The sequence below is a fragment of the Adiantum capillus-veneris genome, chromosome 27 (genome assembly GCF_014529385.1).
Source record: "Adiantum capillus-veneris isolate H3 chromosome 27, ASM1452938v2, whole genome shotgun sequence".
In the NCBI taxonomy this organism is placed as follows: domain Eukaryota; kingdom Viridiplantae; phylum Streptophyta; class Polypodiopsida; order Polypodiales; family Pteridaceae; genus Adiantum; species Adiantum capillus-veneris.
Window position 1 is genome coordinate 49,625,456 of NC_140957.1, and position 144,179 is coordinate 49,769,634.

The following is a 144,179-nucleotide window of genomic DNA, read 5'->3' on the forward strand; positions in this document are numbered from 1 at the left end:
GGTGCTCTCACCATGCAGCTCCTCTGTTTCCTTCGCTTTGCACCCTCTGGCTACGCAAGAACTTAGCGGAGAGGGTCCAAGCTATAGAAAAGGGCACCGTGTGGGCAACACTGGTCAAGAGCGTTTGGGAATTTCAAAAGAAAAGCACCTTTGCCTATTTCCATCATCTCCCCCGCTAGAGAGTCTGCACAGCAGTCCGCTGCTCTGCATCAGTCCCTGCCTGCTCCGTTGTGCATAAATCACTACCTGCCATGCTCTGCAATAGTACGGACTGCACACGAGTTGATACTATGGGCCATCGATATGCAAGGACAACAAAAGAACTACGATCAAACAACGGAGAAAAAATCTCAAAATCTATTGCTAAGTCCCCTCTTGGCTATATACACTGTCTTTAGCTCATCTGCTGCCTTCCGACCACGTAGCAGACGATCCCCCGACCCCTCGTTCCATGTCGCCTCTAATTCCTATTGGAGCCGATAATCTTCCTTCTTTGCTGCATTTGTCACTGATCGGGTGTTGCCCTTGTCATCAAGCACGGCTCTTTTGCTTTCCGTGGATCTTCAAAAGAGACAGATCTAGACACACACACAGAGACACACACACACACACACACACACACACACACACACACACACACACACACACACACACACACAGAGAGATAGAGAGAGAGAGAGAGAGAGAGAGAGAGAGAGAGAGAGAGAGAGAGAGAGAGAGAGAGAGAGAAAGAAGAAGACTTAACCGCCTCCTTCCACCTTGGACCGCAGGGCCGCTCGCGAAGGGTATTTTTGGGAATGTTTTAAATGTGAGGGGTATTTTGGGAATTTCCCCCAAAAAAAATTCTCCATCTCGTCTCTTACCAAGCGCCAAAATAATCTCTCTTTCTTTCTCTCTCATCGATGTGCTCTTTTTTACTCAAACTTCCTTTCCCTCAGTCGTTTTGCTTTAGTTTTCAAAATGGCATCTCGCTATGATTCCCTCAAAACTAATGAATCCAAAATTGTATCAACTTACTCACTTTATCCATTCAAGGGGTTTTTTTTAAGACCGATATTGATATTTTTAAGAAAATTTTGAAAGTTTCTATTTCTTTAAAGAGAATAAGAACAAAAAAAGCTTGCTGACGTCAACTTGGGGCTGTTTTGCTTTGAGGACACGCATGCAAATGAAGGGGTTGTTATCCACGTTATTGACCATGAGAGATCGAGAGAGACCATTGCATTGCCTATGTATGTATGCATGCACATATGTGTATGTGTGTGTTATCATCATCACAGAGGTCATATATGACCCATGGGACCCAAAAACACAACATTACAACAATTCTTTCCTAATTCGGGCTGATACATATCAGTTAAGGATTGAGGGTCCATCAAGAGGGGTAGTGTAGGGAAAAAGAGAGAACAAAAAAATCCTAAGAAGGGTCGGTTGAGGGGAGAACCATAGTCGTGCATCTCCGCTTCCATGATGTAAAAAAGCGTAAAGAAAAGTAGAAAAAGTCTAATTGAAGCTTACACATTTATTGAGCAGTGACCAAGGCTCGAGAACAAACAAGGAGATCCAGGAAGTGTATGTTTTATGTGGTCATGAAGGCTTAAGCGTAGAGATTTCATGCTTGAAGAAAAGAGGAAGACATGTGGTCAGCGATAAAAAGGAAAGTGTGTGAGAGACTTTACATCTGTGCATAATGGACCGAAAAAGTCATAGTCTATAAAATTTTTGTAAAAAAGGTTTTTGGTTAAAACGGGCGGCTATGGGACAAGGAAAACGGCGTTTTGAGCATTTTTGTGTCTCACACACAGGGGCTAATTCTGCACCAATTAGAAGATATTCAAGTTTTCGTTCTCTGCTGTATTAGCGGGGAGGAAGCCATAAGCTTTGATCACTCTAATCCTAAGCCAAGCTTCCATAGCCCACTCTTTTCCAAGCTTCCATAGCCCACTCTTTTCCAAGATTCCATAGCCACTCTAATCCAAGCTTCCATAGCCCACTCTAATCCAACCTTCCATAGCCAATCTAATAAAAGCCACCATAGCCCACTCTAACCCTCTCTCTTTCTCTCTCTCTCTCTCTCTCTCTCTCTCTCTCTCTCTCTCTCTCTCTCTCTCTCTCTCTCTACCTTGAAGTAGCATGGGAAGAACGAAGGAGAGGGATATTATCAAGGCAAGCTTGGCAGGCCAATTAAGGTAAAGAGGAAAGCATAACAACACCATCATCATCGACCTCAGCATTATCATCATCGAGATAGCTGAAGTTTGATTTTCTCTATTATCATCTAAATTAAGGCAGATTAAATCAATGCATGGAGCTTAAACTCCTCAATTAACATTTAAGTTAAGTAGTGATACTGTTAATTGTTCTCTTTGGATAATCAAGCTTCAAGATCTTGTTCAAGATGTCAGCTTTAAGCTTTGTCTACATTAATTGTGTCTGCTGCAACTCTCTTCCTCACACCTCTCACAGCCAAAGACCTCGCGCCTTCCCGACTCACCTTTCGAACACAAATCCCCTGACACTGGTTTGGGATTTTAAAACTCTTGGATGATCGCTTTGCCGCCTCGGTAGGATGTCCATTTGCCTTACTTACGTGCTTCATGCATCTTCTTGAGCTCACCCGCTTTACTCTTGAGTTGATTCATGGTCAACTCTTCAGCAATCCAAAGCTTTTTTCCCTTGAGAAGTTGGGATTGACATAGCAGCTTCATACGATCATCTTTGTCCTTGATAGTGAGTATGCAATGCTCGGGTGGCACATGTTTGTGTGTATCGTTGATTCAAGAAACAATTTTAGGCTTGATCTAGATATGTTGAAGAATGCCATTGAGCTTGGTAATTGCTTCCTCAAGGGTGTCCTCCGTGGTACACCACGGTGAGTGTAGCCCCCCAATCCTGACCTTGAGGCCAAGAGATTCTTGTAGGCCCCCCTGTATCTTGGTGTCAATCTTCTTATGTGTTGCTTCATGTGATTCTTTCTGCACTGCCATGACAATGACGAGCGCAAAGCGCGATATGGACCCCGACGGCCTCAAACGCCAGGAGCCGATGCACGCCTAGTCGGCCACGGTGAAATAAACGAGGGGCACCATCTAGCTTTGAGCGGCTAGGATGTGGACAACGGTGATTTGAAATAACACAAACTCTACACTGTGTGTGTGTGTGTGTGTGTGTGTGTGTGTGTGTGTGTGTGTGTGTGTGTGAGAGAGAGAGAGAGAGAGAGAGAGAGAGAGAGAGAGAGAGACGCAGATGATGAAAATCCCTCGGGGTGTGAGGGAAAACTAATTTAATGCAATATTTATAGCAACCTTATTTTCAGCGAGGTGGCAACCATAGTGACAGAGAGTTAGAGAGATAGTGAGCCTAATAGTGTGTTCTCTAGAGGTGACTCACAAACAAAGAGATTTCTACTATCGTGAGTATGTGGCGACCATTGGAATCAAGGTGTAGACATGGCTTCTTCACATAGTGCTATTTCTCAAATGCTACACTAAATCCCCTCTCTCTTGATGCAAGTATTGCCAATCCCTCCCACCAAAATGCTACCAAAACACCATTTTAGATAATTTGGGAAAATCCCGTTTCCCAAATTCTAAATGTGTATGCTAGGATTGTGTTATTTAATGATTTCTAAGCTCTAGTTGCCTTTAATTTAGATAAATTATCATGATTGTATGAGTCTATTTTAATTTCTCTACTATAAAATTTAAGAATAAACCTCCAATATAGTTTTTGGAAAGAGGATTTGTATGACATCAGTGCTTTTCAAAATTCAACAAATGCTTCTAGAAGTAGCTTCTCAGAAAATGAGGTGTCAAAAAAACCAATTGATATGATTTTAAAGCAGCATATAGATTGATTACAACAATTAAAAAAGATAATATGTAAAGGCAAATACTATTAAACACTCTTGTCATAATTTGGTGACCTTAATCCATATATAACAAAATACCTGGTCATGGTTTTATAGCATACTATCAAGTTTTAAATACATGATAATTTAAACAACATTCAAACTAATATTTCACACTTAAAAATTCAAAACAATACTATATAGTATCCTATGGCTATAAGACCATGAGATGCCATCTATTGCACCTATGGCCTTAAGGCCATATGGTGCTCTTTGTAGACATGTCTATGACTTTAATATGTCTCTTTATGACCTCAAGGCCATAGGATTAGGATTGTTAGCTGGTCCCAACGTATAAAGAGGTCCAGTTCTTCAAAGCCATATGGGACTTTATTTATGTGCCACCCTATGTCCCTAAGGCTGTAGGTTGTCTTAGGGCCACAAGATGTTGTTTATGCCAATAAGAAACCCTTCTATGCTCTATGTTGGCACACTATGTCCCCAGGTGCACAAGGTGTGCTTCGTATGCTAGTTAGAAACCCTTTATTCTATATGTTGTCACCATATCGCCTTAGACCATAGGGTGCCCTCTGTGCTAGTAAGAAATCCTCTATACTCTGTGTTTGCACCTTATGGACCTAGGGCCACAAGGTACCCTATATGCTAGTAAGAAATCCTCTACGCTCAATATTGAGACCATGTGGCCCCAAAGCCATAGGATATCCTCTATGGTAGTGAAAAAAACCCTCTATGATCTATGTTCACAAACAATTAAAAAATCTAAACAATACTATAGAGTATCCTATGGCCCTAAGACCATAAGATGTCATCTATTGCACCTATAATTCCATTTGGTATTTTATTTAACTATACAAAGTTAGATGAGGCACTTACTTAGATAAACTATCATAATTCTAACTTTGAAATTATATCTTAACATAAAACTACAATATAAAAACTCCTAATATAAGTTTATGCCAAAGAATCAATGTTAAGATGAAATTTTTTTACATCAAGTACATGCTTTAAAACTTCACTCAAAGGTTTTAGAGATGATGTCTCAAAAAAAGGAGGTGTTTAAAAACACCATTTGATGTGAATAATACGAATTGTATACATTGATTATGTCAAAATAGTATAAAGTATAAACATAAAGATTACCACCAACTTGACAGTTTCATAAAAATGATGGTTTTCATCGCATGTACAATAAAAGACTAACTAGAAAGAGTATGATATCTCCAAAATTGAGGGTGTTCAAAAAACACCGTTTTGTAACACTACCAAATGTCAAGAAATTTTGATTGTTTGGATCACTTAATAAAGACAATTAATAAGAAGAAAAAGTTAACAATACCATAGAAGCATCAAACAATGAAACCAAAGAACTTGAATGAGAGAAGTCTCCTAACAATAGGATGCACTTCATTAAAAAAATAGTTTAAAGATGTTTCAAGATATCCCACAACATTCTATCAAGTTTAAATTTTGAAAAGTACACATTGCCAAATACTTGGTAGATGCTATTTAGAATACTTAACTAGTACACTTAAAATGGCCTCCTTCTCTTGAGATTTTGAGTCCTTTGCAGGGATTTCAAAATGACGTGATTACACTATAATTTCAGGTTAATAACAATAGAAATACAAAATAACAAATATTTTGTTAATTGACATTCATTTTTTTTGACCTCCAGGGAGACCTGGAGACCGGAACGTAGCCCGCCGGGCCCGCCGGGCTAGTGAATCTTCCCGGCGGTCACGTCAGGTAAAGCTATTTGCCCACCGAGCCCGCCGTGGCTATATAAAGGTGACGCCGGTGCTTGTCTTTTCACAAAAGAGGTACATTGAAAAGTCTACACCAAAATTTCTGGCAGCTTTCCACATTCTCAAAGCAGTGTAGCAGTAATTTTTTAAACCCTTCCTTATTTTATTGATGTTTTTTTGAGTTTTTTGCGATAAAACTTAAAGGTTTAAAATTTCTTTTATCAAATCATCGTACGTGGATGCACTGGCACATGGTTGCAATTTCGGCTAGGTGTGTCATTGCAAAAGCATATGATGATTATGTTTATATTGCTCCCAGTCATTCATGCTTCGGCACATGGTTGCAATTGCGACTAGGTGTGTTGCTGCTAGAATGACAGGAGCATTTGTTTGAAAGAAGTAACCGCTCTCACATTCCCGGTGGAAGACATACTTATTGGATGCTTGCAATATCAATAAACAAAGCTCAGTATGCTATCTCTTCTTTCAAGTATTATTCAAACCAAACATTAGTGTCATAATCAATATCACACACAAGCGTAGTAGTGAAGCTTGAAGGGAATAAACCTCAATCTACTCAAACATGAGCAAGCAAATACAACGGTGAATCAAATATGTGATCAGTCCATCCCAAAAGTAGAGATATCGACCCAAAGATTCACCTTCCTACCTCCTTTCATGAATCAGTCCAGAACTAATGACCCATGATTGGAGCTCTAATCGAAATAGCAAGCAAACACAACGGTGAATCAAACATGTGATCAGTCCATCCCAAAAGTAGAGATATCGACCCAAAGATTCACCTTCCTACCTCCATTCATGAATCAGTCCAGTCCAAAAAAGAACTAATGACCCATGATTGGAGCTCTAATCGGAATAGCAAACAAATACAGCGGTGAATCAAACATGTGATCAGTCCATCCCAAAAGTAGAGATATCGACCCAAAGATTCACCTTTCTACCTCTTTTCATGAATCAGTCCAGTCCAAAAAAGAACTAATGACCCATGATTGAAGCTTTAATCGGAATAGCAAGCAAATACAACGGTGAATCAAACATGTGATCAGTCCATCCCAAAAGTAGAGATATCGACCCAAAGATTCACCTTTCTATCTCTTTTCAAGAATCAGTTCAGTCCAAAAAAGAACTAATGACCCATGATAGAAGTTCTAATCAATATAGCAATCAATTTAGCAAATATAACGGTAAACCAAACATGAGATCAGTCCATCCCAAATGTAGAGATACCAACCCAAAGATTCACCTTTCTACCTCCTTTTAAGAATCAGTTCAGTCCAAAAAAGAACTAATGATCCATGATCAGAGTTACATTAAGTTTTAATTTTTTAAAAAAACTATTCATTTTTCAACCTTTAGTTTTTCTTCTAAATTTTAAAGGATGACCAAATTTAGAGGAAGAGGTGATGTGATGTGAGGTCTATAAAAGGGATATATAGAGCCGCCAAATATGGAGGGGGTACACGACGGGCCCGGCGAGATTCTTGCTTGTCCCGCCGGGCTTGCCGAGATTGTTGGTTGTCCCACCGGTTCTACGTTTTCTACCGGTTTTCGTAGGTCATGACATTAGATATGTTATTAACATGAAAAAAATAGTGATAATAACAACAATAATTAACATTTAACAAAATGCGTCATCGCGTAATTAAAATCCCTGGTCCTTTGAGACATATAACATTGCATTACATAGTGAGTCTCAGGATTAGGATGGAACATTACAAAATTTCTTATGGTATAGTCTCTCTTGTCTTTAGCATACAACCATCCATATAACCATGGAACAATTTCATCTTTTAAAAAACTTTGAAGCAATTGAGTAGGTTGGTTCCAAAACTTTGAAAAAATCATATAAGTTCCTTGCATATTCCACATCACTCGATATGGACTATCATCAAATATTATAGTGTTGCCCCCATCTAAATAATCAAATAGCTTCCATATGGTCGAAAGATTTTTGTGATAAGTTCTTTTGTAACAATCATGAAATTTGAATTTTGGCAGCACCGGTTATCCATAATCATCTTGAATTTGTGACTTTGTGTAGGAAAACAGGTCTTGATTATGTGTTGAGCTTTTTGTAAACGATGGCAGCTCCAAATCCAAACCTCAAAGAACTCAAAGCAAAATCTTAAGAAATACTCTGCATCTGGATGCACCGCATACACCTCATTGTTATCTTCTACAATGCACATGTACTTGGTCCAAGTTGTGCTTGATTGAAGCTCAAATGTTGCAAGAAGCACACCCTCTAAATCCAAGATAAGCGTTCTTTTGTCATGTTTGAAAGATGTTGGTAGATAATGAAACCATTGCTCTTGGTTTGAATGTGATATTTGATGTAATATGAAAGGGAGCTCCTCTATTTTGTGATAATCTAATAGCAAAATATTTTTTCTTAGAAGCCGTGAAATGATTTAAAAAAAAAGTTAATATAGAGATCTTAAGTGTGTTGAAGACCTTAGGTACATAGGGTGCTAATTTGTGGTTACACTTAGTAAGTCCTATGCAAGAACACATGCCAAACTATGACCCTATGGCCTTAGATTCATAGGGTGTTGAGACCATAAAGTGAAATTCCCCCAAGGTCATAGAGCAAGATTTGACCTTATGAGCATGTAGATTGTCCTTGATGGCACAGTGAACTCAAATTTCAAAGCAAACAACTATAAAAGCTTTTAAAAAAAAGAGCATTTGGCACATGAAACTCAGAAGTTACTTATAGTATTGAAAGACAATTTAAAAAACTATTAATCATTTACATCTTCATATATCTTGAAACCCTAAGCACTCTAACAAAGTCTCTGAGTACATAAAGATCTTTGTAAATGACAAAATGTTACAAAACATTGCTCCATCATTTCTTGATATAGGGCTATTTGAGATCATACTGAATTTTTAGATGCTTTATAATAATTCCTGGCTTCATGTACTTTGATCACAGGCTCCTTGTATCCCAATTTTTGGGCAAGCATGATTGCTTCTGTACCTTTCAAGGCTGATAATGATTTGATATTCTTTAAGACCCTTACTTTTTCTCGATCGAGTGCTGAAAGTTTCTTGTCTTGACTTCGAGTGGACATTTTACTAGTGCTAGATGTTGTAACTTTCTCATCGTGAAGAGGAAGAGAAACTTCTGGTAGCCTTCCCTTGGAGTAGGTTTTTCCTAGAAAAATTAGATTTCTCTCCTCCCACTCTGCAACAACCTTGTGTATACGGTTATAAAGCTCATGACCTTGAGCAATGGGTGCTTGTCCATATAAATGAGACCCTGTAATTGTGCGAATGTCATTAACATGATTGAGAGCTTTGATATATGGTAGCAGCTCCCCAAGGAGGATATTATCCTCCTCATCATCAACATTAAATGATGGTGGAAAAATACAATTCAATGCAGGATTCACACATCCCTTTAATGGTGGATCATCTACAAGAAGCAATCTTCTTGCATCAAGCCCAAATTTTGATGATGCAATAGCCAACAGTTTGAAAAGTGCTTCTACTCCTGGATTATCTAAGCGAGTGATCCTTGATTCTACGCATGGTTGACATTGGCTTTGCCCCCAGATCATAAAGAATGGAAATTTTTCTTTAGCTTCCTTTTCTAAAATCTTGATGATGTCCACAACATGCATGTCATTAGCAGCTGACCATATCCCTACATTGAAATTGCTAAATAGAGCCTTTAAAAACTCAATGCATCCTGGACGAAGAACAATATGCTCATGTCCAAACTTTAAGCTCTTCATTTTCTTGGACTTTTGCCAGCATCTCCTCAGGAACAATCCACACAAGCTCACTATTATAGTCCGCATTGGTTTGTTGGTGGATGGAAGGTCTGACTCACCATGCACTTCGATTTCCAAATCCTGGGGTGCTAAAATATTTGTGTTGGATTCTCGTTCTGGCGTTGCACATGTTCTGGAACTTCCATTGCCTTCACTTCCATTGTGGTGTCATGCAATCCAATTCCCCACTCTTGGGATACTAGAATATTTTCATTGGATTCTTCTTCTTCCCTTGCACATGTTCTGGAACTTTCACTGTCTTCTTCCATTGGATTACTCTTTAAATTTATCTCTAGTCTTTGTAGCAGTTAACCTTCAAAGACTTGTAGATTCTTGTCATCTTCGTCAGAAACTCTTTGGTTGACATGGAGATTGATAGAATCTTTCTCAGTAGGGTCAATGGCATTAGCATCCTCTATACCAACAATCTCGAGTAAAACTTTGTCAGCCGCAATATCTTGTTAAAGGACTGCAAGTTTAAAGAACACCTAATTTTAGATTCCGAAGTATCTACATTTTGATAACTCTTTTTTGTCACACTCTTAGAAAAAACTAATCGCAAATAGCAAATTTACTAACTGACAACACATCTACAATGAATTTATTTTTATGCTCCTTATTGTCTAGAGATTCCTAATCTTTATCTAGCTACATTAGTTCTTTGTCCATGATGGTGGCGCCTAGAAGTATACTTGGAGAAACATTTATGCCTTTAAGCTCTAGAGCAGAAGTCTCATTTTCTATTGCCATGATCTTCTTGCATTGGATGATTTCCTTGACTAAGTTTCTTATGGCCTTCAGGCCATACGGTTCTCTTTGTAGATATCTCTATGACTTGAAGATAATCCAAAATATGTCTCTTTATGGACTCAAGGCCATAGGGTTAGGATTGTTGGGAGGTCTCAACATATAAATAGATATATGGCTTCAAAGCCATATGGTACTTTATTTATGTGTCACCCTATGGCCCTAAGGCCATGGGTTGTCATAGGGCCACAAGATGCCCTCTATGAGCACTAGTAAGAAACCATATATTCTTTATGTTGGCACCCTATGACCTGAGGGCCACAAGGTCTGCCTCTTATGCTAGTAAGAAACCCTTTATGCTACATGTTGTCACTCTATGGCCTTTGGGCCATAGGGTGCCCTCTGTGCTAGTAACAAATCCTCTATGCTCTATGTTTGCACCCTATGGACTTAGGGCCACAAGGTACCCTCTATGATAGTAAGAAATCCTCTATTCTCTATGTTTGCACCCTATGGACCTAGGGCCACAAGGTAGCCTCTATGCTAGTAAGAAATCCTCTATGCTCAATATTGAAACCCTATGGCCCCAAGGCCATAGGATGTCCTCTATGCTAGTAAGAAAAACCCTCTACGCTCTATGTTGGCACCCTATGGAGACTTGAGGGCCACAAGGTACCCTTTATAATGCTACTAAGGAACCTTGTATGCTCTAGGGGAGCACCAAATAGCCCCTAGGCCACAAGGTTCCCTATATGCTAGAAAGAAAACCTCTATGGTCTACAATGGCAACCTACATCCCTCGGGCCATAGGGTGCATCAAATGGCTCCTAGGCCACATGGTGCCCTCTATGCTAGAAAGGAAACCTCTGCGCTCTACATTGACACTCTATGGCCCCAAGGCCATAGGGTGCCCCTTACGCCTAGTATGAAACCATTGAAACTCTATATTAGCATCTAAAGACCGTAGGCCACAAGGTGAGCTCTAAGTTAGTAAGAAAGCATATAAACTCTATGTTGGTAGCCAAAGGCCATAGGATAGCCAAGGAACCCTTTAGGAGCATTTCCCACAAAGACCACCTTATGGCCCCATGGTGATTTAGTGGCCTAGGTGCCCTTCTTAAGACTCTTTTATTTTTGTATCATATGGCCCAAGGGAAATAAGCTATCCTCTATGCTATCAAAAAACCGTTTATGCTCTTTGTTGGAATCATATGGCCCCAAGTCCATAGGGTGCTCTCTATGCTAGCAAGAAACCCTCCATGCTATATGTTTGCACCCTATGGCACCAAGGACACAGGCTGTCCTCCATGATAGTAAGAAACTCTCTATGCTCTAAGTTTACACCCCATTTGACTATGTTGACACTCTATGGCCCTGGGGCCATAGGGTGCTCCCTAGGGCCACAAGGTGCCCTTCAACCTAGGAAGAGACCCTTTATGCCCTAAATTGGTACTCTTTGGCCTCAGGGTCATTGGGTGCCTTCTATGCTAGTAGGATACATTATATGGTCTAGGTTTCCACTCTATTGCGTAGGGATAAAAGGTTTGCTCTATGAAGAAACCATGTATACTATATGTTGGCAGTGTATGGCCCTAGGGATAGAAGGAAACCCTAGGGCTATAGGGTGTCCTCTATGCTACTATCATATGGTCCAAGGGCCAGATAGTGACCAAAGTATCATGTGTGTCCCAAGGGTAACAAGGTGCGAATAAAAAGCCCTCTATGCTCTATGTTGGCACCCTATGGCCCCAAGGCCATAGGGCGATCTTTATGCTAGAAAAATTCCCTCTATGCACTATGTTTACGTGTATACTTATAAGAAGCCATTAATGCACTATGTTTGCATCTTATGACCCTAGATCCATAAGATGTCCTCTATGGTAAAAGAGAAATTGTACATGGAATATGATGGCATCCTATGGTCCTAGGGCCATAGGGTGTCCTCTATTCTAGCAAAATGTGTAAGTTAATACTCCGAAATTGAAAGAGCTTTTCAGAAAAAAAAATAAAATAAAAACCTTCTACTTCCATTGTGGTGTCATGCAATCCAATTCCCAACTCTTGGGCTACTAGAATATTTTCATTGGATTCTTCTTCTTCCCTTGCACATGTTCTGGAACTTTCACTGTATTCTTCCATTGGATTACTCTTTAAATTTATCTCTAGTCTTTGTAGCAGTTGACCTTCAAAGACTTGTAGATTCTTGTCATCTTCGTCAGAAACTCTTTGGTTGACATGGAGATTGATAGAATCTTTCTCAGTAGGGTCAATGGCATTAGCATCCTCTATACCAACAATCTCGAGTAAAACTTTTTCAGCCGCAATATCTTGTTGAAGGACTGCAAGTTTAAAGAACACCTAATTTTAGATTCCAAAGTATCTACATTTTGATAACTCTTTTTTGTCACACTCTTAGAAAAAACTAATCGCAAATAGCAAATTTACTAACTGACAACACATCTACAATGAATTTATTTTTATGCTCCTTATTGTCTAGAGATTCCTAATCTTTATCTAGCTACATTAGTTCTTTGTCCATGATGGTGGCGCCTAGAAGTATACTTGGAGAAACATTTATGCCTTTAAGCTCTAGAGCAGAAGTCTCATTTTCTATTGCCATGATCTTCTTGCATTGGATGATTTCTTTGACTAAGTTTCTTATGGCCTTCAGGCCATACGGTTCTCTTTGTAGATATCTCTATGACTTTAAGATAATCCAAAATATGTCTCTTTATGGACTCAAGGCCATAGGGTTAGGATTGTTGGGAGGTCTCAACATATAAATAGATATATGGCTTCAAAGCCATATGGTACTTTATTTATGTGTCACCCTATGGCCCTAAGGCCATGGGTTGTCATAGGGCCACAAGATGCCCTCTATGAGCACTAGTAAGAAACCATATATTCTTTATGTTGGCACCCTATGACCTGAGGGCCACAAGGTTTGCCTCTTATGCTAGTAAGAAACCCTTTATGCTACATGTTGTCACTCTATGGCCTTTGGGCCATAGGGTGCCCTCTGTGCTAGTAACAAATCCTCTATGCTCTATGTTTGCACCCTATGGACCTAGGGCCACAAGGTACCCTCTATGATAGTAAGAAATCCTCTATTCTCTATGTTTGCACCCTATGGACCTAGGGCCACAAGGTAGCCTCTATGCTAGTAAGAAATCCTCTATGCTCAATATTGAAACCCTATGGTCCCAAGGCCATAGGATGTCCTCTATGCTAGTAAGAAAAACCCTCTACGCTCTATGTTGACACCCTATGAAGATTTGAGGGCCACAAGGTACCCTTTATAATGATACTAAGAAACCTTGTCTACATTGGCAACCTACAGCCCTCAGGCCATAGGGTAAAATGGCTCCTAGGCCACATGGTGCCCTCTATGCTAGAAAGGAAACCTCTGCGCTCTACATTGACACTCTATGGCCCCAAGGCCATAGGCTGCCCCTTACGCCTAGTATGAAACCATTGAAACTCTATATTAGAATCTAAAGACCGTAGGCCACAAGGTGAGCTCTATGTTAGTAAGAAACCATCTAAACTCTATGTTGGTAGCCTATGGCCCAAAGGCCATAGGATAGCCAAGGAACCCTTTAGGAGCATTACACAAAGACCACCTTATGGACCCATGGTGATTTAGTGGCCTAGGTGCCCTTCTTAAGACTCTTTTATTTTTGTATCATATGGCCCCAGGGAAATAAGCTATCCTCTATGCTATCAAAAAACCGTTTATGCTCTTTGTTGGAATCATATGGCCCCAAGGACATAGGGTGCTCTCTATGCTAGCAAGAAACCCTCCATGCTATATGTTTGCACCCTAAGGCACCAAGGACACAGGGTGTCCTCCATGAGAGTAAGAAACCCTCTATGCTCTAAGTTTACACCCCATTTGACTATGTTGACACCCTATGGCCCTGTGGCCATAGGGTGCTCCCTATGGCCACAAGGTGCCCTTCGACTTAGGAAGAGACCCTTTATGCCCTAAATTGGTACTCTTTGGCCTCAGGGTCATAGGGTGCCTTCTATGCTAGTAGGATACATTATATGGTCTAGGTTTCCACTCTATTGTGTAGGGCTAAAAGGTTTGCTCTATGAAGAAACCATGTATACTATATGTTGGCAGTGTATGGCCCTAGAGATAGAAGGAAACCCTAGGGCTATAGGGTGTCCTCTATGCTACTATCATATGGTCCAAGGGCTAGATAGTGACCAAGGTATTATGTGTGTGAGAATTCTCTACTATATATACAAAAACCACTTTATGGCACTATGGCGTCCCAAGGGCAACAAGGTGCTAATAAAAATCTCTCTATGCTCTATGTTGGCACCCTATGGTCCCAAGGCCATAGGGCGGTCTTTATGCTAGTAAAATTCCCTCTATGCACTATGTTTACGTGTATACTTATAAGAAGCCATTTATGTACTATGTTGGTGTCTTATGACCCTAAATCCATAAGATGTCCTCTATGGTAAAAGAGAAATTGTACATGGGATATGATGGCATCCTATGGTCCTAGGGCCATAGGGTGTCCTCTATGCTAGCAAAATATGTAAGTTAATACTGCGATAAATATGCAACACTATATACAAAATTGAATCATTATCATACATCATACATTTGTTGCTTTGCTACACAGTTGAAGGGGTCTTTGCCCTTAAATATCATCATAACATTCAAACATTTAAATCAAATTTGCAAGTACTTCACAAATGCATTGATCTGTTGGTGGATGGAAGGTCCGGCTCACCATGCACTTTGATTTACAAATCCTGACGGGAAAAGTATTTGTGCTGGATTCCCTTATGGCATTGCACATGTTTTGGAACTTGCATTGCCTTCTACTTCCAATTTACAAACTTAAACAATGGTTATACATCATACAATCATTTCTTTGCAATAAACCTTGATACAATGTTTCGATTGCTACATGACAAGCTAAAAAATTCTACTAATCCTAGCTTCCCTCTATTCAAAAAAGTTCAAGATATAAATTCCAATTCTCTGCATCATCTAAAAGAGAAACAAAATCATAGTTTGGAACAAAATACTTGCACTTTATATCTTTGAATAAAATCTTGTTATTACAATCAAAGAACTAGATCTTCACATAATCCAAAGGACAAATGCTTCAATAAACATTTATACTCGATGTTTACTATCTAAGCAAATAATTGGCATTTACAACAAATGTTGAATATATCTTTAATCTAGTTAGTTGCAATACAAAGATAATTATTTCAAAGCGAATATGTTAATCTAGTTAGTTGCAATACAAAGAAAATTATTTCAAACGCTTACACCATCAATTCACAATAGAAGAACTTACACCCAACAAAAAATGATCATACATCAATTGTTCAAACTCTCATTTTGGAATTTTGAGGACTAAATACTTTTTAGTTTTTTCTAGCTTATTTCATTCTCAATAGAATATTAAACCTTAATCACAAGATAAGAAATATATGTCCCTAATGTATATGGACACAAGATATAAGGCCAACGAAAAATGTTTTTGAAACACTTAAAGAGTCTTTAGGTGACCTAGAATAACCAACCTATGGTCTAAAGGCTATAGGGTGTCATGTGATGTTTTATAAGCTGTGTCCATAAGAGCTTGGTGATTTGTATCCATGGGGTGATTTAAGTGCCCCTGTGGAGATTCTATGTCACCACCCTATGGCCCTAAGGCCTTAGGGTATCCCAAATGCTCTTGGATAACTTATGTTTCCCTTTAGAATAGCCCAAATACTCATGTGCCCGTTTAGAGAATTTATGTAATCTCTCTATATACATAAGATTGTAGGATAGCTGTGTTGACACCCTATGGCCTTAAGGTTGTAGACTAGCCCAAATGCTTATGTGCCCTTTTAAAGACTCTATGTAATTACCCTATATCCGTAAGATTGTAGGGTGGCCAAATGCTTTTGGGGGATTCTATGTTGACACCCTATGGGCCTAAGGCTATAGAGTAACCCAGATGCTTATGTGCTCTTTTAGAGACTCGGTGTAACCACCCTACATCTGTAAGGTTGTAGGGTATCCTATTTTCTTTTGGGGGATTCTATGGCCCTAGGTCCATAGGGTGTCATGTCTACAAAGAACTCTATGATCCTCAAGTCATAGTGTATTCTTCCCAAACCTCATATGATCAATTAACTTTAAAGTATTACATAATATATATCTTATGACCATATATAAATGTAGAATTCTATTTACCAAAACATGTCCATATAATATCATACACTTAAGTCTAATTCACTTATTGTGAAAAAACTCAAACTCACAAGTTCACATTTTTTCAAAGAAAATAAATTGAGAAAAATAACGAGCCAAACATCAATGTTTTTAACATCATGGGCAGATTTGAGATGGGACAAATAAAATAAAATGAAAACAATAATAATCTAAATATCAGTAATGGAATATCGTGGGTGGCTAGCTTAACCTGTTTCCTGTAGACTTTCTAGAATGGCCTCAGCACTTGCATCCAATGGTTCTTCAATTTCTTCTTCCTTTGAATCCTTGGCATTGACTTTCTCTGTGTTATCCACACTTGCCCACCTTATAAGATCAAGGTCTTCATCCATTATGGAATGGCAAAGAGATTCCAATTGCGTCATTTGATCACTACTACATGCAACTGATATCACCTTTCTCTGTTGTTGTAGTGCCTCTTTAGTCCCATAGCCTAATGAGAAGATGTCTATCACTTGATCATCTTCTTTGAGACAGATGCATTTGATTGCATGATGTACAAAAAAGGATTTGGCCGTGGTCACATCATCATACTCGTCGTCATTGATGCAGAGAGTATGCATTGGCTCCAACAATGACTCTTTAACACTACAGTAGTTGGTGTACTGCTCTCCTTGACTGAAAAATGCCCAAACCCCAAAAATTACTTCGTGAAGAGCACATGTTTGGATGGTCTCTGATCCCAGTAAAGAGCCCAAAGGTAGAATGTGCATTTCATACCATTTAGCTTTTTCAAAAATTGCCTTCTCTAGGGAAGCAGCATGTTGATACTTGACTAAGCCGGCAATTAAAAACTCTGATGGTTGATGTGCTACCCCACATACTCCATCAATTACTTTACCAAATTGGGCAGCACTCCAATCACTAGATGCAAGACTTTTGTGTGTTGTGTCTATGATGCAAACACCAACACGAATTTTAGAGCTATTCTCACTGCAGAGAAACTCAATGCCTTCCAAATTATTTCCAACACACTTGATTGTCCATGGTAAAATGAATTGCAAACTAGAAGTGCCATTCTTTTGTGCAATGATCCACTGCACATATCCCCTAGTGATCTCAGGAATTGGCTCTTTCTCCTTTCCTTTTTGTAGTAAGAGATTTAGCCATTGCGTACAACTCGTGAAGAGAGATTTGTAAATCTCATCTGTAATGTTATAATGAGACTTACATTTATCCCATGAAGTAACTGCTATTGCTGATGGATCTATCTCTTTAAATGCCATCAACATTTGAGGCTCACTTTAGAGAAAGTTGGACTCACTTTTGGGCCCTGTAAGAAGTGCCACGTCGGCTTAGAGAGAGAAAATGAAAATGCTAACTTGTGCATTTTATGTGATACTTTTTTGCGCAACAAAAAGCCAAAATGACATTCTTTGGTAGGTAGCCGCCGTCTTTATCATTCTTATCCTTTGTTCTCTTGTCAGGAATCCAACTAACCGTATGACTAATGATTTGAAATGCCAACTTACAAGCGTTCCATCCAGAAACATAAGCCACACGAACTCTATCAACTCTAAACTTGAGAATATGGCTTTCCCTCCCAAAACCTGAGACATTTCTCTGTCTTCTTCTCTATCAACTCTAGGAATGGAGAACGCATCTTTTCCTGATGAAAACACTAATTTGAACTTACAATCCTCCGCCCCTTCATCTTTAACACTTACCCAAATAAAGAACACACATCATCTTCATGTTGATGTATTGCAAGAGTACGCACCGTTGCAGAAACGTAGGAGGGAGTCTTTCTTATCTCAACGGGAGAAAGAACTTAGAAGGACAAACAAGGAACATCATTTGGATTTGTGGACCGATGGGTCTATTTATCCAAAGGATCCTACGACAAATGCGCCACCTCCGTTTGCTAATATCACTAACCTCTTACATTTCACAGGCGATGGCAAGGATGGGCTATTGGGATATACCGAACATTTGGAAATGAGAGGATTGAATGCAGAAAGGCAAAAAAACTTCTTGGCAATGGAGAACATGCAGCTGAAGAAACTTAATGAAGCATGCTCTCAAAAGATTTCATCAAACAAAGAGACAATCCAAGGCCTTGAGAAGAAGATCACAAGTTTGCGAGAGAAAGACACCGTGCTTGGTAGTCGGAAAAGAAAACGATATCTGTGCAACCTTGAGAACATGAAGATTGGTAGTGGTGGCCTGAAAAAACGAATACGAGCTTTAAGGTAACTCGAAGTTTGTTTCTTCAATGTGCTTCATTAAGAAGTGGATACACTTACTTTCCTATACATGATCATAACGCATTGTGCTTTTTTGGTAGGTCTTTACTGCATCCAAACTCGAACGGTGCAGGCTTCAATGCCGGAGTGCATTACAGCCATCTAGTTCCAAAAGAAGTAGTTGAAGAGATGATAACTCAGAAAAAATTTCGTAAGTTGAAAGGGAGGCTACTTACCTCCTTCATGAACGAGAATCAGCTAGAATCAATGGAAGTGCAAGCAATACTTGATGAGAGTGGCATCTCGCAGATGGGATACATGGCACTCTTCAAAGCATTAGCTAAAAAATATCAAAATAAACTACAGAGAGGATCATTGCTGCCAAAGCCATCACATGTAAAGGCTGCTCGCCGGCACGTAAACGATGAGGTGTTTGAGAAACTTGGGTCACCATTCCATATTGAAGCAACGTTCTTAGGAAAGGGCGGCAGAGAGGTACAGTTTAACGAGCACAACAACCTCTTCGTTGATCTTGAAGCATTGCAAAGGTATGCAGTTCACTTCTTTGACATCAGTCGAGACGAGTGCGGTGGGGTCCTCAAGTTTTTTTTGAAGCTCGACGAGTGCGAGGTCCTGAAGAACAAGAAGTTGGAGAGAGTCACCATTACCCTCATGAACAGAGCTCTGGATCCATCAATAACGAAAGAGGATCCACGATACTTCAGCGTGCAATCAGAAAACAACATTCTATCTCTAGGATCATTTTAGGTATATATACTTCGTTCAATCTTTGATAACAAAAATATTGATTATTTGGTTGTTGATTTTGTGTTTTCATTTTTCACTACAGGTTGATAAGGAAAATTTTGAAATCCTCGATTGGGTTTTTAGTCAAATCCAAATTCCTTCTATCATTAGTGAGCAAAGAAACGGAGCCGTTCTTTCAGTGGAAGGATTTGGCAGCTACACAGTGGAATGGCACATGGCAGGTGACTTAAAGACTCTTAAGTGTATGTACAACATAACACACGGAGCAGCTGTGGCAAATCCATGCTTATATTGCATGGCTGATGCACAATCACTTGAGAGTGTGCAATGGATTAGAGCTCCCAACAGACATCTTCAAGATAAAACTTTTAAACCAGTGCTTGATATTCCTCTGAGTAGAGTTCACGTCTGTACACTTCATGCACTCTGTCGAATAATTGAAAAGGTGGTTCATTTGTACATATGTTTTGCATGGACATTAAAGCCAGAGAGTGAGTCAAAAAGAGTGATCAAAGCATTAGAGGGAGTGCTCTCAGACATTGGTTTGCATGGAGGCAATGTCAAAATCGAAGAGGACCCTAAGATGTCTCAAAGTCGGTACAAGGTACCGAGGAAAGCATCGATAGGCGGAGTGAAGGCAAGAAGGTTTCTTGGGTTTAGCCTCAAAGATTCAGATAGAGAAGAAAGGAGAATCCTGTTCAACAAATGGAAACAGTTACATAAAGTGGTTAAAGACAATGCTGGTGGTGGGGTGTTGACCGCTGGGTCAACAACACAACATAACTCAAGTTTCGTACCAAAGTCTTATCTTTTGCGAGTTATGAAATGCTGTGGATTATGGCTATAAACGTCATTTGTAATGAGTAGTTATTCTAGTTTCAGAAGCCGGGGTGCAATGGCACTTCCAGATTGTAAATACAAAGCCATTTGACCCTTTCAACCCCATTTTTGGTTAAACCTAAGGTAGCCTTAGTATATAAGGTACCTAGGTCATTTTGTAAAGAAGACTTTAATCATAATCAAAACTTGAGCGCTGCCGTCTACTGTGTGTGAGAGAGAAAGAGAGTGAGTGTGAGCTTCATCCTCTCGCTACGCCCGGCTCGCTCAACACATTGGAGATCTGACTGCACCATTGCTATAGGCTTGAGGAGAGCTACGCGACGACGCCAAGAATTCCACACGAGACGAAGCGCACACGCCGATGCATCTACGAGCTATTTGTGGCCGTAAGTGTATCAAATGATGTCTGTTTTCTGCGTGCTAGTAGTCTATAGAATCGTGGCGACATAAGCTACGCATAGGTACTCATAAAATTTCAGTTTCGGGCACTTTCAAAATTTGGCTCTATCATCCTACACGATTTCCGCAGATGGGTTTAGAGTGAGGGTTTTGAGTGTAGACGCTTAGGGACAAGTGTATCCTAGTGAGGGGATGGTGTTCCTTAAGTTTCGTACGAATTTGGCATGATTAGGTGAGTTACCTTCTGTATGTGTGTATGTGGCTAGGTGGTGTAGTTGAGAGCAGTGAGGTTCTTGAATGTGGTTTAGTTGACCTTCCAGAGTGTTGTATGTGTAGGATGGTCTTAGCCTGACAAGCTTAAGAGATTTCCTCCGTGTGCCTATCGTGTCATCTGTGTCCTCGATTGACATTATGCTGATCTAGGTAGTGTTTGCATGCACTTTGTGTGAGTCGCTCCCCCTCCAACATTGGCGCCGCTGCCGGGGACACAAGGACCTACGTAGGTTTCCTACTAACACTCGTGTGATGGTTAATTGATTTAGTTTCGGCTAAAGAAAGCGTTTTTCTTAAGTGGATCCGGAAGAGGATATTCCGCGATCAAGTGGATAGCTAGGAAGCGTGTGTCTTGCCGAGGGTCTGCGACTAGATAGGTTTAGTTAGGATCTGTGGAATAGAGTAGTTGTTGGTGGGCGAGTGATTTGTGAGGTGATAAAAGCGTTTACTAGTCCGTGTGTGGCAGTGAAGCGTTTTTCTACTCATAGATGCAAAACCCCATATGATTTGTAGGAGTAGCTTTAGGTAAGTGATCCGATTCTGATCTAGAGCTATTCAGCATCGAATTATTTGCTAAAGTGCTTGATTGCATTTGAAATCACGGAAAAGTGTGCTTTTGAGGGTAAAAATGCATTAAACAAGCTTTTGTGGATATTTTTGTATGACTGACTGATGTTGTGCATATAAAAGAGCATTTGTAAGGGTTCTCTGAAGAAAACCTTCAATTCTGTAAACATAGACATCCTACGCGTAGGATGTCTCAAGGGGGTTCTGGAGACCAAATTTGAAAATTCTGACTGCACCAGTGTGTTCAGAAGGGGGGGTTTACCCTAAGCATACATCGAAACTAGATTTTTGACCAACTCTTGACACTCAAAAGACCAAAGACGGAGTGTCAAAAATGCGAAAACAAGAAACTTAAGATTCTGAGCACAATTTTGCATAAAAACTGGTAGGAATGCTTGAAAAGTAGTGCTCAAGACCTGGGGATGCCTGTAGATGAATTCTGCCAAAATTTTTATCATTAGACATCCTACACGTAGGATGTCTCCAGGGCACTTTTGGCAGGGAATTTGGGAAAACTGAGGTTACCAGTGGGTTAAGAGGGTAGGTTTTACCCTAGTAACATATTGACTTGGGTGTTTTTCCCTATTTTTGTTGATCAAAAGCCAAAAGGCGGAGTCAAAAAACGTAAAATTTCAGCAAAGGCTTAATTGAGTGAATTTTTGCATGTTTTTGCAATTGTGAAGCATACTTGCACTTGCTGAGAGCATAAGGAAGCATCAAGGACACTTCAGTCTCAAAAAATCAGATGTAGACATCCTACGCGTAGGATGTCTACAGGGTGATCTGGTGGAAATTTTGAAAATCTGAGTTGACCAGTGTGTTCAGAAGGTAGGTTTTACCCTCTTTTCACCTGGAAAGTGGAAATTTGACCAAATTTTGACAGATCAAAGCCAAAAGACGAGAATTGCCAGACATCCTACCCAAATTGTGTCCAAGGCCTAATTTTGAGACCAAACCATAGGATGACTCCATAGGCATGTTCTAAATGTTGTATTGAGTGCATGTGATAAATTTCATCTCATTTGGGTCAGTGAAAGTGAAGATTGAACAAACTTTAGCATTTTTGGACAGACAAAAGGAAAGAATAGCTAGTTTTGGGGTCTTTTGACATCCAAATTAAAATCTAAGCATAGCATTGGGTTCCAAGGGGAAGCTGTGGGACAAGTCTGGGGTCAAACAGGCCAGAAAGACATCCTACGCGTAGGATGTCTTCTATGTGATTTTGGACTCTAAACAAAATTCTGAGCATACCACAGTGATCAGCACCTTAAGGAGAGTGTGTGGTTCAAATTTGGGGCAATTCTGAGCAGTTAAACATCCTACGCGTAGGATGTCTAAGGCATAATTCTGAGACCAAAATTCTCTTGTGACCATACCATGCTGTCATATAGCCTTAGATAAGCCTCCTAGGCAAATTTGGTCCAATTTGGAGTTGATTTGACTAGTGAATTCATGAGAGCAGACATCAGGCTTTTGGAATAGATTCTTGATCATTTGACAAACCTATAGGTGTCAGAATCAAAAAGTAAAAATAGCTGTGAGTTTAGCACATCAAGGGGAAGCTACAGTGCAAGTTTGAGCTGAAACAGATCAAAAAGACATCCTACGTGTAGGATGTCTCCAGCTTGATTTAGGACTCCAAACCAACTTATGAGCACACCACTGTGATCAGCACATCAAGGAGAAGCTGGGGTGAAAATTTCAAGTCATTCTGAGCAAAAAGACATCCTACGCGCAGGATGTCTCAAGGCCATTTTTAGGTCCAAATGAAATTATGAGCATACCATTGTGTTGCTGGACTTAAGGGGAGTCTTTGGACCAAATTTTGTTAAATTCTGTGCATTTAGACATCCTACGCGTAGGATGTCTCTAGGCCAGTTTTAGGGTCCAATTTTACTTTTGACCATACAGAAGTGTTCACAGTGTCACAGAGATCCCAAATCTTCTTTTAAAATTGAATTTGGATTCATTTTGACCAGTCTAAACTGCATTTCACTGTTTTGGCCATAACTTTGACAAACGGTATCGGATCGGAAAAGTTTTTATATCAAAACGTAGCCTGAGAGTGGCTTTAGGGTTCAACTTTGAAAAAAACATCGTGTGAGGCCTCAAAATACATCCGGAAGTCAGGGGTGTCTGAAAGTGACAATTTGCGAGAATTGTGACGAAACGGTTGCGGTTTTGGACATAGTTTCGACTTTTCCCTAGCCAAAGAACTTGAACACAGTGGACTAAGTCTACTTGAACCAAGAAAAAGCTCTTAAGCCCAGAAATCATGTCTACCCTAGATTCAAACGCAGCTTACACAAGCTTGGAGATCCCGACGATAGAGGAATATCCTCCCACAATGGATCTTCCAAACTTGCAATTGATAAAGACCCATCTTGTTGAGAGAGTTTGGATGATTGGTCATGAGAGTGAAGGACTATATAGATACATTGACGACAATGAGGTCAATCTTTATAGGTGCTCAGATCCATACCTAGAAGAGATAACGGATTACAAGCTCTTATATGTCTACACATACGGAGTTGACTGTCAATGGAGATCTATAGTTGTCGACAAGTATGGACGAGAATACAGAGTTGTAGAAAGCACAAATCCACAAACTGTACTAGAAAGAGGTGGATATTTGGTAAATGAAGGACCAAAAATGCCTCCACTAGACACGAGAATTCCTATAGGAATTCCAAGAAGAGAGCCACCAGGATTGGGAGAGTCTCTGGTTAGACTTGTAGACAATCGACGAGTTAGACCATCCCAAGTCCAGAAATGGGTAAACAGAAAATACTCTGGAGGTAAAGATCCGAGAGATCACGTAGCGGCTTTTAGAAGAGTGATTAGAGCAGAGGAAATTTCAGATTTTGCGACACAGTTTGCGGGATTTGGATTGACTCTAGAAGATGATGCAGCTACATGGTTCGACTCGGTGGAAAAATGGGATTTTGAGACCCTAGATGACCTGTTTGAGGAGTTTATTGAAGAATACTCGCCAAAAGGCATTTCTCACAACACGATCTCGCAAAGCCATAGATTCAAACAGAAAGAGGATGAATCAGTACGCAAAGCATCATTACAGCTCAAGAGATATGTTAAGCTCTCTCCGACTGCGGAATTACCTACGCAAGCATGACTGATGCTGATCTCTATCCAGGGAATGAGACATGCGGGCCTTCAGAAGGATCTGCATATGATAAGGAGGATGACGCTAAACGAGTTGATCAAAGAAGCTCTTTATCTAGTGGATAATTGTGAGGCATACAAAGAAAAGGACTTGAAGAGTGAAGGAGATGACACATCCTCTCAGCACATCGTTTCACAGATAAGTGAGTCCATTGCCAAGCCAACGGCACCTATTGATCAAGAAAAGCTTATCGACGACTTGGTCAAGAGGTTGATTCCTCTTGTAAGGTCTGATTTGGGAGAGCCGAAGTGGTGTGAAATTGAGAGAAAATGGACGAACCATACGGGGGAAAAGTGCTATTATAGCATGGAAAATGTTAGGGAGAGGTATGTACAACCTGTTCTAGAAGCACCTACTCCACTAAGATACATTACGGGGAATGCGCCAGGACCAGTAGGAGTTTTAAGGCCACAGCTTGTCTTAGGACAACAAACTCCTCTGCCAGGCGCTAGAATGCCGGTAGACATGAGACACATGCCAATGATGGAAGCATCAAATAAACCAACGCCAGTACGAGCTACAATGTGGTATAGCAACCAAAGTGAGTACTACCCTTTAGAGCAACAAAATGTGAGAGAAACACATGGAGTGGTGAGGCCGGTACAACCTCCACCTCCTGGGTTTCAGTCGAAAGAAAGAAGGTATGAAATGGAAGAAAGGACATTGCGATTCATTGCAAATAACGGCTTATCTAGGTCAAAGCTTGCTTATAGCCAAGAGGAAATGCTAAAAGAATCTCCTCAACCAGAGACAGAGTGTCACAAAAGTCGTGACAACCACTTGGTCAAACAATGTCCTCATACGGAGATCACTGAAGTAAATGCCTATTGTCTTGAGTGTGGCATCACTCACTTGATCCCCGATTGCCTGAAAAACCCAAACCAAATCAGGAAAATCATGACAAATGTATCAGGGATTGTTCAGCTACCTAGTACCTCAGATAATGAAAATGTCATACCAGTTCAAGTGGTTACGAGAGCACAAGCTCAAAATAAAGCTGATGAGAATCCAGAGACAAAGAACACGAAAAGTGACACGAGTCCAAAGACAGATGATGGACCAAAGACAGATGCACCTAGTCAGAAAACCAAGAGCAAACGAAATAGTTGGAAAGCTAGAAAGACTAGGATGAAAGCACCCAGGGAACGAGAGCAAAAATCCCTAGCTGAGAAGCTTACTGAAGCTGAAAAGAAGATAAAACAACATGAGGAAAAGGAGACACCTTCTCTTACACAGATGGTTAAACCTCTAGAAGAACCATCCACGGATGAGAAACCGAGAAGTGCTAGTTCAGGAGGATCTGTGTTGGCAGAGAAGGTTAATGAGACATTAGATGCCCTCTTGAAAGGCTATGATGTGAGGCTCAAAAACAACCAAACCCAAGAACACAGGTGGATGAAATATCCTTATGTGGAACTAGAAAAGCAAAGGTTTGAAATGTGCCAGAAAATGATTCAAACAGCCCAAGCTTTACTAGAACCATCAGTTGCAAAACTTGAGGATGTGATCCGTGTCATGCCTACACAAGTAATCCCACCAAACCAGGAACTAAAAGAGCCAGACTCTAGTCATGAGCACATACCAAACCTCAAAGACCCAGCATTAGAACCAAGGATAGTACTGAATACCACGGATAACTCCTCCGAGGGATTTCACCAAGCTATACCTGAGGATTGTAAAGAGATAGATGGTCTTGACGAATTGTGGAAACAAGTCAGAGAGGCCAATGAAGCCGATGACCTAAGGAGACAAGTAGACAAGACTGGTAATGATCGAGGAGTGTTTCTACCACCAATAGAGGAATGTGAGACTGGATCTCAAATGAATCTAGACGTGCGATCGTATTGGGGTGACAAAGGATCTGTACAATCTATGGATAGTCAACCCCAGTCGCTAAGAACACTACCGTCCTATGTGGGAGAGTACGAGACCAAGTCAGATGTGGTTGCAGTCCCATCACAGAGAGTGTCTCCCAACAAAGCCATCGATTCAAAGGGGCTAGTAGATATTCTATCTACCCCAGTCACCTGTACAATAATGTTAGTCGAGTTGCTCAGAATAAGACCAAACATGTCGTTGCTCTAGTCGTATTCCTCCTAGCCACAATAGCAGGATCAGAACTTCCAGCTTGGTTGGGTAAGCCTAAAGAACTATGGATGTGTGGAGCTTCACAATGTGGCAGCTTGAAACATGAGGAATGTTTCCTAGAGCGGGTTATAGAGGATAAGGACTATATCCCAGAACCATTTCCTGAAGAAGAGTTAGAGCCTTCTGGATGGAAACACATCTTGGCTACTCTGGACGTGTGCGCTGTGGAGGATGCTCCCACAACAAAGTTTTGTGATGAAAATGGCTATAATGTCGTTGCTTATTTTGCAGTGAGTGTAATCCAGGAAAACGAAGAGGTCCAGACATCAACAAGCTCTCGAAATAAGGAGCAAACAAAGAAATGTGGAGGATCAAAAGATGAAGAAGACGACGAGTTCTATGACTCTGTAGAACACTTCGAACTTCCAGAAGATCAACGACCCGGGAATCAATGTCATCGCTACACGAATAAAGTGCATCAAAAGTGGATTCCAAAGTCCTCGGTGAAGACACAGTCACCACAAGCATCCTCATACATGGCTCCTAATAAGGATACAAAGACTCGGCTAGGAGGAATACGACTAGAGCAACGAGCTAACAATGCTCTAATCAATGGGCTAGAAAATTCCTCCAAGAAACTACCACCCACGAGCAAACAGACAGTAACTTTCCACTACCAGCCAAAAAATCAAGGGAAAGTACAAGAAGTCAACCTTGTTGAGGATAGTAGCGATAGTGATGAATCTTACGACATCCCCTATCATCAACTCAGGCCATCACTATCACCAACCCCTTCAGCAACAACAACCATGACAGGTCAAAAGAACAGGACAACAAGTCAAAGCCAAAAATCTCGACAAATCTGGATACCGAAAAGCCAGATCGGCCAAAAACAGATATGGATCAAGAAGACAACGATCTCTAATGACAAATCACAAGATCCAACACCAAAACAAAAACAAGGAAAGCGTGCACGAACGGGTAAGAATATCACAAATTCTCAAGCTTTCACAACTCAGGTTTGGGCTCCAAAGAAGTTGATTCAAGCACAAAAAAGTCAGGAATTCATTTGGATTCCAAAACAACCACAGTATCAACTTTCAAAGCCTGAATCCCGTCCCCAACCAAGCGTACAAGGGCTGAAGCAAAGACCACTGTGGACTCACACAACTAAAAGGTGGATCCCAAAGAAGTCTCTTCAAACACAAATGAAGCACGGGCAAGTATGGGTTCCCAAACAAGCGTCAGCAACAAAACAGCCAATAATCCCAAAGAAATGGGTCCCAAAGAAGAACAACCAAACTGTTGTCAGTGCATCACCGCTTGAATTCTTACAATTCTTCCTACGATTACAGTACAATTAGAAGAGAGCAAGTCGCTTCAATCAAGCAACGATACAGGAGCTTCAAAGACCATTACATTGCTTAGAATAGGAAGCCTCGCCAACAAATGCTAATAAGCAAATTGCTTATACCCACATTTTGCACAACATAAATCTTTTCCATGCATTGGCTGTGTATGCATAATAGGGCTACATTACAAGGCCTGCATAGGCACAAATTTTAATTGCCCAAGCACAACACATACCCTTTGCGATACCCTGTCGTAAAGGATGACTCCAAATAGGAAGGGGGGAGGCATTCTGAATGCGGACCTAACATTATGACTATTAGAGGGCAATGTTTTGTGAGATGCATTTAATTTTTGCGTTTTATTGTGATAATCTTTTGATGAAATTTAGAGTATATTCCCTCATAGTAGTGTTACAGAGGAGTATGGGGACAAAATCCATATATGAGCCCCTAGGGACATGTGTATAGTGTACATAGCATTTAGATTTCTATTTGAATGATTTTTCTTTTGTTGAGTTGTTTAAGATTTTCTTTGTTTATTATTAAGAAAAAAAAATCCATAATCCACATGAAGAAAAGACTGACGAGAGGCTTGAGCACTACAAAGAGAAGAAGGTACAGGAAAACGATGAAACTTCACGAAGTATGTCTCAGCAGCCACTACAACAGCCGAAGAACTTGTCAAAAGCAGTGTCAACAGGCAACCGACAAGTCATAAAAGTCAGAGTCGAGTAGCTAAGCCACAAAATGAGTGAGGTGTTAGTCCCAAAGCTTCAAGTAATATTCTATGTGGTCTAAGCGTCTTAGCTATTCCAGGTACTACTCAAGCTGGAAGAGTTGAGCATATTTACGTTGTGTCGCTCATGCTGGTATAGGTGAGCAAAAGAGTCAAAGTCTAAGTACTTAAGTCTGGTGAAGTGAAGGAGAAGGTCCAAAAGACACTCACGTACTGAGCACATGAGATACGAGTGGAGAAACTTCTATATCAATAACCCTTCTTTGAAAGGTGGAAGCTATTGAGACATCTTTTGATGTCACATGTGCCACATTTATTCCTCGAAACACCCATCATCTCCTTCTTTCACATTGCATGCTTTTGTTGACAAATTTCTCATATGCATATAGAGTGTCCCATAAATGAAACTTGCATCAGGCACTCTTTCCGTGTTTCACCCAAGCACTCACCTTTCATGAACATGTACTTCACGTTCAACTGCTCAACTCCAATAAGAGCGTATACCAAAGGCATTTTTTTTCCCACCGGGTTTTGTCCTTTTGGTCATCCAGGTTTTAGACCCTAACCTAAAGACACCTATCACCATCCTCTTGTACATATTCCTTCTACATCAACAATAAGAAAATGCTACTCAAATCAATTGACAAATGAATTGGAGCACCAATTTCAGATCATAGCATACTTCTCCTCAATGGCGAGTCCAAGAATGGCCTACAATGACAAAGCTACAGACAACACTAACAACACGATTGCACAGGAACAAAGAAGTCCCCAATGAAGAAGAGCAGACATAAAAGTAATCAGAGGATCTCAAGAGATGAATGGTTATGATGATAGATGTCCGCTCTAATGGATCATAGTTCTTGTTGTGGTTCGACAAAGTTACAAGCAGTGCAACAAATGAAGCCAAAACGACAATCAGGTCATGTCGAGGACGACATGAACGCGGAAGGGGGGAATGTTGACCGTTGGGTCAACAACACAACATAACTCAAGTTTCGTACCAAAGTCTTATCTTTTGCGAGTTATGAAATGCTGTGGATTATGGCTATAAACGTCATTTGTAATGAGTAGTTATTCTAGTTTCAGAAGCCGGGGTGCAATAGCACTTCCAGATTGTAAATACAAAGCCATTTGACCCTTTCAACCCCATTTTTGGTTAAACCTAAGGTAGCCTTAGTATATAAGGTACCTAGGTCATTTTGTAAAGAAGACTTTAATCATAATCAAAACTTGAGTGCTGCCGTCTACTGTGTGTGAGAGAGAAAGAGAGTGAGTGTGAGCTTCATCCTCTCGCTACGCCCGACTCGCTCAACACATTGGAGATCTGACTGCACCATTGTTGTAGGCTCGAGGAGAGCTACGCGACGATGCCAAGCATTCCATGCAAGACGAAGCGCACATGCCGACGCATCTACAAGCTATTTGTGGCTGTAAGTGTATCAAACGATGTCTGTTTTCTGCGTGCTAGTAGTCTATAGAATCGTGGTGACATAAGCTATGCATAGGTACTCATAAATTTCAGTTTCGGGCACTTTCAAAATTCGGCTGTGTCATCCTACGCGTTTTCAGCAGATGGGTTTAGAGTGAGGGTTTTGAGTGTAGAAGCTTAGGGACAGGTGTATCCTAGTGAGGGGATGGTGTTCCTTAAGTTTCGTACGAATCTGACATGATTAGGTGAGTTACCTTCCGTACGTGTGTATGTGGCTAGGTGGTGTAGTTGAGAGCAGTGAGGTTCTTGATTATGGTTTAGTTGGCCTTCCAGAGTGTTGTATGTGTAGGATGGTCTCAGCGTGACAAGCTTAAGAGATTTCCTCCGTGTGCCTATCATGTCATTTGTGTCCTCGATTGACATTATGTTGATCTAGGTAGTGTTTGCATGCACTTCATGGGTGTGTGAGTCGCTCCCCCTCCAACATGGGGCAATCCAGAATCACAAGGCAAACATGTGGAAATCACTAGATAAAAATTTCCACTACATTGAGCAACATTCTTGGGACCAAAGTAAGCTCACATCATTTCAAGCAGCCTTGCTGAATTGGAAAAAGGCTTACCTTACAGGGTGGGGTGGGCAACATATCACACATTACATGGTAGGTTGGCATTCTACGTATACAAAACAAAATTTTAAATTGTACTCAACTGACCATTTTGTGTTATTTCAATGCAGCACATACTGTTCAACCATGGTCCATATTTTGCCAAGACATATGGCTCACTATCAATATGGTCCACACAAGGCATGGAAAAAACCCACTACATGGCAAGAAGAGGTTATTTTAAGCACACTCGACATGGGGGAGGAAAAGAAAAGGCCAATAGCCTATTAGAGTTACACCAATGGACTTATAGACGACTAATTCATAGAGCAAGGCAGAGGGAACTTCTTAAGAGTTCCAAAATTACACGGTCTTTACAACACATCCGCAAAGAGAAGAAACAGATGGCTTGGGGAGCTTCAAATGCGACGGAGCGCCATGTGAGGTGGCGCCGGTCACAAGTCAGGAGCGGGAGAATATGGACCTGAGTCCGTTGTTTTTATCCTCTTCGATGCACCTCCTTCCTCCTCACTTTGTACTTCTTCGATGTGCAAGCTCTGTAGACGAGCTCGTTCCTCTGTTGATGGCAGCATCCCTACGAGCATCATGCATCTTCTTTCCCTGAGAAACAGCCACTTATTGTATGGATCTAAGCTTTCCAGGTCTTCAACCCCTGCAGCCAGAGCATGAGCTGTGTAGGACATGAAATAGGGGGCTCTGAGTGCCTGGCACCCATACCCAATGCCAAATACACATAGAGCAAACTGTTTTTCAATCAGAATTACTCTTTTTGTGTTTAGTGGGAGGGGGTGCCCATCACACAATCTTGTAATAGCTTTCATTGCAAACAGTGGGAACTTTGCATTGTCATCGGAGTATTCCTTGTGTTATATTATGATCTACATAATAATTGCAATGAATTTATGGACCGTAAGTGAGATGAGTAAAATTGTCAAGTACTTGAATTGTTTCTACAAACCTTTTTGTGGTTGAAACGCCCGATGTAGTGAGACAACGCCGCATCCTTGCCTTGGACTCCAGTGACAAGCCCTTGCCGTGAGCCTCCCGCTCTTCTAAGGAAACTATCGTCATACACTAGCACCTGGCAGCAAAAAAAAAATGTTCATGATATTTTATCACTCGGCCATCTCTAATACCAGCTGAATGCACGATAAAAGTTACCATCTGATTCTCGTCCATTTCCAGCATTGACCTCCCCCACTAGTGAATAGACTGACTATACATTACATGATCTTCGGGTGCCACGTGTCTACCCATGTTTTCCAAGCCGAGTTGTTTTTTTGTCAATTCAAACTGCTCATCTGTTGGCAAATTGGCCTCTCCGGACTTCGCCTCATTGAACGTATCTTTAATCAGTTGCAACCCTGAAGTGAACTGTGAGTCGCGGATAGCTGTGTCACCAATAAGATATTGGTCCACTCCATCATCGTCCACAAACCCCATGTCTGCCTCACAATAATTTGCAATTGCCGCTAGGCAGTAGTCCTCCCGTATATTGAGCTCATGCATGATATCTGTGAGTAGAACATAGTGGGTGTCGCCCGTCATAACACATTAGGAGAAATATGAACCTTGCATGGGCCTTCTAAGGAATCCTAATATTTAGGGATTAAGGCTAATGGTGTGTAGGGTTAAGGGGACAAGGGCATTCAAGAAGCTAGTTTTGAGTAGGATTTTCTAGACTTTTTTTTAAACACATGTAGGATGTGGACCTAGGAGGTCACCTTCTCTCTCTAGCTTTTTGAAAGTGAAGGGAGTAAAGAGGTGTGGCCACATGATAAAAAACGTGGATCACTAAGAGCCAAAATTTGACTTTTTAAAAAAAAAGTTATTTTTACTTATTTTTTACTTAAAACTCCCCCCCAACATATATCCATATCAAAAAAGTATTTTCTGACATTTTTTTAAACTTACAAGCACTAAAAGTCCAATTTTATAAAAAAAAACTCCCCCAAAAAAAAAACCTTTTTTCTCTCTTCCTCCTCCCTCCTTTCTCTCTCTCCTCTCCCTGCCTGTCCCTTCTCTCCTCCTCCTCCCCTCTCTCCCTCTCCCCCACTATCCCCTTCTCTCCTCCCATGTTCCTCCCTCTCCCTCACTGCCCCCTTCTCTCCTCCTTCTCCACTCTCTCTCTCTCTCTCTCTCTCTCTCTCTCTCTCCCCCTCCCCCACTACCCCCTTGTCTTCTCCCATGTTCCTCTCTCTCCCTCCCCCCTCTCTCTTTTCATCCTTTTCTTCCTCATGCAACAACTACCATGGTGCTCAAGGACATCACAAATCGTATGCATACATATTTGCTTGTTCGCAACGTTTGCACCGAAGGCCGCACGTGAGGGTGAGCAGAGGTCATCCCAGGAACGTCGTACCATCGGTGAGATGAATGTTGACGATTCTTCAATATCTTGCCAATACCATCACATATTTGAATAAAACACCCCTTTATGCAAGGTAACAATATACTTCTTACTTTTGATTGTGTTCTTCTTATCATAAACTTTGAAGTCTAAGGTGTTGCCTCTACTTGTTTTGTAGTGCTTGGCACAAAGGTTGATTTTATGCACAAATAGTAAAAGGCTACAGGTTAGAGAGGCCAAGTGTCACCACTTTTCCTCTAAAACAGTCTTCTTTGTTACATCTTGCAGGTAGGTGCTTCAAATCCATGCTTATTAGGGGTGGTAGTCTCATCATAATGTATATTTTTGTATTGTTTATTCCCAGCTAGATAGAAATACTTGGAAATTTGTACAACATATACTTAACAAGTGTCTTCATTATATAGCTTGCAAATGTTGAATTCATACATGTTTTTGTTACAAGGTGACCTCTTGCTATGCTAGTTGAGTGGCGTTGTTTGCAAGAATGGCTCAAGGAACTGGCATAACATGAAGCTTTTACGGTGGCACAAAGCTCTCCTCAGCGGCAATGTGGCTCCCACTACACCAAAAATCATTATGATGACATGAAGAGATCCCTAGTAGGACAATGCAAAAACTTTTCATCAGCAGCAACACACTCTTTCCTAACATAAGGACACTCCTACCAAAGATATTTTTATGTGATAGGTCACCCCAGGAGCATACCATGTCATGGAATGGATGTAAGAACTATGACCGCACTACTCCTTGGAAAGTGTTCACAGATGTATGTTTATCAAAGTTAATGAGAAGAAATTTGGACTTTTTTGTTTGTTGATGTGTAAGAGCACTCTAGGTCTACCATATTTTAGATTGTTTGATAAGTTAAATAAAATTTGTAGTCATTTAAAGTGTAAGTTTGTTTTTGTTTGGTAAGATTGTACATGAGAAGACATAATAAAGTATAAGAGATCTTGACGGAATAAGCCTCGATTAGATTCCTACCATGCACTTGTGACACCAGACCTCTCCTTGAACCTTTTGATTTCTATCATTGTGGGAAGTTCAAGGGTGGTCTATTTTCAAATTTTTAGCAATAACTTTTTTTTAAAAGGAAATTTTGGCTATTTTAAAGTTTGTACACAGTCTAGGAGTTCATTCTGATTGTTTTCCTTCAGTTTCAATTTTTGATAGAGGGCACTCCTTGGAAGCCATTTTTTAAGGTGTTAGGGTGAGATTTTGAGAAAGTTTTGTATGTAGGAAATGCAATCCTTAACACAATAAAAAACATTGGTTCTCTGAGTATTTTCAGATTCCATGGTTTTGATGCTCGTTCGAGCTCGTAGATTAAGGAAAAAGTAAGAAATGTCTGTTTTACATCATTTTTTAAGAAATTGCCAACTTGCACGTTGATTTTTGGAAAATCCGAGTAGGATATGATTTTTTTGCATCACACGATGGTCGAAGAGCGCGACGAGATGAACAAATTTATGTGAGATAAGCCCAGACAGATTCAGAGCCAATTGAACACTAGAAGCTCTTGAAAACAACCTAAAAGTTCAACACTTGAGTTATGACCATGCATAAAAAAAAATCTTGTACTTGTCATTTTAGGGCCCCAGGGACCCTCAACATGAGGGGCCACAAGGGCGCGCAAACTGGCCATCCAAAAATTTTGGATGGCCAGTTTGCGCGCCCTTGTGGCCCCTCATGTTGAGGGTCCCTGGGGCCCTAAAATGACAAGTACAAGATTTTTTTTTATGCATGGCCATGAGATAGAACTGGGCAGTTTAATGTGTTCATAGCAACCCCTCCCCCCCCCCCCAAGTGGCAGATACCTAAACCTTGTATCATGCTTATCAACCATTTTTTACTTCCTTGTGTCCATCCCCTGTTCTTGGAAATATCTTGGTCCCTATTTGTGCCTGGATGGGCATTCTACGCGCCGTTGTGGTCCCTCTTGTTGAGGGTCCCTGGGGCTTCAAAATGACAAATAGGGGCTTTGTTTTAATGTATGGCCATGAGATAGAGTTGTAGTGTTTGATGTCTGGAGTATTCACTATGTCAAATTTTCCTATATCATGTGCGTTCACCACAATGGATTGAAAGTAGCCCTTATAGGCCTTACCTACACATGTTTCTGTAACTTTACAAGAATATAAATTCCCTTCTGTTGAACACATGTGCTATGTTACATATACTTTAGTGAACTCCCAAGGTCAAAGGCCTCACAAATTTTGTGCACTCAGAACATTTAGCACTAGAAATCAACCAAACAAGGAGCCAATTTTTACTTCCTTGTGTTCACCTCGTGTTCTTGGGAATGTTTTGGTTAAGCCATTTCTTTGGTATTTAAAACCACATGTGACCCCTATTGTTATAGTATCCGACCAAAGGTTTCTTGATTAGCAGTTATATAGGTTCGAGTGATACATATCTTCTATGTTAACAATGCATGTATCTATAATTTATGTTTACACTTTTTCTATCCAAATGAGCTACATAGTAAAAATCAAATCCGCAATTCAACAATTAATTCCACAAGGTGATAGCTATTGGTATGATCTTTAGCAATACCAAATAAATAGCTACCAATAGCAAATGAATAGGGATATTTAAGAAGGTTTGATACCAAAAACTTGTCAATAGCAAATGAATAGGGATATTTAAGAAGGTTTGATACCAAAAACTTGTCAACACTACTCAAAAAGGTGGAAACTCAAAGGCTTTATAATATATATGATGAAACAAGAATCAATAATAAAGTCACCCCTATATATCTACACCTCCATCTCAAGTTGTCATTTCTCTAAGTCAAGCTTGGCATAGGTATAGTATGGAAACAATAACATTTTGGAAAGAAAGAATTTAGTTTTCTCAACTTTTGAAATGTTGCTATTGATATATATTCAACATCCCCAAATGAGGACATCTTGACAAAGGTTATGATCCACTTAATAAGAATAACCATTAGTGATTAAACTGAAATCAAAATATTGCATGAATTTCTTCTTGGTGGAATGATTAAGACTTGAAACTTCAAACATCTTACAGGCAAATCACAATATCCAAAAAAATCAACAATATTTCTCAAATATGTATGAAACTCCAGTAATCTAAATAAAATACTCTCACTCAATGCGACACCATTTAACAAAAACAGATATTTATATTGCATTTATAGAGGAATCCAGCTTCATAAAAATATTTACAAATGGAGACAATGTTGTTGATGTTAGGCTTCTCTTATAAGTATTTGTCTTTCTCATCTAGAGATTCATATACACGAGTATTTGTGTGTCTATGACACTAGGGAAGATAGTAGTACTATAGGGATGGCTTTTCTAAGAGCTCCTAGAGAGTACCTATTGGTTCAAGATTCTACAAAAATCCTACTATTCTTATCAAAATCTTTTAACACGGTAGTGAAAGGTTCCTCACGGAACAAAAATAGGGTGATTTCCATTTCTGCACATGGTTGCTTGCTCATGTCCTCTCAAAACAAGTTGACTCTGTAAGTAAACAATAGATTATGTGAGTACAAAGTTATAAAGTACAAAATGATATCATTCTAATAATCTAATGACAACTATACAAAAAATAAATTATAAAAAAAATCTTTGATGACTCTCCATAGATAACACAACTTACTTACATTGTAAGACTCAATAACACGCTACAAAACTATAGATGGCGCACCAAATCCATCAACAAAATAGCACCACCGAATGTTATGAGGTGTGAAGCCTAAACATTGAAAGCCATAAAGAGGTTAATTACCTCCAACATGATAAACTTAAAGATGGAGATGATCTTAAGCTCTGAATGTAAGCTACAAGGGTAGTTTTCTCACCATTCTATCTTTATGTTGGAGATGAATCCTTGCAATGCCCATGCACTATTCACACCTCCTGTTCTTGTGGTATGCAAGTCATGTGAGTTGATGCTTTTTCCACCTTCGGGAGTAGAGGTTTCCATGTAGTGCGAGTGAATGAAAGTAGAAGGAGGATAATCTTGTTTCATGCTGTAATGGAGGTGAGAGAAGGGAGAGGAGCTAGCTTGGTGTGGAACTATGTGGTGGGCAAGGGGAAGAGATGGGGGAGAAGCTTGCTTGGTGCTACAATGGAGATGGGAGAAAGCTAGTAGAGAGATAATGTTGGACTATAGGGGGTGCATGTAGTTGTTGCAGCCATGGAGAGCTTGGAAAAGGGTTTGTAGAGAGAGAAAATCACTTTTAGCTATAGAATAGGTTTAGAAAGACTTTGGAGGGTGGAAAATGATGTTTTGAATTTTTTTGGAAAAATTTAATTTTTTGGAATTTTTTAGTGCACGTTTTTGACTTTTGGAGGTCAAAAATACTTTTTTGACCATGAAATAGGTTAGGGGACCTTTTAAGGAGGGAAAACTTGAAATTTGAATTTTTTTGAAATTTTGAAATTTTTAGTGTATTTTTAAATCCGGGCCAAAAAGTGGGCGAAAAAAGTCAAAGTGGTCCCCCCTCCCCCCCCCCCCCCCCCCCCCCCCCCCCCCCCCCCCTCCCTTTCCCCTAGCCACCTCCCTTACCTTCTCACTAGGTAAGAGGCCATTAAGAGGTGTAAGGCTACCTTGTCTCCCTACTTTTTTGAGGGTATAAAGTGTGTCCACCACCCTCTTCCTATTGGCTGGCCTCTAATTAACCTTAATCCCAAAGGGCCCCTAGAGGGTTCATATTTTTCCTAATGAAAGCTGGGAGCACAATTCAGAGGCAAAGTCGCTTCCATACTTGGGCTTTCTTGCTTGCACCCTATTGCTGCATCCGCAAGAGAAACAAGAGTTAAGCCCGCAGCAAATGTTTCCTTTAGTACCTCTTCCCGCTCTTCTTCTGGGTTGAATTGCACCTCCACATCCTCTACCTCTTCCTCCGGCGCCAATGGAAAACTACCGAAAGTTGTTGACTGCGAAGTCTCTGACTCGCCATCCGTTTGCAAGTATAAGTAACAGACAAACCCATGGTAGAATTCCAATAAGCAACATTTTTTTAAGTGCTTCATACACCTGTCTTGTACAAGCAGTGCATTGGAGGGACACTTTTCAAGACAGCAATTCAGTCTCCTTGAAGCACTCTTGTCAAGGTCAAGGTCGGCAGGGTGCACATATCTCATTCCATCAACTGTCATGGAATTGTCACAAGTGACTGCCTCATACTGTTGCAAATGGTTTTGTAGGTACTCAAAGGAGCAATCTATAATCCTCTGTATAGAAAACTGTGCATTGAACATTCCTGATAGTTCTGGTACACGGTGATGAGCACGGGCGTTATATAAGAATGTGAATGGTTATCCTCGCTCACGTCTGTCTCCAGGACTATGATCTCCATGACTGAAAGAAAAAGCAAGCCAAAACTATTTGGTGTCATAACAAAGCGAATGTTGGGCCTTGAGTACCCCTCAATGTCCCATTTTCCTTGGGTTAATTTTATTTGCGAGTTAATCAATTCGTGTTTTTTTGCTACAGGTGATGCTTTTTCGAGTTTATAGAAGCATGGATTCCAGTCATATGTATGCTCTCTAAGGTGGCGTTGTGATATGTTAAATAAGTACCGAGGGAAGGAGAGAGAAGAAGGATTAGACGGAGAGAGAAAAACATACTTGTGAAATAGAGATAGGATCGGGGGTGTGAGAGTACCGACAACGAGAGAGAGAGAGAGAGAGAGAGAGAGAGAGAGAGAGAGAGAGAGAGAGAGTGGGAGATGAGGGGGAGAGAGGAAAGATAGGTTCAAAATGAAAAAAGTCCGGCTAAAGTTTGGGCAAGAAGGTTCTCAAGCCGGTTCAAATTATTTCATTTAGTAACTTGGTATAGAATTGTTTATGTGTTGGTTTAATGTATATATTTTATAAATATCCTACATTTTAATTGAGATGAAAGTGGAGTTAAGTAAAAGTGGAGTTTTGTTGTGAAGAAGGAGGTTGTGTGCACGTTTTCTACTCATATGTGTGTGTGTGTGTGTGTGTGTGTGTGAGAGAGAGAGAGAGAGAGAGAGAGAGAGAGTGGGAGATGAGGGGGAGAGAGGAAAGATAGGTTCAAAATTAAAAAAGTGCGGCTCAAGTTTGGGTAAGAAGGTTCTCAAGCCGGTTCAAATTATTTCATTTAGTATCTTGGTATATAATTGTTTATGTGTTGGTTTAATTTATATATTTTATAAATATCCCACATTTTAATTGAGATGAAAGTGGAGTTTTGTTGTGAAGGAGGTTTTGTGCACGTTTTCTACTCACGTGTGTGTGTGTGTGTGTGTGTGTGTATGTGAGAGAGAGAGAGAGAGAGAGAGAGAGAGAGAGAGAGAGAGAGAGAGAGTTTTCCTGTTCATATACGTGTGAAAAGGTTCCAAATCCGGGTCCACAAATAATGTTTTCCGAGCCCTTTGAGAGGTAGTTTGTGGTGGTTACTCATTGCACTATTATATGCCTATAGTATTCATAGAAGAATAATAATCATAGTGTTTCCCGAGCCCATAGAGAGGCAGTTAGTGTTGTCTACTCATTGCACTTTTAGATGCTTATAAATCTTATAGGGGAATAATAATCGTAGTGACAAATCATGCATATTTTATTGCACACCCCACTTTAAAAGTTAGTGGTGGAGTAGTAGACGATTATAATATTCATATTGACAAATCATGCATATATTATTGCACGTTCCAATTTAGCAGTTAGCATATGCTGCGTGGGACCCCTCATGTCACTAACACATGCCACTCTTCCATCACTATCAATGCTTTTTGAGAGCATGGTGCTTTAGCCTATATATAAATGTTACAAGGCAAGCACCATATGCTGGACAAGTGAATCGGAGGTGCTAATCAAGAGAGATTTTTTCATTTTCCCTATACTTATACAATGCCTATAGGATATGCTAGTACTGGTAATGAGGTAGTTGCAAAAATCCATGAAGAGCTTCACAAACTCCCCCCCAACGCACCCCTTGAAGAAAAGAAGACGTTTACACAAAGAGAGCGTGACACAAACAAGGCGATCAATGATGGCTTTGAGACAATGCGAGAAGCTCTGGGCAAGTGGGAGACATGGGGGTACATAGATAGCTCTCGAAGGGCCGATTTACAGGCGGAGATTGACCATTTGCTTGTCTGCAAATGCACAATCAACCTGGTCGACATCTCTGGCTCTAATGTGGTAGAAGATTGAGGCAAGATTTAAATAATTATGCACTAAATAATATAGTTAAATAAATATGCACTAGCACATGATAAATTGTACTAGTGTGATGCAAGTTGTACTGTGTGTGTGTGTGTGTGTGTGTGTGTGTGTGTGTGCAGGTTTGATTCCCTACGTAATCATGTAAACAACTTATTTTATTATATGATGCTTATTTTAACTATATGATGGTGTTCCACTCTTCAGTGCCTTGGCGAGAATAATTCATATGTCTCTGTCTGACTTATTATTATTGAAGTAGCTGTGATACTTTTAATCGGCCTGGTCTACTAACACATCTTCAAGATCTGTCATAATTTAGGGTATTGTTGATATCTTGTAGCTAAACTAAACCGTCAAATGTAACTACAATCTGTTTGAAAGCCAAAAATGTAAAGAAAATCTATGTGAGTTTTTTTTTCTAATGCAAGAAAAAGATGAGCATGTCTTTAGTATTTACCCTACTTTTAGTAGAATATACTTTCCTGTCCATGTAGGTGTTGTTGCAAACAAGGATGAATGCCTAATAAGCCAATTTGAAACTAGGAATCTAAAAAATATTGATGGTTGTACTTGTTTGGTCGAAGACCTCAAAGTAAGGAAACACGCATAGACTCTTGCATATAAAATAGTAATTAAGAACACTTTACTGAGTTGAAGAACTGCATACATACATAAACACACACGTATAAATAACTAGATATATTGTATAAACAAGTACTTAAAAACACTTTACCGAGTTGAAGATCTCCTTACGTACATAAACACACACATATAAATAAATAAATAAAAAGATATTATATATATAATATAAATATTATATATAAAACTATATATATTCTTAGACCGACAGTGTAAAGAAATACTGACAAGCAAATGAAATTTTGACAGCATAACAATGTGAAAAATAAAAATAAAACCATTCCATACTTGCTTTTGTGAAAGCTTGCCTAACTTTTGTTAAGCTTTCCTATTCTATACTTGCTTCCGTGAAGCTTGCCTAACTTTTGTGTATACATGAAACCATGATTATGTTTCTAAACATGAACAAAAAGCATGATTATATTCACAAGCAATCAAAATTTCGACAGCGTAACGGCGCGAAAATACAAACAACAAAATTTTCCATTTCATACTTGCTTCCGTGAAGCTTGACTAACTTTTCTGTATACGTGAAATCATGATTATGTTTTCAAACATGAACAAAAAGCATGATGATATTGATAAGCAATCAAAATTTTGGTAGCATAACGGTATGAAAATTCAAACTAAAAAAATTTCCATTCCATACTTGCTTCCGTGCAGCAACGAATGCTCACGGGAAGAAGAAATAACATAAGCAAAAAAGCATATGTTGGTATATTACTTTGGTAAATCCAAAGCTCTCAACAAACTTCTATATAGTATAATAAATATGAAATCATGGCTGAATTGATAAGGACGATCAACACCAACAACATGTCTTCAGTAATACCAAAAAAGTGGCACCCAAACACCATGGTCACACATCGTTCCATAAAAATCACAAACTAGAAAAAATGATAGATAATACCAATGTTGATGTCAATCAAGGGCAATGTGATCCGGGATCATATTGTTGCCAATCAGTCTCCTCATCACTATCTGCATCAACTGCTGAAATAGCACGTACACATGGAGCCTTGAAGCGTGAAAGATGTTGATGGAAGACCTCTGGATCACTATCTATGCAGAGACAGTGTCTAGACAACTCAACGCAAACATTGCCCAAGCCACCACATCCAGAAAACATATCAACAATGTAGGTGTGCTCCGCAGTAAATGTCCGCACAAGCCAGCTAAAAAAAGCAAAAAATATGCGTATTTTTACTTTATGTAACATAGTCCAATAACGCATAGTAGGAAGCATATATTCTTACCGAAAGAAGTCAAGGCTACGCTCGGCGGCACCTCTAAGAGCGTGTCCTCCAATGTACTCTCCGTCGACGCGCTCCACCAGTATTCCGGACTTGGCATCGAAAGAGTTGTTGTCCACGCTCTCTCCATCTCGTCGATCGTAGATAGGACGTTGACCCTTACGATAAAACAATCCTAGCAATAGTGTTTCCACCTACAAATTACAACTAGAATGTGATCTAATTGAAGAAAACTACAAGCATGCTTTTCAATCAACAAATAAATTTACTTACTCTCTCAATCTCAATGGTCTTTCGCACATAACCATCGGGGATCAAAATAAGGATGGTGTGCATCATTTTGAATCCCATCTCGATGGCATGGCTAGACACAATGCCAAAGTGATCAGTGGAGCTTAGGGTGATGTACCACCCATTGTCTGCCACATACTTTGAAGCTATTACGGCCACTTTCTTACTTAATTTTTGAGAGAATTGATTCCATGGAGGGACCTGCATAATACGCATTGTTAATTTAATTAAAGTTCCAAAACTATCATAGACTGTCCATTGTGGTTTTGAAGGATGCATACCTCGTTCTCTGAAAAATTTTCAACTTTAAAGTTTGTTGGAAAATCCGCAAACAAAAGAGAGGCCACTTCATTGCTCTTTTCCCCATCAACATGGGCTGAATGAAGAAAATCCAAGATCCTGCATACGATCAAATAAATGTATTTCAAACATTCACAACACACACCACACATAGTCAGTCTTTCTTTTCACATGTGTTTACCATTTCTCATCATCGAGAGAAATTTTGTAAACATCTAGCATGTTCCCAATAACGTTCACATCACAATCTATGGAAGGCACTGCATAATCAGAAAATAAAATACTTCATCAAGAATTGTTGAGTAGAAAGAAAGTGACAGCTAGATATCTATACAAGCAAGTTTACCTGTGGAGCCTTGAGCACCTTTTTGGTTCTTTTTGGGAGACTTATTGGGCTTCTTGGATCTAACAAAATCCAATCGTTTCTTTATAGAGGAGATTGTACTATTGTTTACTCTTTTCGAAGAGGTGGCTTTCTTGGAAGCTGAGCCAATCTCCTCAATACCATTTTCATTTCTTTCAAGAACATGCTCTAAAGCAAACAAAAATATATTTCTCACAAACATAATCTAAATAGTATGAGCACTTTAACAATTTTGTAGTTTTTATAAATGCCAAAAATAACCTTTATATAAGTTCCCTTCATCACGTGAGTAGGTGCCTCGAGTGTAATCTAGCCACCAAGGGCAATACTCAATTTCCCAAGCAATCAAACCATAATCTCTCATCCATAGTGGATACATACACTCCTCACAAGAGAGGTCCCTCCAACTTTCAACAGCAATTGGAAACTTCTCCAACAAAGTTTGATCGTAAAGCTGAATTAGCCATCTACATAAAATGCAGTTAACTTTATTTGAGCTCCTTTCCTAAGTGACTTATTTATTATACAAACTCTAAGTAAAAAATAGAATGACAACCATAAAGATATCAATTGTATTACCTGAATAATACTCTCCTTGAAGATTCCATAAGCTCTGGAATTTTTTCATCCGACTCTTTTGTGATGAGCTTACTCCAAAGCTCCGCAAAAGCTTTATCAATGTGGTCCCTCAATTGGTGATGAAACCATGCATCAAAGCCCTCCGGCATTTCTTCAATCATTTTCCCTTTGATCCTCAAGCATTGCTTCAAGATACTTCCCCAATACCACTCTTTACGCAAGTACATTCTAAATTTCATTGCACTAATATAATGCTCAGAAGTAACATCATCTACACGGCAATGCATCAAAGAGTGCAATATTTCCTTTTTCCTATAGAGCAAACAATAAACAAACCATAAATGCATTAATTCAGTTGATGATTTCATGTGTATTTTTTATCCAAAAATTATTACCTCTCTGGTGATATTTTAGAAGTTGCCAAAGAGTGGACTTTGTCTCTTGTAAGGCCCACTTGATCCTTTTCTCTTATCCAATTGAAGTTAAATAATAAAGAGAAGAACCCTTGGCCATTGGCGGGGTTGGCAATGGCCAACATCTATGTTATATTAGCACGAGATCAAATCAAATCAATTTTTCAATCAAATATATCAAATTCAAATGACATGTCAACTTACAATTTAGTAGAAATTCAAACATAAACGGGGAGAAGAGAAAGTGTTTACCTTATAAGCTCTTTCTTTGAATATTTTTTCTATTCTTCCTCGAGCAACCATTTCCTTTTCTGGCAGTGAAATCGAGGGATCATTGATCTCTTGCATCTCTTTGATAAGAGACAAGTCAAAGTCTTCCTTTTGTAGAGCAAATGAAAAAAAAAGTAAGATTTTACAAAATAATGTCAAGCTTTAGAAATTACATAAAAAGTGTACTTTAAGGCAAAAAAATTTACCTTCCATATGAGCATTGCTAATAAAAGAGCAGGAGCGTTGTACCAACTCCCTTTAGATGCCTTCTTCTCACAAGCAAGCTCTACCTCTATCCATCGAATCCAATCTTGGGGAAAGTCGTTCATTAAAGAATCTTTGCTTGCCACAGCCAGTTTTTGGAACAAGAAGATCTCCTGCCCAAAATTTGTGCTCACAGTGGTTCTACCAATCCTAAACCACAATATCTTAAATTAAATGGCAGTAGAATGACATCGATAAAGTAATAGCAATAACGTTCAAAACAACAAATGTGCTTACTCATTTTGAGAGCGCAAAGCTAGCATAAGCTCCCCCTCTGCACTTCTATCAACAAAGACAAATTGACATTTCACAGAACACTGTCTCCACTTTATCATTGAAAATTCTACAACAACAAAAAAGAAAATTAGAAAGCATAGAGTAATACAAGTCAACTTTACATTAAAAAAAAAGAAATCACTTACGTATTTTTATTAAGCGCATCCAAGTTTTCAAACGGTGATTACCATCCCAAACGATAAATTTTTTTCCCCTTAAGTCTTCCCACTCAAGGGGAAGGGAATTATCAAAATCATCGCTTATTTCTCGCCAAATAGGCCCCCATTCATCTTTGTCTAAGTCGGAAACATAATGTTGATCATGGCCTGGCTTCTTAAATGACACAAGAAATGGAGCTCCAAGCACACTGTATCCAGACATCTCAAACCTTTTCACCAAGCCCTCAGTGCCTGGACCCATCGCTCTAATGGCTTCATTTTCCATCAATCTACAAAGAGGAATTCGAGGAGTTTCCCCACCTCTCTTTACAATAAAACCCTCTACAATATCCTCTAATATTCGACCATGAACATCCTTTCCAAATACTGTTGGATGATCGGGAGGTTTAGCAACAATTGTTGTTGCTTCAGACACGCTGTGAGCCACCAATTCACCTTGTGTAGCATGAATATCTATGAACACCTCTTCTTCATGCACATCACTCAATATATCCTCTTCTTCATGCACATCACCCAAAATATCTTTATTTCGATGGACATTGGAAGAAGCAATGGAAGATCGTGCATTGGCCCTATGCCCTGTAGTGCCAGATCTTAATGTGTATCCTACTCCTACAAGCAAAAAACAATAAGAACACAAATAGTTTAGTGAGTATGATGAGACAAAAGAAAAGAAAACAAATAGCTTAATGTATTTGAACTTACTTTGAGAGATACCTGTCCTGCCACGTTTAGATGGTGTACGAGCCATAATCTATTAACCACAAACAACAAAAATCTTCTTAGCAATGACAATACAAATATAAAATTCTAAATTTCGGCAGCATAACGGCGTAAAATGAAAACTAAAAAAAAAAACCATTCTCAACTTGCTCATGGCAAGAAAAAATACAAATCCACTTTGACATTTGTATACCTCTTCTCTACAACGATCTGTTCTTACATCATTGTAATTGTTACTGTAAGTGTGTATGCAAGTGTGTTAAAGTGTGTGAATGCAAGTGTTTATATGTGTGTGTGTGTGTGTGGATGTATGCATGATTGTGTGTGTGAATGTAAGTGTAATATGTGTGTGTCTTTATACATGATTGTGTATGTGTTTGTGCTATGTATGCAAGTGTGTTGATGTTGTGAATGCAAGTGTTTATATATGTGGGTGTATGTATGTATGTATGTGTGTGTATGCAAGTGGATGTGTGCATGATTATGTGTGTGTGAATGTAAGTGTAATATGTGTGTGTATGCAAGTGTGTTGATGTTGTGAATAAAAGTGTTTATATATGTGTATGTGTGTATATGCTTGACAATACAAATATAAAATTCTAAATTTCGGCAGCATAGCGGCGTAAAATGCAAATTACAAAAAAAACCATTCTCAACTTGCTCATGGCAAGGAAAAATACAAATCCACTTTGACATTTGTATACCTCTTCTCTACAACGACCTGTTCTTACATCATTGTAATTGTTACTCTAAGTGTGTTTAATATGTGTGTATGCAAGTGTTTTGATGTGTGTGACTGCAAGTGTTTAGATGTGTGTGTATGTGCAAGTGTTTTTGATGTGTGTGTATCACTGTGTGTGTGAGTGTGTGTGTGTGTGTGTGTGCTTATCTGAACACGCTCGCCCAATCCACCGGAGGAGGTCCAATGGAAGCTCCATTGGAGCTCCATTGGACCTCCTCCGGTGGATCGGGCGAGCGTGCGCAGGTAAGCGCACACACACACACACACACACATCATTTGATAGAAAATCTACACACACACACACACACACACACAGTACCTTGTCTTCTCTTGCTCCTTCTTCTTCACAGCAAAAATCCACTTTCTCTTCACTCCACTTTCATCTCCTTCTTCACAGAAAAACTTCACTTTCACTTCACTCCACTTCAATCTCAATTAAAACTCCATTTAAACTTCACTCCACTTTCATCTCAACTATTTTTTTTTTCACACACACCATATATTACAAAAATGATATTGTGGTATAAACACTCACACACACACATTCATTTATATATATATATATATATATGTATACACACACACAAAGATATACACAAAATGGATTCATATATATAGTTTTACTAAAAAAATACTATGTTTTTTACACACACACACACACACAACCATATATTTAAAAAAATGATTGTATGTGTTTGTGTGTATAAAAAACGTAGCATTCTTAAAGTTAAGTCATGCACACACACACACACACACACACACACAATGTAAAAACTATGTGCACAGTTAAATATCTTATGTGCACATACACTCAACTTAAATATCTTAACTTAAACTATGTGCACATACACTTAACTTAAATATCTTAACTTAATAAAATGCTACGTTGTTTACACACACCCACAAAATCATTTATACACACGCACAGTAATGTATATAACTTAACTAAAATAATTATATATACACACTACCAAAAACACACACACATATATATAAAATGGCAAGATGGAATCATATATATAACTTAACTAAAAAAATTCCTACGTTTTTTATACAAAGTCAGTCATATAGAATGTTACGTTTTTTATACAGACACTCCCAGAATCATATATATATATATATATATATATATATATATATATATATATTATACACACACACACACACACACACACATACACAAAAGATGAAGACACTATTAGACTGCATTAAATGCAGTCCTTGAACCACCATTTAGAAATTAAATGGCCCCTCAAATTTGATGACATATTCCACTGCACATACATTCAGAACCGTCATATATTAAATGCACTTCTTCAATTATGATTTTCATTATTCTTTGAACCGTCACAAGATCTTACGCAACTGTCTTTTCGTCTACCTACCAATCTTTCACTTTCATTAACCTTCACATCTTTCATTAACTTTCACCAGTTTCATTAACGTTAAATTTATCTTTAACTTTCATTAACCTTCACCACCTTCACTTAATCCACCACAGTTTTCTCGCATCTCCACCCTGTAATCTGTTGCTTGAGAGAATATGTCCAACATGAAAGTAACAATAACTTGGAAGGTTGGTGGTCAAATAGTCAACCGCGACATTCAGTTGAAGGGAAACTCATTGTTGCTTAGTGCTTACTATTTGTAGAGTTTGCTGCCTCCATCTTGCCATTTTCAGTCACTATCTGCTCTTATTGAAAGTGATTGTGGCCTAACAAAAGTCTTGCTACAACCACAGTGGGATATAGAAGGTCATCAGCATTTCTTAATAGATGGTTCTTTTTCGAGCTTGTTTGAGATGCTTCATTCAGACACATTTATACAGGTATCTGACAATGAGAAAGGAAATGACAAAGAGATATCTGAAGATGTTTTAAGCATTGTGCATCTTGAAAGTAGTGGTGACGATATAGGACAACTCAAAACTCATTCAATCGTCATTTGGATTCAACAAAATCCAGGGGCAAAAAAGTTAAATGATCTGTTAACATTATGTGGAGCTCCTTTGCAAGTTGCTGAACTTCCACAACATTATGATGGAAATTTGTGTTTTGAGTTACCTGCGACTCAGGATAAAACAAAACGAATGACAGGGATGGAACAACGCTTTGATGGTCACTTGTGGACTCGCCCATCTGTGACAACCATGGCAATAGCATGCACAATTTGTCTAAGCCACTGTTTGGGATTCATGCAGTGTAATTATTCAACGTGTCCTCATTATATTAAGGAACAAGAATTCAATAGTAGAGATTTTCATGGATATTTGGACAGACAGGTGAAAAAGGACTACCTTGCAATGGAAGAGAATACAACAATAACTTGTCATTATTGTCAGAAGGTTGTTACTTGTGTTGCTGCTTGTCCCTGCAAAATCTATTATGTTTTGCCTAGAGATGGTACAATGTCGCGACTGGCAATACATGTTGGTAAACATTGTCATAATGTTAAGGCAGGTACCTCTAGGGCTGCTATTTCAAGAGTGCGGAAACTGGTAGGTGCAGTACTAAAAATAGAAAAGGGTGGCCCAAGAAAAATTCAAATGTTGGTGGCTCAACAACTTGTTCTTCACTCCTTGATTGGTGAGGAAGCTGAAGCTACATCCGATGTACAATTCAATGATTTTTTGGAAGAAATGATGCCACTGGTTCAAACCAAAGGGTAAGAAAACTCAATTTGGTTCCTTGAACTTGTTAATTTTTTAACTATTATAAATTTAGCCTTCTTGTGATGCATCGTGTAGGTTTTCTTCAATTGTTTCAAAGGAGAGAAAGAGTCAAGGTGCTGTTATTGGGGATGGATATGATAATATTTTATTGCTTCAAAAAAAGTGCATGTTTCCTTTTTTTCATGGGAGTAGATTTCCTGGACAGGGTGAAGAGGATGACAAGTGCTTCCTATTTAAAATGTCCACTAAAGGACCAGGTTCTGGGATTGATCTAGTAAATCGGATGAAAAGAACTGAAACTGGTGACTTGAGAAATGCGTGGGTACATTTTGATTTTACCCATAGAATAGATGGATGGGCAACAATGTCATGCTCAGTTTATGATCCAAGGTAATCTTTAAGTATTTAAATATCTCGTATTTTTTATCATTAAATAAAAGAAGATGTGTGAAAATGTTTATGTTGAATATCTTGCAGCATATGATCACTACAAATAATTGCTATATGTGAAACTAGAGAGGAGGATGCAAAAACTCAAGTTATTTTTTGGGAGAGCCTTAATTCAACAATGAAAAAGTATGGACATGGTGCAGCTGACTTTGCAGGTTTTATGTCTGATGAAGCTGGTGCAAATTGGAATGCTATTCGAACAGTCTTCAATGGTGGGCCAGATAATATCATGGAGGGACGTGAACGATCATGCCTATTTCATTGGGAGCAGAGTCTCCACAAATATGCTAAAAAGTGGATACCTCAACATCTAACAAATCAACACATTGATATGTATGAGGACTGGAGAGCTTGTAAGACCATTGTGCTTGCATCTCAAAAGGCACTTTCAATTCAAAAGTGGTGGAGATAACATCTATCTACAGAGAGCATCACAAGAGTGAGCAGATGGTTTAAATGGTGGGAGCAACGAATTTCACACTAGGGAGGAATTGGAACAGATGTAAGTACCTTTATGACAATCTATATTTTTAGAAAAAATTCTTTTCATACATGAAATTTATAAATTTTAATTCATGTTTTTTGGCATTTCATAGGGTGGTCTAAGTCCGTGGGAGCGGGCACAAATTCCCAATGTTAATTTATCAGAAAGTGTACATGCCAGTTGGTTAGAAGGTGAAGGTGGAAAGGGAAAAATATCCTTGTATGATGCATGTGTAACAGATGTTATAAACTCATATATTCAATGTGCAAAGCGTTTGGGATATACTACTGGGCGTTATATAGGAACGGGTCCCACAATGGAGACCTTGCTTTCTCGAGTTGAATCTCAGAAAACTCCAACTCCAACCAACGTGGCCCATCTATTACACGAGGCTGTTGCAGGGACTCCCATGTATGCGCAACCAATTTTGCATGGAGACAAAGAAACAGTACAACGCAAAAAGAGGGGCAGAGCAGGAACAAGTAGCTCCCATCGGCCGGAATATGTCATGGAATCTAAGCAACGAAACCATCGCGGTCGACCAAAAAAAATCAAGTTTGATACCCAAGGACCAAGTATTTCTAACATTCCGCTGCAAATTAGTGACAGTGATGATGATATTGGATCTCAAAAAGAAACAACCACACCTTTGTCATCTAAAACAAACAATGTGTTTGAGAGTGATGTGCCACGCACTCAGTGGGCCCTCAGGAGAATGCCCATTCAAAGTCAAAGAAAATGTTTTGGAACAGTAGGGAGAAAAAATTGTGACAATATCTTGCATAGTCGCTCAGTTGGTCTTGTTGCTCCATGTATATGGTCCGAAAGAATGTTCAAGGGTAAAACAATCGAGCAATGGTTATGGTTTTGTAATCATGATATTTTGCATACCCAATCAATCAAAAGACAAGTCAAAGATTTACCTCCTGCTCCAAATGCTTGGCCAGTAGCAAGAGGGACAGATATCTCCACACAGGAACTTGCCGCGCTGCATCAGAGTGGATTTTGGACAGAGAATTCAATGGTAAATCCACAACCTCTTGCTGGCAACTGCAAAGAAGGTGGTGGCAGCTCGAGGAAGAAAAAGTGGAGGCATGGAATCTCTAAAGAGGCCATGAAGAAATTGGAAGCATGTAATAGTATGACAATTATATTTTTGGATGAAGTGAAAAGGTCTCAAGAGCATGTAATTTTCCGAGTTCTCACTGAAAATAGTTATGAGATTCATATAAAACAGAGTCCAGCATGCACATGTCCGGATTTTCAGAAGCGAGAGAATACCAACAAATCCTTTTTGGCATGCAAACATATGTACTATGTGTACACAAAAGTGCTCGGACTTGAACCTAAGGAGCACATGATTATTCATTAGCCAACCCTCTCACCAATGGACATCGCTTTTATTCTTGGACAACCAAGGATGATTTCTCCTTCCATTTAATTACAACTGGTTTGGTATGCTTCTTTCACTCAACTAGAATATTGATCTATGATATGAAAGTGTTTTTCTGTATTTATTTTGGTTTATTATACTTGTGATTATTTATCTTGAAAAAACATTGTTTATGCAGCAAAGGATTTCAAATTTCAAGCAAAAGATATGAAGCATCTTGCAAGCTATTTGGGAGCAAATTACTTGCCTTTTAGAGTGACCATTTTATTTATGGCGACTATCCTTTTTTGTACTCTAATTTTGATCTTATCCTGTGGTAGTTTTGCGAATGTACTTACATCCTCAAACTTATGTTGTTTCAAAAAGCAATTTCTTGGGAAAAATAGTATTGTCTCTATCTGGCATTATTTTTTACTTCATCACATTTATATATGCTGTGGATTATATTTAACTCTGAAATTAGTGTTGTCTCTATTCTGCATGATTTTTTACTTTATCGCATTTTTATATGCTGTGGATTATTTGACTCTGATCACATGTGTTGCGAGCATATTTGACTCTAATGGCATGAGTTGTGAAATGGTGATTTTATTTGTTTATATTTTTTTCGTCGTTATGCCCTCTCGGTCTCTCTCTCTCTCTTTCTCTGCGTAGTGATATGCAACTCTATGATTTTACTTTCTCTCTCTAGAAGAGAAGTCACTCTCTCTCTCTCTCTCAAGGATTTATGATCTCTTCTTCCAATGGTAACTCGCATAAATACTATCTCTCTAGAATTTATACTTTCTCTCTCCGTCAACCACACATATATGGAGTCTTATGACGATTGAAAATTACATTAAATAGATACTTTATGCTATGACACATATTTGGTTAAAAAAACTCTAAAGATTGCTAAAATTGTCAAAAAAACTTGAAATGAAAAACTCGCAAATGTTAAATCCCCATTTTCCTTGGTTCGGCCCCGTGCGCTAATGTCATAAGAGGTAACATTAGTTGAGTCAGAACCAAGCGAGTAGGTTCCCCAAGAATATCCGAAGGACCCTCTTCGCTTGGTTCTGTCTCGTGTGCTAATGTCATAAGAGTTGAAGTTAGTTGAGTCAGAACCAAGCGAGTAGGGCCCCCAAGAATTTCCGAAGGACTCTATTCGCTTGGTTCTGTCCCGTGTGCTAATGTCATAAGAGTTGACGTTAGTTGAGTCAGAACCAAGCAAGTAGGGCCCCCAAGAATTTTCGAAGGACTCTATTTGCTTGGTTCTGTACCGTGTGCTAACGTCCTAAGAGTTGACGTTAGTTGAGTCAGAACCAATGGAGTAGGGGCCCCAAGAATCACCGAATGGCCCTATCGACGGGTTATGTCCCGTGCGCTAATGTCATAAGTGGTGATGTTAGTTGAGTCAGTACCAAGCGAGTAAACCCCCAAGAATATCCGAAGGGCCCTATTCGCTTGGTTCTGTCTTGTGGCATTCGAAACAGGTGGATAAGAACATTATGTTATCAGTGATAGATTTATAGGCCTACTCACTCACTATGCCCAAACTCATGCACGGTCACATAAGGAGTAATTATTCCAACCATGAATGCGATACGGTCACATAATGAGTAATTATTCCAACCATGCATGCGTTTTTATCCTAACGCAGTGTCTTCGGTGTGCACACAGTTAACAACACACACGAAGGGGAGAGGCAGGGAGAAAGAACCTGTCTCTGCAATATCCAATGGCGCCGAGTTGGATGGTGATGTCGCAGGCCACCGATAGAAAGAACCAGAGGGGGGCGATGGCGACGCGGCAACAAAGGACTTGACTCAGTGGAGGTCACTCAACGCAGGATCACAAGAGCTGGCCAAGGGGAAGAGCGCAAAAAATGCAAAGGCGATGGCGAATGCAAGGGCGATTGGCGTCTGACTCTAAACGCAGGATCACGAGAACTGGCCAAGGGGAAGGGCGCAGAAAAGGCAAAGGCACGAGAGATGGCCAAGCATAAGGTGCGAGATGGAGATGGAGATGGCGACTATAAGGGCGATTGGCGTCTGTCTGACCCTTAACGGTCACTCAAAAAGGCACGTGGGCTGCGCTCTCAAGGACAACCAGTATTAAATGGTCTCAGATTCCCATGCAGTACGATTTACCAACCGCAATCTCGCGCATAAGTGAAGTTGTCACCCTCCCCGAGGTAAGCATTCTAAGTTAAGGCATTACCCCACCAAACATCTCAAGTTTCAACTATTATGCCTCTTTTCGAGTCCTCTACTGTGCATCATTCTAATTAACTCTACCCCCATCGACGCTACACGGTAAGCAAACTCCATCACCTCTTACTCTCGCGCATCCTCCTTCTCTTACTCTTTGTTCTGTAGTGCTTCAACGACGCGGAACTCTACACACAGTGAAGAGGTATGCTACTTACTACCCTTCTGTGCACTTGTATTTTGTGTAGTTGGTCAGTACCAAGCGAATAAGGTAAGGTCACTTAGTCCGAAGGGACCTATTCGCTTGGTACTCACCAAAAGAAAAGTTAAGTGATGTCTGCTAGTACAGAGGTCAATACTAAGCAAATAAGGGGAAGGTAACCCCTGCTTGTTGCACATTTAGGGTTTTCTTTTGCCAAATACGCCTTTTGATTTCGGTCCCGTGTGCTTGTATTATGTGTAGTTGGTCAGTACCAAGCGAATAAGGTAAGGTCACTTAGTTCGAAGGGTCTTATTCGCTTGGTACTGACCAAAAGAAAAGTTAAGTGATTTCTACTAGTACAGAGGTCAATACTAACCAAATAAGGGGAAGGTAACCCCTGCTTGTTGCGGATTTAGGGCCTTCTTTTGCCAAATACGCGTTTTGATTTCAGTCCAGTGCGCTTGTATTTTGTGTAGTTGGTCAGTACCAAGCGAATAAGGTAAGGTCATTTAGTCCGAAGGGCCCTACTCACTTGGTACTGACCAAAAGAAAAGTTAAGTGATGTCTGCTAGTACAGAGGTCAATAAAAAGCAGAGCCTGGGCTCTGGCTTATGAGTGAGTGATCTGTGAGGGGTGGTACTGCCATGAGGTTTCATGAGAGGTGGACGTGGGAGAGAGAATCAATGGTACCATCCCCCCGATATAAGGGGAGGTGATGGGAGGGAACGACATGACAGTTAGAACCGCATCGATTTAAGATCTCCTTCACATTGGTATTTTGTATCAATGGATGTAAACCTGTTCTCTTGCTTGTACACTTTTCTGAGGTCACCACCTAGCGAATAAGGTATTTTGTTGCAGGGGTTGCAAACCTGCTCGCTTAGTAGTAATCTCATAATATGTAAGTAATATGCTATTACTATTTTTAAAGTCACTACCGAGCGAATAAGGCAAGGCAAACTCTTTCCTATGCACCTATTCGCTCGGTAGTGACCTCAGAAAATATAAGTCATGTCTACCATTACTATTTTCTGAGGTCACTACCGAGCAAATAAGGCAAGGCAAACCCTTTCCTATGCACCTATTCGCTCGGTAGTGACCTCAGAAAATATAAGTCATGTCCACCATTACTATTTTCTGAGGTCACTACCGAGCGAATAAGGCAAGGCAACTCTTTCCTATCGATCTTTTTGCTTCGTACTGACCTTTTCTTAAATCTGAAGTCCCTTGTGCTGACAAATGAATTGTCTTTTGGTGTTATTGTATTTGTAGAGATGCCTCATATAAAGGCCTGTGCTAGGAGGACAAGAGGTGATTCTTTGAATGCTCAAGCAAGAAGACACCGATATGAGGCGCACAGAGGTGTACTGCAAGAGCTGCGTAGGATAGAACGACACGTTGTCGTGCTGTGACATGTACATAGTGGGAACACATGCTACAAGAGTTATCTTGTAACTTTTTAGATACATAATTATATTTTCTATAATGTACATATGCATATGTAAGTATAAAAATAAGCTTTCTATCTTATCTTATTATTTATCTCAAGGGTAATGTATTCTTACTTTACCATCAAAAAATACTATGGGAAAAGTGTGAATAGCTCCGTCTCTTTAACTTGGGGCAAAAAGCATTGATTCTTTATTTCTACTATTTCATTATCATCTCACACCCTAGATAGATCCTATATCTAGGGTAAACTCCAATATATATATATTCTATGTATTTTTTATACTTTTCTTATATTTCTTTTTAAATAGCTACTAGGAGAGAATCAAATCCTAGTGGGACACTAGGTGGCATGATTTCAAAGATACACTTATTTTAATGCATTATTGCAAGCATGGTTACAAAACTTTGTCAAGGAGAAATGTCATGCTTTCATATGGCATGAGGTGTCCTTGGGAATTAAATGAAAGTCAAGGCTAAGGAGACCACATGAAGACTTTTGCTGCCATAAATGGACCCTATTTTGATGAATTTTTTACACAAGGTTCCAATCCGAATTGGAGAATGATTTTAAAATGAAAATCGTAGCTAATGAGCTGAAGTTTTTGCCCATATTTTTATTTTTTTATTTGGAGCTATGGTTGAGGAGATATGATCAAAATATTGGACCCCAGTCTGCCCACATCATGCAGGGACAGCTCATTTCCAACTTTTCCAATTCCTGTTCACACTGGCTCCTCTCTTCTTGTGTAAACCCTTGTGGGTTCCCTTCACCTATAAAAGGGGACCTCTTCTTCCTTGGAAGGAACTCAAGCATTCAAGCCATTGAGGAGAGGAATTCTTGAGGGAGTGAGTAGTAATGCCTAATTGTACTTAGCCCCATTAACATAAGCCCAAGCCTACACTTTCTCCTAGAGGAAAACTAGCCATTCTTGTACGCCATACTTGGAGGATCAACTCTAATCAAAGAAGGTGTTGTACTTGGCGTATCAATCAAAGTGGAATTATCCACTCTTCTTCTCTCTCCATCAATAATGGTGCCGAAGGGTTTCAAGTAAGATGTGTTCTACATTGATGTTTTCTTGATTTCTTGTCGTTTTCATTTTCATCTCTAATCCAACATATATATATATATATATATATATATATATATATATATATCTAATCTCATCTCTTTAACCAAATCTATCTCTTTCACTCTTAGTAATTCATCCTCTCTACAAATTTTAGGTTCTCCTTGCTACAGGTACATCTCTCCCCGCAGTATCCTTATTGCCTACGGGCAAGAATACGGCTTGGGAGGGAAACTTCTCATCTCTTCACTTCTCTCATATCTACATTTTTCTCATATCTATATTTCTCACATACTATCCTAGATGAATAACCCACATGATGATCATTTCTATCGCTTTCACTCTGTACGATCTATTAGAATTAACGTATGGATTAGCCGTAAAATACACTTTCAACAACGTATAGTGTTTCTCTTCGGTCCTGAAAGGCTCAATGAAATACTTCTATCACCGGATCCCATCATACTACCTCTCATAGACTATAACTTTTCTTTTGACGTAAGCGTAGTTATCTTGCTATGAACCAAGAGGATTTGTACACACAATTAATCCCAATCACTAGACAAAATATATATATTATGGTAAGCACAAAACTACAATTCCAAAGAACAATTCGTAGCCTATTTGGTCAGCCAAGATTGAATGCCATTAACTCATCCATTAACCCTTTCATATTACCCATGATACGATATGACCATAGCCTTGATGTTTTCATCTTCGTATTGTTTTGACATTCTCTTTTGCGTTCTTTCTTTGTGTGTGTGAGTGCAAGAGAGAAAGAGTGAGTCTTCTTTGATTGAACTTCTTTCCAAACCCTAGTCTTCATGGCATCTATGGTTTAACTCCTTCATATAGTTTTTGTTGAGTTCTCTCACAAACTCTCACAGCCATAAGCCCGGTGCTTTCCTGGCAAGACCGCAAATTTCTCGACATATTTTTGGTGAACCCGACGCGAAACTGCCAGGGTGAGAGTTTGTGGGGAACCATGGGTGATCATGTTGAGCAACAGGGTATGCATTTTGACCCAGAAACAATGCAAATGTTTCAAGCATTTGCAATGTTCATGCAACAACAACATGCTACTGAAAGAAGGGAGATTTCAGCAATGAAAGCCATACAAGCGGTCGTCAACAGAATGGATCAGTTCAATGGCAGAGATGTAACCAAGTAATTATGCGAGTATGTGAAGGAGATGGAGTTGCATCGCGTGTCAGAAGGTGAGATGATTCAAAGCTTTGAGCTAGTTGTTGCTCCAGAAATTAGGGAGCATGTTAGGGCAATTAAAGATGGGCATGGGAGAAATTGGGAAGAACTCAAAGTAGCTTTAAAGGAGGAATATTTCATGGAGGACTCTGAGAGAGTGACCAAAAGGACATTCTTAGAATGGGTAGTCAAGCCAAAGCAAGGACTATCAATAACAGAGCTACTTAGGGAATTTGAGCGGCGCTATGCACAACTCACCAGGACAGAAAGGGCCACACTAGATGCAGAGAAGACAGATCTTTTCTTACAAGCTGCAGGTAAAGAGTTTCAAGAAAATTTGGAGCTTCTTCTTGAAGATAAAGATGCTGAGCAAGGACTAAAGACCGACTGGAATGAGGTTGAAGGTGCTGTCTCACTGCTTGCCAAACGACAAAGAAGAAGGGACAAGATGGTAGTAAACACTACAAGTCCTTCCACCTCAACTTCTGACAAAATGGTAAAGCCTACTTTTATCGCTCCTAAGTTTGATGAGTCCATGCTAGATGAGCTTGTGAAGGGAATGCGTGACTTGAAGGTGAAGTTTGCAAAGCTTGAAGAAAAAGGCCAACCATTAGGGCCACTTCCTAGGCAAAGACAACAGCCCAAAGAAGGGTTTGTTAATAGATGTATTTGGTGTGATAGTACAAACCATGTAAGAAGGGATTGTGATGATTTTAGTGATGCTTTGTCAAAAGATGTTGTCTTTTTTAAGGATGGTAAAATCCACTTAAGAGACACAGGTCTACCCTTGAGAACTAACTTTGGGAATGGGGGAATGCAAACCTTAGTTGAAGATATGGCAACCAAGCATGCCACCTCTTCAGTTGAGGCAGCTACTTATGGAGTAATAATTGAACATTTTTGTGATGAAGAAGTGAGTGACCATCATGGTCAAATTTGGCCAAATGTCATGCAATTAGCTAAAAAGGGAAAGCTTACAAAAGAGATTCTACATGAAGCAGGTGATTGCATACGTCTAGAAACAGGATGGAATGATCCAGTGGACTCATTGTCAGTGCATGCCTACATTACAAAATGCCAACAAAATGAGGCAATTGTAGAAGAGAAGCGCAGACGTGAGAATCCTGATGAAGGACCATCAAAAAGAGCTTCTAGAAGTGGGGGAAGAAGCGACTCAATGCCTTCTCAAACACCCTCAACACAAGGAGCATCTCCACCTGAAGTACTCATGGAGGAGTCTACAACAGGAAAGAAGAAAGAGCCAACGAAAGGTAAGACAAAAGGCCCAACTTATAAACTACAATCTGATATTGAGGTTGCTACAGATTTAAAGAAAGTCTTAGAGGAAAGGATCTTGAATAGCAAGATTGAGTTTACTCTGGGAGAAGTTCTTGGCATTGCAAAGCGTGAATTCCATGAGGAGATTATTGACATCATCAAGAGGAAGAGGCAAACCCTTGCTGAAGTTTCTCGTCCACAGGTTGAAGAGGAAACCTCAAAGACACAAGGGATGCAACTGCAAAATAAGGAGAATGATGGAGCTGTGGTAGGATGCTACCAATCTAGTGGGAGAGTGAAGCAAGTGTATTTCTCAAATGATGATGAAGAAGTTGAAGATATTCCTAGGAGTTACTATTCACGAAGTCATTGGGCAAGGGCTACTACAGAAAACTTTGGTCAAGGTAGGTGATCTTGAAGAGCCATTTGTTGCCTTGATTGACCATGGTTCAGAAATAAACATAATGTCAAAGAGTCTCTACAACAAGTGCAAATGGCCAATGGACACAGATCATGGTTGGATGGTAAAAGTGGCAAACAATTCATCCGGTGAATTGTATGCAGCATGTCCAGGTGTGAAGGTGACAATAGGTGATGTAAAGATTGACCAAAACTTCCTTGTACAGGATACATCTTCATATCATCTCATCCTTGGACAACCCTACATTGTGGGAGTTCGAATGGAAACAAAGGTTATGGACGATGGTTCAGCATATGCTAGAATACGTAGCAAAGATGGTAAACGAGCTGTCCAATTTCTCACAGTCTGTGTAAACCATGAAAGAAATCGTGACAACCTCAGAGAACATCCTCTACCAAAGGTAAGCAAAGAGTTTCATGATCATAGAGAAATGATGGGTTTTGGCCAAGTACCATTGTAAAGCGGGATTGCAGTGGTACAGAAAGAAGAAGGGTCTCGCCTGATCCAAAAATAGGTGAAGCATTTTCAACGAGCTCCTTGGTAACAAAGAATGGATCAGTATGTTTTACAAAACTTGAAGATTTGAAGAGATGTGAGAAGCAATATGTGCATAATGTACAAATAGGCATGAAAAAGAGTGGGTTGCTACAGCCTACTGAAAATGTTTTGGGTTTGTGTGAACAAGTTTCTTTTGTAGATACTATGGGTGAGCTTGATGCTATAATGAGGTCTAGTTTGCATCTTGAAAATGAAGTTGTGGAAGTTTGCTCTATGGAAATGTATCAAGTAATAGAAGCCTTCAAAGAAAGCCAAACAGTAGGCCCAGAAGTCCATGTTGAAACTAAATACAAGAGTGTAGCAAAGAAGGTGAAACCAGTAGCTTCACCCTTACCACCCAACAACAGGGAAAAGATTGAACAGGCTTCTTTACAACCAAGTTTGCGGAATCCTAAAAAGATCGGGCATACCTTCACAAAGGAGTCTTTTCAAGAGTTGCAGATTGGTTGCAAGGAGTTTCTAACACAGGAGGAGACAAAGTGCTTCAAAGAAATGCTTTCAAAGCATGGTAAGGCTTTTGCATTTGAGCCACATGAGATAGGATGTGTTGATCCTTATATTGTAGCTCCTATGGTAATTTTCACAATACCTCATGTGCCTTGGAATCTGCGGCCTATTCCGGTTCCAAAGGCTCATTTGCCAAAGTTAGTAGAGCTACTAAATGAGAAAATCAAAATGGGAATCTTGGAGCCTTCTTGTGCTCCATACTCAAACAGGTGGTTCACAGTTCCAAAGAAGAATGGTTCTCTACGCTTCATCCAAGATATGCAACCAGTGAACAAGGTGACAATTAGAAATGTAGGAACAGGTCCAATTGTGGATGAATTTGCAGAGGCGTTTGCAGGGAGGGCAATCTACTCAATGGGGGATCTCTACTCAGGGTATGATCAATTTCAGCTTGCAATCGAAAGCAGAGACTTGACAACCATGAGGACACCTTTGGGTTTGGTAAGGATGTGTACCTTGCCACAGGGAGCAACCAACCCGGTTGCACATATGATGAATGGGATGAATAAGGTCTTACGTGACTTTATTCCTCAAATCACAATGCCTTTCATTGATGATTTGCCTATCAAAGGATGTGAAGAAAGTGACAAAGATGAAGCTTTGGATCTCAAGGGATGTTGCAGGTTTGTGGTAAATCACATAAATGATTGTGATAAAATTTTGTCTAGGTTGGAAGAAGTGAATCTTACATTGTCAGGGAAAAAGTCTATGTTTGGTGTCAATGAAGTGCTCATTGTGGGGCACATGTGCGGGCCATATGAGAGTAAACCTTGTCCATCAAAGGTAGATGCCATCCAAAGAATGAAAGAAACATGCACTAGCATCACTGAGGTTAGAAGGTTTCTGGGAGCATGTGTCTTCTATGTTATTTGGATTCCACATTATGCACATGTAGCTGATCCTCTTTATCAGCTGCTTAGAAAGAATCAAAAGTTTAAATGGACAGAAGCACATGTAACATCCATGAAAAAGCTAAAGGAGTTACTCCAGTCAGCAACGACTTTGAGAAAGGTAGACTATGAGTGTCAAAGGCTAGTGATTGTGACAGTAGATACCAGTCCTACAGGGATTGGATGGGCAATAGGGCAAGATGACAAAGAAGGACACAGGTATGTGGTAAGATTTGGAGCAAAGGTACTAAGTGCTCGCCAAAGAAACTTTCCACAGATAAAGAGAGAGTTATGGGGTATGGTTACAGCCTTGAAAAGTGGAAAAGAGTACCTAATTGGTGCATGTGTGGTTGTAGAAACAGATTGTCTACCACTTCTTGGGATGATTACAAGCTGCTCAACACCAGACATTGCTATGTTGCGGTGGATTGCCTACATTAAGTCCTTAAATCCCGAGTTTAAGCACATTGCAGGTAAAGACAATACAGTGGCAGATATGCTATCAAGGGCAAGGTATGAAGATGAGTCACAAATGATTGATGAGGGAGATGATGTAGGCACAAAATTCTATTCTATCTCTCATGTCAAAGGTAACAATGTCTGCATGACTAATTCACTTGAATTGTTCTTGAAAGATCTTTATGAAGGTGATTGGCTTTCTATTGGAAGGTACTTGAGTACTCTAACAAAACAGGATGATTGGTCTGAACAAGAATTCAAGAGGATACGCAGGAAATCATATGGGTACTTTTTAAGGGATGGTTACTTGTGGAAGCATCCTAAGCAAAAGGGTGCTACACCACAACGGGTTATATGTAAAAAAGAGACTCAAGTAAAGCTCATGCAAGAGTTTCATGAGAGTCTATGGGCTGGACACAGGGGTGTGTGGGCAACCTTCTCCAAGTTGAAAGAAAAATACTGGTGGAAGGGTATGTATAAAGATGTATCTCAGTTTGTAGAGTCATGTGTAACTTGTCAAATGTATTCAAATGTTCGACATCGTGATGGATTGCACCCTACATATCCACTAGCCATGCACTATAAATGGGTTGTGGATCTAGTCACGATGCCTTTAGGACTCTGGCAGATGAGATACTTGGTTCTTGCACGAGAGGACCTAACTAACCAGGTTGAAGGAAGAGCATTAAGAGCTAAGACCACAGAAGCTGTGTGAAAATTCCTTCTTGATGAGGTGATTTGCCGTTATGGTTGTGTGGGAAAAATCACTGCAGATCGAGGTGAACTGGATGCCGAAGAAGCAAGGGAGTTCTTTTCTAAATTAGGGATCAAGCTTTCTCTTACTACAGCTTACAACCCTGAAGGCAATGGAAAGAGTGAAAGAGAGCATCCTCCTATCATCAAAGCTTTGGCTAAGGCTTGCGAAGGAAGAGTTGGTGAGTGGCCAAAACTGTTACCATATGCTTTATGGGCTGATCGTACAACACATAGCTCAGTAACTGGCTACATGCCTGCGAAGCTAATGTATGGTCAAAAGCCAGTGATGCCGATTGAAGATACAATTCCTACATGGAATGTACTACCTTGGCAAGAGGGGCTTAGTAGGGAAGATCTCCTTGCATTGCGCATAAGGCAACTAGAGAGAAGACCTGGAGACATTGAGGCTGCAAAAGAACGACTCAAAAATGCAAGATTGAAAAACAAGGACTACTTTGATAAGCGACATCGGCTCAGGAGCAAAGCAATTGACAAAGGTGACTGGGTTTTAGTGTATGATAGTAGCCTTGATAACCAACACACAGTCATGCGTAAGTTTTCAAAAAGATGGTTTGGACCATATGTTGTAAAACATGTGCATGAAAATGCTACTTACAGCTTGTCTGAACTAGATAGCACAGAAGTAAAGATTCCCATTGCAGGAAAAAGGATCAAAATGTTTAAGAGAAGAGGAGACAATGATCCAGAAAATGCTGATGAGGAAGAAGAGCAAAACACAGGTGAAGATCAAAGTGAAAATGAAGCTCTGGAATCATCCAGTGAAGATGAAAGCAAGGAAAATGTACAAGAGGGCTGATCTTACAAAGAAATAATTTGGCACATGCCGGAGGATGTGCAGGTTTAGAGGGGGTGGATGTCGTGCTGTGACATGTACATAGTGGGAACACATGCTACAAGAGTTATCTTGTAACTTTTTAGATACATAATTATATTTCCTATAATGTACATATGCATATGTAAGTATAAAAATAAGCTTTCTATCTCATCTTATTATTTATCTCAAGGGTAATGAATTCTTACTTTACCATCAAAAAATACTATGGGAAAAGTGTGAATAGCTCCGTCTCTTTAACTTGGGGCAAAAAGCATTGATTCTTTATTTCTACTATTTCATTATCATCTCACACCCTAGCTAGATCCTATATCTAGGGTAAACTCCAATATATATATATTCTATGTATTTTTTATACTTTTCTTATATTTCTTTTTAAATAGCTACTAGGAGAGAATCAAATCCTAGTGGGACACTAGGTGGCATGATTTCAAAGATACACTTATTTTAATGCATTATTGCAAGCATGGTTACAAAACTTTGTCAAGGAGAAATGTCATGCTTTCATATGGCATGAGGTGTCCTTGGGAATTAAATGAAAGTCAAGGCTAAGGAGACAACATGAAGACTTTTGCTGCCGTAAATGGACCCTATTTTGATGAATTTTTTACACAAGGTTCCAATCCGAATTGGAGAATGATTTTAAAATGAAAATCGTAGCTAATGAGCTGAAGTTTCTGCCCATATTTTTATTTTTTTATTTGGAGCTACGGTTGAGGAGATATGATCAAAATATTGGACCCCAGTCTGCCCACATCATGCAGGGACAGCTCATTTCCAACTTTTCCAATTCCTGTTCACACTGGCTCCTCTCTTCTTGTGTAAACCCTTGTGGGTTCCCTTCACCTATAAAAGGGGACCTCTTCTTCCTTGGAAGGAACTCAAGCATTCAAGCCATTGAGGAGAGGAATTCTTGAGGGAGTGAGTAGTAATGCCTAATTGTACTTAGCCTCATTAACATAAGCCCAAGCCTACACTTTCTCCTAGAGGAAAACTAGCCATTCTTGTACGCCATCCTTGGAGGATCAACTCTAATCAAATAAGGTGTTGTACTTGGCGTATCAATCAAAGTGGAATTATCCACTCTTCTTCTCTCTCCATCAATAATGGTGCCGAAGGGTTTCAAGTAAGATGTGTTCTACATTGATGTTTTCTTGATTTCTTGTCGTTTTCATTTTCATCTCTAATCCAACATATATATATATATATATATATATATATATATATATATATATATATATATATATATATATATATATATATATCTAATCTCATCTCTTTAACCAAATCTATCTCTTTCACTCTTAGTAATTCATCCTCTCTACAAATTTTAGGTTCTCCTTGCTACAGGTACATCTCTCCCCGCAGTATCCTTATTGCCTACGGGCAAGAATACGGCTTAGGAGGGAAACTTCTCATCTCTTCACTTCTCTCATATCTACATTTTTCTCATATCTATATTTCTCACATACTATCCTAGATGAATAACCCACATGATGATCATTTCTATCGCTTTCACTCTGTACGATCTATTAGAATTAACGTATGGATTAGCCGTAAAATACACTTTCAACAACGTATAGTGTTTCTCTTCGGTCCTGAAAGGCTCAATGAAATACTTCTATCACCGGATCCCATCATACTACCTCTCATAGACTATAACTTTTCTTTTGACGTAAGCGTAGTTATCTTGCTATGAACCAAGAGGATTTGTACACACAATTAATCCCAATCACTAGACAAAATATATATATTATGGTAAGCACAAAACTACAATTCCAAAGAACAATTCGTAGCCTATTTGGTCAGCCAAGATTGAATGCCATTAACTCATCCATTAACCCTTTCATATTACCCATGATACGATATGACCATAGCCTTGATGTTTTCATCTTCGTATTGTTTTGACATTCTCTTTTGCGTTCTTTCTTTGTGTGTGTGAGTGCAAGAGAGAAAGAGTGAGTCTTCTTTGATTGAACTTCTTTCCAAACCCTAGTCTTCATGGCATCTATGGTTTAACTCCTTCATATAGTTTTTGTTGAGTTCTCTCACAAAGTCTCACAGCCATAAGCCCGATGCTTTCCTGGCAAGACCGCAAATTTCTCGACAACGTTCAACCTGCTATTCCACGTCTCCCTTTCCAGCGAGTAGTGCGGGAGATTTGCGAGCACTGGAGAGTCGGCATGCGATGGACCAGCAGTGCACTCCTCTGCCTTCAAGAAATTGTTGAAGACTACCTCGTGGAATTCTTCAGCGATGGATATATCCTGGCTGCCCATGCACACCGCGTCACTATCATGCCGCGGGATTTTGATACTCTTCGTAGGCTTTGTTTCCGCTATGATGGGTTGCTTCAGCCAGCGGGATAGTAGAACCATGGATATTCTCAACATCCCCCCTCTCCATCCTCGTGCACGACAGACAGAGCCTTCTAGAGCTGAAACAAACAGCAGAAGGACCCGATCGGGTCGAGAGAAATGACACAGATGGGCAGGCTAAGATAGCCGCAGAGGGCCAAGAGCAAGCCAGAGTGGACCCCGAGGTAGTCATGGAAGAAACAGAGACAGTTATGAAGGAGCCAGCTAGACACCAAAATGAGCAAGTCATGGAGGATCCGCAACCCATCATGGATGATGAGGGACAAGAGTAGGTCAGGGTGGAGCTTGAGGCATCTATGGAGCAACCAATATTGAAGGAAAATGATCCAGAGCCTGAGGAGCCTGATGCTGTTAGGGAGGCTGTTAGGGAGGAGCCTGAGGTAGCCAGGGAGCCAGCTCAAGAAAGGAAAGGGCAAGGCTCTGCATCAGAAGGGCCATCCAACGTATCGGATGAGTCAATTATTTTGGAGCAAATCAACGAGGAGAATGAAGAGGAGTTGACAATTTTGTTGAGCTCAGCACCTCTGCATGCACACATATAGCTGGCTGCAAGGTCAGAGGAGGCTTGCATTACCAACCTCGATAATGTAGAGTTCATGTGCATGCGCAATTTCACCGACTTGCTCGCAACAAATGAGGTCGTCAATGTTGCTTTGTGGTAATTCTCATGCTCTTTAATTCTTATGCTCATTAAATGGGTCTCTACCGAGACATGGGTCAATACCAAGCGAGACAGTGGCTAATGAAATTGGATTTTGGTAATACTCGTTCGGTATTGACCCATGTCTCTGTGGCAGTTGCCAAGTTTTTCTTTATAATGGTTCACTACCTTAAAGACATGGGTCAATACCAAGCGGGTCAGTTGCTTAAGGAATTGAAATCCGCCGCTCACTTGCTCGGTATTGACCCATGTCTTTGCGGTAGTCGTCAAGTTCTTCTTCATTTCAGCGAATCAGTGGTCAATACCAAGCAAATCAGTGGCGTATGGAATTCGATAGCTGCCCCACTTGCTCGGTATTGACTCACTTGGTGTTCAAGTCTAATCTTTGCCATTTGTTCATGTTAGCCACGCTGTCTTGCTTCTACCCCCTGAGGTTCAAGAGAGAGTATGCGTAATAGATCCGCTGATATCGCCTTATTAGTGGCGTATGGAATTCGATAGCTGCCCCACTTGCTCGGTATTGACTCACTTGGTGTTCAAGTCTAATCTTTGCCATTTGTTCATGTTAGCCACGCTATCTTGCTTCTACCCCCTGAGGTTCAAGAGAAAGTATGCGTAATAGATCCGCTGATATCGCCTTATCTGCAGAACAACTCAGTTTCCTTTTTGAGTCTGATGAACTGGTTTAGCAGAGTCAACTTTGATCTAGCGCGCTTTCTGGTCACTGCGTACAATCAATCGTGAGTATTTTCTTACCTTGTAAAAAACATCTTGCATTGCGAATCTCTCCTCATCTTTGATGGTGTCTTTGTAGTGATCATTGGAGTCTGATGTTATTTGACATGGAAGCTAAGATTGTTTACTACGCAAACTCTTGACAAAGCAGGGTGTTTCACGGTCGTGTAAAAACGTAAGGTCCATTTGGGTACATTTGGAAAGCAGTGTAGTGTCTCTTTGCAATGTGTTGCTGACTCAAGTGGTTATGTATGTAGTGCCGCGAAAAAACTTGTATGTTGTGTAGAGCATCTTTTGTTAGAACATGATCTAGGAAATGTAGTCAAGCACGAACGGGTAACCGTGCCCACGCAGACTGATGACTATAGCTATGGCTGGCGAACCTGTTTGAATGCCGTGTTGCTCATCAGTCAAATTATGGATATACCGAACATAAGTAATCTGCTGTTTTATTGTTTGCTGCAACATATGTATGAAGCAACAGATGTCTGTATCACGCTTCTACACGAACTTCGATTACATAACTACACCAACAACAATGTGCAACATTTTTTTGTGATGGCCATCCAGCATATTATAATCTCGGTAGACAGACGCACAAGAGAGGAAGCGGCGAGAGCTGACGAGTTCGAAGAGGCTTGCATTAACGAAATGACGCAACGCCACAATCAGACTCAAGAAGATGTTCAAAATATGCAAGAATCAATACACCATTATTATGCGGACGCCGCATAAGTAGAGGAATGGGCTGCACATCGACGGCAAGAGCAAGAACAGCGGGAAGCTTCACAGGTGCAAGAAGCATGGGAAGCCATGGAAGAGGCCCATGATTTCGAGCGACGGGAAAGGATACCCGAGACCAGCGTCCCTAGAGGCAGAGGTAGCAGCAAAACCGGAGCAAAGGGTAGGGGAGCAACCGGAGCAGAGGGCAATGGACGAGTGGCACAAACCCAGGGAGAGGACAGGGGATGAGTGGCACAAACCGGGGGAGAGGACAGTAGCAGGGAAAGGGAGCAAATTACTCTTGACAGAAACAACACAATATGTAAAGTTTTGAAACATTGAAAATGTACATTTTTGAAACATTGTTTGACCGCCAAAAAATATCTTTGCATTAGTCATTTTGAAGAGTACATCATGGTTTGCATGGCATCAAATCTCTTTGCGTGCACAAGGTATGTGACCTAGCTTCCGGTGGAAGCAATTAAGTGAAGTGTATTTGTTAGTGACTTCTTGCACAATGTTGTTTTCTCCTTGCGCCTTGGGATCTGAAAAGAAGAAAAAGTTAGATTCAGTCATAGTGTATTAAAGACAATCAAAATTTATAGATTTAGTACGCACCTTTCTATTGTTGAGACTAAATGCATATAATTCCGACAAAAGTGGAAGTTCTTCACATGTAAGATCTATCCTGAGCTGTGCCAGAGTTGTGCTTGACATTGTCTCCATCACAGTAAGTAGGCTGTCTCGAAAGTAGAGATCCATTAATAAAGGTTTGTTCTCGAGACTGTTCTCTGTATCTTGGTCGAGTGGAATAAGCTGCCCACTAATAAGATGATATCTAATATAGTAAAACGATACTAAGAAATTTTGAGAGCTTATAATGAATTTGCAAATTATGGACTTCTTTTGCAAAATATAGATTTTGTTCTGTGATTGTTTCCTATCCCAGTTATCATCTAAAAGGTCCAAACAGCTCTCAGACTTGCAAATGAACATTGTTGCGGTAGTTCTTATTTGCTCATCGAAGAAAAAATCTGCAAACACTTCAAGAGGCATAAATAGTGCGAGCCGAACTATCTTTGTGGCAATTGAATACTTGAGGGACTTTTGGATATCCTGAGACAACTTATTCCTGAAGCTTTTGCTACTTTGCGAAGTAGGCAGGGACCAATCCTTGTTGTCAAACGATGGAAGTGACAAAGGAGCTACACGACCCCAACCAATGGAAGTTCTCGGTTCCACATATGACATATCATAAAAGAAAATTCCATTATCTGCAAGTTCCTTGTGTTGTCTTCCTTGGTACATTTGCTCACCAATAAATGAATGGAAAGCATCAAAAATCCCAACTATACTTTCAACTGGTTGCCAATCTGTCCTATTCGATGGATAAATATCTGAAACATACCAAAGATGATATCCACCACTTAATATTCCAATATAATCATGCACTAAGCGAGATGTTGAAATAACTTACAGTTGGATCGATGCCTTGGAAAACTTGGAGGAGATGTTTGCAACCTTAAGTCTGCATGCTGGAAAGCATGTTGTATGAGGAGCTCTTTCACCCGCTTGCTTTGTGCACACACTTTAAACTCTTTAACTTGACCCTTGAAAGCCTCCACGAAATCATTGCGTTGCCTCCTCTTCCTCCTCCTAGTTTGCAGTAGAACCCAACTTCCGATAGTTATACGAGATGGAATCCATGTTTGATCGTCTGTAGTATAACTGTTAAAAATGCTAACAGAGTCAATGGTAGTGCTAGGCCTTCCAGAAGTAGACATGGTGTGCAATAGAATGAATACACAGAAAGGTTAGCGCAAATATAAAAAAGGGAAGAAGTTTTGAGAGGGAGGTAGAGCTACTCAAACTCATATTTGGGCGGGAACAAAGTGCTATCAAAAAACCGTTTATGCTCTTTGTTGGAATCATATGGCCCCAAGGCCATAGGGTGCTCTCTATGCTAGCAAGAAACCCTCCATGCTATATGTTTGCACCCTATGGCACCAAGGACACAGGGTGTCCTCCATGAGAGTAAGAAACCCTCTATGCTCTAAGTTTATACCCCATTTGACTATGTTGCCACCCTATGGCCCTCGGGCCATAGGGTGCTCCCTATGGCCACAAGGTGCCCTTTGACTTAGGAAGAGATCCTTTAGGCCATAAATTGGTACTCTTTGGCCTGAGGTTCATAGGGTGCCTTCTATGCTTGTAGGATACATTATATGGTCTAGGTTTCCACTCTATTGTGTAGGGCTAAAAGGTTTGCTCTATGAAGAAACCATGTATACTATATGTTGGCAGTGTATGGCCCTAGAGATAGAAGGAAACCCTAGGGCTATAGGGTGTCCTCTATGCTACTATCATATGGTCCAAGGGCTAGATAGTGACCAAGGTATCATGTGTGTGAGAATTCTCTACTATATATACAAAAACCACTTTATGGCACTATGGCGTCCCAAGGGCAACAAGGTGCTAATAAAAAGCCCTCTATGCTCTATGTTGGCACCCTATGGTCCCAAAGCCATAGGGCGGTCTTTATGCTAGTAAAATTCCCACTATGCACTATGTTTACGTGTATACTTATAAGAAGCCATTTATACACTATGTTGGCGTCTTATGACCCTAGATCCATAAGATGTTCTCTATGGTAAAAGAGAAATTGTACATGGGATATGATGGCATCCTATGGTCCTAGGGCCATAGGGTGTCCTCTATGCTAGCAAAACGTGTAAGTTAATACTGCGATAAATATGCAACACGATATACAAAATTGAATCATTATCATACATCATACATTTGTTGCTTTGCCACACAGTTGAAGGGGTCTTTGCCTTCAAATATCATCATAACATTCAAACATTTAAATCAAATTTGCAAGTACTTTAATTCACAAATGCATTGATCTGCTGGTGGATGGAAGGTCTGGCTCACCATGCACTTTGATTTCAATATCTTGAGGGGAAAAGTATTTGTGTTGGATTCTCCTTATGGCATTGCACATGTTTTGGAACTTGCATTGCCTTCCACTTCCAATTTACAAACTTAAACAATGGTTATACATTATACAATCATTTCTTTGCAATAAACCTTGATACAATGTTCCGATTGCTACATGACAAGCTAAAAAATTCTACTAGTCCTAGCTTCCCTCTATTCAAAAAAATTCAAGATATAAATTTGAATTCTCTGCATCATCTAGAAGAGAAAAAAAATCATAGTTTGGAACAAAATACTCGCACTTTATATCTTTGAATAAAATCTTGTTACAATCAAGGAACTAGATCTTCACATAATCCAAAGGACAAATGCTTCAATAACCATTTATACTCGATGTTTACTATCTAAGAAAATAATTGGCATTTACAACAAATGCTGAATATATGTTTAATCTAGTAGTTGCAATACAAAGATAATTATTTCAAACGCTTACACCATCAATTCACAATAGAAGAACTTACACCCAACAAAAAATGATTATACATCAATTGTTCAAACTCTCATTTTGGAAATTTGAGGACTAAATACTTTTTAGTTTTTTCTAGCTTATTTCATTCTCAATAGAATATTAAACCTTAATCACAAGATAAGAAATATATTTCCCTAATGTATATGGACACAAGATATAAGGCCAACGAAAAATGTTCTTGAAACACTTAAAGAGTCTTTACGTGACCTAGAATAACCAACCTATGGTCTAAAGGCCATAGGGTGTCATATGATGTTTTATAAGATGTGTCCATAAGAGCTAGGTGATTTGCATCCATGGGGTGATTTAAGTGCCCCTGTGGAGATTCTATGTCACCACCCTATGGCCCTAAGGCCTTAGGGTATCCCAAATTCTCTTGGATAACTTATGTTTCCTTCTAGAATAGCCCAAATACTCATGTGCGAGTTTAGAGACTTTATGTAATCTCTCTATATACATAAGATTATAGGATAGCTGTGTTGACACCCTATGGCCTTAAGGTTGTAGACTAGCCCAAATGCTTATGTGCCCTTTTAAAGACTCTATGTAATCACCCTATATCCGTAAGATTGTAGGGTGGCCAAATGCTTTTGGGGGATTCTATGTTGACACCCTATGGGCCTAAGGCTATAGAGTAACCCAGATGCTTATGTGCCCTTTTAGAGACTCAATGTAATCACCCTACATCTGTAAGGTTGTAGAGTATCCCATTTTCTTTTGGGGGATTCTATGGCCCTAGGGCCATAGGGTGTCATGTCTACAAAGAACTCTATGATCCTCAAGTCATAGTGTATTCTTCCCAAACCTCATATGATCAATTAACTTTAAAGTATTACATAATATATATCTTATGACCATATATAAATGTAGAATTCTATTTACCAAAACATGTCCATATAATATCATACACTTAAGTCTAATTCACTTATTGTGAAAAAACTCAAACTCACAAGTTCACATTTTTTCAAAGAAAATAAATTGAGAAAAATAACGAGCCAAACATCAATGTTTTTAACATCATGGGCAGATTTGAGATGGGACAAGTAAAATAAAATGAAAACAATAATAATCTAAATATCAGTAATGTAATATCATGGGTGGTTAGCTTAACCTGTTTCCTGTAGACTTTCTAGAATGGCCTCAACACTTGCATCCAATGGTTCTTCAATTTCTTCTTCCTTTGAATCCTTGGCATTGACTTTCTCTGTGTTATCCACACTTGCCCACCTTATAAGATCAAGGTCTTCTTCCACTATGGAATGGCAAAGAGATTCCAATTGCGTCATTTGATCACTACTACATGCAACTGATATCACCTTTCTCTGTTGTTGTAGTCCATCTTTAGTCCCATAGCCTAATGAGAAGATGTCTATCACTTGATCATCTTCTTTGAGACAGATGCATTTGATTGCACGATGTACAAAAAAGTATTTGGACGTGGTCACAGCATCATACTCGTCGTCATTGATGCAGAGAGTATGCATTGGCTCCAACAATGACTCTTTTGTTGAGATGTCGAGCTCTACACCTTGAGCTGGCATCCACTACGGGTCTTGGCCGCTTATGGCATTTACTCACTGGCGCGTTAGGTGACCGACACGGAGGATCTCTGCCAGTGATTCTACAGCTGGACTACACTTATAGTGCCAGCCTAGTACGCTTCTAGCGAGTTCACACTTAGTGACCGCATGTACATATGTGCTACTTTTCAGCTTTAGCACTTAGTCATTTTGTACTCTCTTTTCTGTAAAGAAGAAGAAGAAGCTTTCCATCTCTGTGTGCTTTGTGCTTGTCTTGTGTAGATCTCTTGCATCCTCATTCTTTACATGGTATCAGAGGCTGGTGCAGGCAAGAGAGGCTAAGAGAGCAAGAGCATCACAATCCCTTCGTTCGCAATCCACGACCAGATGCCAAGTTTCTGAACAGGTCTCCAAAGTGCAGTATACAGAGATTTACTGTACAAGTACAGTGGTTGTATGTACGCTTGATTGTGGACACTCGTTGAGTGTAGAAAGCGTTACAAGAACCACGATAGCAGGTTCAGCAGATTTGCAGGTTTTTGCAGATTGCAGCTATTTTGTCTTAGTGCTTCAAGATGTCTGACGGTTTCAGTCAGATTGTTACTGAGAAGCTTGAGAAAAATAACTACCCTACATGGAAGTTTAGAATAACAAATTTCCTAAAAGGAAAAGGTTATTGGGACTATGTAGAAGGAGACAATGAAAAGGAACCAGAGATTCCCGAGGCAAATGCTACAGCAGAACAAAGGAAAGCTTTGAGGGACTGGCAACAAGGCCAGAGCAAAGTGATGTATTGGCTTTCTATGAGCATCACAGATGGCATGATGGGCTATCTACAGGATGCTGAAACCCCCGCCATTGCATGGAAAAACTTAGGCAGAGTGTTCGAGGTGAACACCAAGGCCAGGAAGCTTCAACTAAAGTCGGAGCTAAACCAGGTTAAGAGGAACAACCTCTCCATCAATGATTATGCATTGAAGATCAAGAGTATCATTGAGGCTCTTGGATCTATTAAAGTCTCAGTGGAAGATGATGACATTGTCCGTGCATGCTTGGATGGTCTAGGAGATGAGTATGTACATTTTAGGTCTTCCATGAATACAAGAGACGACATCCCCGTGTTCCAAGATTTGATTTCTATGCTTATTCTTGAGGAGAAGAACCTTGACACATCTTCTTCTCATGGCAGAAATAATTCTGAACAGGCCTTCTATTCTAACTCCAATAGAGGTAGAGGTAGAGGTCGTGGTCGAGGCCCAAGGGGTTGCAGGGGCCAATTTCTCGAAGGTCAATCAAATCAAAACAATACAGGTGGCAGGGGAAACCAGTCTCAAGGCAGGGGGAGTCAAAGAGGTCGTGGTGCAGGATCAAGCAGGCAGCAACATACTCCAGATAGTAGAGAATGTTGGACTTGTGGTGAAAGAGGTCACATGTCACGTGACTGTCCAAAGGGAAAAGCAAGTAGAAAGAGAGAACAGGGCAACTATGCATCTACTAGCAGAGATGCAGATGACAGCAAAAACGAGCGCATGTTTGTTATGCAACATGTAATGAATACAATGACTGCAGATAATTCCACCCAAGATGATGTTTGGTATGTGGATTCAGGTGCCTCTAACATGACGTCTCGTGGAGAGTGGTTTAGAGATATGCGCAAACAAGATGTGTCAGGCTATGTGCAGACAGGAGATGACACAGCTCACCCCATTGCTCATGTAGGGGACATACCTCTAAATACGAAGAGTGGGAAATCAAAGTACTTAGCAGATGTACTTCATGTCCCAAACATTACAAAGAATCTTGTTTTTGTTGGACAAATGGTTGAGCAGGGTTTGGAGGTTCGCTTCAATCCAAATGGCTGTTATGTAGAAGATTTCCAGAATGACTGTAAGCTGATCACAGAGGGCAAATGTGTGGGCAGAATGTTTACGCTGAATGTAGACATGCCTGAGGTAAAAGCTGCATTATTTGCACAGGGCACAGGTGTTGTGGCTGATGTTGACATTTGGCACAAACGCATTGGCCATGTCAATGAGCAGAGATTGCGCAGCATGCAATCAAAACAGATTGTAAAAGGTTTGCCCAAATTCAAGGTGGATGGTATGCATAAAGTGTGTGCAGCATGCCAGTTTGGAAAACAGTCAAAGGGCTCATTTCCACATGAGCGCAATGTATGTAAAAAGCCACTTGAGGTGGTGCACACAGATGTTTGGGGTCCAGCCGATACTGCAAGTATACATGGTTGCAGGTATTATGTCTCTTTCATTGATGACCATACAAGGAAAGTATGGGTCTACTTCATGCGTAACAAAAGTGAAGTGTTTGGTCACTTTCAAGACTTCAAAGTCATGATTGAGAAGGAGATAGATATGCAAATCAAGACATTGAGGTCAGATTGAGGGGGAGAGTACTTCTCCAATGATTTTTCAGATTTTCTGCGAATACATGGTATACACAGGCAGTTTACATGCAGATATACTCCACAGCAGAATGGGGTCGCAGAAAGGAAAAACAGGCACATTGCAGAGGTTGCACGTGCATTGATGAATGAGAAGAACATGCCTCATCATTTCTGGGCTGAAGCTGTAAATACAGCTGTGTACATTATGAACAGGACACCTACAGCTGCGGTGCATGATGTAACACCTGAGGAAAAGTTTACAGGTACAAAGCTTGATTTGGCACACTTGAAAGTGTTTGGCTGCATAGCTTACGTGCATGTACCAGATGAGTTGCGTAGGAAATTGGATCCTAAAGGAGAGAAATGTATTCTTGTGGGATATTCCCTTGAACAAAAGGGGTACAGGTGCTACAATCCTACTACACGAGAATTATGAGTGAGCAGAGATGTAGTCTTTGATGAGATGAGCAGCTGGTACAGTAATGCACATGGCACTATTGGGGCTGATGTAAAAGATGATGTGGTTGTACAAAATGTGAGGCCACAGTCACAGGTTTTGAGTGGACCACAAGAGTTCTCTTCTCGTGGCTCTGTTGAGAAACCATGGAATGGTAGACTACGTACGCAGGTTACTCCACCAACAGGTACAGGGAATGTATCACGAAAAGGAAAGGAAAAGGTTGATGAACCTCCCTTTATGGTTGATGCATCATCAGGTTTTTCACATGTAGACATGGATTCAGATGGTTCTGAACAAAGTCTTGATGAGGAATTTGGAATTCCGGCTGTCAGGACACCTGGTGTAAGGAAAGTACAAGAAGATGCTAGAGGGCAAAGGAGTGACCCAGGACCGCGCATATCTAATAGAGTTAGAAATCCAGTTCAGAAATTGACTTATGATGGGTATCTAGCGCATCACCAAGCCTACATGGCTAAGGTGATACAGGATGTGGAGCCCACATGTTTTGAGGATGCAGTTGGAAATGTGCATTGGGATGATGCAATGAATGAAGAGATGGCTGCATTGGAAGCAAATGACACATGGGAGTTGGTGCCATTGCCAAGTGGCAAGAAAGCTATTGGCTGCAAATGGGTGTATAAAACCAAGCATAAGGCTGATGGTAACATTGAGCGTCACAAGGCAAGGCTGGTCGCAAAGGGTTATGCACAGACGTATGGCATAGACTATGAGGAGACCTTTGCTCCAGTGGCAAAGATGACGACTGTGAGAGCTGTCATAGCAGTAGCTACATCTAGAGGATGGATTATGCATCAAATGGATGTAAAGAATGCTTTCTTGAATGGTGAGTTGCAAGAGGAAGTGTATATGGATCAGCCACCTGGTAATGTCGATCCAGGTTACCCAGATTATGTATGCAGACTTCTCAAAGCTTTGTATGGTTTGAAGTAGGGCTCTAGAGCATGGTATGACAGGATTGCCAAGTATCTTGTCAGTATTGGTTTTAGGAGAGCTCATGCTGATCATTTACTCTATGTACGTGAGAGTGATGTGGGGATTGTGGTCATTACCATATATGTAGATGACCTTATTATTGTTGGTGACAATGCTATGGAGATTGACCATGTGAAGGGTCTTCTCAAACAGGAGTTTGAAATGAAAGATTTAGGCGAGTTGCGCTACTTTCTTGGCATTGAAGTGATCAGGACTCCAGAGGGTGTATGGCTATCACAAAGACAGTATGCTTTGGACATGTTGTCAAAGTATGGTATGGCTGATTGTAAGCCAATTTCTATTCCCTTGGATGTGAATGCAAAGCTGAGTGCAGAGAAGGGTGATGTTGTTGAGGATGTCAACATGTACAGGAAGATTGTGGGTAGTCTAATCTACTTGACTATCACGAGGCCAAACTTGAGCTACACAGTAGGCTTGGAGAGTCAGTTCATGCAACTTCCGAGGAAGCCACATTTGGATAGAGTACGACGCACACTTAGGTATGTGCAAGGTACTCTTGACTATGCATTGTTCTATGCAGCAGATGCACCATTAGCATTGTATGGGTATACAGATGCAGATTGGGCAGGTAGCATTGTTGATAGGAGATCTACGAGTGGCTTCATGTTCTCTTTTGGGAGTGCTTCTGTTACTTGGAGCAGCAAAAAGCAGCCTACGGTTGCTTTATCGAGCACAGAGGCCGAGTACAAAGGTGCAGCAGTTGCGGCGTGCGAGGTAGCTTGGCTACGCACATTACTTGAGGACTTGGGAGTGCAGGTGGACCAGCAGATTTTCATCCATTGTGACAACCTCAGCAGCATGCAGTTGGCTAGGAACCCAGTGTTCCATGCCAGGACCAAACACATAGAGGTCCATTACCACTACGTTCGAGAGCGAGTGTTGGCGGGCGACATCGACTTGGTCTACGTCAGCACAGAGGAGCAGATAGCGGATATCTTTACCAAGGCCCTCGGAGCTGAGAAGCTTCGACGTTTCCGGACTATGCTTGGACTCTACGACATGCACAGCTCGAGGGGGAGTGTTGAGATGTCGAGCTCTACACCTTGAGCTGGCATCCACTACGGGTCTTGGACGCTTATGGCATTTACTCACTGGCGCGTTAGGTGACCGACACGGAGGATCTCTGCCAGTGATTCTACAGTTGGACTACACTTATAGTGCCAGCCTAGTACGCTTCTAGCGAGTTCACACTTAGTGACCGCATGTACATATGTGCTACTTTTCAGATTTAGCACTTAGTCATTTTGTACTCTCTTTTCTGTGAAGAAGAAGAAGAAGCTTTCCATCTCTGTGTGCTTTGTGCTTGTCTTGTGTAGCTCTCTTGCATCCTCATTCTTTACATCCTCATTCTTTACATCTTTAACACTAGAGTAGTTGGTGTACTGCTCTCCTTGACTGAAAAATGCCCAAACCCCAAAAATTACTTCGCGAAGAGCACATGTTTTGATTGTCTCTGATCCCATTAAAGAGCTCAAATGTAGAACGTGCATTTCATACCATTTAGCTTTTTCAGAAATTGCCTTCTCTAGGGAATCAGCATGCTGATACTTGACTAAGCCGACAATTAAAAAATTTGATGGTTGATGTGCTACCCCACATACTCCATCAATTACTTTACCAAATTGGGCAGCACTCCAACCACTAGATGTAAGACTTTTGTGTGTTGTGTCTATGATGCAAACACCAACACAAATTTTAGAGCTATTCTCACTGAAGAGAAACTCAATGCCTTCCAAATTCTTTCCAACACACTTGATTGTCCATGGTAAAATGAATTGCAAACTAGAAGTGCCATTCTTTTGTGCAATGATCCATTGCACATATCCCCTAGTGATCTTAGGAATTGGCTCTTTCTCCTTTCCTTTTTGTAGTAGGAGATTTAGCCATTACGTACAACTCGTGAAGAGAGATTTGTAAATCTCATCTGTAATGTTAAATATGAGACTTACATTTATCCCATGAAGTAACTGCTATTGCTGATGGATCTATCTCTTTAAATGCCATCAACATTTGAGGCTCAAAAACCCTAGTCTTCTTTAAGACCGTTGCACGTGCAGTGAGGTCGAGCATGCCCGCTTGACGTGGTTGCTTCACTAAGCAGATCTTCTCATCTGCCAGCTCTTGTTGTAGTACCTTGAAATCATTGTCTTCTAAACCAGCTAGGTATCTAAAGGTTGTTATGCTTGGTTGTCTCCCATGAGCAGTTGATGTCTGATGCTTCTCCAAGATATATATCCACTGATCATAGATTTCATCATCGTACATGACCATGTGTGCTTCTTTGTTGGCAAATGATTCATGGTTGAACACGATGTTCGCCACATTTACAAAGGCCTTCAAAATAAAGAAAAGGAAATTAACTTTATTTCAGGACATATTTGTAACAAAAACAAGCATAGGGAAGTGGAACTTACATCCCAACCTGCTCGACTCGGATGACCGACATGAACACCTGCCTTGGGTTTTTTTGGTTTAGAATATGCAAGCCATTGACTACGGCCATGCTTCAAGACCTCCACATAAGGCTAGTGTTTCATTGCTGTTATTCTCTCCATGTTCTCCATTTTGGAAATTCGAACAGCAACCTCTTTCGGAGTGTCTACCACTATCCTTGCAGTTCTAAACTTGTAGAACTCTTTTCTCAAAGCATACTTAATGCTGTTGTTACGCAAAAAAGCTCTAGCCACTATGATGGAATGTTGACCAGCTAGAATCCAGTAGTGGTATGTTGATAGCTTGTCTCCATGCACTTCAGCTGTTTGTAAAGGCATTTTTGTAATTGGGTTATACGGCATCAAGTCTGCTGCACTGGAGACTGGCCTAGAGTGCCCTGCAGATTGCTTCAAGAGATATTTCGCATATACATCTGACAATGGTCTGCATCTATAGCCATCTGGTGCAAGGCTGCATTGCTCAACTGGGATCAATTGGGTAAATTGTACACCAAATTTAAAATAGTGGTCAATTCCAACGTATTCATCTAGCCCACTCTTAGAAGTTTTGGCAACTTCTTTATCAAGATCTTTTTCTTTGGGCTGTATAATAGAGTCCAACACAGCTAAGGATGCTGAGTCCACAACCACTGCCACTGAGGGGGTTCCAACTGTTAGGGTTGCAAGTCCACTAGAATATCCTGCTTCTTGAGTCTGTAAGGGTATAACTGAAAGATTTTCTTCGGCCACATTTCCACTATTTTCTCCAAGTGAGGGATTCTGACTCTCCTAGAGCGTCTTAGATTGATTTGCTGTACCTGTGTCTTCATTCTTTCGCTTCTTATTCTTCTTTGTGCTGCTCAATTTACCTAAATATTGATTGACTTTATTAAAGCCCTCAATATATTGTTAGGAAATAAGACGTAGCTAAATAGATAATTGAGTAGATTACTTAATGGAGAGAGACAGATTTACATACACGAGATTATAGAGTAGAGAGAGAGAGAGAGAGAGAGAGAGAGAGAGAGAGAGAGAGAGAGTACACACGATATACGTGGTTCACCCAATGTGGGCTACGTCCACGGGAAAGCAGCCACTCAATGGCTTTAGTACTTCAAAACAAGAAGTAATTTACAAAGGGATTATACCCTTAATGGAGCTCCCGCCTTGCTTCACTCTCACCACCTCACACTCACCTTGTTGCATCAACTTCACACTATGAAATGTGTGTAGAAATGGCCTCCTTTTATAGGCCAAAAGGGCTGCCCTCTCTTATGAGAGACAGCCATGTGTAGCCGCCCTTGTGCGAATAAGTCCACATCGGACCCTCTAATCCGCCCATGTGTGGCCGCCCTTGAGAAGACAAGTCCGCTTTTGAATTCGGCCACTGGCCACCGGCCATTGACTTCCGACCATCGGCCACCGGCCATTGAATTCCGACCACCGGCCATCGGCCATTGACTACCCACCACCGGCCAACCGACCGGTTGTTTTCCGACCACTTTCCGACCGCCGTCCGGCCATAATATTCCGGCGAAAAAGAATATTCCGGCGAAAAAAAAAGTATCGAGGCCTTTAAAGTTGCCCCTGATTCTTGTCCGTGAAAATTTTGGTTTCCGGTGAGTGATTTTCGTTCACGCACGATGGCTTCTCCTCATAATGGGGGCCTTACAAATGTGCGCTTTTACCACAGAAAATTACAAGGGTAAATCAGGCTCCATACTTAACATATATAAGTCTATAAAGTTCTCACTTGGAGTGTCATCTTGAAGCTCCACCCACCCTGCTTTTGTCATTGTCACTCCTTCATAATCAACCTTCACCAATTTTTGAGCAAAGGCAACAGGCTCCAACAAGTAGGAGTCACCATTGAGTAGTTTTACTCCAAGGCATGGAGACATTTCAAGATCTGAACAATCTTTCTTTATCTCCTTGACAATACCACAGTCCTTGAAGGGCAATTGCTCTTTATCTTAAAAGAACAAGTGGACTTTCTCATCACTTCCACCATTTGGTAACTGAAAATCTAGATACCAAGAACTTGGTGTTGAGCCTGTTGCATCAACTGACTTTGACTTTCTTCTGAGAAATTTTTTGTAAAAAGAATGACATATATTTAGACAAGATGGATATTATTACATCCATATGGACCTAGGGCCATAGAGTCACCTCTATGTTAAACCATGTGGTCCTAGGTCCAAAGGGTGCCAACAAAATGGTTCTACAAGTGTACCTAGGCCACTCTATGGTAGTGTGATCACATGTTCCCTTATGACATTAGAGGACCCTCAAAGAAGTATCCCTTGAATGGACTAAATACCCCTTTAGAGCCTCTACACCAACACCATATGGCATCATGTGGCCTGAAGGCCATAGGGTCCCCTGCATGCTAGTAAGAACCTCTCTATGCTCTACATTGGCATCCTATGGCCCCAAGGCCACAAGGTGGCCACAATGTTTTAAAGAAACCCTTCATGAGGGTTTTCTGGTAACCTATGACCCCAGGGCCATATGGTGCTCTCCATGCAAGTAAAAACCACTATTTTCTCTATATTGACGAGACCTTGTGGGATAAAGTCCATAGGGTCCCCTCTATGCTAGTAAGAACCTCTGTTTACTCTGTAATGGCACCCTGTGGCTTGAAGGTCATAGGGTTCCCTCTATGCTACTAAGAATCTCTTTGTGCTCTATGCTCTATCGTCTATGCTCTATGATCTATATTGACTTTCTATGGCCCCAAGACCACAAGGTGCCCTCATCGTTTCCAAAAACACCTCATTGTTTTGCTATGGCCCTAGGGCCATAGCTCTCTATGCCGATATAAAGCACCATGCTCTAAATTAGCTCCCTAAGGCCTGAAGGCCATAGGGTTGGCCTCAAGGGCCCCAAGGGTGCTGTGTATGCCAATGAAAAATACTATTCGCTCTATATTGAGAAGACCTTATGGGCTGAAGGCCATAGGAACCCTTCTATGATGGATTTTTGACAACCAATCCCCCTAGGTCAGGATGTTCTATATGCTAGTAAAAACACTATTTTCTCTATATTGGCACCATGTGACTTGAAAGCCATATGGTCCCCTATATTCTAGTAAGAGCCTCTCCATGCTCTATATTGGCACCCTTTGGCCTGAAGGCCATAGGGTCCGATCTTTGCTAGTAAGAACCGATCTATGCTCTATATTGGCACCCTATGGCCTTCAATGCTAGTAAGAACCTCTCTATGCTCTACACATCCGATGACCCCAAGGCCACAAGTTGCCCTCTATGTTTTGAAGAAACCCTTCAGGAGGGTTTTTTGGCAACCTATGGACCCATGGCCATAGGGTGCTCTCTATGCCATTGAACGACCCTCATTGTTTTGGTACCCTATGGCCCCAGGTATAAAGCACTATTCGGTCTCTCTATGCTAGTAAGAACTAATCTTTGTTCTATATTGGCACCCTTTGGCCTGAAGGCCATAGAGCCCACTCTGTGCTAGTAAGAACCGATCTATTCTCTATATTGGCACCCTAATTCAGGCCATAGGGTCCCTTGTATGTTAGTAAGAACCTCTCTATGCTCTACACATACTATGACCCCAAGGTATGACACATACACATACTATGACACATACTACACAAAGTGCCCTCTATGTTTTGAAGAAACCCTTCACGATGGTTTTTTGGCAACCTATGGACCAAGGGCCATAGGGTGCTCTCTATGCTAGTAAAAACACTATTTGCTCTATATTGAGGAGACTTTGTGGGCTGAAGGCCATAGGTTCCCCTCTATGCTTGTGATAACCTCTGTTTTCTCTACGTTGACACCCTGTGGCTTGAAGGCCATAGGGTTCCTTGTATGCTAGTAAGAAGCTCTCTATGCTCTATGCTCTATATTGACATCCTATGGCCCCAAGGCCACAAGGTGCCCTCATTGTTTTGAAAAAACCCTCAATGTTGTTTTGGCACCCTATGGCCACATGTATAAGCACTATTTAGTCTCTCTATGTTAGTAAGAACCGATCTATGCTCTATATTGGCACTCTATGGCCTGAAGGCCATAGGGTCCCCCCTATGCTAGTAAGTTACTATTGGCACCCTATGGCCTGAAGGCCATAGGGTCCCCCCTATGCTAGTAAGTAACTCTCTATGTTCTACACATTCTATATGTTTTGAAGAAACCCTTCATGAGGGTTTTTTGGCAACCTATGGACCCAGGGGCATAGGATTCTCTCTATGCCATTGAGGAGACCTTGTGGGCTGAAGGCCATAGGGTCCCCTCTATGCTAATAAGAACCTCTTTTTTCTCTACGTTGACACCCTGTGGCCTGAAGGCCATAGGGTTCCCTCTATGATAGTAAGAAGCTCTCTATGCTCTATGCTCTATATTGACATCCTATGGCCCCAAGGCCACAAGGTGCCCTCATAGTTTTGTAAAAACCCTCATTGTTTTGGCACATTATGCTCCCAGGTATAAAGCACTATTTGGTCTCTCTATGCTAGCAAGAACCGATCTATGCTCTATATTGGGACCCTATAGCGTTCAGGCCATAGGGTTTTATGTATGCTAGTAAGAACCTCTCTATGCTCTACACATCTTATGAACCTAAGGGCACAAGGTGCCTTGTATGTTTTAAAGAAACCCTTCATGAGGGTTTTTTTGGCAACCTATGGACCTAGGGCCATAGGGTGCTCTCTATGCCAGTAAAAAACACTATTGCTCTATATTGATGAGACCTTGTGGGTTGAAGGCCATAGGGTCCCCTTTATGCTAGAACCTCTGTTTTCTCTATATTGACACCATGTGGCTTGAAGGCCATAGGGTTCCCTCTATGGTAGTAAGAAGCTCTCTATGCTCTATGCTCTATGCTCTATTCTCTATGCTCTATGCTCTAAATTGACATCCTATGGCCCCAAGGCCACAAGGTGCCCTCATTGTTTTGACACCTTAAGGCCCCATGTATAAAGCACTATTTGGCATCTCTATGCTAGTAAGAACCGATCTATGCTCCATATTGGGACCCTGTGGCCTTCAGGCCATAGAGTCCCTTGTATTCTAGTAAGAACCTCTCTATGCTCCACACATCTTATGACCCTAAGGGCACAAGGTGCCCTGTATGTTTTAAAGAAACCATTCATGACAGTTTTTTGGCAACCTATGGACCCAGGTCCATAGGGTGCTCTCTATGCCAGTAAAAAACACTATTTTCTCTATATTGAGGAGACCTTGTGGGCTGAAGGCCATAGGGTCCCCTCTATGCTAGTAAGAACCTTTGTTATCTCTATATTGACACCCTGTGGCCTGAAGGCCATAGGGTTCCCTCTATGGTAGTAAGAAGCTCTCTATGCTCTTTGCTCTATGCTCTACATAGAGATCCTATGGCCCGAAGGCCACAAGGTGCCCTCATTGTTTCAGATGGAAAGTAGGGCAGCTTGTGACCCTAGGGAACATAGGGAATCCTATGGCCCTTGATATTGTAGATTGTCACCCTATGGCCCTTGGACCACAAGGTCTTTAGATGGGACAGAGGGCATCCAAGGGCCCGAGGGTGGCCTACGTACATAGGGTACACCATGGTGCATATTTACGGGCACCATGGCAGCCCCATGCACCTAGGGCTCTAGGGCCATAGGATCTCCAAAAGGAACATAGGGAATCATATGGCCCTTGCCATTGTACATTGCCACCCTATGGCACTTGGGCCATAGGGTCTTTAGATGGAACGTAGGGCACCTTGTGACCTAGGGAACATAGGGAATCCTATGGCCCTTCAGATTGTAGATTGTCACCCTATGGCCCTTGGGCCACAAGGTCTCTAGATGGGACGTAGGGCACCCTGTGATCCTATGTATATAGGGCCATAGGATCTCCAAAAAAAACATATGGAACCCTATGGCCCTTGAGATTGTACAAATACACCCTATGGCCCCTGGGCCACAAGGTCTCAAGATGGAACATAGGGCACCTTTTGATCCTATGGCCATAGGTTTCTTATGTTCCTTTTGGAGATTCTATGGTGCTAGGGCCATAAGATCTTCAGAAAGAACATAGGGAACCATATGGCCCATGAGATTATGGGCCACAGTGTCTCTCGATGGGACATAGGGCACCCTGTGATCCTATGGCCGTAGGGCCATATGTTCATTTTGGAGATCCTATGGCCCGAGGACCATAGGATCTCCAAAAGGAACATAGGGAACCCTGTGATCCTATGGCCCAAGGACCATAGGATCTCCAAAAGGAACATAGGGAACCCTGTGATCCTATGTCCGTAGGGCCATATGTTCATTTTGGAGATCCTATGGCTCGAGGACCATAGGATATCCAAAAGGAACATAGGGAATCCTATGGCCCTTGAGATTGTACATTCCCACACTATAGCCCTTGGGCCACAAGGTCTCCAATAGGTCACCCTTTGATCCTATGGCCCTAGGTTCTTTATGTTGCTTTTGGAGATTCTATGGCCCTAGTGCCACCCTATCTCCAAAAGGAACATAGGGAACCCTATGGCCCTTGAGATTGTACATTGCCACCCTAAGACCCTTGGGCCACAAGGTCTCTAGATCGGACATAGAGCACCATGTGATCCTATGGCCATAGTGCCATATATATGTTTTGGAGATCCTATGGCCCTATGACCATAGGATCTTCAATAGGAACATAGGGAACCCTATGACCCTTGAGATTGTACATTGGCACCCTATGGCCAGATGGGGCATTGGTCACCCTATAGTACGATGTGAGACCACCCTATGGCCTTATGGTCATAGGGTGCCAGGGCCATATGTTACTCTTTAGTATGAGGTGAAACCCTATGTAGCCACACCCTGTCTGCCCTTCTAAAGATTCGATGTCTAGTTTTATTTTAGTGACTACAAATGAATTTAAAGAAACTAAATTACACCATATCTTACAAACACATATAGTGTACACTTTCTTTCCCACCTTTTTGCCTCTTTTTTTTTCCCATCCTCCAGCAACTGAACAACAGCGCGCTCTACTCATCCTCTTACAACGTGTGCCCAACTCTCCACAACCCAATTACAGGTATCCATAGTTTCATCATTTTCTGTAGTTATTGTCTTTTGTATTTGCAGGGTTTTTTTTTTTGTAATTAGAGATTTTTGCAGTTAGAGTTTTACAATTTTACAGTTTAGGTCACTTATGAAGAGTTTTCTGTTTTACAGATTTAGGTCCCTAATAAGAGTTTTTTGTTTTACAAATTTAGGTCCCTAATTAGTGTCTTCTGTTTTATATTTTTAGGTCTCTAATTAGAGTAGTCTGTATTACAGTGTTAGATCTCTAATTAGAGATTTTTCTATTTTATAGTTCTATAGTCTACAGTTTTACAGTTTTAGAGATGTAAGTAATGATTTTTTTTTAATTGTTTTAGAGAGAGGTGATTCACAACTTAGCCAAAACGTAATTAGATTAAGAACAGTTAAAACCGAATTAAGCAAAAAGATTAGGGTTTCTACAGGTTACCTTTGAGTAAATCTGTGTTTGATGAAAACTGCCTGCAGCAGTAGCAAGCAGTCACTTAGGTGTGTTGAGGCCGCGACGATGATGGTAACAGATTTTTGTATGGGAGGTCGCGACAGAGCACTCCTTCTGTTGAAGGCTGTGGCGATGGCTTCGCGTAGATTTGTGTGCGCGTCGCAACGATGGAGTAGAACTATATGCGTAGGGAGAGAGGGAGAGAGAGACAGAGAAAGACAACCTCTGTGTAGGTTTCTATGTAGGTTTCGAGCAAGAAACGAGAGAGAGAAATAGAGCGACAACGCGAAAAAATTGTGGTAGAGAGAGAAAGAGAGAGATAAGGTTAGTTAGGTTAGGTTAGAAATTCAAAATTCGAATTTTGAATGTAGGGGCTGTTCTCACGGGTTTGCAGTCGAGATTACTAGAGTTCTAGGCTTTGTACGAAAATGAGACATAGCTCGTCGGCTCCGAAATTGAAAGAGCTTTTTAGAAAAGAGAAAAAAAGAGTATGGAAAAAAAAAAGTTGGTGCAAGGCTTTGTCAATGTCCATATCTTTGTAGTATGAGTGGAACGACACCCATGAAGTAAAATTTGACTCCGGAATCAAAATCTGCATAGTAAAAAATACACTAAAAATAGCTAAATTTTAAAAAAATTATCTCAAAAATTGTGCGCTATTTTTTTGTCCGATATCAATAAGTGTATTTGAAAACCCATTATGACAAAGTTTGTCGTAGCGTAATTTTTTTAAAAAATTATTTTTTAATTATTTTTTAAATTTATGTCACTTGTGGATATCCCTTGAATGGCTGAAATTATTATGAAGACACCTCAGCCACCCCTGGGCTCACACCATAGGACGGCAATGTTGGAGGTCAAGGATCGAAGCGTGCACTCAGTTCCCTTTGAAAATCCTATGTCCTATTGTGGCCCTACGGTGGCAATGTGAAAGCTTGTGGACCTAGGGCCATAGGGTGGCAATGTATAAGCTCAAGAGCCATAAGTTGCCCTATATTCCATTTGGAAATCCTATGGCCCTAGGGTTTAGGGGCGATAATGGATAAGCTCCAATACATAGCCCTATGTTCCAGTTGGAGATCCTATGGCCCTAGGTCCATGACAATGTATAAGCTCAAGAGCCATACGTTGCCCTACTTTCTAGTTGGAGATCCTATGGCCCTAGAGTCATGGGGTGGCAATATATAAGCTCAAGGGCCATAGGGTGCCACATGTCCCATATGGAGATCCTACGGCCCTAGGGCCATGGGGTGGAAATGTATAAGCTCAATGGCCATACATTGCCTATGTTCCATTCGGAAATCCTATGGCCCTAGGGTAATGGGGTGGCAATGTATAAGCTCAAGGGCCATACATTGCGTATGTTTCATTTAAAAATCCTATGGCCCTAGGATAATGGGGTGGCAATGTATAAGCTCAAGGTCCATAGGGTGCCACATGTCCCATATAGAGATCATATGGCCCTAGGGCCATGGGCCGTGAACCCGCACCCTTGAGCTTAGGGACCTTAGGTTCTCTTATTGTATGCTGTGAGATTTTGTGGCCCTAGGGCCATAGGGCCATAGGGTGACAATGTATAAGCTCAAGGGCCATACATTGCCTATGTTCCATTTGGAAATCCTATGGCCCTAGGGTCATGGGGTGGCAATGTATAAGCTCAAGGGCCATAGGGTGCCACATGTTCCATATAGAGATCCTATGGCCCTAGTGCCATGGGGCTGCATTGATATCTTGGCCACCCTTGAACCCGCACCCTTGAGCTTAGGGGCCTTAGGTTCTCTTATTGTATGTTGTGAGATCTTGTGGCCCTAGGGCCATAGGGTGGCAATGTATAGGCTCAAGGGCCATACATTGCCTATGTTCCATTTGGAAATCCTATGGCCCTAGGGTCATGGGGTGGCAATGTATAAGCTCGAGGGCCATAGGGTGCCACATGTTCCATATAGAGATCCTATGGCCCTAGGGCCATGGGGCTGCATTGATATCTTGGCCACCTTTGACATCTTGGCCATAGGTTGTCTTTTTGTATGTTTTGAAGTCTTGTGGCCCTAGGGCCATAGGGTGTCAATGCTCACATCCTTGGGCTTAGGGCCATAGGTTGTCTTTTTGTATGTTTTGAAGTCTTGTGGCCCTAGAGTCATAGGGTGTCAATGTATAAGCTTAAGGGCCATACGTTGCCCTATGTTCCATTTGGAAATCCTATAGCCCTAGGGTCATGGGGTTGCAATGTATAAGCTCAAGGGCCATACATTGTCGTATGTTTCATATGCCGATCCTATGGCCCTAGGGTCATGGGGTTGCAATGTATAAGCTCAAGGGCCATACATTGCCATATGTTTCATTTGGAGATCTTATGGCCCTAGGGTCATGGGGTTGCAATGTATAAGCTCAAGCGCCATACATTGTCGTATGTTTCATATGCCGATCCTATGGACCTAGGGTCATGGGGTTGCAATGTATAAGCTCAAGGGCCATACATTGCCATATGTTTCATTTGGAGATCTTATGGCCCTAGGATCATGGTGTGCCATAGGATGTATATATACTTGACATGAAACTCCCTATGGCCCTATGGCCATAGGATGTATATATACTTGACATGAAACTCCGTGAGGTGATCTTGAGGACAACCCTATGGCCTTTAGGCCTTAGGGAGCTAATATAGAGAAAATATGCTTTATACCAATCCATTGAGATTTGGGAGCTAATATAGAGCAAATATGCTTTATACCAATCCATTTAGAGTTGGGAGCTAATATAGAGCAAATATGCTTTATGCAAATAGCTTAGGGGCCTTAGGTTCTCTCAACTCTCAACTTCCAATCCATTGTTTCTTTCCATTCAACATTTCTTCTTGAACAATCTGCTCTTGCAGTACATATTTCTCAGCTTTGGAAAGATGGACCATTGGGACTTGCTCGGCTTTAGTGATTGGTACTTGAAACTTCTCTCCTACTAGCCCTTTTGATGATTGTGTTTCCATATCAGCAAAAGAAATTGATGGTATGTCGATGGTTGGTTGTTGTAATGTACCCAACATTTTTCAATAAAAGTATTTCATTTACTTTGCAAATATTTGAGGTTTGCATTTTATTAAGTCAAAGAGCATTCTAATGGAACGATCGAATCAAAAATCGGACTTTAGAACTATTAATTATGACCCTTAATCACTTGAAAACAATGGGTTGATGGAAAACTTAAGCCTCAAGACTGTAACCAAAGATAAGAGTTGACCTTTTAGGAAAGGGAGAGCAATTTTAGGAAAGGAGGAGTAACTTTAGAGAATAAGTAGTAGGAGGAGTACTTTAGGAAACAAAGAGAGAAGGAGCTTAGTTTAGAGCTCTTTCCTTGGAAGCCAAGCTTCATCTAAGAGGTTCGAAATCCATGTCCCAAAAAAAGATGAAAATAATAATAATAATAAACGAACGTGCGCATTATCTCTCCTTGATTCCCTCTATTCTTACCTGGCCTTGAGAGCCTATATAAAGACCCCTCTCCCTTCACTTTGAGGGCACAATCTCAGAAGCGGAAGCTCTCTTGCCTTGACGTCGGAGTTACCTTCTCTCCCTCAACCTCTCTCCCACAAACTCTTACCCTCAAGACATCTCTATCTCCAACTTCTTTCTCTACCATCATCGTGCTATGTCTCAAATTCTTGAGTTCTCTTTCTCACTTTCTCCTTTCTCTTTTGCGATAGGATGGCCCCGAAGCGAGTGACTCGAAGTTCGAAGGATGCTCATGTCGCTCCACCTCCAAGAAAGATGCATAGGAAGGCATCAACTACTCCAAACGTTGCTCCAGCGGAGGTATTAGTTGTGGAACAAGTCGAAGCAGCCTCAACCACGACAGGTAGTCGAACGTGTTGCTAATCCGGTAAGATGAATTTATAATTTTGCATCGTTATACATGATGACCGGTATGTCAAGCATAGGAATTTCCTTAAACTATCTAGAAAACGTGAGTATATCACAAGAAACAAACATATGATTTCTTAGAGTCGAGAAAGAATTGTTTGATTTATGGTTACTGTTTGATAAACTTTCTCTGTTTGATATTATAAGTTGGGTAATCATGTTTGAGAAACCACTTAAAGAAAACAATTGTTGAAAGAATATCTTGTTTCCACATGGAACTCGCGGTTAGCAAGGTGATTCCGCGGTTAGCAGAGATTAAGCTAAAATTATCAGCTCTCTTTTTGTCTCTTGCGACTAGCAAGATACCTTGAGGTTAGCAGGATGCCTTGTGGTTAGCGAGATGTTCCCTTGTGGTTAGCAACAGGGAAAGTATGCGTATTTTTCAATTAGCGAGATAAGTAAATCCTTTGCAAAGGCCCTATTGATTAGACAGAGAAAGTCCGCGTGTAGTGGCAAACTCTTAAGAATAATTGAAAGATTCATTTTTCTTGAATTATAGGACTGTCTTCATTAGACCATGTTTGAGAAAGAAATGTTTTGGTGATGTTTGAAGGGCTGGATAAAAGAACATGTTCCTGGAATTAAGAAAAGAATCCTATTTGTGTATGTGAAACACTGTGGTAGTAATTAGTAAACAAGCAAAAAAGTGTGAGTGTGGGGTGGAAAGTGGGGGCTGGCTTAGGCTGCCAGTCAAGGATGGGTGGTCTCGATTAGTCGAGAAACTCTCCACTCCCTCTTATTAAGAGAAGTAAAATTAGAGACTCATTATGCCAAGAGTCAAGATGTTCCAAATCTATTTTTCACAAGATTATTAATTAGTTTAGACTAAGTCTCATATCATATTTATGGTTTATGGATGGCGGCCATGCCTCTTAAACGTGAGGAAAAAGGTTTTGTTTATAGATCTAAATATGTCAACGGAATTTCATCTTTATGTTAGGAACATCTTTCATTAGAATCCTAGATTTATCGACTTGGCTTGTGGAATATGGCCCTTATAACCACCTAAATGATGGATAGAGGACTTCCTCTCTTGTGTTGCTTGTATCTCTACTTTGTGGAAATGGAATAGGGTGTCGTCAACAAAAAAGGAGAATAAAGGAAGGCCATCTATCAAGTCTTCCCAATCTTCTTGGGGTTGGGGACCTCACAATTGGCATCAGAGTCTTAGGTTAAACGGCTTTAGTAGTTACTTCGGGATTCATTGTGTATATGGTTGTTTATATCCATTACCAGAATCACAGAAACATTATGATATTTCAGTTGATGCGTATTACAGCTATGGTTGATACCTCTATTATATATTCTCAAAGAGAGATCTCTTGTAGTCGTGTGATTGACAAGAGTCATGACTGGTTAAGTCATGTGACTAAGTTCTGATGGGTTGGGTAAGTCAAGTTACTGAGTTTTGATGGACTGAATAAGTCAGAATTGGTCAAGTCATATGGTTAAGTTTAAAATGAACTGGGAAAGTCAGGATTGGTAAAGTTATGTGGTTGAACTTTTAGTGGGCTGGATAAGTCTAAGTCTAGAAAATACCCTAGTGTTTTGGGTTATTATGAATATTAACAACGATATATACTTACACTCAGGAGAACCCTCAAATCACTCCTATAATGGAAAACTCTCAGAACAATGCTATCTATACAAAGATCTAGGAGAAGAAGTTATTGTTGAAACAAATACAACCACCTTTTAAAGGAAAGGGTGTTGATAATGGGAAGGATGCAGAAGTATGAATTGAAGATATGGATGATTACTTCTTGGCTGCAAAAACTACACCTGCAAATCAAGCGATGGTAGGGATGTTTCTCCTCTCTGGTGAAGAAACATTATGGTGCAAATAACATTGTCGTGACATGGGAGTATTGGAGAAATCCCAGAGTTGGAGGGAAATTAAATAGATAGTGAAGGAAAGATACTTACCTCCTGCACACGAAGCATTGAAGATGAATGAGTTCTTTAGCTTAAAGCAATACAGTTTAACTTTGGAAGATTACTACTCAAAGTTTGGAAGGCTTAGGCGTTATGCTCCACCAATGACCATAGAGCAGCAGGTAGCCTATTTCTGTCAAGGTTTAAGAGAACCAATCAACTCATGATTAGAAGCCATGAAACTTACTGCTGTGCAAGATGCTTTACTACGAGCTAATCCCTTAATGAAGGAGCAAGCGATTAGAAGGAGATTTGAACAAAATCAAAGTTTTAATGGTGCTAGACAACCAATAAGGCTTCCCAATAATAATGGACAACCACAAAGAGCTTATGCTGCTAATGCTCAAAATCCTTCACGCTTGGATGTTCGATGCTTTGAATGTGGAGAGTTGGGACATTATCGAAATAGATGTCCACATCTAACTAATAGAGCAACAACAACATTTCAAGTAGACCAAAGACGCCGTCCTTTTGGACACAACAATGCACAAGGTGGTGGACGAGGTAGAGGACAAGGAAGAGCAGCCAGAGCCTTTGGAAGAGGTCAAGGTAGGAATGCCCATGTACATGTAGTCATAGAAGAGCCTACCCTTGGTGAAGAAGAAGAGAGAGAAAGAATTTATGTAGCTATTGACAACCCTGGAGCCCAAATACATTTTTTTGTTATTCAAACATGAGCAACCCATCAAGGTAAACCTTTTAACCTCTCATCAATTGTGGCAATACTCATTCTTTTCTATCCCCAAAATGCTTGCAAAAGTTGAACCTGGATCAAAACTTAGCTAAACCCATGACAATAGAATTGGATAATGGGAAAATCATGGTAGCACGATATTCTGTGGGAACCCTTGACTTTGAACTAGGAGGACATGCTACTTCAGCTTTCTTTAGAACCTTACCAGTTGGAATGTATGATGGAATTCTTGGGATGGATTGGTTATCTAGGAATCACGCTAACATCCATTGTGGCCTAGGTAGTATGAGCTTTAGAGATAGTCAAGCAAAGCAAGTCAAAGTATAGGGAAAGAATGGGATTCCAAAGATTCAGTTAATTAAAGCCAACCGTCTACTCAAAGGTATGAGGGCTAGACAACAAATATTTGTGGTCAATCTGAACAAGATGGATTCAAAATCCAGCATCACAAAACCCTCTTGGCTTCATGAATATTCAGATGTCTTCCCTGAAGATCTCACCTCTCTTCCTCCAAATAGAGAGATTGATCATGAGATAGAGATTCTTCCAGGAAGTGAGACAGTGTCAAATGGCGCTACTAGAGGCCATTGAATTGAAGGAGAAACTTCGTCAACTTATAGAACAATGATTTATTAGACCGAGTAAATCAAGGTGGAGAGCTCCAGTACTCTTTCAAAAGAAGAAAGATGGGACTTTACAAATGTGCATCGATTATAGAGGACTAAACCAGGTAGCAATTAAGAACAATTATCCTATCCCACGAATCAATGAATTGTTGGACAGGCTACATGGTTCCAAGGTCTTCTCAAAGATAGATTTAAGATCTGGTTATTATCAAATTAGAATAAAGGAATCAGATATTCCAAAGATAGCTTTCAACACCAATATGGAGATTTTGAGTTTATAATGACTAATGCTATTCAATAGATTGATGCAGGATATTTTCAAGCCATACCTAGATGACTTTGTTCTTGTCTTCTTTAATGATATTCTAATCTACTCAAAGGATGAAGAAGAACATGAAGACCACGTGAGAAAGGTGTTGGATATTCTTTGAGAACACAAGCTCTATGAAAAGATGAGCAAGTGTTCATTTTTCACTCCAAGGATTGAGTATTTGGGATTTATTATTTTGCATGAAGAAATCTCAGTGGACCCTACTAAAGTTCAAGACATTGTTGAATGGCCTCAGCCATCAAATGCAAGTGAGCTTAGAGGATTCTTTAAAGGAATCATAGGATGGTATAGAATCTTTATAAAGGATTATGCAGTGATTGCTTCACCCTTGACCGATCTTTTGAAGAAAGGAGTGAAGATAAGTTGGGGACCACTACACCAAGAAAGATTTGACCAACTTAAGCAATATGTGACTACGACATCATGTCTAAAGCTACCAGATTTCAATCAGGCCTTTGAAGTCGTTCACTGATGTGAGTGGAATAGCAATTGGAGGAGTATTAGCTCAATAAGGCAAACCAATAGCTTTCATCTCACGTAAGCTTAAGGTTCATGAAAAGAACTACCCTACCCATGAACTCAAACTATTGGCAGTCATTCACGCTATGAAGCTATGGAGACACTACTTATTGGGAAGGAAGTTTTGACTTATAACCGACCATAAGAGCTTAAAGTGGATTTTTACCCAAGCAACCTTGAATATGCGACAAAGATGATGGGTATGACTTTTCCAAGAATTTGACTTTGACATTATCTATCATCCCAGAAAAGAAAACACGGCTGCAAATTCACTAAATCGAAAGCCCTTTTTGAGCCTCATAACTATACCCAATAACCCAATCATTGAAAAGATTAACGAAGTTGCGTCATCTGATCCATAGTATCAAAGGCAGCTTAACCTTGTTCAATCTGGGGATTCAAAGAATATACCTTCAATGTTACACTTCTCACATGATGGACTTTGTCTCTACTATAGAGATAGGTTATGTGTACCAAAGGACCCTAACTTAGAGAAGGCTATCTTATTTAAGGCCCATCATAGCCCTACTTCAGGACACCCAGGATATGCAAAGACTCTCAACGCTGTACGAAAAAGTTTCTATTGGATTGGGCAAAAGGCAGATGTTTTATGCTATGTTCATCAATGCTTGACATGCCAAAGGACTAAAGTTGAGAGAGTTAAACTTCCTGGTAAACTTCAACCATTGGACATTCCCCAAATGAAGTGGGAGTGTGTAAGTATGGACTTTGTCATTGGATTACATACGGTACAAGGAGGTTATAATTCACTCATGGTAGTTGTTGACCTACTCATAAAGGTTGCGCATCTCATACCAGTCAAGACTGTTAAGTATGGAGCCTGATTTACCCCTTGTAATTTTTTGTGGTAAAAGCGCACATTTGTAAGGCCCCCATTATGAGGAGAAGCCATCGTGTGTAAAGGAAAATCACTTGCCGAAAACCAAAATTTTCACGGCCAAAAATCAGGGGCAACTTTAGGGGCCTCGGGGACAAAAGACCCTGAGACTTTTTTTCCCTTGGCCGAAATATTTCATTTTGCCGGAATATTATGGCCAAACGACAGCCAAAAAGTGGTCGGAAAATGATCGGTCGGTTGGCCGGTGGCTGAATTCAAAAGTGGACTTGTCTTCGCAAGGGCGGCCACACGATGGATTGGAGGGTCCGATTTGGACTTATCTACACAAGGGCGGCTACACATGGTTGCCTCTCATGAGAGAGGGCAGCCCTTTTGGCCTATAAAAAGAGGCCATTTCTACACACATTTCATAGTGTGAAGTTGATGCAACAAGGTGAGTGTGAGGTGGTGAGAGTGAAGCAAGGCGGGAGCTCTATTAAGGGTATAATCCCTTTGTAAACTACTTCTTCTTTTGAAGTACTAAGGCCATTAAGTGGCTGCTTTTCCGTGGATGTAGCCCACATTCGGTGAACCACGTATATCATGTGTACTCTCTCTCTTTCTACTCTATAATCTTGCGTGTGTGAAATCTATCTCTCTCCATTAAGTAATCTATTAAAATATCTATTTAGCTACGTCATATTTTCTAACAACTGGTATCAGAGCAAGGTTTGCTCGTAGCTAAATTATCTCAAGGAAAGGATTCCTTGAATTGAGTGGGACTTATGGCGGAGGAAGGGAAGCTCAAGATTGAGAAGTTCAATGGCAAAAACTACCAACATTGGAAGATGCAGATTGAAGACTATCTCTACCAGAAGGACCTCTATTTGCCACTAGGCGGTCTTGCAAGGAAGCCCGCAATGATGGCAGATGAAGCATGGATTGTCCTTGATCGGAAGGCACTAGGAACAATCCGGTTAAGCTTGGCATCAACGGTGGCCTTCAAAGTTTCGGAGATGAAGACCACTGAGGACTTGATGAAGTCACTTGACGACTTCTACGAGAAACCATTGGTATCCAATAAGGTATTTCTTATGAAGCGCTTGTTCAATCTAAAGATGGAAGAGAAAATTTCAGTTGTAGAACACCTAAATGACTTGAACACAAACATAAGTCACCTTCAATCGGTGATAATCAATTTTGATGATGAAGGAGAAGCACAGGAGAATCATCAAGTGCTGCACTGTTAGTGGAAACAAGAGGAAGGCCTAAGGAAAGGTTCAAAAACCAAAAGGGTCATGATCGCTCAAGATGGAGCAAGTCACGCACAAAGTCAGTTCTTGAATGTTGGAACTGTGGCAAGAAGGTCCATGTCAAGAAGGATTGCTTGTCCAAGAAGAAGAAGGAGACTGAGTCTCAAGACAACAAGCCAACATCGGAGGCCAATGTGGAAGGTAAAGTAGAGCATGATGCTCTAATTCTCTCATTAGACAATGTGTCTAATTCCTGGATAGTAGATTCCAGGGCTTTATTCCATGCGAGACCACACAAGCAACATTTCCAAGATTACGCCAAAGGTAATTTTGGGTATGTATACTTGGGAGATGATGAAGCTTGTGAGATTGTCGGCAAAGGTACAGTTTCTATCAAAACTGCTAACGAAAATGAATGGAAGCTTAAAGATGTTAGGCATGTTCCTTCTCTTCGGAAAAACTTGATCTCTACAGGACAATTGGACGATGAAGGTCACAACATTGCATTTGGAAACAAACGATGGAAGATCTCAAAGGGATCTTTGGTGGTTACTACGGGAGAAAAGGTCGGTACACTTTACTTGTGTACTATCAGCACGCAACCTTCAGCTTGTGCAACAACTACAGAAGTTGACTATGCGGTGTGGCACTACCGGCTTGGGCATATGAGTGCCAAAGGAATGCAAATCCTTCAAACAAAGAAGCTTCTGCCAGGTCTGAAAGAAGTGGAGTTAGAGTTCTGTAAAGATTTTGTTTATGGTAAACAAAAGAGGGTAAAATTTCAAAAATCAGGAAATGAAAGAAAAAATAAAAAACTTGAGTTGGTTCATTCTGATATTTGGGGTCCTGCAAGTACACCATCACTTGGTGGCTCATTTTACTATGTAACATTCATAGACGATGCGACTAGAAAAACATGGGTTTATGTCATGAAGAATAAATCCGATGTATTTTCCATATTTCAAAGGTGGAAAGCCTTTGTGGAGAATGAAATAGGTACCAAGGTTAAATGCCTCAGATCCGACAATGGAGGCGAATATTGCAGCCAAGCTTTTGAAAGCTTTTGTGCTAGCAATGGAATTCGGAGGCAAAGGACAACCCCAAGGACACCTCAACAAAATGGGATTTCGGAAAGGATGAACAGGACAATCATGGAACGAGCACGAAGCATGCGGCTACATGCAGGCCTACCGCTTGAGCTTTGGGCAGAAGCTGTAAGTACGCCTGTGTACTTAATCAATCGGTCACCCTCAACGGAATTGGATGGGGGAGTTCCAGAAGAGGCATGGACAGGTAAATCTATGATCTATTCATTTCTCAAAGTGTTTGGGTGTGAGGCTTTCATGCACATAGATAGAAGCCTAAGATCAAAGTTAGATGCAAAGTCCAAAAAGTGTTTCTTCATTGGCTATGGAGAAGGAGACTTTGGGTATCGCTTATGGAATCCTGAAGATGGTAAAATCTTAAGGAGTAGGGATGTAATTTTTAACGAACAAAATATGTACAAAGATTACTTGGAAAGAAAACAAACAAAAGAAACAGGTGATGAGTACATGGAGCTTGAGGACGGTGAAGACTCAAGGACTGCAAATGGTGACAATGTGCAACAACGTCAACCAAATGAGGAGCCTCAACCTATTCCCCGAAGATCTACAAGAGCAAGTAGACCTCCAGAAAGGTTTGTTCCTTCCTTCAACCATCTCTTGATCTCAGATTCTGGAGAGCCGGAATCATATGAAGAAGCTATGCAACATGAATCCAAAGAAGAATGGACGAAGAGCATGCAAGTGGAGATGGACTCACTACATCACAACCAAACATGGGAGTTGGTTGAGTTGCCTAAAGGTAAGTGGGCACGTCAAAACAAATGGGTGTACAAGTTGAAGGAAGAAGATGGTGGGAAGAAAAGGTGCAAGTCTAGGCTTGTTGTAAAAGGGTTTTGTCAAAAGAAAGGTATTGACTTCAATGAAATATTTTCTCATGTTGTAAAAATGAACTCAATTAGGCTTGTCTTAACCCTTGTGGTTGCTCATGATTTAAATCTCAAGCAAATGTATGTAAATACGGCATTCCCTCACGGTGACTTAGAGGAGGAAATCTCCATGCTTCAACCAAAGGGGTATGAAGTAAAAGGTAAGGAGAAAATGGTTTGCAGATTTTAAAAAAATCTTATATCGATTAAAGCAAGCATCAAGACAATGGTACTTGAAGTTTGATCGATGGATCTTAGATCATGGATTCAGAAGATGCAACTCAGATCATTGCGTCTACACGAAGAATTTGGGAGATGGGAAGTTCATCATCCTAATGTTGTATGTTGATGACATGTTGATTGCAAGTGCTAACATGCAAGACATCAAAGACCTAAAAGAGGAGCTGTCTAAATCTTTTTCAATGAAATATTTAGGTGCTACAAAGAGGATACTTTGTATGAAAATATCAAGGGATAGGACGAAGAAGACAATAAAGCTATCTCAAGAGGATTACATCAAAAAGGTACTAGAAAGGTTTACAATACAAAATGAAAAACCAGTTTCTACACCTTTGGCTGGTCACTTTAAATTAACGAAGGATATGTGTCCAAAGACACAAGAGGAGATAGCCTATATGTCTGAAGTTCCATATGCTGCAGCGGTAGGTTCTCTAATGTATGCTATGGTCTGGACAAGGCCAGACATTGCACATGCAGTGGGAGTTCTGAGTAGGTTCATGGACAACCCACGTAAAGAGAATTGGAAAGCTGTGAAGTGGATACTTAGGTATCTAAAAGGGACAACAACAAATGCTTTGTATTTTGGAGGAACTGATATTTTTCTAGAAGGGTATGCTGATGCAGATATGGTAGGTGACAAAGATACTCAAAGGAGCACTACTGGCTATGTCTTCACGGTTGGAGGCACATCAGTAAGCAGCTGGGCTTCAAAGCTTCAAAAAGTGGTCTCACTTTCTACCACGGAAGCAGAGTATGTAGCAATGACGGAGGCAAGCAAAGAAATTCTGTGGCTTCACAGATTCTTAGAAGAGCTTGGATTCAAACAAGACAATTGTGTCTTGTACAGTGATAGCCAAAGTGCTATCCATATTGCGAAGAACTCAACCTTTCATTCAAGGACAAAGCACATTGAGTTTATATATCACTTCATACGCACTTTTTTGGAAGAGAGACAGCTAAAGCTAGAAAAGGTGCATAAAAGTGAAAATCGTGCAGACATGTTTACAAAGGTGGTCAACAAGGAGAAGTTAAGCTTTTGCTCACCTTCAAATGACATTCAAGGATAAGAAGCCAGGATGGAAAGCAGTCAAAGGTTTGGTTTGGAAATTAGTCTCCAAGTGGGAGATTGTTAAGTATGGAGCCTGATTTACCCCTTGTAATTTTATGTGGTAAAAGCACACATTTGTAAATCCCCCATTATGAGGAGAAGCCATCGTGCGTAAAGGAAAATCACTTGCCGCAAACCAAAATTTTCACGGCCAAAAATCAAGGGCAACTTTAGGAGAATATTCCTTTTTGCGGAATATTCCTTTTTGCCGAAATATTATGGCCGGACAACGATCGACAAGTGGTCGAAAAACGATCGATCGATTGGTCGGTGGCCGGTAGTCAATGGCCAGTGGCCGGTGGTCGGAAGTCAATAGCCGGTGGCCGGTGTCCAAATTCAAAAGTGGAGTTGTCTTTGCAAGGGCGGCCACACATGGACGGATTGGAGGGTCCGATTTGGACTTATCTACACAAGGGCGGCTACACATGGCTGCCTCTCATGAGAGAGGGCAGCCCTTTTGGCCTATAAAAGGAGGCCATTTCTACACACATTTCATAGTGTGAAGTTGATGCAACAAGGTGAGTGTGAGGTGGTGAGAGTGAAGCAAGGCGGAAGCTCTATTAAGGGTATAATCCCTTTGTAAACTACTTCTTCTTTTAAAGTACTAAAGCCATTGAGTGACTGTTTTCCCGTGGACGTAGCCACATTGGGTGAACCACTTATATCGTGTGTACTCTCTCTCTCTCTCTCTCTCTCTATAATCTCGTGTGTGTGAAATCTATCTCTCTCCATTAAGTAATCTACTCAAATATCTCTTTAGCTATGTCATATTTCCTAACAAAGACAACCTTTACCACCTCTTACATTGCATGACTATTTGTTAAAGAGATTTTCAGATTGCATGGATTGCCCAAACGGATCGTAAGCAATCAAGATGTGAAGTTCACTTCAAACTTTTGGACCTCACTCTTCAAGGCAATTGGAACAGAGTTAAACTTTAGTACCGCATACCATCCTCAATCAGATGGTCGAACAGAACGAGTTAACCAAGTCATCAAAGATATTCTTAGAGCTTATTGTAGTAGACCTAAGCAATGGATTCAATTTTTACCTCTAGTGGAGTATGCTTACAATGCTTCTCATCATCAAAGCATTGGTATGACCCCATTTTGTGCCTTGTATGGTCAAGAATGTGTCTCTCCAATCAACTTTTCTAACCCTACCATAAGAGTTCAAGCGTCTAAGAAGATGTTGGAAGAAATGGAAAATCAAACAAAAGCTATCCGAAAGGATATACAGGTAGCTCAAGATCGTCAAAAGCAGTATGCAGATAGTAAGAGATCCGAAAGAAGATTTAAAGAAGGTGACAAGGTTTTTCTTCGGATTCATCCAAAGAGAAGTACCTTATCACTTGGAAAGTACAAAAAGCTTAGTCCATGTTATTGTGGCCCTTACGAAGCGATCAAGTGCATAGGAACCCAAGCTTACAAGTTAAAGCTGCCAGCTCACATCAAAGTCCACGATGTATTTCATGTAAGCTTATTAAAACCCTATATTCCCAGTGATGATCAACTCCTCAATGATGAACAAATTGTCATGCCTACTCAAAACATCTTGGAACTCCAACCTTCTACAATTTTGGAGTCTCAAGAGAAGATCCTTCAAAATAGAGTTTTCAGAGAACACTTTGTTCACTGGCAAGACTATCATGAAGAAGATGCAACATGGGAAGATGAAGCCACCTTAAAAAAGGACTATCCTCACTTTTTCTTGAGATGAGGACATCTCGAATCCCTAAGTTGGGAAGATTGTAATGTACCCAACATTTTTCAATAAAAGTATTTCATTTTCTTTGCAAATATTTGAGGTTTGCATTTTATTAAGTCGGACTTTAGAACTATTAATTATGACCCTTATTATTCACTTGAAAACAATGGGTTGATGGGAAACTTAAGCCTCAAGATTGTAACCAAAGATAAGAGTTGACCTTTTAGGAAAGGGAGAGCAATTTTAGGAAAGGAGGAGTAATTTTAGAGGAGAAGGAGTAGGAGTGCTTTTAGGAAAGAAAGAGAGGGGGAGCTTAGTTTAAAGCTCTTTTCTTGGAAGCCAAGCTTCATCTAGAGGTTTAAAATCGCGCTTCAAAATCTGTGTCCCCACAAAAAAAAAAAAATACAGTCGCGAACGTGCACGAGCTTATCTCTCCTTGCTTCCCTCTATTCTTAGATGGCCTTGAGAGCTTATATAAAGACCCCTCCTTCACTTTGAGGACACACTCTCAGAAGCGGAAGCTCGCTTGCCTTGACATCGGAGTTACCTTCTATCCCTCAACCTTTCTCCCTCAAGCTCTTACCCTCAAGCCATCTCCATTTCCAACTTCTTTCTCTACCATCATCGTGTTGTCCCTCAAATTCTTGAGTTCTCTCATCACTTTCTCCTTTCTCTTTCGTGATACGATGGCCAAAAGCGAGTGACTCGAAGCTCAAAGGATGCTCATGTCACTCCACCTCCAAGAAAGATGCAGAGGAAGGCATCAACTACTCCAAATGTTGCTCAAGCGGAGGTATTGGTTGCGGAAGAAGTCAAAGCCATCCAGCCTCAACCACAAGAGGTAGTCGAACGTGTTACTAATCTGATATGATGAATTTATAATTTTGCATCGTTATACATGATTACCGGTAAGTCAAGCATAGAAATTCCCTTAAACTGTCCAGAAAACGTGATTATATCACAAGAAAGAAACATTTGATTTCTTAGAGTAGAGAAAGAATTATTTAATTTATGGTTACTATTTGATAAACTGTCTCTGTTTGATATTAGAAGTTGAGTAATCTTGTTTGAGAAACCACTTAAAGAAAATAATTGCTGAAAGAATATCTTGTTTCCAGATGGAACTCGCGGTTAGTGAGGTGATTCCGCGGTTAGCGGAGATTAAGTTGAGGTTATCAGCTCTCTTTTTGTCTCTTGTGGTTAGCAAGATACCTTGTGGTTAGCAGGATGCCTTGCGGATAGCGAGATGTTCCCTTTTGGTTAGCGACTAGGAAAGGATGCACATTTTACGATAAGTAAATCCTTTGCAAAGGCTTTGTTGGTTAGACAGAACATGTTTGAGAAGAAATGTTTTGGGAATGTTTGAAGGGCTGGATGAAAGAACCTATGACTGGAATTACGAAGATTGACCTATGCTCTCTTCAACTCTTATATTTCCTTGAATTGCTCTTCTCATTGTACCCACATCAATGCAAGGTCTTGTCTTTGTGTTTATTCCAGCTTCAGCTCAAGGGCAAGGTCCTTGTTTCTCTTTTCTAAATTCTTATAGACTTCATCTGTTCCCTTGATTGAGGCTTATCCGGGTTTTCTCTTATCTGCCTTAGAAATGCCGCTTGATCATTGATTCAGTTGTGTGGAGTGCTGCAAAGAGGCATTAGCTTGCACTTGGATCTTTTGTACTAACAAAGTAGTGGTTAAAAGTTCATTGGTTACTTCTGTTAGTTGTTGATCTTTGCTTTTGCATGCATCAGATAACTTTGTTAGGAGCTCGCCTAGTTGTTCCATTTCTTTCTGCTCTTTGTCCCTGGCAATTTGGTGTTGTTCTGCTTCATTTTTCAGCTCTTTAATCTGCCTTTGAAGATCTTCAATGATGTTCATTTTGTCCTCTAGCTCTCCTTGTAGAGTATCAATGACTTGTTCTAGATCTTTAGCCTTGGCATTGTGACTAAGTGTTGGGGTTCTCTGTCATCAACTGCATTTTCTTTGCATACTTATTTATCTGTAGGATGACTTCATCATTGGTTTCCCCGTCTTCAGGTTCTACCTGGGGTTGTTTAGAAGTTTTCAATTTGTTGCTCTTTTGTTGGTGCAACGTTTTCTGCTTGTGGTCGTGGAGGTGGTTCTACTACTTCTTCTTAAGGCTTTGCAGGTGTAGCCACTTCTTCTTCTTAAGGTTTCATGGATGCTTCAACTATTTTTGCTTGAGCTGTTGTAGAGGAAGGTCCTGCTTCAGCTGTTTTGGCTTCCTTGGCTTGTTTGAAATTAGCTTCTTCTTGTTGCTTATGTTCTTTTTCCTTTACTGTGTTGCCTTCATTATATTTATCTTGGTGAAGGCTTTGGACTCGTCATGGGCTGATCTTCTTGTTCCATAGTTGGTGAAGAGGATTTTGGAGACATCTCTCCTTGATCAGGATGTGACTTGCTTTGTTGTGCAGATTCCGCTTGTCTTTGCTGCTCAACTGCTTCTTCCGTTGCTTTTCTTTGAGCCTCTAGAGCTTCTTTAATCTTTAAATCTTCTGCTTCCGCATACATCCGCTCGAGTAAATATTTGGGATCCTCTGGAACCTTGTTTGTAGGGTTCTTGGTTCTTGGTCCCTTGGATTCCATTTTCTGAGGTCTTCACCTGCAGCTTGGCGGCTCCTTCCATATGTTCGCTTTTCTCTTTCAAATCTAGCCCTTTTTTTCTTCGGTTCCTTTTGATGAGCTGCCACTGCTTTCTTTTTCATTGCTTCCCTCCTTGCCCTGTTTTCTTTGTTGTCAGAGCTTTCACTGTCGTGGGCTTCATGGGAACTTTCTGGGGCTGGCAGCAAGTTGTCGGCCATTCCAATAGCATGATATTCTATTCTTGTTATCACTTTTGGAGCGCCCAGATATGTGATCTTTCCCTCTTTCTTTGTGCCCTTTAGTGTTATAAGCACGTACTACATGTGATCTATTGCTTGCCTGGTTGTTGACTTCAATACTTGTAGTCGCAACTGCATGGTTTGAAGTTCCATGGCGGTCTCTTTGAGAGGAAGTGGAAATGTTGATGGTAGAGGCGAGCTGGATTCTCCACTTGCCTTTGGATGAGATCAAAAAATGTGGCAGCAGTAGTATCCTTGATAAGTTTTTGTTGTCTTTCTATCCTTGCCCCACATTGTCATTCCTTCTATTGGCAGCTTTAGTGCCTCGGCCACTATATCTTTAGTGAATCACCACCTCAACCTTTTGCCCCTGTTGATCCGTGATTTGAGCCAATCCATCTTCTTTGATCATAGATACCAATTCATATGCTTTCTAGAAATCCGCTCCGCATGGTTCCTTGACATAGAAATCTCAAAGCCCCAGCCTCCTTTTGGCTTCTTTGGTGTCTGGCTTTGCAAGTACATCATAAACCTCCTTAGGTAGCACTTGCAATTCTACTTGGTGTCCTTGTTTACTTTTGAATCTTCCAGTGACGACGACTGTGGTGTTGTTTTCTTTGAGCTGCTCTTTAGGCAAGTAGGTTGCCTTTGCCATTTTTACTGAGCTTGGATCTAACTGGTACGGTGGAAAATCTTGCAGCTTATCCTTATGAGATATCCTTTTCTTTGCCTTCTCAGCCGCTTGCATTGCTTCTTCTAAGTGAATATAGTGTCAAAGTTAGAAAATTCTGTAAGTTTCTCTCTGAAATGCTCTGAGTCTAAATGGTTGGCAAATGATGTCCATTTTTATTCAAATAGCATGCATAGATGCATGAAAACATGTAGAAATCAAAATCATACAGTCCACATCAAATTTGCAAAACAAAAGTAAATAATCGCAATTATTTACATCTGGAAAATTTTTCCAACTATTTGCATTTTTGACATCACAGGCTTGAAACATATTGCATTTAGATATGTTGAGTGAAGTGTGGGCTCATTTGAGTGCACTAGGTAAAAATGGTGCCAGATTTAGGCTTTTAGACTCTGAAATAGTGAATATAAAGAGTTTTTGAGTTTTTGAGATCCAAACTTGCTCAATGTTGATTAGTGGGCTTGGGACATCATGTCTTTGGTCCTCTAAGGTCAAAAAGTTGCAAATTTCATCCATTTTGAAGAGTTAATTAGTCACTTTTGAAGCTATGGACTTGTCTGCTACATAGTCATGATGCTACTCATCCAGTTTTGGCCCATTCGGAGTCAATTTGACTTCTTATATCAAATTTGATGCTTTGTAGCCTTCAAGCTATTTTTTGTTGTTTGAGAGCTTGCCTTGACTATTTCCATGAAACCATCTAGGTACATTGTGTATAGACCTTGTATATAAGCTGCCTGTGGAGTCAGTTTCCCAATTCTGGCATATGACAAAAACCTAGATTATTTATTTGGGACCCCCTCGACCCCTACCAAATAGAAATTTGGTGATATGGAAATTTTCTATTATATAGGGGCATGCTATAGTTCAAGTATCATCCAATTTGGTTGAGCTCACAGGCTCCTATAGTCAATTTTGTGTCATAGGACTTCATGTACAACTCGGTTTCTAGGGTTTTTCCTTGAGCTTAGATTTGCTACCCAGACATATATAAATGTTCATTGATAAGTTTAGAACTTACCCCTCATGTCTCGTGTGAGACGGTGCTGTAAATGGACGACTGTAGACTCCGGAAATGCAAGCAAAGAAGGCAGAAAGCTCTCTCCTCCAAGAGTCACTACTAGGAATGAGGTGATTTTGGGCTACCTTGGATATCTATAGTCGTACTTCCCAAACTATTTTCCCCCAAATTCCCCTAATAGTCCTACTTTAGCCGTGAAATCTATTTTAGACTCAAAAATTTCTTCAATCGGATTCCGTTAGCTCATTCTGCAAGAATTTGCGAATCTGCAAAAGTAGGCCTTGGAGGACTAATTTAGGCTTCCCGCTTCCATCAGTCGATTCAAAAGAAATTTTTTTGTGCTTGTTGCCTTGTCCTTTTGATCATCAATGTATCTTCAGTTTCTCCATGTCATCTCATTTTCTATTTAGGATTAATTTTTAACCTGTTTATTGAAAAAATCAAAGAAAATAATTAAACGCGCTAAAAAAGCAAAGTGAAAAAACAACAATTAAGAAAATCCATTAAAAACACCGCTTTATTGTTTTTCGGTGGATTTCTCCAATTTTAAGCTCCAATATCAAGAAAAAAGGATGAAAATAAGCAAAAAAGTCTCTTTTTTGGTATATTTTATGATAGTATATACACTACTTACACTCATCGGAGAGATGTTATCATATAAATCCCCTCTTGAGGATTTTTTAAGGGCGTTATTACTTAAATTTTGCAAAAAAATACACATTAACGTCCAAATTTTCCTCCCTCTTCAAACATTGCCCTCAATTACTTAGTTCCCTTTTACCCCTCCTAGACGGCGTATTTCGGGACGAATGTGTGCATGTGTTAAACAATTGCATCTATGCATAGCCTTGGTTGGCTCTATCATGCTTCGAAGATCAATGCAATTCAAACCATTATGTTGTGCAAGAGTTGGGACTGGAGTAATTAACTCAAGGGTTTCTGTGGTGGTCGAGGTTTCATGTTGCTCTTTCCTAAAGAGAAAATCTTGTAGCTTGTGTGCTCTTTGCTTTTGTACCGTCAGGATGCTTTGGCACGTGAATTCCTCAGATGTCGGTATCAATGATGACAATTGTTGAGCTTTAACTCGTCACTGGTATCTTGGTTTTTCATTGATGAACAATTGTGATTGAGTGTTTTGAGACTTACCTCTCCACTGCTTCATCGGTTTTACAGTTTACGAAGAAGATAAGTGCTCCTTTTTCATCCAAATTCATCTTGTGTTAGATTCCCTGCTCGAAGATGCTCTTCTTTGTGTCTTTAAATTTGAAACCTTCTTCGATACGATAGATGATGTCTTGGGCACCCAAATTTGAGATGGCTTGTTCTTGAGTTGTGCTTTTGGTAATCAGATATGCCTGACTCCTTGCTTGCGACCTGTAGAATTTTCTTATCAGAGGATGAAGAAGATTGATTGTGTGGGATGCGTGTCTAACCTCACTATCCTATCTTATTGCAATATTAGCGAGAACCATGATTAAATTGTCAATCCATGGGATGAAGCTGACTCGACTAGTGCGTAGAGGCTACAAGAGGGTGTCAATCTCTTGGAAAACAACTAACAACTCGCATCTAACTCTACACTCAAGTGACAGAAATCACTAAAACCCAATCGCTCAACCCAATCGCTCATCAACAAACAAATCACATCCGTTGCAGCATCAAATGACATCCAAACGTAACAGAACTTCTAGGATATGTTTATAAGACTTAAGCACACATGCTTATGGTCTCAAATCCCACTTTAGGTCAAGTGCCAAAATCGCGATTATTAATAGTAGTGGATTTTTGACCTAGTCATTTTTGACCCAGAATGCATCTAAATGCTTAGCAATGATGCCCTAATACCTCGCCTATGCTTAGTTTTTTTATTTGAAAGTATAAATTCCTAGTTATGATGAAATTAAGCCGCGAGTCGACGATGCCAAAAGCTACGAAATACCTTGATGTGTGTACGTCAATGCGTAGAGCTCTTACTTGTGGTTGCAATGTAATAAACGCAACTGCAAGTGACAACCGCAGAGGGAGTAGGAAGCGCGAGAAGGAGAGAGGTGAGCGTCATTAGCTCACACTGTGTATTTTATTATCCAAAACTTAATACTAACTTACAAAAATTGGCTTTTATACCTTAGCCAAGGTTTTTGGTGGTCAAAAATAATAATCTGGGAGTTCTATCAAAGATGGGTAATGACAGGTTGATATAATCTGGAAGCTTGTAGACCCAGCTCATCAATTACAAGGTTTATCCAAAAAATAAGAGCTACAATATTTCCGACTTATCAAAATAATAAGTGTTTTTACAACAATGAAACTCCAAAAAATTGTATCCGTGGTATTTGTGTTAGCTTGCTGCTAACATTCCCTCCCTCCTTGCCTGTGTCGTCCCTTGACACAGATTTATGGGCCGAAGTAGTCTTCAGGCTGGCGGCTGGCGAGGTGGTCTTTAAGCGCACTGTTAGAGCCTTTTGCTACCTTATCTGGCACTTGCAAGAACTGCATAGTTACTCTGTTTTTCAGCTGCACTGTAGGGTAGCCTACAAACCTTGAGGTCAGGTTGCTGATCACTGACACAAATATATTCGTTTGTCAAGTAAAGAATCTTGTGTAGAACGCTTCCTCAAACGCCAGCATATTGTGAGAAGGTAGAAACATGCATTCGGTGTAGAAGCCATAGAGGGATTCTTTGGAAGGTTGGCCACTGAGATCATAGCACAAACCTTTGTTACCCTCAAAGAATGACATCCAAGGGGTGTCTGCTTGCTCTGGCTCATTGAACACTTCGATGCATGTGAGCAGCATTCGACAGATTTTGTATAGCATAGCACATGACAAATTTGGTAGACTTTTAAAGAATGACATGGCACCCTTTAGGGTTTTCACCATGTGTTCTTCAGTCTCGGTGGTCCCTTTTCTGGAACAGAAAATCTAGGGTGATTTAGTCAAGTTGGCCGTTTCTTTTGTAGTGCCTCATGTGCTATCCAAGTCCTTACTCGTGGTATAGGACAGAAGGTAGGATCTTTTTGCAGGGCCGCATGTGCTCTCGTGAACATAATCAAGTACCTTGGGTTCTTGTTCAGCCAGATCAACCTCCACTTTGGGTGGTCTTTATCTGCACCCTCGACTTTCATGTCTATGTAAAGTCTTTCTCTTACTTGTAGCAGCTCAACTTTAATCAGAGGGTAGGGCAGGGGTGTTGGTGCCATTGCACATTTATTTGATTGGAAGTGAATTGTGTGAAATTGTCAGAATGAAGTACTCTCTGCTCCCAATCCATTGCTGCTTTCCACTACTCATCTACCTCTTGTGTAACTTTTTTCTTCAGTGCATCTTCTTCGGCCTTTAAGAGCTGGACCATGGGCACTGTGTCTTCTTCTATAATGGGTACCTAAAATTCTTCCTCGCTGCTCAGCTCTAGTGCGGCCTGTGTCTCCATGTTAGCAAAGGATGCTAAGGGGATTTCTATATGAGGTTGCTCCGAAGTGCCTGCCTCTTCTTGCATTTCCATCCTTCCCTCTCTCAGTAACTGGTTGACTCGTTTGAGTTCAGCTATCTCCTTCAATAGCTCGTCTTCTCTTTGGACCCACGTCTCTACGCTGAGACTGCTCTAATTTCAGCTCCAGCTCGAGGACTTTATTTTTCTTTTCTAACACCTTTTAGACCTCGTCCGTTCCCTTGATCGAGGCGACGATTGGATTTTCTCGTATTTGCTGCAAGAATATTGCCTGATCATTGAGTCTTTGTTCTGAGTACTATAGGGAAGCATTTGCCACATCTAACTGTACCTGGAGCTTTTGAGTTGATAGGGTTGTGGTTAGGAGTTCTTTTGTAACTTTCGTTAGCTGATCATCCTTGGCTTTGCATGCATCTGATAGTTTGGTGAGCAACTCACCCAGTTCTTCCATTTATTTCTCTTGCTTGTCTCTTGTAAGCTGATGTTGTTCAGCTTTTCCGCTCTTAACTCCTGCACTTGCCTCTGGAGATCGGTGATGACATTAAATTTTTCGTCTAACTCCCCTTGGAGTGCATCAATCACCAACTCTAACTCTTTGCTACGACCAAGTGCTGCTAAGCAAAGTCTTTCTGTCATCTCCTGCATTTGCTTAGCATATTCGTTCACTTGCAGGATGACTTCATCATTAGATTTCCAGTCTTCGCTTTGTGTTAATTGCCTTGATGTTTCTGCAAATTCTTTTATCTCTTGCTGCGATGGTTGCTGATTGCTGCTATTGCCCTTGTGTCAACTGATCTTTTCCTTTTGAGGTAGAGAGTTGTGCCTTGGCCTTATCTTGTTGTGTTGAGGTAGAGGGTGTTTCCTCAGCATCTTGTTCTCTTGTGTGCTCAAATTTTGCAGAGTCCTCTTCTGGTGCAGGACTGGCTACCTTTTCTGTCTTTGGATCTTTCTCTATTTGCTTCTCTTGAGTAGAGACAGCTGCTTGTTGTGTTGTTTCCGTGGCTTCTTGATGTTCAGATTCTTGTGTAAATTCAACTGTTTTTTCCTGTTCAGGTTCTGCTTCTTTTGTTGGTTCATTTGTTGTGGTTCTAACTGGTGATAGTGGTGGGCTTGATAGTGGTTGATCTTGGTGTTCTAAGATAGGAGAAGAGATGTGGGGAGACATATCACCTTGGCATGTTGTGCTTCTCTTTGTGCAGTGGTTTCCTCTGCTCTCTTTTATTGTTCTTCCATCTCTTTTGCTTTTCTTACAGCTTCTTTCAGTTTTAAAGCTTCTACCTCTTGGTATATCCGTTCCAGTACTTCAGTGGGCTCGTCAGCATGTTTCCTGGTGTGATGCTTGGTTCTTGGTCTATTAAGCCCACTAGGCACCCACTTTTCCGGGTCCTTTCCTTGTGCTTGATGGCTTCATTGGTATGTGTGTTTCTCTCTTTCAAATCAAGCTTGTTTTTGCACAAGCTCTTATTGGTGTGGTGCCACGGATTTTCTCTTCATTTCCTCCCTTAGTGCTCTCTCTTCTTCATTATTTGAGCTTTCACTATTGTGCCTTTCCGGCGAGCTTTAATCAGATTTGTAGGATCTCTTGGCCGATCTTGTAGCTTGAGGAGATGGTTTAGCTGACACTATCCAAGTGTTTTGATCTGGGGCAGGTGGTAGGTTGTCGGCCATGCCGATGGCATGGTATAAAATCCTTGTCAACACCTTTGGTGCACCCAGGTATGTGATCTTTCCTTCTTTCTTTATTCCTTTCAAAGTGGTCAAGACATATTGAGCATGGTCAATCGGTTGCCTGGTTGTTGACTTGAGGACTTGTGTGAAGGTGGTGGCAACCGCATGATTGGGCATGGTATACCTTGGTGGCCTCTTAGCCAGGAAGTGGAAATGTTGGTGGTATAACCTTGCTAGCTCTTCAACCTGTTTGTGAATAAGGTCCGCAAAGGTGGTCGTGGTGGTTTCTTTGGATGAAATTTCCGGCCATCTTCCTATCCCTTGCCCTCATTGTCATTCCTTTTGTGGGCAATCTGAGTGCCTCTGCCACTATTTCCTAGGTGATCACCACTTCAACTTTGTTCCCTGGTGGGTGAGAAATCTGCGTAGTTACATCTTCTTTGATCGTGGACAAAAGCTCGTAAGCTTTTTGGAAGTCCACTCCGCATGGCTCTTGTTCGTAAAAATCTCTGAGTCCTAGCCGTCGGTTGGCATCTTTGGTTTCAGGCTTTGTGGTGACATCATACACTTCTTTTGGTAGGAGTTGCAACTCTACCTGATGTCCCTCCTTGCTCTTGAATCTGCCACCCAGTGAGCACTGTGGTGTGATGCTCCTCAAGTTGTTCCTTTGAGAGATAGGTTGCCTTGGCGGTTTTGACTGAATCGGGGTCCAGTTGGGATGTTGGTAGTTCTTGCAACGTTTCTTTCTGGTTCAGCTTCTTCTTGGCTGTCTCTGTTGCTAACATGGCTCCTATTCAGTGAATAGAGTGTCAAAGTTAGTAGAGTTGTCAGATTTTTCTCTGTCGTGAAGCAACTCATCCAATTTTGGCTCATTTGGAGTCAATTTGACCTCGTATGTCGAATTTGACGCTTTGTAGCCTTCGAACCGTTTTCTGCTTTCGAGGGCTTTGCTTGATTGATTTCACGAAACCAATCATATACATTGTATATAAACCTCGTAGGCCAGCTGTCTATGGAGTCAGAACCAATTTCTAGCATCTGCCAAAAACCTAGCTTTTCTACTGGGGACCCCCTCGACCCAATTCCGAATGGTCAACTGATGATATAGAAAGGTTCATGTTAGGGCACACTACAATTCAAATCCCATCTGATTTGGTCGAGCTGACACGCCCCTATGATCAGTTTTTGGTCGTAGATCTTCCTGCACTGCTCGGATTCTAGGGTTTTTTCTAGGGGTTTAGACTAGCTAGTGGCCGTACAAAATGGATCATTGATGAGTAAAGAACTTATCCCTGATGTCCCGTGTGGATGGCGCTGAAAACAGGTGATTGTAGTTTCCGAAAAGTATGCGCAAAAGAGGTCGAAAAGCTCTCTCTGCAAAGATGACAAGTGGAAATGAGGTTGTTTTAGCCTACCTGGGATATCTATACCCAGACTTCCCAATCCATTTTCCCCCAGATCCCCCCGTTAGTCCTACTAAGCCGTAAAATCTATGTTAGCCCAAAAAATTTCCCCGATCGGATTCCTTTAGCTCATTCTGCAAGAATTTTACAAAAGTAGGTATGGCCGCCTAATTTGAGCTTCCCGCTTCCATCTTTTGATTTCATTGAAAATTTTTGTGCTTGTCCGCCTTGTCTTTCTGATCACCACCGTGTCTTCCATTTTTCCATATGAGCTTTTTGCTATTTATTATTAATTTTTGACTATTTATTGAAAAATCAAAGAAAATAACAAAATGCGATAAAAAAGCAAAGTGAAAATCCCATAATTAAGAAAATCCATTAAATAACACAGTTTATTGTTTTTTGTTGGATTTCTCCATTTTTAAGTCTCCTTATCAAGAAAAATGATGAAAAATAACCAAAAAGGACTATTTTTTGATGATTTTCTAAGAGTGTGAAAATTTTGCAAGCTTCTAATTAGAGTTTTTCTTTCAAACTTAGAGCTTTTCTCTCAGGGAGAATCTGAAGGTTCTTTTAGGAGAGCAAATAAAAATCCCTATGCCTTCAACAAGCATGTTTTAATAGATATATAACTACACATACACACACATACATGTGCACATATGCACACACATATGTATTAAAGAGATTGTTTGTGCATGTGTATTTGTTTGATCATATCACATATTTACACATTAAAATTAGGATGGTACGGTATAGCAAGACTTCTAAAATTTGACTATGAATCTAGGGTAGCCTTCTCAAGACTTGCATTCCAAGAGAAACAAGTCTTAAGATAAATTAAGGTGGTCACTCATTAGAGGGTCTCTAAATAGTAGTGTACCTCAATGCCAACAATGGGGAGCAAAGAAAATTGCCCATCTAATGTATACATAAAGTGTACACTTCCATTTTAAGTGCAAATAATATCTCTAATTCACTTGTTTATATGGTATGCATTTCAAAAGGGGCATTCCACTTTCTAGCCTTGTAGCAACATAGAAAGCACTCTATTATTTATAAGAGGCATTGCACCTCATAGCCTTGTAGCAACATTGAAAGCACTCTAATTGTTATGAGAGGCACTTTGATAGAATTCAACCCCTTTTTTCATGTATAATATAATAAGAATCATTAAAAATATATTTGTAAACTATTAAGACTAGTTGCAAACATGTAAGAAGAAATTTATGTTTGAAATATGCTTTTTGTAACCTACAAGATCAATGTATTATGAGAAATTAATTGAATCACATATCTCTAATTAAAAAATACAGAATAAAATCAACTTCCAAGTTTTAGACCTTTAAGATTTACCTAATGCTTGTGACCAATTTGCAATGCTAGGAAAGTACTATATTTTTTTATGTTAATTGTTGGTAGTCTTTAAATATCCACTTGAACACCGTTGCATTTATACGCCCGTATAACAAAAATTATACGTATAAAACATCAATATACGTTGTATTTTCGAATAATTACCGAATAGCCGTATAAAACCGTTTTCGATCGAGATATTTTTTGATCGAAAACTATTTCGATCGAAAAACAATATATATATACAATCGTCGCCGTATTCGATCGAAAAGTATTGTGGACTTTTTTGGAGCTTGGAGAGCTTGGAGCTTCTGAGAGTTTGACAAATAGAGACAACGTCTTCGGTTTACAACGGTTTTCAGGTAAATTTTTTAAATTTTCAGTAAATACTAACTTCTTTTTTGTGTTGTGCCAGACTTGTGTGGTGCAGTAGTTTCGGCTCTCACCACAAAGTTGGCTTGGAGGTCGTAGGCCACTTCGTGGTGTGTAGCCATATGGCTCACTCCAGAGGTGTGTAGAATATAGTTTCCTTTCCCGTGGTGTGTAGTTAGATAACTCACTCCAGGGAAGGCTTAGGGTAAATTTAGATTCTCACTCGTATGGTGTAGTAGTATATCTCTCACCATAGAGATGAGTTAGGATTAGAGGTCGACTCGTGGAGTGTAGTAGGCATGATGCTACACCTCTCACTTCAGAGTGGCCTATAAAATTTACAATCTTAAAGTAAATCATTATTGATTATTCTACATAGAAGCACAAAGATTAACGTTCGTCATTTTAAGAGTGTAGAGATGCATACTTTATGCCCTCTTCATCTTAATGTGACTTTCGTTATTTTTGTGCTTCTATTTCTATAGTAACATCATTGTTCATCAGCAGATGACTTGGTGTTATCCTGAACGTAAATATATACAACAATTGATTTACATTTGAGATTGTTGAGCTGTTTGCTGATGGTTGTGTTGTGCGTTCCACACACTCCATTAGAAATAGCTTATAAAATTTACAATTTTAGATTAAGTTTTTCTGTCATACGTGTTACATAGAAACACAAGCGTTACCACTCTTTATATTAAGAGTGAAGAGATGCATATTTTCATGCCCTCTTCACCTTAATGTGACATACTGGTTACTCGTGTGTTTCATATTCCAAAAGAACATCATTTTTCATCATTAAATGACTTGGTGTTGTTTTGGACATAAACACATACAATAGGTAACTTACATATGCAATTGTTAATTTATCCGCTGATAGTTGTGTTGTGAGCTCCACACACTTTATCAGGGATTAGATTGATAAAAACTATCAATCTATTTTACAACAGCATCCAGGACTTGTGCTGAGAATATCTCACACTAGCTGAGCTATTCACATGTACGATTTTCCAACCCTTTAGATGTAATTTCTTTCATCATATCACACTTCTGCACATAGCAGGGTCCAGTTCTTGTGCTGAGAGCATCTCACACTCCTGGCCTGTTTCTCTCTCTCTCTCTCTCTCTCTCTCTCTCTCTCTCTCTCTCTCTCTCTCTCTCTCTCTCTCTCTCTCTCTCTCTCTCTCTCTCTCTCTATGTCTAATTTAATTTTCATGGTCGATTCGCACAATGTGGTTTGTAATCATAAGATTTTCTCTTTAATTTGCAATAATTTAATATTATTTAATAAATTTGAATCATCATTTAATATATATAGGGTTAACACTCATTATATAATAACTATGTTACTATGGTGTACAATCTTTTCGTAAGATTCTTAATTTATAATTTTGTCATACAGATATGGCAGACACGAAGCTAGCGAAACATCAACGAAAGTTCGTCTCCAAAGTGATTGTGAGACACTTCCATTACACGTCAGAGGCAGAGATTAGGCGTTGTTTAAACCCTGTCGCTCCGGAGCATTTTTATCAGCTTACAGAGACTCTAACCAAGTTTGTGTTTGAGCAGCTCCAGGCAGAGGTTACACCAGCTATTTTTGACATAGCCCTCCTGACATCAGGTGCTTTAGTAAACATGGTCAAACAAACCATTGGACAGATCATGAAAAACTTTCAAGAACTGAAAAATCCTGCAATTACTTCCTTGCCAAACATAGCTGAGCGCATACATCTTGTGCAACAGCTTTACACGGAGTTCAAGAGCAAGGAAAAGTTAGAAAGAGCAGCAAAGCGTGCAAGAGTGGAAGCCAGCTATTCTGAAGTTGCTGTTGAACCAGAAATCATTCTTAGAACAGAGCCTGCAACGTCATCCGTTGCTACATTAGACCTCTCTCAGCTACCACATATTTTACACCTTTTACCCAACACAGCCGTCTTCAATATCCAAGCTCCACAGCTAGGAGAGGAAAGATGGGCACATGTGAAGCGTGTGGGTGTCACACATCCCGCTTTCAAAGATCAAGTGTATACTGCAAAAGTGTTCAAAGTACACTTACATGGGCCCACCATGGAGCAACAGGTCAAAGACGAAGCAACAATTTTGGATATTTCACATTGAGGTATTATCTACCCTCTTGCCATGGTGTGCCACGTGGAGCGACCAATGCTCATTTCACGATTTTGGAATGGCGGCCATGTGGAGCAATGATCAAAGAATGCACTGCAGACAGCAGCCAGCTTGTCATTCGCGATTACGTACTCACTGCAGGAACAGTAGAGCTATTCCAGGAGAATATTTTGCAGATCATCAATGCTCTCCTCCAAACTCTGAAGTATATACATGCACATAACTACCTCCACAATGATCTACACTCTCAGAATATGATGCTGCATTTTGGCGAAAAAGGTGTTTACGCCGGCATTGTGGATTGGGGTTCATGCACCAAAACAAATACGACAACCGGTTTTCCTCCTCTACGCGATATGCATATAGAAACTAGAAAACAATATGAGAGAGATTAACCATGGACAGCCCCCGAATGTATATCTAGTAATCCTCCCTCCTGGACCAAAGCTATGGATATTTATTCCATGTGTCATACATGTAAATGCATTTTGAAGTGCTTACCAGAGCCCCAAGAACAAAGCAAGAGACATTTTTTGAGTAATGTACTTGCTCATGTTGAAACCAGCAAGCGCCAAAACCCCAAAAGCCGGCCTTATGCTTTTTATCTCTCCTTATGTTTAAATGGTGCCCATAGAGTGGGTTACAACATTGTAATGACATCTGGCTTACAACCAGCTGATGATTAATGAAAACACAGTCTCATGATTTCATCATTGTTTTACTTTTGGTGTCAGATTTAATTGTATGTTTAATTGAACAAAATATCTATGTTTGTCATTCGATATACTGTCCAATGTCAAATTAATTGAATGGGTATTTAAAAGTAATGACATGTTCACCTGATATGCAGATATGGAAGAAGAACTCAACCACGCTGAAGCTCAGGCAATTTTTAAAGAAGAAGAAGTTAGATGTGGACAAGCAGATCTTTCTACTATTGTCAACATTGAAGAAGATGAATCTGAGCTGCAGGGCGAACCATTAACCCTTAAAGATTGCAAAAGCTTTGCCCTAATCAGTTTGTACGCCATCAACTATTTCAAATAAGTGGCAATGCAAAAGATACAGCTCCGTTAAAGCTCTCTGATTTGCAACATAAAGGAGTGGCACGTGTATTGCTGCAAAGGTTTATACGACAAGAGAGATGCCTACCAAACAACAACCAAGTAGCAATCTACTTTATCCAGCAATGCTATGTTCGATATGTTTTGCTGAAGAGAGTGGATTGGTCAGATCGTCCAGGCACCGCTGGCGTTGGACGTGGACGCATTGCAGAAAAGGTGGCAGCACGCAATGCAAATAATCCAATGCCTCCTCGCAAGCGTCCTATTGTTTTACTTCGTGAAGAGTCAACACTGACTGAATTAGCCAGCCAAGGACGAGACCTTGCCAGCCAAGGAGAAACACCGGACATGCTTCATGGCCATATTCTTGAGCTTGAAATAGAGTTAAGTGATGCACAAGCAAAGCTTCAAAGATATGAATCATTGTATGGACCTTTGCCAGATGATACTACCACTTCACATAAAGATATTGCTCAACCATCCCCTGAGCTAGGAATTATAGATTTTACCATAGACGAACTTATAGCAAATCTATCAAACTCATAAGTCACTCAGAAGCTTTTTGTAATCTCAAAATTATATCAAACTCTTTTCGATTGAGTAATTTCCTAGAACCTTGTTGTAATTTCAAACCTACATCGACTTTATGTAATTGTTATTCGAAAAGATATTATCGGCAGTTTATATTTGAGTGTGAGTGAATATGTGTGTATGATAGAGAGAAAGAGAGAGGTTTTGATGTGAACAACAACGAGATAACACTTTCTTTCATCATATACAAAAACTTGTTGAGTAAGTATTACAATGGTACTCTCACAAATCATCTCCATCTTCAAAAACTGCAACCATATCATCTACTTCGTCCATATCTGAGCATTCTGAAACTATCTCCCATTCCATATCATCATCATCATCAACTTCTGCAGAAATAGCTTCATGCGTTTGGAAGACTCCATATTGCTTTTGAGCAGCTCTAGTTGCAATGTTTTGAGGCTAATAAATAAGTCTCATATTGCAAAAAACATACACCAAATCAGCAGCCCGTTTAGTATGAAGTCTGTTTCGCTTTTTAGTGTGCACAAAGTCGAATGCTGACCAGTTTTGCTCACAAGTTCCACTTGATGCAGCTACTGATAAAACTCTAACTGCAATGTGTTGCAACTCCACTTTCTCTCCACCATACTCCTTCCACCATAAAGGTGCACTTGTTTTGCCAATGGCATCTATATGCCACGGATCCTGAAACATACCAGTTCTGTTGGCATAATCTACTCGCTGATGAAAAGCTGTTTTTCCATCTTCGTGCCCTAAGAGTTGGGAGCACACTGTTTTGAAGTCGGACATAACTTCTTTGTTGGCAGATTGCTGATGCATTTGAAACTTAGGATCCAATACAAAAGCCGCACCATGCAATGGCGAATGCAACTGCAACCAACACTTGTTAACAATTGTAATCATGGTAGCTTTATCCTTTGCACCAAAACTGACATTTTCTCTTAGCTTGCGTATAGCCTCTGACATATACCAGTAGACCCGACCAAAAATAAAAGAATCTGTGTCAACTTCTCTCAAAAGATCTACAAGTGGCTTTGGCATAGTTACTATTCTTTCTACATTACACCAAAAGACTGGCGAGTTTACTATTTGCGCACATCGACCAGCTGCTTCCTAATAACTTGGATACTTGCTGAGCCATCCATCCCATCTTCTGTCTGCTAAGGTTTCCATCAATGCAGGCTTCAACTCTTGCAAAGCAGCAAGAACATAGTATGCCATAGTAAACCTTGTCGCGCAAAATATTTGCAAAGCTTATTTGGTGACTTGGTTCGAAAAAGAGCATACGAAAAATGATGCTCTCTAATGAATTTCACCACATGATTTGCATCCAATAACGTTTACTTCAAACATGCCATTTTACCAATATCTTTTAAAAGAAAATTTAAAGTGTGAGCTGCACATGGTACCCAAGAAATCTCCGGATACTTGACTTGAATAGCTCTTCCTGCTCCTTTGTAGTTGGCCGCATTATCTATGACAATAGCAGTCACATTCTTTGGTCCACCTGCCTTTGCAATTGCACGCTCATACACCCCTACTAGGTAGGTGATAGTCTTCTCTTTCAATGAGCTATCAATTGCTTCCACGAACATAGCCCCTCTAGGATTAATAAGCATTACATTGATTAAAGGTTTTTTCAGACAGTTAGTCCATCCATCCAATGCTATGGTGCATCCATATGCTGGAAGCACAAATCCTTTTTTGGCTGTACTCATCAAAGCATCTTGAAATATTGGATTGCGCATAGCATTGAACGATATGCCACACGCAACAAATGCTTGTGTCCATTTTAAATGCAACTCAAGCAACCATTGTTTACATAATGCTTCAGGCATTGTCTGTCCATTGGATGACGCTCTGCCGGATTTGCTCGTGCTAGGAACTCCTCCTGATGTAGAAGCATGTCCATGAAGAGGGTTTAATTGAGAACTTTGATCGTTTACTTGAGTGGTACACACCTCTTTTGTTGCCTCATTGCATACAGATGGTTCAATATTCGCATGAATATCTTTAGAAACATCACCTTTATGTTTAGCTGCAAGAATCAACTTTACTTTGCGAAAATACATGGCAAATTTTTCATGAATATCTTTTGGTGGTGCCCCGCACTTTCCAACATTGCCAGGGACTTTAAATAAATGCTCTTTAATTCTGGTTGCATTACCACTGAACTCGTGGCCACAAGATTTACATTTAAGTCGAGATGTATTTCTCCCATCTTTCAACTCATGCACATAACTCCACTCTTGTCCTTTCACCATGATGCACAAAAGTAATTTGCTAGTAAAAACAAAGTCAATGATCATTTTCATAATCAAAATCAATTAAAACATTAAACTAATTTCACTATTAATGATTGAACGAAATTAAAATAATTAAAAACAATGATTGAACAAAAATACAATAATAAAAAACAATACCATTGGATTACATATAAATTGCATCGATTTATCTAAAGTGCGAGCTTGTAGCTTTAACACATTATGATAATCAATAATTACAATTAAATCAAGTATTAAAATGATTATCATTATAAATTGCTATACATACAAGAGCTATAAGTGACATTTTTAAATGTCAAAACGATAATCACTTACAATACTTGATAATTATCGTATCTATGTAAAGTGCGAACAAAAAGTTCTTACACTTTACCATAGATTTTAAAGCGATTATCTATCTACAATGCGAGCATGTGTATGCTCTCACACAGTATGGTAGATTTTGCAGTCCAAATAAAGATAAGAGAATATCAATATTTTTGGACATGTTTTTCCTAAATTTTTACTCTAGTGAGAGCATAGCACTGTGAATAGCTCTACACAAAACGTAAAAATATAATTTTGTTTCATTATATTCATTTTGAAGTGAGAGAAAATCTCTACACATCAAAATCGAACTTTAAATTACATAAAATTATTTTTTATGTAATTATATTTTTAAACTAATTATCTCATGTGAGAGTACACTCTACACACAACGATAATATCTTACTCTTTTTTTATTAGTCACTTTCAAGTGTCAATTAATTGAACACATTGACAAGTGATTCTTATAATTACAGTTTGTATCATGTGAGAGATTAAACTCTTCACAAAATACAAACTTTCAACTATTTACTAAGTTTTTCAAAACAAATTCATATATTTGAATCACAAAACTTAAATTCTATTGAATTTTAATTTTTATGAAACTCAAATTATTTTATTTTTTTACAAATTACTTTTTTTGATCGTTTGGTGAGAGTACTCACATGGACAACACTGATTGTGAAAGCTGGTATAAGGCCTGTCGCGTGCTGCTATATATACTAACATATTCGATCGTTATAATTTTTGATCGAAAATAATTTCGACCGAAAAACTTTTCGATCGAAAAATCAAGAAGTTATACGATTACCCGTTTATGCTGATGTGGCACCGTATAATACGGCCGTATAATTTAGATAAACGAATAATACGCCCATTATTCACGTATTATACGTCTCCCAAATAACGAATAATGCAACTTAGCACTTGAATGACCTATTTTATGGACTTTGACTCTCCTAGGTTGAACCTATTAAGTTTGCTAATTTTAATTAAGGATAATCTACAAAAGCAACACCAATAATATGTGGAAATTTTCATAATGATCGTAAAATATCCAAAATTCCTAATATGGCCCCACACATCTGGCAAAAAAGCCCAAACAGTGTCCTTTGGTTTTTTGCAAATAATCAAAATACCCCTCTTTAACCTCATAAATGCCTCCAAAAATAATTGTTTTGACAACTCTTCATAAGAAGACTGGTTCTCCTTTGATACAAGATGATATAGCTAGTTTTTTCTAAGGAACTACAAGATAAATACTTATTGTAAGAAATATTAGACTCTATAAAATTTAAGGTTGAGAAAAACATTGCACACTCACAATAAAACTAGAACAAGAAATTCTTGTTGTAAATATCTAACAAACTAATCCTCTATACTCCATCTACATACCTTATGCTAGTTCAAAGTGTGATAGGTTGTTGCAAATTGTGAGAGATTATTAATTGTGATGTTTGTAAGTCACTGATAACTGATCTTTGATCTTAATATGCTATTTTTTAGGTGCAATTACCAAACTATCATTGTAATTTGTTAGATCTCCAAGATAATTCTCAACTTTCAATAATTTTCAATACACCCCTCATATTTGGCCAGAAAAATCCAAAATGGCCTTCATTGACCTCACAAACAATTCAGAGGACAATTCTTTTACTAGTTCCTCATATGAAAGCTAGTATTCCTTTGATAGAAACTAATAGAGCTGGAAATCAATGGTATTGTGGGTTCTCAAGATGAAATTGTTCAAACATTTTAGACATAGATGGTTCTATTTATGAGATCATTGGTGAAATGTAGCCTAAAATTGATATGAGGGTATATTGAGACATTGAGGGATATTTTTGGAGTTTCCATAAATTACAAGGATGTTTTGGTAATTTTCCCTATTTATAATATGTAGTGGAGACAACAAAGATCATAAACAATAGATGATATTATAAAAATAGCTTGGAGCTTCCTACATGCAATCACACTACCTATTGAAGGAAATTAAACACATACCTATTGTCCTTGAGACAGGTGCATGTTGCCTTCATCGTCAAGGTCTAGGGTCACCTGGCAGGCCATCGCGTCGTTTATCTAGTAGTTATTCCGCCCCATAATTTTGTCAATGCCCGTCAAATGTCGGACACGTAAGCACTCATAATATCCATGGCAATGATTGCCAATGATTTTACTGCACGTCAACATGCATAATAATGAGCTATAACTGCATTGCAAGTGTGTACGACACCTCTAGATGCAAAACAATGAGTTGTAGCTATGTTGTAGGACTATACGACACCTCAACATGGAGAATAATTCACCGTGTTGCATGACTATACTTGCCTTGGGTCAGAGACCAATACTTGGTCTGGATCCCTTGGACCTTGACGGTTGGGAATGGTCATTTAATGACCATTCCCATAATATTGACTCCCACAATGGCTCCCAGCCTCCGTCAGCTGCCATGGGGTCATCAATATTATGGAGAATGGTCATTAAATGTTTAATGACCATTCCCTACACCGTCAACCTACCATCTCATTGCAATTAAACCTCAGTCTCTCTTTTCTCAAAACTTAGAGTGCAATCTTTCCAAAAGTCTCGCAAAAGAGGAAGAATGATGGTCAATGTTAATTTTGCAAGGCCACATACGAAACTCGTGGAAAGTTTCAATGAATTGATTTAGAGTTCCCATTGAAATGGTTTAGACCGATGGATAGCCATGGGAGAGCTTTCCATGTATATTTGAGGATGATTATACTTGAGAAGCTTTCCACAAATACCTCAGGTGGACTATATTTGAGCTTCTCTCAAATAATCTCTACTCAAGTAATGCCAAGCAGAACACTAGTGCTAAGATTCTCAAAAATAAATTTCTTCATATATATATATCGAAAGAAGTATAGATGTAACCTCTATACCATCTTCATGAAGCTGAGAAAACATTGTAGTCTTGTTCAGGCTAACAAATCTTGTAAAGTGGTGAACTCAAGAATTTTGAGTTCTCTAAGTCCTTTGATTCAATCTCAATCGAGGGGCAGGGGTAAACGTGTTGCTTCCTTGTTTCGGTATAGCTTGGCCTTGGGGGGTGGGGGTAAAGATGAACTTCAATCGGCATGTTGCCGATTGACCCTCCTTTGTTTCTTGCGACTTTTCGTCTCCCTTCTACTTGATGGATGTCCATATCAAGCACCAATTTTTGCTCATCCCTCACCCTACAGTAGCTAGAGCACGCAGAGCGATTTGCAGGCTCATCCAAAAGAGCGCGAAATTGGCTTAGTTTTGGTATGGAAAAATTGAAGATGTGCAATGACCAAACAAAATGGGTAAAGGATTTTATTCTCCAATTACTCATGAGCACGTAGATCGTCCGTGCGCGCGGACAGTTAGCGAGCTTGAAAGTCGACGAGAGAAAGATATTTGCTGTGATTTTCGGGTTAACATTTAAGTTTTTCTCTGATTTGAGGCTCCAACTTGAGCATTTTCCATCAAATGGATGGCAACGGTGTAGGGAATGCTGATGGCAACGGTGGTGATGGCGACCGTGATTATGATAGCGGGGGTGTGAGCCCAACATCAAGCTCATCACCAACGCATTCCCAGGGTGCCAACCATGCTTTGAATGCAAACCCTACAAGGAGGATGTGCTATCGCGGCCAGCTGCAGGAGGTCACCTTCGTCGACACCACCCGCATAGCATTCTGTGTTGAAGAGCAGCTTGATGCAAGAAATACTAGATGATCACAAGACAGGGTGAATGACATCGGGTGTGAGTTGAAGACTGCAAGCGGTCCTGCTCCTCTGGCTAATGTCAGCCCCATCTGCTTCTTACTTCTCTTCCAAGTTGTTATGTGTAGCTCTCTCTCTCTCTCTCTCTCTCTCTCTCTCGTGTAGTTGGCAGGGTGTTTCCAAAATTGAACGCATTGTTCCCTCTGCTAATCAAACCATTTTTGAAGGAGTACTCAGTTTTGAACCGGAGTTTATTACCAAGCAAAGTGGGTTGTAGGGCGGTATGATGGGGTGCATCCCAGCATGGAAAAGAAATGCGGTCAAAGCTGGGGTATTGGTCGGTGTGAAGAGGCATGGCTGAGGCGGGTGCTAGAGCCTGACGCAAGCATGCATTGGTTGTTGGCAGCACATGAGTAGTTCAGGGTGAATCAAGTGATGACAGATGTGAGCACACGACAGCTTGGGTCAGTATGAGGCAGTGAATCAGCACCACGTGGGTGTCGACACTATCGAGGTGAGTTGTAAAGGGTGTGCAACCTTCTTTGACTTTAACGAATGAAGGTCAACAAATTGATACGTTGTGTACTTTAAGAGTGGCTCCCATGGACGCGGATCGACCCACACACATGCCACTAAGTGCATACAAACATACACATTACAGTCACTCAATATTAGCCTTCGTGGGGTGGGTTAGCCCAAATCACCAAATCACTTGTGGGTTCCTTGTATCTTTTTTTTGCATCTGTTAATCAATTTCTACTTTCCACCAAAAAAATATTAGCCTTTGTCTGTTTCTCTTAATTTTCTTTAACCAATCACTCTTTTTTATCAGGGAGACAGATTAAGCTCAAAGTGGATGCTCATGGGCTCGATGGAAGATGATTCTATGGGGGAATAATGATGGGCAAAACAAGGAAAGGTTATGGTCAATGGTTTCAAGCTCCTCTCTCAATCGTGGGCAGAGAGAGAGAGAGAGAGAGAGAGAGAGAGAGAGAGAGAGAGATTTGATTATCATCCCTTAAGGGAAAATATGACATATTGGACCAAAGATACGTGTGATGTATTATGTTTGGGACTGATTGGTGACTATTGATGTTCAAGGATTATGGAGATGAGAGTCACAATGGAGAGCTTACATTGTGGTTGGGAGAGAAAAGCATGTAGTCTGGGTCATGGCTGAAAATAAGCAAAAAACAAGTCTGGATGTGAGCAAGAGCTGAGCACTCTAGAGTGTGTGGTACTTAGACACTTGAGCTTGTAGTGGGCATAATGTGCATAGTCAATGGGACTCTTCTCCATTGCCCAAACACCCTCCCTTGCATCAAAAGAGAGTGGAAACTATGCCAAATGTCTACAATAGTGCATATCATTGCCAAGGGGGTAGGCTCAAGCATATATGGGTGGATATAATTTTCTCATTTTGAAAAGAACTTGGGTTTCTATTTGAGATCAATAGGAGTGGTGTAATATATGAAGCATGACCCACTAGATTCCTCCAAATCGTAATACATTGGTGCTGTAGAGAAAAAAAACTTGATTCACTTGAGAGTCTATTGAGGAATTATTAGCAATGCATCCCATCTCCCAAACCACTTATTTATGTCTTGCAATCATCTTGTGCTCAAGAGCTTGCTTTTATGTGTCTTTTGGACTATAAGTTTTCTTGCTTTCCATGCATGCAATTGTAGGAAGTAGATGCAAGGGGTTTTGACGCATCTTTATCATGTACTCAACAATCCCCTCCATGCACATAGCCTCAAATGGAGAGGCCATGAGTCAAGAAGTAGGAGCACATATTATGTCTGTGTCTTAACTCGGAGAAAGTTTGTAAGAATTCCCATTTGGAAATTCTAAAACTCTTCCCATGTAGACTTGATTGTATGAGGAAGCTGATTGGAAAAAGCACTTTGAAAGAGGTAATTAACCGAGAATAGCATGTAATTGTAAAACAAAAGAAAAATTGCAGAAAACAACGTAAGTCTTCACAATTTAGGTACTTACAACATTCCCATATAGCCTCAATGCAAAGCCTTGAAAACAAAGATACTGCATGAGCACAACAAATTCTCCACAAAGTACCTTGTTAACATCTCAAAAAGACTCAACGGATATGAGTTTAATAATCTTGATGTTAAGTATGTTTAAATAGTAGAAAATGCATACATGTATACAAAGAAGGTATCTAGAAATTATGTTTTGTGGTATAAAGTGTGTATACATAACATAATACCTCTTTGATATGAACATAAATGTGTATTCATTGATAGAAGCTTCATAAAAAAACTCTTGTTATTGAAGTAGCTTTGTATACATGTAATATGAGATGATCTCTTAATTATGTAGCATTGCTTTATGCATGGGAGTAATTTGGCATGCAGTGGCTCACTTGAACACACAATTAAAAAAGCTATAATCTTGTGACATAAAACTCTAAATTAGAAGCTTGCAAATTTATTATCCCCATTTTCTGATAGTATATACACTATTTATATTCATCGGGAAGATATTATCAATGAATTTTCCCTTGATGATGAATTATAAGGATATTATTAGGTAATTTTGCAAAAAATCACACTTTAACATCGAAGTTTTTCCTCCCTCTTCAAACATTGCCCTTAATTACTTAGTGGCCTTCCATCCCTCCTAGATGGCATACTCCTGGACGACTGTGTGCATGGGTTGAACAATCATGTCTTATGCATAGTCGTGGTTGGATCTACCATGCTTTGAAGATCAATGCAATTCAAACCACTATGTTGTGCAAGCGTTGGGTCTTGAGTAATTAACTCAAGGGTTTCTGATGTCGAGGTTTGTTGTTGTTGTCTTCCAAAGAGAAAATCTTGTAGCTTGTGTGCTCTCCGTTTAATTGTACCATCAGGATGCTTCAGCAAGCTGATTGCCTGAGCTGTTGGTAGGACTTTTGACTGTTGTCAAGCTTTTTCTCGCCATTGGTAGGCTGGTTTGCACTTGGTGTGGAATTGTGTAGTGGAGTCTTTTGAGACCTAACTCTCCATTTCTTGATTGGTTTTACGGTTTTTGGAGAAGATAAGTGCTCCTTTTTCTGCCAAATCCATTTCAAGTCAGGTTCCTTGCTCGGAGATGCGCGTCTTTGTGTTTTGACCCTTGGAACCTTCTTTGGTCTTGTCGGCGATATTTTGGACACCCAGATTTGAATCAGCTTGTCCTTAAGCTGTGCTTTTGGTACCCAGATTTTCCCCTGATTTTTTTGACTCCTTGCATGCTACTTGTAGTCTTTTCTTGTCAAGAGGATAGAGAATATTGATTACTTTGTGGTTTGATCTACTAATTGCTTTCTTTCCATTTCTCCTTGCTTGGTGCAATTGGAACAATGAGTTGCCTGCCTTTAGGTGATAGCTTGAGCTGATTTGTATCCCAATCTGGTACTGCTTTGTATGTTTGCATCCAGGGAATTCCAAGAATCATCGTCTCATTCATGTGTTCATCTGGTAAGCATACAAATTGATGAGGACATGAACATCCATGTACTATCCCGTTCAAGTTGACTACTCACAATGTTGGTGTAGGGTTCTTGTTGCATCCTTTGATTGTCGTTATTCCTGTTGTCAAAGACTGACTTGTTGCTTTCTTATACGTGGAATAACTGACTGTATTTACTCTAGCTCCTGTGTCAACCAAAGCATTTGTGCTATGATTGTTGAGCTGTACTTTGATGCGTAGGTCCATTTCGTCTAACCATTCATCATCTGTTGATATGGAATCTTTAGGCAATTCCCATTGTCGGTCATCTATTTCCAGAGTGTTGATGGGAATTGGTATCTGTTGATTCCTGAGAGCAGCTTTTCGTTTGAGTACACGAAGCCAAGCTTCCTCTTGGGCTTCATCAATAACCTGTTGTCGTTTAATTCTCCTTAGCTTAGCTGCATGCATTCTTTTTAGCAATTCATTGGTTAGCGGTAAATTTTATTTCTTTAAACGATATCCACTAATCCAATTAGCCATTGGTTCACCATCTAGGGTGGACAACTTTACTGCTCCACTTGGAGATACATCTTCAATGATAAACAGTCTGTTTCCCTTTTTCTTACACTTGGGAATGTGTTGCTTAAGGGAATAGATTAAAACTAAGTCTCCTTTCTTGAAGTTTTTTGTTATTAGATGGGAATCAAAAAACTATTTTTGTTTTCGCTTCTGTGCATAGATGTGAGCTACGGCAGTTAGCCTTTGCTCATCTAGCTTTTCCAAATCTTCAAGTCTTTCTAAAAATTCATGTCCAGTCCACTCAAGATCCTTAGCTACACTTAATGTCGGCAATAGAAATTCTATTGGCGGTATGGCATCAAGACCATAAACAAGGTTAAAGGGTGTAGCATTTAAAGCTGTTTTGAATGAAACTTGATAAGCCCATAGAGTAGCATGGAGATTCATTTCCCAGTCTGTCCTTCCTGAACTAACCACTTTAGTCAGTACCGAGCTAAGATTTTGTTCGTATGCTCAGCTTGTCCGTTTGCTTGTGGGGATTAGGCAGCTGATTTGTTATGGATGACCATAAACTCATTAACCAAATACTTGATTACCTCATTGAGAAAATGAGTTTCCCTATCACTGACAATTTCTATTGGCAGTCCATATCTCGTGAACACATACTCATATAAGAATGCGGCAGTGGTTCTTGCATCATTTTTTTGAGTTTCTTTAGCCTCGGACCACTTGATCAAATAATCCGTAGCTACAATGATTATTGGACAGATATGCCGCGACGGACGTCAGCATAGCGAGAACTCACCTAACATATAATGTCAATTGAGGACGAAGCTCGACCCATAGGCGTGTGGAAGCAAGCAAAGGGTGTCAACCTCTACTCGACCGACTAATGACTACTTCCTACAGAGATATCAAATCTACATGCCATCGGTTCTGTGAATGTGAGAGTCTCCTATGATGCTACCGCAATCCAAAAGCCCATTAGATGTTCTCGAAACGTTACGAAACTTGAGGGATATCCTATCAACACCAATAGGCCACTCTCCCTAAGGTCCGTGACCAAAAAAACCTACTCAATACCCTCCGCGCGGAAAATGCGTAGGATGTCTGGCCGGTTTTTACAGGTCGACATTTCCTAAAACTAAAGTGCCTAATGTGTAGCTCTACTCGCTTTGATCGCGTGGATATGTTGAAATGCAAAAACGGACAACAGTTACTCACCGAAACTCCAAAAGTATCTCGCGGGTGAATTTGCCAAAACACATACGAACGCGCGTGATGTAAGCATCAACGCGTAGCTCTCCTCGTGGGCAACACAGTGCTGCTCTCCATTTGCGATTCCGACCACCGTAGCTTCTGTAGCACACACACACTCTCTCTCACTCTCTCGCAGTCTCCCAACGACACAGAAGATCAGATTTATTAGAAGTCCCTTTACAAAGCTTTAGGTTTTGGCTTATATACTAAGCCTTAGAAAACATAATGTCCGATCCAAAATGACCTGATTTGTCCCTAGGCTTCTATAGAGCTTAATTACAACACCATGAGCTGGCTTTGCTCATCCAACAAGCATCTATGGCCTAAATACAATTACCGACTTAAAATATGAAGTTCCCGTAAACATTACAAAAGTGGCCGTAATGGCTCAAAATAATAATAACGGGATATTCAATGATGTCCATGAGCTTGTATCTTCACATTACAGCATCCATCTTCGTCTTCATCACTTCATCAACATCTTTATTTGGAATCTTTAGAGAATCTTTGAGAAATCTTTATGGAATATTTGTGGAAGCGTTGTTGAAAGGTTGATCTTTCAACACTCTCCCCCTCCGAAGTCTTGTCGTCCCCGACAAGACCCTATGTCTGCAGTGGCCTTGACGAGTGCTTCATGTTTTGGTGTTGGTTGAAGCTTTTTTTCTTGCAGTTGCTTCTACCAGATGCTTTGTATATTGTAGAGTTACCTTTTTCTTGTACATGTAGTGTAGTTGAAGCCATAGCTCTCCCCCTCCGATTGGTTGTTGTAGCGTGAATAAGTCGAGTGAGGTTTGTTGTTGCAGCAAGTCTTTATCTTGGCAGCTTTGTATTGTTTGTTCTTTGGGTGTCATCTTGCATGTGTACCCGTAAACTTGAAGCCTTTTTGAATTTTTTCTAGGCCGCTCCCCTTTGATTTTCTAGCTTATGAGCATGTAGTTTTTTGGGGATGTCATTGGTCTGCTTTTCTGTGTTTTTATAAGAAAAATAATAAAAATAAAATATGGCGTATATTACAAAATGAAGGTCTTGGATACCTGGATAGGACTATAGGGTAAAACCCAGTGGAAAAAAAAATGCCTTTAGTCACTATTACATGTGAGGCTATATGTACTTATGTTTGATGTAACCGAGGTTTGTTGAGTTAAAGTACTTATGGCCGTATAGCTACTATTATTGACTTGATATACATTGGATAAGTGTTAGTAGCTTGAAGTCAGAGTCGTTGTTGTTGAGTAAATGCTTATGAAACCTGTTACCGCTTCGTCATCGTCATTTTGTTGTGTAAGTGCATGGGTGGAACACAAATCATGTCAAATGCAAATGTCCAATGATGGGACATTATATATGCTTGCACAGATAGATGCATGGGAAACAATATGCGGTGCGAGAAGAGTTTGAATGGGTGCTTCCAGGAGTGAACGTAGCTAGAGAAGCAAAAATATATTTGACTTCAAGAACTGCCGTTACTCACAAGAAGGGTTTTTGTCGACGAGGTCTTGTCCACTCTCCTCACTGTGTTCATGTGCGTGAGTGTTTTCTAGACTACTCCGCCACTCCACCATTTAAAATAGTAGACTTTGACTCTTATGCTCACCTCTTCCACCATGAGCGACCCCATTTTACGATATGCTCAACTCTTCTAGCTTGAGCTATAATCTAAATATCTAGACTCATAGACCACAAAAATATTAAGACATGAAGCTTGGGTCTAACGCTTAATCATTTAGTGGCTCAGCTGTCCAACTCTTGACTCTTATTCCATGATTTTTATGGCGACTTGACTTACTCTCGGGAGCTTTCGACCAAAAATAGGCTTTGAAATTCAAAACTCCCATCCTCGAAGAGAGGATTTGTAAAGGACCATACTGGCAATATTGGTTTCTTTTGCCATACATGGGTGACCTTGGTTGTCAAAATTTCTTTTTGTTGTTGTTGGTCCCTTGGTTGAGAAGATTGGCTTGCTCCATTCCCCGTAACACTTTGTCTATCATGTCTTGACATTTCTTGAGAGCTAGAGATGACTTCAATCTTCTTCATTATGTGTTGTTCTTTTGGCACCCATTTGTATCTGCATCGTGTGATTAGCGTGTCTCTGCAGATATCCTTTGCCTTGACTGTGACATTGTCCTTGATTTTGCCTTCCGTGAAATTGCGATTATTTTCAAGCTGAAGTCGTTTGCTTGAAGAATGCTTACCTGGCATCTTTGGTAGCCAGATTCTCCGATTTCCTTGATAGTAACCTTGTGCATGAAGAATTGTAGATGGAACTTCCCATGATGTTTTTGATGTCATATTGAGACGTACAAGAGTGCCATTTTTGGGATTATTTATCGATGAAGTCCTATGTTGGTAGAAGGCCAGTTGGATTTGAAATTTCCTGCATCCTTTGGCAAGCCTTGTTGGTTGGTCTCCTTTGGTGATATAAATATGAGCTTTGTTTCTTTTGGGGACGCTTTTTGAAACCTTTATCCACCCCATAAGCCGAGGTATGTGGTTTTGGTAACCAAAGTTTCTTTTGACCCTCATAATAGCCTTGCTCTGCTAAGCTGTACTGGGAAGCTATCCATCCCATGTGTTTACCTTTCGTCAATTGGCTAGGATCATTTATCCATATTGGGTCCTTGACTTTAATTTCTTCAGTTTTAATGTAGACCTTTGAAAACCTTTGGCGGCTGTGATCTCGCAGTGTAGGGTATTTCGGTTGAAAGATTTTCTTTGGAGTCTGTCTTTCATGTGGAAGCATGTGGTCGGTTGATATAGAAGCTCTATCTTCAAAAGTTTTTGGTTGGCTTGAAGACTCTGATTTAAGGGGCTGCTTCTGTTGGTAGGACATTTGTGGGCTCATTTTGGCTTTGCCTTTGTCGGAAGCCAATAATCTTGGAGCAGTAGTAGGCTGGATTTCTTAAGAGCTAGTCGTGATGACCATTGTTGAAAATTCAGGTTCTTCTGCCAATGTTTTTGCCCATTGCTTGGACAAAATCAAATGTGTACTCATTTTGGAGGAATCCACCACTAGGAATCTATCTTTGATTACCTTTGACCGTAGTTTAAGGGTAGCTTCTGCAATCCCTAAACTTGTGACAGCTATTCCATGTGATATAGGAACCTGAACCTGAATTTCATACAGTTTTGGCTTACCTAGAAGTAACCACAACTTATAAGACATGACATTAGTCGTGGCAGTGCAATCTATCTCTGCTGTAAATTTGAATTTTAGTTTCTCATGCACATCCAACGAGAATTTAATCTTCTTGTTGGCTGCCAAGTAACTAATGTCCTCTTTGCTTTTGGTACTTTTCTTGGACTTTTGTGCCTTGAAGGCTTTGTCATCCTCTTGTATGTTGAACTTCTTTGTCATTTGACTGGTTGTAGCATGTCCCAAGTGCTTACTATCTTCTGTTGTAGCTGCTTGTTGGTGTTCATTGCTAGTTTCTGACTGTGACGCCTTGATTCTTGATTTCAGAAGCTCTCTGTCACTATTTACTTCTTCTAGCACTTGAAGGTCATTCAATGGTGACTTTTCTTCTTGGAAATGTTTTGAAGCTTGTGTAGCAGGATGTTGAGGTTGACTCTCTTCTTTTGATGCAATGGTCGTTGTGGCATTTGGTTTCCATTGTTCCATGGGTTTTTGTAGAGTCTCTTCTCGAAAATATTCATTCATATCCTGTATTGCTTGTCCTTGGTAGTCAATCTTGGACTCAAATCATTTCCTATTCTTCTGTGCATTCTATGTCTTTAGTTACATCTTCTTTTAGCTTCTCATACTCTTTGATTTGTTCAATCACCAATGAAGAGTCCACAGTAGAGAATTTATTTGGTAGACGTTCAACTTCATCCATTGATTCTATTTGAATGTCTTCCACTTGTGACGTGGCACTAAGATTTTTTGTTACCACTGCCACCTCTTCTTGTGTTGGCTCACTATGGTTAGAATCTTGGCTTCTTTTGCTCTCGACCCTTGAACTGCGAGCTTCATCTTCTTCACCTTGTGGATGCTTTGACTTGTCCTCACTGAGGTTCTTTAAGCGATCTTGAATCAGCTGATTCAATTGATCTTTTTTGAAAGCCTGATTCTCTATGATAATGTCGTTGACACCCTTGACTTCAAGCAACTGTGTCTTGAGCCTATCTTTTGTGCTCTGCGACAAGATCTGCTTCTTTTCCGGAGATCTTGTTGGGAATTCTTTCTTCCGTTCCCTTGTTGTCACTGTCTGAACTTTGCTTTTGGCTTGTTGCTTCTTCTTTTCCATGTAGAGCTTTGCTGGGCAGTCCTTCACTAAATGATCAATGGCACATTGGTCGCAATATGTTGTTATCTCAACATGTGCACCCTTTGGACGATGCAGCTCTCCATAATACTGCTGATAATGGTTTCCTGTGGTATCTAGATACAGATATGACCTCTTCTTTGCATGCATGAACCTGTAGATTACGACTGACTTAGGTGTATCCACTGGCTTCGTCTCTTTATCCTTCATCGTCTTGTCCTTGAGAAGCTGAGAATAGCTTCCATTATTGCTTGCATACAAGATCAAATCACTATCCATGCTTTCTAGCAGTTGTAATGCTAATTCTTCCATCAGTATATGGTCTTTGACGTGGGGCTTCTGCATAGCCTTAGGGCTATGTTTCCGAGTTGATTTTGGCGAGTTCTGCACCGAGGGTGAAGATTGAACCGAATCTTTGTTTTCCGTTTCCCTTGATGGTGCTTTTGGACGGGGTCCAAGTATGTGACTTATAGGTTGCCCACAATTGCTAAACTCATCCATATTTTTCACATCGGCTATTTCATAGTGCCTATCGTATTTGTCGACCACAATGACATCTTGACCTGACCTTTTACATTGGGCATTGTGAATTTCCAATGGTCTCTCCTCCGGCTCGGCATCTTCCAATGCTTCTTGAAATTCCACTTGGACTCCTGAAAAGGACACTACTTCTTGTAAAATTGGACTTCTTAATTCCACTCTTGAAGATATAGGGTCTCTTTGTTGAGTTTGAACTCCCCCCATATGAGAGGGTTCCATATCTGATGTTGGCATCTGTTCAATGCCTAATGATATGACTTCTTGTGCTTTGTTGAGTAGCTCTTTTTGAAGTTGTGCTATCTTCATAGTGGGTACTTCTTGTGCTGGTGCGGTGCATGAGACTTGTGTTGTGTCTTTCCATGTTGTGTCTTGTGTTGTGCCTTGTTGTGTGTCATGTGGTGTGTCAATCATTTCTGCATTGACAGTTATCGTTGTTAACTCTTCCAAGTGCGTAGTTAGAGGTAAACCCATGATGAGATGGTATACATTACCACCTTTAGACATGTAGTCTTCTCCTCTTGAGCCAAACGCTTCTGTTGTAAAGTAATGATTGTTTTCTACAGGAACTTCCTGACTTGTGACAGCCTTGTAGTATCAACCATCTTCGTCTCCATAGAGGGTACCAATTTTCCGTTTTCCATCTTGTGCTTTGTACAGAAAAATACTTGGAGGATATGCGTAGAGTTTTGTAAGTTGATCCTTGTACAACATTTCTATCTCATTGTCGATGTATTTTCCATGCCTCATGTAAATTGATCCCAGACAGTCTTCCATGAAATCTGGATGTGGGTGTAGTACATTCTTTGTTGTTTCAACTTCCACATATTGAGATGTCCGAGTTTCCTCTGTATCTTTCTTTGTCTTGATGTACAAATTCCGATTGTCATCCTCATAGCATGGCAGTCCTTTGTAGTATCCAATCAGATAGATCCAAATTTTCTCTCTTGTAATTTCTGTGGATGTACTTGAAGCTTCATCTCGGCTGGTCTGATTCCTCTGAGACACCATTGCTTTCGTCTTGACTCCCTTGTTGTACCTATTCAGTGATAGCTCTAATTGCTTGCCTCAATGCTAATAAAAATTATTAGCACCCTTGTGTCGGTCTTTTTCGCTTGAGGTCCTTCAGTTTTTGTGGATGCCTTAATCTCTGAGTTTTCTGAACTGGGCTTTGCTTGAACTTCTTAGCTCCCTTGCTTGCCAGGGTTGATGATGACTTGTCTGGCTGCTTGCTTTTCCTAGAGCTTTTTAGCAGGCCTCGATCTAGTGGAAGCACTGTGATAAGTTATGCAACTTACCACTATACTGCAACGACTGCTCCCTTTGTAGCGATTCTTGAGTCGAGCTAACCCGTGTTCACTTTAGCACACAATCTGCAAAATTCTATTTAGCTGGCAAACTTTTCATAATGAATGCAAAAATTCTTGATGTACCTTTGACGGCCACACTTGTTCCTTGAGCTCGGAAGTGACTTTCAAGTTCGCTTTTAGCTGAACTAAACTTAAGCTAGCACAAGAGAATTATGCACAAGTCGCAGTGATTTGCTAGCAAAAATCTTGTGTTAAAGTTCTCCAAAACTTGCGACCGTTGTTGCAAAATCAAGAGTCCTTGTGTATGGTCTTACTGCTACCAGATTTGTGTATGGACGCTCAAATTTTACACTAGGCCGTAGTTAGCTTTTACACCTTCCCGCGGGTGACCAATGGTTTTCCCAAAAGATAATTTCAATCTGCTAACTTAGCAGTCTTCAAAACCGTGGCCGTTTTCTCACAATTCTTTCGAACTGTCAGTTTTAGACACTCCTGACTTCCGGATGCATTTTGAGGCCTTAAACGATCTTTTTTTCAAAATTGAACTAAAAGGTTTCCGTCGGCATCATTTAGTTCAAGTTTTGCTCTACGATCTGTAGAGTCGCTCTCAGGCTACGTTTTGATATAAAAACTTTTCCAATCCGATACCGTTTGTGAAAGTTATGGCCAAAACAGTGAATTGCAGCTTAGAATGGTCAAAACAAGTCCAAATTCAATTTTGAAAAAAGATTTGGGATCTCTGTGAGACTGTGAACACTCGAAATTTAACAAAATTTGGTCCAGAGACTCCCCTTGAGTCTAGCAACACAATGGTATGCTCATAATTTTATTTGGACCTAAAAATGGCCTTGAGACATCCTACGCGTAGGATGTCTTTTTGCTTAGAATGACTTGAAATTTTCACCCCAGCTTCTCCTTGTTGTGTTGATCACAATGGTGTGCTCATAGGTTGGTTTGGAGTCCTAAATCAAGCTGGAGACATCCTACGCGTAGGATGTCTAACTGCTCAGATTTTGTCCAAACTTGATCCCAAGATTCTCCTAGGGCTCAGCAACACAATGGTATGGTTAGATTTGAATTTGGATGCCAATAGGTCAAGATTTGAGCTGCATAAGCTTCTAGTGCACTCCAAGAGTAGGATGTCTGACAATTCTTGTCTTTGCTTGGTAAATAGGCCAAACAAGGTCCAAATTCACTTTTGAAAAAAGTTGTGGAATCCTTGACACACTTAGAACCTCCCTATATGGCTACATTAGAATTTTGACCACTTTATGACCCTGGAGACATCCTACGCGTAGGATGTCTTTTTGCTCTGTTTCAGCTCAAACTTGCACTATACCGTCCCCTTGATGTGCTAAACTCACAGCTATTTTTACTTTTCGATTCTGACACCTATACCTAGGTTGGTCAAATGATCAAGAATTTGTTCCAAAAGCCTGATGTCTGTTCTGATGAATTCCCAAGTCAAATCAACTCCAAATTGGACCAAATTTGCCTAGGAGGCTTATCTAAGGCTATATGACAACATGGTATGGTCACAGTAAAATTTTGGTTTCAGAATTATGCAGTAGACATCCTACGCGTAGGATGTCTTTTTGCCTAGAATGAACCCAAACTTGGACCAAAGATTCCCCTAGTCTTCAGCAACCCACTAGTATGCTTAGATTTAAGTTTGGATGTCAAAAGACCCCAAAAACTAGCTATTCTTGCCTTTTTCAGTCAAAAATGCTAAAGTCTGTTCAATGTTCCTTTCACTGACCAAAATGAGATGAAATTTATCACATGCACTCAATACAACATGTAGAACATGCCTATGGAGTCATTCTATGGTTTGGTCTCAAAATTAGGCCTTGGACACAATTTGGGTAGGATGTCTGGCAATTCTCGTCTTTTGGCTTTGATCTGTCAAAATTTGGTCAAATTTCCACTTTCCAGGTGAAAATAGGGTAGAACCTACCTTCTAAACACACTGGTAACCTCAGATTTTCAAAAAAGTGTCCAGATCACCTTGTAGACATCCTACGCATAGGATGTCTACTGCTTATTTTTTCAGACTGAAGTATCTATGATGCTTCCTTATGCTCTTAGCAAGTGCAAGTATGCTTCACAATTGCAAAAACATGCAAAAATCACTCAATTTAAGCCTTTTCTGAACTTTTACATTTTCTCACTCCGCCTTTTGGCTTTTGGTCAACAAAAATAGGGAAAAACACTCAAGTCAATATGTTACTAGGGTAAAACCTACCCTATGAAACCACTGGTAACCTGAATTTTCCCAAATTCCCAGCCAAAAGTACCCTAGAGGCATCCTACGCGTAGGATCTCTACTGTCTTAAAATGCAATTTTTTTCTGGCAGTAGTACTCTCTATGCTCTGTAGAGCTCTCAACAACAATCACAGAAACTTTTGGACTTCAAATCAACTTCCAAACAAAATTTACCGTCTTTCCTACTTAGCGTTTCCCACTTCTCTGATGAGCCTAATAGCAAATAAGACATGCATTAAGTACTCTAGATCAGCAATCAAACTATCCTACTTACCCTACTCCTACTCATCAATGTGAGATGGTGATTTTGATGTCTTGGTTGCTTCCTGGACTCACACAGAGTCTCAAGTCAACCTACCACCACATCTACCACTCCAACTCCTACTCTCTACACCACAACCTACTACTACCTAATACTACCTAAGAAGGAAGATCCAGGCCAGACACACGCTCCCTAGACTCCTGCTAAGACCTAGAGAGTCCACCACCCTTTGATCCTATCTAAATGTAAAATAGTACTCTGGCAAGCCAGAGGGACCTCTATCCTCAAGGACTAATCTCCGTCACCTACTTAGGGCCCTCCTCCCCGACAGCGGCGCCAATGTTGAACGGATACGCCGCGACGGACGTCATCATAGCGAGAACTCACCTACATATAATGTCAATTGAGGACGAAGCTCGACCCGCAAGCGCGTGGAAGCAAGCAAAGGGTGTCAACCTCTACTCGACCGACTAATGACTACTTCCTACAGAGATATCAAATCTACATGCCATCGGTTCTGTGAATGTGAGAGTCTCCTATGATGCTACCGTAAGTCAAAAGACCATTAGACGTTCTCGAGACGTTACAAAACTTGAGGGATATCCTATCAACACCAATAGGCCACTCTCCCTAAGGTCCGTGACCAAAAAAACCTACTCAATACCCTCCGTGCAAAAAACGCGTAGGATGTCTGGCCGGTTTTTGCAGGTCGACGTTTCTGAAAACTAAAGTGCCTAATGTGTAGCTCTACTCGCTCTGATCGCGTGGATATGCTGAAATGCAAAAACGGACAACAATTACTCACCGAAACTCCAAAAGTAGCTCGCGGGTGAATCTGCTAAAACACAGACGAACGCGCGTGATGTAAGCATCAACGCGTAGCTCTCCTCGTGGAAACACACTGCTGCTCTCGGTTTGCGATTCCGACCACCGTAGCTCCTGTAGCACACACACACTCTCTCGCAGTCTCCCAACGACACATAAGATCAGTTTTATTAGAAGTCCCTTTACAAAGCTTTAGGTTATTTGTCCAACAGAAACAAGATTCTTTGTAATGTTTGGGACATGAAGTACATCTGCTAAGTACTTTGATTTCCCACTCTTCGTATTTAGAGGTATGTCCCCTACATGAGCAATGGGGTGAGCTGTGTCATCTCCTGTCTGCACATAGCCTAACACATCTGGTTTTCGCATATCTCTAAACCACTCTCCACGAGACGTCATGTGATTAGATGCACCTAAATCCGCATACCAAACATCATCTTGGGTGGAATTCTTTGCAGTCATTGTATTCATTACATGCTGCATAACAAACATGCGCTCGTTTTTGCTGTCATTTGCATCTCTGCTAGTAGATGCATAGTTGCCCTGTTCTCTCTTTCCGCTTGCTTTTCCCTTTGGACAGTCATGTGACATGTGACCTCTTTCACCACAAGTCCAACATTCTCTGCTATCTGCAGTATGTTGCTGCCTGCTTGATCCTGCACCACGACCTCTTTGACTCCCCCTGCCTTGAGACTGGTTTCCTCTGCCACCTGTATTGTTTTGATTTGATTGACCTTCTTGAAATTGGCCCCTGCAACCCCTTGGGCCTCGACCACGACCTCTACCTCTACCTCTGTTGGAGTTAGAATAGAAGGCATGTTCAGAATTATTTCTGCCATGAGAAGAAGATGTGTCAAGGTTATTCTCCTCAAGAATAAGCATAGAAATCAAATCTTGGAACACGGGGATGTCGTCTCTTGTATTCATGGAAGACCTGAACTGTACATACTCATCTCCTAGACCATCCAAGCATGCACAGACAATGCCATCGTCTTCCACTGAGACTTTAATAGATCCAAGAGCCTCAATGATACTCTTGATCTTCAAAGCATAATCATTGTTGGCTGTAAGCTGATCACAGAGGGCAAATGTGTGGGCAGAATGTTTATGCTGAATGTAGACATGCCTGAGGTAAAAGCTGCATTATTTGCACAGGGCACAGGTGTTGTGGCTGATGTTGACATTTGGCACAAACGCATTGGCCATGTCAATGAGCAGAGATTGCGCAGCATGCAATCAAAACAGATTGTAAAAGGTTTTCTCAAATTCAAGGTCGATGGTATGCATAAAGTGTGTGCAGCATGCCAGTTTGGAAAACAGTCAAAGGGCTCATTTCCACATGAGCGCAATGTATGTAAAAAGCCACTTGAGGTGGTGCACACAGATGTTTGGGGTCCAACCGATACTGCAAGTATACATGGTTGCAGGTATTATGTCTCTTTCATTGATGACCATACAAGGAAAGTATGGGTCTACTTCATGCGTAACAAAAGTGAAGTGTTTGGTCACTTTCAGGACTTCAAAGTCATGATTGAGAAGGAGACATATATGCAAATCAAGACATTGAGGTCAGATGGAGGGGGAGAGTACTTCTCCAACGATTTTTCAGATTTTTTGTGAATGCATGGTATACGCAGGCAATTTACATGCAGATATACTCCAGAGCAGAATGGGGTCGCAGAAAGGAAAAACAGGCACATTGCAGAGGTTGCACGTGCATTGATGAATGAGAAGAACATGCCTCATCATTTCTGGGCTGAAGCTGTAAATACAGCTGTGTACATTATGAACAGGACACCTACAGCTGTGGTGCATGATGTAACGCCTAAGGAAAAGTTTACAGGTACAAAGCCTGATTTGGCACACTTGAAAGTGTTTGGCTGCATAGCTTACGTGCATGTACCAGATGAGTTGCGTAGGAAATTGGATCCTAAAGCAGAGAAATGTATTCTTGTGGGATATTCCCTTGAACAAAAGCGGTACATGTGCTACAATCCTACTACACGAGAATTACGAGCGAGCAGAGATGTAGTCTTTGATGAGATGAGCAGATGGTACAGTAATGCACATGGCACTATTGGGGCTCATGTAAAAGATAATGTGGTTGTACAAAATGTGAGGCCACAGTCACAGGTTTTGAGTGGACCACAAGAGTCCTCTTCTCGTGGCTCTGTTGAGAAGCCATGGAATGGTAGACTACGTACGTAAGTTACTCCACCAGCAGGTACAGGGAATGTATCACGAAAAGGAAAGGAAAAGGTTGATGAACCTCCCTTTATGGCTGATGCATCATCAGGTTTTTCACATGTAGACATGGATTCAGATGGTTCTGAACAAAGTCTTGATGAGGAATTTGGAATCCCGGCTGTCAAGACACCTGGTGTAAGGAAAGTACAAGAAGATGCTAGAGGGCAAAGGAGTGACCCAGGACCGCACAGATCTAATAGAGTCAGAAATCCAGTTCAGAAATTGACTTATGATGGGTATCTAGCGCATCACCAAGCCTACATGGCTAAGGTGATACAGGATGTGGAGCCCACATGTTTTGAGGATGCGGTTGGAAATGTGCATTGGGATGATGCAATGAATGAAGAGATGGCTGCATTGGAAGCAAATGACACATGGGAGTTGGTGCCATTGCCAAGTGGCAAGAAAGCTATTGTCTGTAAATGGGTGTATAAAACCAAGCATAAGGCTGATGGTAACATGGAGCATCACAAGGCAAGGCTGGTCGCAAAGGGTTATGCACAGATGTATGGCATAGACTATGAGGAGACCTTTGCTCCAGTGGCAAAGATGACGACTGTGAGAGCTGTCATAGCAATGGCTGTATCTAGAGGATGGATTATGCATCAAATGGATGTAAAGAATGCCTTCTTGAATGGTGAGTTGCAAGAGGAAGTGTATATGGATGAGCCACCGGTTATGTCGATCCAGGTTACCCAGATTATGTATGCAGACTTCTCAAAGCTTTGTATGGTTTGAAGTAGGGCTCTAGAGCATGGTATGACAGGATTGCCAAGTATCTTGTCAGTATTGGGTTTAGGAGAGCTCATGCTGATCATTCACTCTATGTACGTGAGAGCGATGTGGGGATTGTGGTCATTACCATATATGTAGATGACCTTATTATTGTGGGTGACAATGCTATGGAGATTGACCATGTGAAGGGTCTTCTCAAACAGGAGTTTGAAATGAAAGATTTGGGCGAGCTGCGCTACTTTCTTGGCATTGAGGTGATCAGGACTCCGGATGGTGTATGGTTGTCACAAAGACAGTATGCTTTGGACATGTTGTCAAAGTATGGTATGGCTGATTGTAAGCCAATTTCTATTCCCTTGGATGTGAATGCAAAGCTGAGTGCAGAGAAGGGTGATGTTGTTGAGGATGTCAAGATGTACAGGAAGATTGTGGGTAGTCTAATCTACTTGACTATCACGAGGCCAGACTTGAGCTACACAGTAGGCTTGGAGAGTCAGTTCATGCAGCTTCCGAGGAAGCCACATTTGGATGGAGTACAACACACACTTCGGTATGTGCAAGGGACTCTTGACTACGCATTGTTCTATGCAGCAGATGTGCCATTAGCATTGTATGGGTATACAAATGCAGATTGGGTAGGTAGCATTGTTGATAGGAGATCTACGAGTGGCTTCATGTTCTGTTTTGGGAGTGCTGCTGTTACTTGGAGCAGCAAAAAGCAGCATACGGTTGCTTTATCGAGCACAGAGGCCGAGTACAGAGGTGCAGCAGTTGCGGCATGCGAGGTAGCTTGGCTACGCACATTACTTGAGGACTTGGGAGTGCAAGTGGACCAGCAGATTGTCATCCATTGTGACAACATCAGTAGCATGCAGTTGGCTAGGAACCCAGTGTTCCATGCCAGGACCAAGCACATAGAGGTCCATTACCACTACGTTCGAGAGCGAGTGTTGGCGGGCGACATCGACTTGGTCTACGTCAGCACAGAGGAGCAGATAGCGGATATCTTTACCAAGGCCCTCGGAGTTGAGAAGCTTTGACGTTTCCAGGCTATGCTTGGACTCTGCGACATGCAGAGCTTGAGGGGGAGTGTTGAGCTGTCGAGCTCTACATCTTGAGCTGGCATCCACTACGGGTCTTGGCCGCTTACGACATTTACTCACTGGCGCGTTAGGTGACCGACACGGAGGATCTCTTCCAGTGATTCTACAACTGGACTACACTTATAGTGCCAGCCTAGTACGCGTCTAGCGAGTTCACACTTAGTGACCGCATGTACATATGTGCTACTTTTCAATTTTAGCACTTAGTCATTTTGTACTCTCTTTTCTGTGTGAAGAAGAAGAATCTTTCCATCTCTGTGTGGTGTGTGCTTGTCTTGTGTAGCTCTCTTGCATCCTCTTTCTTTACATTCCCATGGTAAGTCTATGTTAGGATGTTACGGAGCATGATAGCCAGAGGAATTCCTAGGGCAGGTCTTAGACTATTGGAGTAGAGAAGTGCATGCTTTGGAAGAGTATGCACGTGGCTGGAATGGTTAGATTTGGCGGAGTATATGTTAGGATATTACGGAGCATGAGAGCCAGTGGAATTCCCAGGGCAAGTCTTAAGACTTTTGGAGTAGAGAAGCGGGTGCTTTAGACCTTTGGAGTAGAGAAGCGGGTGCTTTAGACTTTTGGA

General features: G+C 40.4%; 1 protein-coding gene across 1 annotated transcript; it reads right to left on the reverse strand.

Moving 5' to 3' along the window:
* Nucleotides 1-42,834: 42,834 nt before the first annotated feature.
* Nucleotides 42,835-104,786, reverse strand: LOC147421931 (uncharacterized). The gene is made up of 4 exons (XM_086502992.1): nucleotides 104,588-104,786; nucleotides 43,254-43,439; nucleotides 43,089-43,167; nucleotides 42,835-43,006 (listed from the first exon to the last, which is right to left on the reverse strand). Exons 1-4 carry the CDS (start codon nucleotides 104,784-104,786, stop codon nucleotides 42,835-42,837), a joined length of 636 nt encoding a protein of 211 aa, XP_086359118.1.
* Nucleotides 104,787-144,179: the final 39,393 nt, after the last annotated feature.

Excerpts from the sequence above, each read along its gene's own strand:
- LOC147421931 (XM_086502992.1), bottom strand. The coding sequence starts at position 104,786 with ATGGCCGACAACTTGCTGCCAGCCCCAGAAAGTTCCCATGAAGCCCAC. Across the intron at positions 43,168-43,253 it reads AGGTGCTCAAGGCTCCACAG|TGCCTTCCATAGATTGTGAT; the intron begins GTAAACTTGCTT and ends CTGATTATGCAG. Across the intron at positions 43,007-43,088 it reads TCTCTCGATGATGAGAAATG|GATCTTGGATTTTCTTCATT; the intron begins GTAAACACATGT and ends GATCGTATGCAG.